Source organism: Ipomoea nil, unplaced genomic scaffold, assembly GCF_001879475.1.
Source record: "Ipomoea nil cultivar Tokyo-kokei standard unplaced genomic scaffold, Asagao_1.1 scaffold1421, whole genome shotgun sequence".
Lineage (NCBI taxonomy): Eukaryota > Viridiplantae > Streptophyta > Magnoliopsida > Solanales > Convolvulaceae > Ipomoea > Ipomoea nil.
In genome coordinates, this window is record NW_017617849.1 from 2,698,144 (window position 1) to 2,839,979 (window position 141,836).

At 33.9% G+C, this 141,836-nt stretch overlaps 14 protein-coding genes and 1 non-coding gene across 31 annotated transcripts; 8 read left to right on the forward strand and 7 right to left on the reverse strand.

The window, feature by feature from the left end:
• Positions 1–4,562: 4,562 nt before the first annotated feature.
• LOC109188272 (IRK-interacting protein-like) lies at positions 4,563–9,002 on the reverse strand. 4 transcript variants are annotated; one of them, XM_019338875.1, is made up of 3 exons: positions 8,697–9,002; positions 8,329–8,486; positions 4,563–6,180 (listed from the first exon to the last, which is right to left on the reverse strand). In XM_019338875.1, exon 3 carries the CDS (start codon positions 6,178–6,180, stop codon positions 4,822–4,824), a length of 1,359 nt encoding a protein of 452 aa, XP_019194420.1. In that variant the 5' UTR covers positions 8,329–8,486; positions 8,697–9,002; the 3' UTR covers positions 4,563–4,821. The 4 variants fall into 4 exon arrangements, with proteins under 4 accessions (XP_019194420.1, XP_019194421.1, XP_019194422.1 ...); XM_019338876.1 differs by having other exon boundaries at positions 8,318–8,486; XM_019338877.1 differs by lacking the exon at positions 8,329–8,486.
• A 7,703-nt stretch (positions 9,003–16,705) lies between these two features.
• On the reverse strand, positions 16,706–19,952 carry LOC109188447 (gamma-glutamyl hydrolase 2-like). Its single transcript, XM_019339135.1, has 10 exons — positions 19,572–19,952; positions 19,399–19,485; positions 18,987–19,076; positions 18,594–18,688; positions 18,309–18,369; positions 17,864–17,953; positions 17,713–17,775; positions 17,502–17,590; positions 17,002–17,094; positions 16,706–16,924 (listed from the first exon to the last, which is right to left on the reverse strand). Exons 1-10 carry the CDS (start codon positions 19,875–19,877, stop codon positions 16,867–16,869), a joined length of 1,032 nt encoding a protein of 343 aa, XP_019194680.1. The 5' UTR covers positions 19,878–19,952; the 3' UTR covers positions 16,706–16,866.
• Positions 19,953–22,321: 2,369 nt separating this feature from the next.
• Positions 22,322–25,385, reverse strand: LOC109188449 (gamma-glutamyl hydrolase 2-like). Of its 2 annotated transcripts, none has more exons than XM_019339138.1 (10): positions 24,986–25,385; positions 24,451–24,531; positions 24,246–24,341; positions 23,974–24,068; positions 23,530–23,590; positions 23,345–23,434; positions 23,198–23,260; positions 22,954–23,042; positions 22,656–22,748; positions 22,322–22,416 (listed from the first exon to the last, which is right to left on the reverse strand). In XM_019339138.1, exons 1-10 carry the CDS (start codon positions 25,292–25,294, stop codon positions 22,383–22,385), a joined length of 1,011 nt encoding a protein of 336 aa, XP_019194683.1. In that variant the 5' UTR covers positions 25,295–25,385; the 3' UTR covers positions 22,322–22,382. The 2 variants fall into 2 exon arrangements, with proteins under 2 accessions (XP_019194683.1, XP_019194682.1); XM_019339137.1 differs by having other exon boundaries at positions 24,246–24,335; positions 24,445–24,531.
• A 9,913-nt stretch (positions 25,386–35,298) lies between these two features.
• LOC109187892 (NAC domain-containing protein 101-like) lies at positions 35,299–36,208 on the reverse strand. Its single transcript, XM_019338279.1, has 2 exons — positions 35,701–36,208; positions 35,299–35,589 (listed from the first exon to the last, which is right to left on the reverse strand). The coding sequence occupies exons 1-2, from the start codon at positions 36,154–36,156 to the stop codon at positions 35,413–35,415; spliced, it is 633 nt and encodes a 210-aa protein (XP_019193824.1). The 5' UTR covers positions 36,157–36,208; the 3' UTR covers positions 35,299–35,412.
• Positions 36,209–40,076: 3,868 nt separating this feature from the next.
• On the reverse strand, positions 40,077–62,290 carry LOC109187888 (probable LRR receptor-like serine/threonine-protein kinase At1g53430). Of its 3 annotated transcripts, none has more exons than XR_002055318.1 (25): positions 48,868–49,308; positions 47,013–47,208; positions 46,757–46,834; positions 46,556–46,624; positions 45,580–45,651; positions 45,416–45,487; positions 45,236–45,307; positions 45,082–45,153; positions 44,915–44,986; positions 44,665–44,736; positions 44,508–44,579; positions 44,109–44,174; positions 43,941–44,009; positions 43,717–43,776; positions 43,598–43,636; positions 43,426–43,478; positions 42,962–43,332; positions 42,603–42,798; positions 42,385–42,519; positions 42,164–42,282; positions 41,830–42,040; positions 41,518–41,755; positions 40,824–40,974; positions 40,235–40,724; positions 40,077–40,149 (listed from the first exon to the last, which is right to left on the reverse strand). XR_002055318.1 is itself a non-coding variant. In XM_019338274.1 (25 exons), the coding sequence occupies exons 2-25, from the start codon at positions 48,977–48,979 to the stop codon at positions 40,302–40,304; spliced, it is 3,090 nt and encodes a 1,029-aa protein (XP_019193819.1). In that variant the 5' UTR covers positions 48,980–48,987; positions 62,263–62,290; the 3' UTR covers positions 40,077–40,301. The 3 variants fall into 3 exon arrangements, 2 of the variants coding, with proteins under 2 accessions (XP_019193819.1, XP_019193818.1); XM_019338274.1 differs by adding an exon at positions 62,263–62,290 and having other exon boundaries at positions 40,077–40,724; positions 48,868–48,987; XM_019338273.1 differs by having other exon boundaries at positions 40,077–40,724.
• LOC109187887 (probable LRR receptor-like serine/threonine-protein kinase At1g53440) lies at positions 53,269–62,351 on the reverse strand. 3 transcript variants are annotated; one of them, XM_019338269.1, is made up of 24 exons: positions 62,158–62,351; positions 60,272–60,458; positions 58,779–58,850; positions 58,560–58,628; positions 58,407–58,478; positions 58,243–58,314; positions 58,063–58,134; positions 57,909–57,980; positions 57,742–57,813; positions 57,478–57,549; positions 57,321–57,392; positions 56,939–57,004; positions 56,748–56,813; positions 56,485–56,544; positions 56,365–56,403; positions 56,185–56,237; positions 55,740–56,107; positions 55,374–55,572; positions 55,154–55,288; positions 54,960–55,078; positions 54,599–54,809; positions 54,283–54,520; positions 53,898–54,048; positions 53,269–53,807 (listed from the first exon to the last, which is right to left on the reverse strand). In XM_019338269.1, exons 1-24 carry the CDS (start codon positions 62,261–62,263, stop codon positions 53,358–53,360), a joined length of 3,093 nt encoding a protein of 1,030 aa, XP_019193814.1. In that variant the 5' UTR covers positions 62,264–62,351; the 3' UTR covers positions 53,269–53,357. The 3 variants fall into 3 exon arrangements, with proteins under 3 accessions (XP_019193814.1, XP_019193815.1, XP_019193817.1); XM_019338270.1 differs by lacking the exons at positions 57,478–57,549; positions 57,742–57,813; positions 57,909–57,980; positions 58,063–58,134; positions 58,243–58,314; XM_019338272.1 differs by lacking the exons at positions 57,478–57,549; positions 57,742–57,813; positions 57,909–57,980; ... (2 more) ...; positions 58,407–58,478; positions 58,560–58,628 and having other exon boundaries at positions 62,158–62,285.
• Positions 62,352–72,637: 10,286 nt separating this feature from the next.
• Positions 72,638–85,561, forward strand: LOC109187889 (probable leucine-rich repeat receptor-like serine/threonine-protein kinase At3g14840). Its single transcript, XM_019338275.1, has 24 exons — positions 72,638–72,868; positions 73,067–73,235; positions 75,939–76,010; positions 76,110–76,178; positions 76,284–76,355; positions 76,491–76,562; positions 76,664–76,735; positions 76,852–76,923; positions 77,015–77,086; positions 77,238–77,309; positions 77,389–77,460; positions 77,610–77,681; positions 79,900–79,956; positions 80,084–80,155; positions 80,235–80,270; positions 80,374–80,408; positions 81,234–81,610; positions 81,789–81,984; positions 82,506–82,649; positions 83,125–83,234; positions 83,321–83,531; positions 83,617–83,854; positions 84,528–84,678; positions 84,979–85,561. Exons 1-24 carry the CDS (start codon positions 72,763–72,765, stop codon positions 85,345–85,347), a joined length of 2,988 nt encoding a protein of 995 aa, XP_019193820.1. The 5' UTR covers positions 72,638–72,762; the 3' UTR covers positions 85,348–85,561.
• Positions 85,562–86,887: 1,326 nt separating this feature from the next.
• Positions 86,888–91,753, forward strand: LOC109187891 (protein trichome birefringence-like 41). Its single transcript, XM_019338278.1, has 5 exons — positions 86,888–87,289; positions 89,838–90,009; positions 90,707–90,882; positions 90,976–91,134; positions 91,263–91,753. Exons 1-5 carry the CDS (start codon positions 87,015–87,017, stop codon positions 91,555–91,557), a joined length of 1,077 nt encoding a protein of 358 aa, XP_019193823.1. The 5' UTR covers positions 86,888–87,014; the 3' UTR covers positions 91,558–91,753.
• Positions 91,754–91,820: 67 nt separating this feature from the next.
• Positions 91,821–94,914, forward strand: LOC109187890 (protein trichome birefringence-like 38). 2 transcript variants are annotated; one of them, XM_019338277.1, is made up of 6 exons: positions 91,821–91,940; positions 92,053–92,280; positions 92,539–92,710; positions 92,866–93,041; positions 93,172–93,330; positions 94,455–94,914. In XM_019338277.1, exons 2-6 carry the CDS (start codon positions 92,108–92,110, stop codon positions 94,768–94,770), a joined length of 996 nt encoding a protein of 331 aa, XP_019193822.1. In that variant the 5' UTR covers positions 91,821–91,940; positions 92,053–92,107; the 3' UTR covers positions 94,771–94,914. The 2 variants fall into 2 exon arrangements, with proteins under 2 accessions (XP_019193822.1, XP_019193821.1); XM_019338276.1 differs by lacking the exon at positions 91,821–91,940 and having other exon boundaries at positions 91,956–92,280.
• A 2,161-nt stretch (positions 94,915–97,075) lies between these two features.
• Positions 97,076–100,105, forward strand: LOC109187257 (protein trichome birefringence-like 42). The gene is made up of 5 exons (XM_019337423.1): positions 97,076–97,508; positions 98,728–98,893; positions 98,992–99,170; positions 99,248–99,406; positions 99,608–100,105. The coding sequence occupies exons 1-5, from the start codon at positions 97,225–97,227 to the stop codon at positions 99,897–99,899; spliced, it is 1,080 nt and encodes a 359-aa protein (XP_019192968.1). The 5' UTR covers positions 97,076–97,224; the 3' UTR covers positions 99,900–100,105.
• A 315-nt stretch (positions 100,106–100,420) lies between these two features.
• Positions 100,421–100,493, forward strand: TRNAK-CUU. Its single transcript has one exon. It is a non-coding gene; the product is annotated as a tRNA-Lys (tRNA).
• Positions 100,494–108,499: 8,006 nt separating this feature from the next.
• On the forward strand, positions 108,500–109,785 carry LOC109187389 (probable receptor-like protein kinase At1g33260). Its single transcript, XM_019337573.1, has one exon. The coding sequence runs from the start codon at positions 108,500–108,502 to the stop codon at positions 109,517–109,519; it is 1,020 nt and encodes a 339-aa protein (XP_019193118.1). The 3' UTR covers positions 109,520–109,785.
• Positions 109,786–113,958: 4,173 nt separating this feature from the next.
• Positions 113,959–117,701, reverse strand: LOC109188370 (B-box zinc finger protein 22-like). Its single transcript, XM_019339015.1, has 3 exons — positions 117,305–117,701; positions 115,278–115,706; positions 113,959–114,942 (listed from the first exon to the last, which is right to left on the reverse strand). The coding sequence occupies exons 1-3, from the start codon at positions 117,485–117,487 to the stop codon at positions 114,667–114,669; spliced, it is 888 nt and encodes a 295-aa protein (XP_019194560.1). The 5' UTR covers positions 117,488–117,701; the 3' UTR covers positions 113,959–114,666.
• A 6,878-nt stretch (positions 117,702–124,579) lies between these two features.
• Positions 124,580–128,290, forward strand: LOC109188364 (E3 ubiquitin-protein ligase CCNB1IP1 homolog). 8 transcript variants are annotated; one of them, XM_019339005.1, is made up of 9 exons: positions 124,584–124,804; positions 125,784–125,941; positions 126,045–126,117; positions 126,478–126,523; positions 126,674–126,704; positions 126,915–127,170; positions 127,323–127,486; positions 127,649–127,931; positions 128,002–128,290. In XM_019339005.1, the coding sequence occupies exons 2-9, from the start codon at positions 125,872–125,874 to the stop codon at positions 128,006–128,008; spliced, it is 930 nt and encodes a 309-aa protein (XP_019194550.1). In that variant the 5' UTR covers positions 124,584–124,804; positions 125,784–125,871; the 3' UTR covers positions 128,009–128,290. The 8 variants fall into 8 exon arrangements, with proteins under 8 accessions (XP_019194553.1, XP_019194550.1, XP_019194549.1 ...); XM_019339004.1 differs by having other exon boundaries at positions 125,820–125,941; XM_019339006.1 differs by having other exon boundaries at positions 125,857–125,941.
• Positions 128,291–129,179: 889 nt separating this feature from the next.
• LOC109188363 (zinc finger BED domain-containing protein RICESLEEPER 1-like) lies at positions 129,180–132,683 on the forward strand. Its single transcript, XM_019339003.1, has 4 exons — positions 129,180–129,356; positions 130,083–132,088; positions 132,182–132,244; positions 132,346–132,683. The coding sequence occupies exons 2-3, from the start codon at positions 130,108–130,110 to the stop codon at positions 132,232–132,234; spliced, it is 2,034 nt and encodes a 677-aa protein (XP_019194548.1). The 5' UTR covers positions 129,180–129,356; positions 130,083–130,107; the 3' UTR covers positions 132,235–132,244; positions 132,346–132,683.
• Positions 132,684–141,836: the final 9,153 nt, after the last annotated feature.

A 141,836-nucleotide genomic window follows, 5' to 3' on the forward strand; every position in this document is an offset into this window, starting at 1 on the left:
ATCAAGAAATAATTTCAAGACCTTGTGGTCTAATGGCACCAAGGTTAGACTCTCATATGGGAGGTTATGAGTTTGAGCCTCAGGTTGAGACATAATTATGAACAGATACTACATGTAATAGAGTTAAGAGTAAATACCCAAAATGGTCCCTCGACTATAGCTAAATTCACAAATTGGTCATCGACTTTCAATTTCAACCAATTAAGTCCTTAACTTTGTAATTTTAACACAATTTGGTCCTCTGTCTATTTGACCGTTTGTTGATTGTGATTTTTGAGGATATATATGCAATTTCATGGTCCATCGTCGATTTTTTAAGGTTCTGGTTGCATTTCCATATCGCACTGTTACATTTAAATCCACTGCCAAAAAGCAATCTATCAAATCCGGTCGCCTTTCTTCATCCTCCCTTTGGATTCAATATAGTTGAGTTCGTACCAGAGCGAAGAAGACGACGGGTTTCCAAACCAGTGTAACGTCATCATGGAGGCCTCCACGTGCTCCGACGAGAGATGAAGGTTCTTCTGGAGATCGTCGATCACGGTCAACAAACGGTCAAATAGATGGAGGACCAAATCGTGTCAAAATTACAAAGTTAAAGACTTAATTGGTTGAAATTGAAAGTCAAGGACCAATTTGTGAATTTAGTTATAGTCGAGGGACCATTTTAGGTATTTACTCGTTAAAAATAGTTTCCTAATAGAATACATTTGCATGTAATTAATAGTTTCCCAAAAATGTATTCTATTTTGCATGATTGGCCTTTCTTGCAAAATATTAATTACATTCTAAATTATTATGTATTGTATTTGGAAACTCTTTATTTCTAATAATAAATAATTGTAATAGAGTTAAAATAGTTTCCTAATAGAATACATTTGCATGTAATTAATAGTTTCCCTAAAAATGTATTCTATTTTGCATGATGGGCCTTTCTTGCAAAATATTAATTACATTCTAAATTACTATGTATTCTATTTAGAAACTCTTTATTTCTAATACTCGGTAATAAATAATTGTAATAGAGTTAAAAATATTCTTAATAGAATACATTTGCATGTAATTAATAGTTCCCCAAAAATGTATTCTATTTTGCATGACTGGGCCTTTCTTGCAAAATATTAATTAATTCTAAATTATTATGTATTCCATTTGGAAACTTTTTATTTCTAATAATAAATAATTTTCTAATAGAATACGTCTTTTTTGAGTACAATTTGTACTACTGACTCTATTACGTGTTACAGAGTAGTATTTATTCATAGTTATTTTTCTCAACTTACCGAAGCACAATGGGTCAATATTGCCCTCAGAGTAGTATCTATTCATAGTTGCTTTTTCAATCTACTGAAGCACAATGAGTGAATACGGCCCCCATTAGACTCAAACCCAAGACCTCCCATTAGGAAGAGCCACTTAATGTCACTAGACCACAAGTTCATTGACTCCTAATAGAATACATACTAATTTATAAAGTAATAAATATTTTGCAAGAAAGGCCTAGTCAATATTACCATTTTTTTTTTTTACCAAGTAGCTTATTGTCCATTGGTATTTGGTTGCTTTCTTATGTGAAAGGTTTAAGGTTCGAGCCTTGGTGTGGGTATCCCATTTCTCCTTTTGTAATAAAAAAAAAAAAAAGTTACCATTTTTTTCATTGATGTGTGATGGGGATTATTCCAACCACCCCGTATCATAATCATGATCGGTATCGAGTTATACATACTTTCTCAACCTATTGAAGGACAAAGATTCAATTACAAGCTTAAATATTTTAAAGTTTAATTATACTTTTTTCCTTTTGTATTTTTTAGGTGTAAGGGTTGAGTTGGACTTTAAATTTAATGGATCGTTATGCTGTGTATCCGTATGCACCATGCATGGTACATGGTGCATACGGATGCAAAAATGACGTCGTTTTATTAAAAACGTGTCCCATTTAAAAAAAAAAAAATCAGTTTCGATTCCCCTCAACAGCATTATGTTGTTCATTCATTCTGAATTTTTAGTTCACAGATTTTGAATTTTTAGTTCATTGATTCTGGATATTTAGACGTAAATCGAAACTGATTTTTTTTTTTCCATTCATGCTGAATATTTAGTTCATTCATTATGGATATTTAGTTCATTCATTATGGATTTTTAGTTTATTCATTCTTTATTTTTAGTTCATTCATTCTGTATTTTTAGTTCATTGATTCTGGATTTTTAGTTCATTGATTCTGGTTATATAGTTCAAATTATGCACAATATAATGTTGTTGCTGGGAATCAAAACTGATTTTTTTAAAAAAAAAGTGGACACGCGTTTTTAATAAAACGACGTGGTTTTTGCATCCGTATGCACCATGCATGGTGCATACGGATGCACAACATAATTTGTCAAATTTAATTGGATTGTCCCAACTCTATCCAAAAATAAGTGGGCCAATGACTGACTAGACAATACCAACCCATATTTACCCGTTTGACACCTCTACTATAAATACAACTCTCAATTCACCCTCTCCCCATTATGCACTCCTTAATCCTTCCACAATCTAGCTTGCAAATATATACCAGGAGCCTGGATATACGATGGCTTGCCCTAATGCGGTTTTGCTTGCCTTGATGGTTTTGTTGGCCTGTCATGCAATGCCGATGGAATCAAGAAAGGTGATGAAAATGGAGGCGAGATTGATGATGAAAAGGATAATGAATGCCCTCCCGAAAGGTGACGTTCCGCCTACCGCTCCAAGTGATAAAGGTCATGATGATAGTGATATCGCTATCGCTGGCCATGGTGGTTTGCCATTGGACGAAATCCATGTGGATCGATCGGTGCCTAGCCCGGGAATTGGCCATTAGTTGCATTGGACATTTGGAGTTCAATTATTCGGTGCATAGCACAACCCTCTTAGAGGTCTATGAAATTCATTCTCAATAATAGAGTACTCAAAATATAGAATAGATGGTGATAGTGTGTTCTAAAGTGAGAGAACATGGCCCGTTTGATTAGATGTTTACAAGTATAATTATTTACAATAAACATATTTTTGGAATTCTGTCAATTACTTGTACGTAACAACTCAAGTCTTAATCAGGCTAACATTTTTACTTTTAAAAACTTTTAATGCTCCAAGAAACTTTTAAAATATAAAGAGTACAAAATAAACAAACCAAACAAATAATAAAACAAAACGGTTTGTAAACTTGTACGTAGAACACTTCAGCAATAAAAAAATAAATAAATAATATTAAATATTTATGTCATATTGCCAATGTGAGAATTGCGATATATTTAGCCTAATTATTAGAGCATCACCAATTCACCATCATGAGTGGATTATGGTATGATTTTTGAAGAATCAAAATCTATGTGAAAGAGAGAAGGAGAGAAGAGAAAGTAAATGAACTCTCATATGAAGGTGCAAGGTTTTACTAAATTGTGGACTCAACCAAAGAAGAAAGCTAACCACTTTGCATCGCGTATTCGCGTGGCTGGCAAATCTTGCGCCCAGCCAGGTGCATGCCTGCAATGCATCTATCTGACGGGGTAAGTAAAACATTACTTTTTACTTGGAAAAACTTCTCACAACTTATTTGGTTGGCTGTAATTGTAATTCTTTTACAGCCGAATTCCTTATCATGTAAATTATGATGTTTAATTGGAGGGAATCACAACTCCCTCATTTGCTGAATTATAATTCATGGGTGCTCTCCATGAATTGCAATTCAGTGATTGTGAGAAAGAAAAAATGAGATGAAATGACAAATGAGTCTTTGGTTATTATTATTATTATTAAGAAAAATTACACTTTTCATCCCTAAGTTATAGGGTAATTACAAATTTCGTCCTTATGTGTTGATCATGCTCACATTTTGCCCTTAAATTATCAATGGAGTAACACTTTTCATCCTTTCGTACTTATTTTTCGTCTCTGAGTTACACTAAAATTGTAAATTCGTCTCTAATATTTTATTAGTGAAGAGACGAAAAGTGCATATGACCAACACTTAAGGACGAATTCTACAATTACTCTATAACTTAGGGATGAAAAGTGTAATTTTCTTTCATTATTATTATTATTATGTAAGAGCATTTTAGTAGTTATACCACTTCTTTCTTTCTCATTCTTAATAATTCTATTTCTTCCTACTAAACAATGTAATTTGAATTCTTACTTTATTCACATTTTTTTTTAATTCATTCCTTCAAACCAAATGCACTGTCAAAAGCTACCACCAAAATGCATTGATGATGATGGTTTAGATAAATTCAGTGAAGGCTGGAAGGACCCTACCGGCCTACTGGCCTACCATCAACCCAGATCCCAAGTTTCCAACGAGGCATGTGCGACGCCTAAACGTCACACCAAATTGGTAGACCCATCAGCCCCATCACCAATGCATAACGTTGAATCATTACCCTCGTCCCAACTACTTTCTGCTCTACACTCTCTTTCAACAAAATGGTTATAGGGTATGTTCCCTAGGGAGAGGGGGAACGTCCTAGTCTAGATCGTCCTATATGTTGATGCTCTGATTTCGAAAAAAAATACATTCAATATTCAATTTAAGATATTTTTGGATGCAAAGAAAATCGAATTTTTATATAAAGGAATCATATAATATACAACTGAGAATCCAATCCCGACACCACTAGCCTAAAATTAACAAAACTTGTGGGGGGAATAACTCAAGAAAACGTTATAATACTAAAGACTATTGGGTTGTTCGGACAGAACAAGTCCACGCGGTTTCCCCTTTCAGATCAGTCCGATATGACTTAATCTGGGGCCCTTCGATTGATTATCAATCAAGGGCTCATATTGGTCTAGGGTCAACGTAGGTATACTTGAGCCTGAATAACAGTTTTACCTACCCTGAAGCCGGGCACCACCGTGAAAGCCACCCGAGGTTGTGTTTCCGGCGTCCCTTCCGATGATAAGAATGCTTCGTCGCTCATGCTCTCCATATAAACATCGGAAAATCGACTTCCCCTGCTCACTTGGAAGATTGAAGCTTCAGGATCAAAGGAAAAGGCAAGGCAATGCAGAAGCCATATGCGCTTCGCCATTTCAGCGAATGAAGAAAAGAAGGGAGTTTCTGGGTATTCCCCAGATTTCACCATGCTTCTCTGATCCAAATTGCCGAACAGAGATTGTTCCATTCTGGGATGAATGAGCCGCAAGTATTTCTTGCAGCAAAATCTTGCAAATGTAGATTTCGGTTTCCATGCTAGATAATCAGCTGGCTTCACTGATTTCAGTTCTTTGAATCTGTCAAAGAACAGCCTCTGCAATTTTTTACCCTCGGGGAGGGGCTCACGTGAAACGGAGAAGTTGAGAACATTGAAGCCTTCAAACATCTCTCTGCAAACGAAGGATTCGAATGCATAGCATTTGTGATTTACTTGCCAGAAAGCTACGCGAGGTACAATTGCACTGGCTGCCAAATCTAAATCCCAACCAGAAGATTCCATTTCCCTACTAAGCAGCCTAACGAAACTCCGAATTGATTTTGTTGCCTGCCTAAGGATTGTAATGAAATGACAGGGACTCAATCCTGAGAAGTGAAGATTGTCAGGAACAGATAACTGCCCGCTTGAATTCAATCGCTTCTCGAGAATTTTGTTCTCCTTATTGGCCTCCTCCAGCTTCTCCTTTAAGAAGGTAATTTCTGAATCCTTGAGCCTGACCTGAGAATCCAGCTTCTTTCCCATGACTTCATAAGTCTTGATAATGCACTTCTGCTCCTGAATTTCTGCCAAAACCAAATTCTCAGGGGAATAGTCTTCTATCTGTTTCTTCAAGTAGCACTGTTTCAGTTCAGATAAACTTTTCAGCTCAGACACCACCATTTGATCTGCAGCACGAATCCCATCAGGGTCATAAGGAGATTGAGAATATTGCAACTCCGCATATGCTGCTTTAACAGCTGAGATGCTTGCAAATAATTTGGCAATAAAAGCTTCGACTGCTAATTTCTCCATCATCTTTTCTTCTTCATCGCAAATATTGAACTGCATGTTCTTCAGAAAATCACTCTTTATCACATCATTTTTCACTTTTTCATGGGACTTGGATCTTTGATTTCCATGAACACTACTTGCCACAGCTCGAATGTGCATAACCTTCGCAAAAGTACGAGCCAATTTGCTCTTGCTTGCAGTAACCACAGGATGGTCAACCGAGTCCATCTGGAACCAAATTCACAAACATGAAACACACAATTCAGCTAATTACAGAACAAGAACATTTAAAGGATGCTGCAACTATCAAAATGATGATAACATATCGAAACAAAAGAGTAAAGCAGAATGCTTTATTTCTTGGATTGAATCTATTAAAGGCAATATGGTATTCTTTTAATTCTTATTTCATGTCATATTGAAGTATCAAGAAAGTGGATCTAAAAAGATGGAGAAGACTGAACGAATAAACACATAGGAGGTAAAGAAAATAGAACATCTAATCCAAACAGCATGCTCAAAAGAAAAGTCTAAGGTTGAACATTAAAGATACTCTTACATGATATTCTACAATATATTATTATATATTGTAAAGCAATGATGTGCATAAATGTCTACCTGGAAAAATAAACAAATTATGTGAGGCGGGGTATGGAAGATGCATTAACATTGTCAAACTCTAACCAAACAAGGAACATTAATTAATGGGGGAATTGAGGATATGATTTCTAGAGCTGCCCACTAACAGGTTACCAATTCCAGATAAAGACAGCAAAACCAGCTTCTTATGACTTTCATAGTTTCATATAGATACAAAATCTTGCCATCTAAGTTCATATTACAGCATCACAATAAACTGGTAAATACAAAGAAAATTGCAAAGGGCTTGCAGGCACAATTCAATATGATTGAATGACGGTCCAATCTTAATAACCGAAAGTACCTTCACCTCAATATCTTTCACAATCAATTTGGAAATTTATTCAAAACAGAATGAAAATAAGGCACTGGAAGAGAAAATATTGAAAGGATCAACATATTTTGCAACCACAGAAGCCAAAATTTCCCCCCTTAATTGAAGGGGAAATAGGACAAGTATCTCTATCAATCAATCCTTCCACCAGACAATTTAAGTTCTCAAATTATGACCTTTTTTCCATATTATGACAAATACTGTCACCCTTCTAAATACTGCTGAGGCCCACTTTGCAAGAGAATTATTCCACTAGAAATTCCTATATTCCGGCCAAAGCCTATGACTTGGAATTATTATAAAACTATATACTCATCATTAATGATGATCACATATTCACATTTCTACTAGGTGCTCAAGAGGGGGGGGGGGGGGAATAAAATAAAATTTGAGCCCAATGTCTAAGATCCAAACTCCAAAAGATACTAAGGTGAGAGAATGTAAAATCCAAACCCATCCATGTCCATCACTCTATTGAATATAAAAATAAATAAAAGATTTGCTAATATTAGACAAATCCCAGAACCCTTTCCAAACAAGCCGACATTCACGCGAGAATTCACATTCATAGTCATACTTTAGATATTCATGAAAAATTATTTCTGCCGAAAGATGTCCTCTCAACACTTTATAAACAGTGAAAAATGTACTCCATGACATAATTCAAAAATCTTTATTTTTGGCCCCACTATATATGATAAAATAACCTAATTAGATCTCCAAATATTTCCACCTAGAGCAGATAAAAGGTTCATAGTGACTTGTGGGCATAACCCCCGGACCCCCATACCAGTAAGAGCAAACAGGTCGTATACATGTTTGTACAGCGGAGGACTATGCCAACATGAAAGCTAAAGAGTAAAGTTTCTTCAGTAAACGCACCTTATTTTTTATTTTATTTTTAAATTTTTTCCCCTAACCAATCATCAATATAAATAGTAATAAGTACAATTACTATTTTTGTTTTAAACCTGTCACCACGCATGCAGTGGGCCCATTGAGTGGACCCCGTCGCAAGAAAATCACGTGGGGGCCCTATCATTATACTGTCGTAGACACCAGGCTCATAAATTTTCTACCGAAGACTCGTTTCTCGATCCTAGTGCCCAACGTAAATCCAACGGACAAAAACACATTCCCCTGTTCTCTGCGGGCTCACATCCAGCGCTTCGTGCCCGCGCTCACGTGACCACAAGATCACCCGAGTCCACACGGTAAACTACTGTAGGGTGCCAACACAGAGAACTCAAACTTAGAGACATGCGCTAGCGCGGGCGCTACTCACACCGTCCACGATTTCCTATGCGTACTGAGCAGTTGAAATTTTCAATACATGCTGGTACAGACACACAGATACCAGAAGAAGACCATGGCACCATCGAGAGAAATTACCGTTACATCACCTTTTGCTTTTCTTCTTCTTCCTCAAAAACGCGTCCAGGAAACGGAGATTTTCACCCAATCATCTTCGTCGCAGCGCGAATCCCAAGAGAATCAGAGAGCAAAACACCGTAATCACTAATCATTCATTCATTCATTAACACACCCCTGCTATCTCTTACTGTAAACCGAACCAGGGAAAACCAGGTCTTTACACACACACACATACACTGGAAACAAGTAAAACTCATCTAAAAGAGCAAAAATAACTGAAAATTTCCAGGCACGGCATGAAATTTCAACTAAACATATGATATTTCTAAGAATTTTGACAAAAATTTCAACCGAATATTCTAGAGAAATAAGAGAATGATGTGCTGTGAGTTCTGACCTGGAATACAATGCGAAGAACAGAACGAAAGCTTCTTCAAACTCAAACAGGCGTCTTAATTACTTCCGCTTCAAGCTGTAAAAGATTATTGCGATGATCGAAGAACAGCTGCGACGTTGAGATCAGAAACAAAGCTTCATACACTATCTGAACAGGGAGAGGAAGATTTTTCCCAGGCGTCTATGGAGAAGGTTGAAGAGACAAGACGGAGTAGGCCAATCGTCTGGGGGAGTATGAAAGAGAAACTGTCCGCTGGGGATTAAAAGCAAGGAGACAGTAAAGACCCAACTGAGTCAATTTCGAGATCTTGGATTTGACGGAATTGCCGACGACGTTTGAGATCAAAAGCGGTAAGTTGTGAAGGTCGGTGGAGATTTTATGAGGGTGTTTTAGTAATTAGCACCACACTACTGCGGAAACGCAGGATAACAGCTGGTAAGCTGGTTGATTGGCAAAAACGAGAGGGGGTCATTTCTGTCAATCATTTTTTCCATCTTAATTTTAGCGTGTGTTTGAAAAGAAAGAAAATATTTTATGAAAGAATGAGTTATTTTTCTTTTCCGTGCTCACTTGTATTTCAAAAAATTCTCTTGATATGTTTGATTTATTTTATGAAAAATGAGCATAATTATTTTAAATTTTAAATATTTAAAATATACAATGGTGATGGTGGGTGGTGCGTGATTGTGATGGTGGTGGTGGTGGTGATGGTAGTGAGTGATTGGTGGTGGGTGGTGGTGCCGACGGCAGCAGGTGATTGACTGCTCCACTGTTACACCAAAAAAAAAAAAAAAAAAGTAAGTCATTTTCTAAAAAATCTCATCTACTCCCTATTGACTTTCATTTCCCCGCCTCTAGCCAAATACTGAAAATCCAAAAAATGATTTGAGGAAATCATTATCTGGGTTTCCAAACGCACTCTTATGGTGATTGGTGATTTACATTTTTTTCTTCTTTAAATAGGTAAAACTAATTAGTGTTTCTTCTTTAAAATAAGGTGTGTTTGGAAACTTAGAAGAAATCATTTTCCAAGTTTTCAGTGTTTGAATGTGCCTGAAAAATCAAGTTTATGGAAATCATTTTCGGGTGACTCTGGAAAATATGACTATTTTGGGGTGTGTTTGAAAATTCGAAAAAATGATTTCTAGAAATCATTTTCATGGTTTCAGTGTTTGGATGTGACTGAAAAATCAAGTCAACAGAAATTATTTCATTGACTCTGAAAAATATGGTTATTTTGGAGGAAAATGACTTATGCCAAAATTTGGCGGAAGTCATTTTCCACCGACCAAGTCAGTTCACTTTGAATCTAGCCTGACCTTGATTTCTGACAAAAACTATAGGTATGGTTTCCGGCGAAAACTAGTATTTACTAGTTTCCGCTGGAAACCATAGTTTTTTTTTTTTAAAAAAAAAATAATTTTAATAAATGACATTATTTTTAATATTATTATAAATATTTTTATATTCTAAATAAAACAATTAAAATGTTTTTTTTTTAGGTTCGCTATTTTGGACAGGGTGCCTTGTCCACCGTGCTCCTAGCTACAAATGCGACTAGCGATGGAGGGGGACAACCAATCATTGGTAGCCAACACAAACAGTTGATGGGCGACTTTAACATCCCAAGGTGTACACTGAGGAGGGGGTCGAGCGATAGTTGGCGGCTTAGCGACGGGGTACATGTATGTTCCATACCTCTTGGAGTTGATTTCCACTCATTTTCCTGGTTTCTCCAACTCTTGAAGTACTATAAATAGACTAATGGGATCCGGGCCGTTGTTTCCGGCTGAACACGACACTAAAACTCTTATCTCCATTGCTCAAAAAGTCACGATGGATAAACTGTCTCTAGCGTAAGACGAGACGCCTCCCCCCAATGAGATTGACTGAACATTAACGTCGTCAGCCACCGCTGAAAGAATATCCGAACTGAAGCACCTGCCGGTCTAACACACTTTATAAATCGTGATTCTCGTGCCGGATGCCATCCCTGTGGCGGTGCCGTAAGCGTAGCCGAAGAGATTTGCCTGGCAAACTGGCGAGCCAGCAACCGTCCCGACGACGATGATTTAGAAACTGGAAATTTTAAATTTTAAATAATTATTTTTTAATAATATTTTAAATTTAAGTGACATGTTATAAACTGGAAAAACCTGCAAATTGGATGAATTACATGAAATGAGTTAGTTTAGGAATTCAATTGTAATTTTGTTAGGTTAAGTGACATAATTATATTATCGTGTGCAGTTTGATGACCTATTTGACCCTTATATTAAATTGATTGATCTTTGGGTTAAATGAACAATAACATCGAATGATTTTGCTAATATTCATAATAAGTTGCTCATTTTTTTAAGATTTTAAATATCAACAGTAAATGATTAATGACTTTAGATTTTAGCAAGACACTTTGAATGAATGTCCTTTTGTTTTATTCGTAAGTCAGTGAATGTATTAGTTCATTCACTTATTAGGGTAGCAGATTCTCAGGCGGGCTCATCTGTTTGGATCGATGTTATTCTCATTTGTATTAAGCAAATTTTTTATATTTTTTTTCTTCTTCTTCTAAAAGGTTAAATATCCAATCACAAGGGTTTTCACACCCAGACCAAATAGATCATTTGAAAGGAAGTAAATCACGGTGTCCATATTTTTTAATATATCGATGAATTGTTTTTCAAAAAAGAAAAAAGAAAAGAAAAAGAAAGTCACTTCGAAAACAACTTATGTGGAAAAATAGATGTAACTATATCACTATAATTTGAGGGAGAAAGTGTAAATTTCTCTTTATAATTTAAAAATAATTGAGTAATCAAACACTAATTTTCTCATTTTTTAAATGTTTTTAGTCTCCCTCAAGGATATATTGTTGATTGATGATAAAAAAGACAAGGAAAGCAATGGACAAAGGGGATAGGTGATGCACATTTATTGCATAGGTACGTAGGTGGGTAAGTAACATCTTTTCCGAATTAAATAATTAAATAGGGACAAGAAGTCCATAAGGTATAGAGTTCTAGTACATGTACTTTCAAGTCTTATTTTCTCTTTTTCTACTTAAAAGATTGAATTCTCAATTCTAACTGTCTCTACACTTTGATCTCACAGAGTATTTTAGAGGATGTAAATCATCGTAACTCAACTGAACCAGAGAGGCTAAACATTTGCTTACTGCGTACAAAGAACCCCCTCACTTTGAGAGGTTGCTCCCACACTGTCACTGGTGATTTGAGACTCGATCTCTGATCATTCTTTCCAAATTTCACCGCTATGACCAGTTGAGCTGCCTATGCAGGCTCAAATTTTATTTCCTAAATTTACTGTTTGATGTGGTGTGCATTGATAAGTTACTTTTTTCTTTTATGTGGATCCCAATATAAATGTCTACATCACAATAATTTTGTGTGTGAGGGTAAGAGTTAGGAGTAAAAGATGAGAGTACACATAGTATTTTCCTAAGGTATATTATGAGTTGCCAAATGAACGTAGTGAACTAAAAAAAAAAAATTATGAACGAAGTCATTGTCATATTTAGTCATATTCTTTTTATTTTGTCACATTATATCATTGACTTTCATTTGCTTATCGAATCAGTTATCTATGTAACTTTCACCATTAATAAAGATGACTAACATGTAATTTCTTCACTCAATTATGAGAGAGAGAGAGAGAGAAATTGCATATTGGGCAATAGATGTTAAATGATGAAATTTCATATTTAGCTTTTTTTTTTTTTTTTTTTTTTTTTTTTTTTTTTTTTTTGTATTAAATGGTTGAAATGGCAAAAAAACAAATGGAAGACTAACAAATGAAAATTAACGATCTAATTAGGTAAAATTAAAAGAGTATAATTATACGTGACAATGACACAATAATCGATGATTAAAAGTGAAACTTGCTTTAGAGTAAATTTATAACTCAAGAACAATTAAGTAGTAAAAAGCATAATTTTTATAATGAAAGTATGTGATGATTTTTATTATTATTATTATTTTTTTTTGGTAAGTGAAATTATGTGATGATAGTTACCTTACATTTTGTTTTTTTTTTTCGTGACGTGTCTTAAATCATGCAATAGAAAAAACAAAGAAATCATACAGTGGAATGGCTTTAATTCGTACCTTCAAACGTTGCAATCACATTGAAAATGTTAGCTCATATATGGCGTTACTAAATTAAAACCATGCGTGAGTTATATATTAGAATTGACTAATGCTAGATATACCCTTTATATTTTTCCTCCCCAATTCATTGTTTTTATTTTTTTATTTTTTTTATTATATGTTCTAATATTAATATATGTCATTCTTCAAAAATAATAATAATAATAATAATAATAATAATAATAATAATATGCCATTGATGGTCACTAATTGTTATTAATCACCATTAATAACATTTACTAGTTGGTTTCTTTTTTAGTTTATAAATAGTTATATATCTAAAATAAGAGTTAAATAATTTCAATTAAACAAATAAATTCTCTCTTTAAAAAAAAAAAAAAAAAAAAAAGAAGAAGAAGAAGAAGAAGAAGAAAGAATACCATTAAACTTTCAAACCGGAAAAAAATTTAGTTGTTCACACCAACAAAGTTAATTATTGAGAAATTATGTATATCGAGTATCCACATTGTAAACTCTTCTCCCAAATTCTACCCACTAAACTTGCGAACATCCACGTTGTAAACTCCATCCTAGAAGTGGAGGGCGTTGAATTGCTGATTAATATATATGCCATTGATAGTCACTAATTGTTATTAATCACCATTAATAACATTTACTAGTCAATTCCTTTTTTAATTTATAATAAATAGCCATATCGAAAATAAAAGTTAAATAAATTCTCATTTTTCTAAAGAATATAATTAAACTTTCAAATTAAAAAAAAAAAAATTGAGTTCACACATACAAAGTTACTGAAAAATTATGTGTATCCACGTGATATGTTTAAATAAATATCACTAACATTAAGTTAAATTTTTAAAACACATATCACACTAACACTATGTTAAACATTAGATAATAATCCCAACCAATTTAGTACATAATAACATGATAATAATGTAAGTTTTCTTTTAATCACATCATCACGTATACATTGATACATTCACTAACAAGTCCTACATGCATTATGCATGTATGGCACGCGAGGTACACGCCCGATTAGCATGATTTATGTTGGCTATTAGAGCGAAACAATCATTAAGTTTGTCATAATCCCTGGTTAATTACCCACCAGTTGAAGCAACAATAACACAAACAAAGTTTACCTGAAAGCTAATAGGTGATCGAGGGAATGGAATATTATTTTTGCATTTAACAATTACGAGTTTGATTTTTGCTAACATTATTTTAGCCTAATTCATCGTACAATTTTATTTAGTTTATCTCTCTGGTGTGGATTAAGACTGTAATTACATGATACGGTGCCCAGGAAGGCATCCATGTGTATGTGGTTGCAAATATTAATTAGTATAGAAAGGGAAATCCAAGCCCATCGGCTTTTCACGTCAAAATGGGGTCCTAATTAATATAGAAAGGGAAATCCAAACCCATCTTCAAGCCGACCAGTTTGTGACATCAGACATGCATATATAACCAAGTTCAACAATGATAAAATGCCAAACCAATGTATTAATTATTTTGTTTTTTAAAATAACCTTGGAATTGACTCACACCAAGTCCAACAGTAGAGGATCTTAGCTGCATTTATTTTTGAATAAATTTCACTTTTAGTCCCTTAATTATTATATATGAATTAAATTTGATCCTTGACTATTAACATTTTTTAATTAGATGCATGACTATGTAATTTGTATCACATTTAATTATACCGTTCAATTTTCAAGCCAACTATTGCCGAAAGTGCTCCTTCTGAAAGAAGCAAATACAATGCTCTTGCTGAAGAAGAAAATATAGTGCTCTTCCAGCAATAGTTGGCCGAGAGATTAGGCGGTAGGATCAAATGTGATACAAATTATATAGTCATGCATCTAATTAAAAAATTTTAATAGTCAAGGATCAAATGTGATTCATATATAATAGTCAAGTGATTAAAAGTTAATTTTTTTTCTCTTTATATTTTATGAAGCGACTTTCATATCGACTGTATCTATATTAATAACTTTTTGGATATTAAAAATAGTAAATGATAAGATATATTCTATAATTTGATAAAATTCAATTAATTTATATAATTTCATTGATGTTGAAATTATATATATATAATAGAACATACCTCATTTCTTATTATTTTTAATACTCTCACCATAAAAAAATTCCTTATTTTGTTAAAAAATTATTATTTCATGCCTAGCTAAAATATCATGTTCTTTGATTTTTAGGTGGTGTATGTTCCTGCAAGGACAAGGTCCCAAGGAGCTGGAGCACCTCCTAGAAGGTGTCAATGATTGGTGTTTGATTAATGGCCCTTTATTGGGCTAGCTATATTGACCTAACATTGTTCAATTTGAAACAATTGTAATTTTGTATACAACATACTAAAACAAAACAAAACAAATGCTGAAAATATCAAAACAAAAATACAAGTAGAGCACACAAATAGTACCATATTTCTAAGGGGGGAGGGGTGTTCCTAATTAGTCCAACGAGCTCTACAAATAATGAACATCATGTACAATATAAATGAGTATAATATACATGCATAAATAATCAACATTCAACTAGTTTGCACACACTCAAATAATGAACCATATGTATACAAATAGTGAACTTTATGCATATACATAATGAACCATCAAGCTATTTTCATACTATTTTGTGCACATTCAAATAATAAATATTATGTAAAAAAATAATGTACCCTATGCATAGAAATAATGTATCCTATGTATAAAAAATATTAAAATAATGTATCATATGTACAAAAATATGTACCCTATGGATGGTCCACTAAAAAGCATGGTTGCAGTAGACGCTAGGCGCTAGTCGGGCGGCCGGGCAGCGCCTAGCGCCTAGGTGGATTCTAGGCGGGCACCAAAAAAATTTTAAAAAATAATAACAGACTTGTAGTTCGACAATTTTAATGAGGTTGTTTTCAACGTTCACTCAAATAACACATCTAAATAAATGAAATAATGATAATTTATAAGTCATAATGTCATAATAATATTAAAATCAATAATTAATGAAAGACGACATCGGTCAAAATCGAACAAAATCGGTCAAAAACGATCCGTCATAATGTCATAATAATATTAAAATCAATAATTAATGAAAGACGACATCGGTCAAAATCGAACAAAATCGGTCAAAAACGGTCAAAATCGGACGAAATCGGTCGACTCGGCCGAGTTGACCGACTCGGCCGAGTTGGCCGCCTAGCGGCCGCCTGCCGAGTTTTGGCCAAAACTCCAAGGCTCGGGGCCGCCTAGCGCCTAGGCGTCTAGGCGGCCGAGTTTTGCAACCTTGCTAAAAAGACATCCCATGTTTCTAGGCCAGAGCCCAAAACTTTAGCAAGTATATGAGTTATATGGTTCATTTATCTTTTAATGCAATAAACAACTACATTACCATTCGAATGAATCAAAACATACAATCCTTAATGATCAAACCTGCATAAGTGAAGTTACAAACAGTATCCAAGCAAAATGGAATACTCAGAGCACTATGAAGGTTCCTCAGCATGTGCAAGCAAGGTCTAAAAGCCAAAAGGAAAGGACAAAACATCACAGACAAGATAAAAACAAAGAAACAAATTTTGATGCTACTGGAGTGGAACCAAAACAAGTAGAGGCAAAGGGAGTCAACTTTTAGGATACCAGGGCAAGTATGAGGGTTCATATTGCTACAAGTAGTCAGATAAGTTTAGTCATGCTTGCTGAGAATTTAGCCATGTGCCTTTTTGATGGAAGCATATTCCCATTCCCATTCCCTTGTTTGTAATCAAATGATACTAACCTATAATAATAATAAATAAATTGTTATTTGTTAAATTTCCAGATATTTTAACTTTACCTGTTTCCATAACATAACTGGCAGTGATGCTTTCATCAAATTCAGAGAAATTAAACAATCTTTCACCAATGAAAATGTCAAAGGTTCTCACATAGCTAGCAATAACACAGATATGATATTATACACATAATTACAGAGAATTCTCACAATCATATAGTCATGTTCATATACATTATACACTAGACCTGTATCTACAGAGAACTCAGACCAGAATTCTGAGTGAAGATGTAAACCTCATCAAAACCGCTCCTGCAAGACACAGGAAGGGAAATAAACACCCGGAAATTCATTGGTTTACTCTGAAAGCAGGCTGAAAAATTGCTTACCCAGACTTCCCACTATAAGAGGGACTATAGTTGTAAATAAGGTTGTTAAGCACTTCTTGAGCATCTGGCCTGTTTAAAGATTTCCTAGCTTCACTGAAAAATGGTAAATACAATGCTGAATCAAAAAGGGGCTATTTGAAAATAATTGTAAGGGTAAGTTGGCTTTGTATTCTCCAAACCTGGATCATCAAGTATTCAACAGAGGAAGTTCTATTTTTTTTTTTTTTTTTTTTCCCTTCCCTTTTAATTTTTAATTTTTAATTTCTGGACTTTGTTTATTTAATTATGTTGCTTAAATTCTTCGTCCTCCTATCACCACAACAGAGAATTGACTAAGGCATGTGAACAATAATTCTAAGGAGTTTGAACAATATATGCAAAAAGCAAAAAGTTTTAAGGAAGTCAATTGAATCAGAGTTCCATCAAAATACACTTAAAATCTTAAAATTGTTCCATTTTCCTATTCCTACAGTGAAAAAGGAGAAGGAAAATAAACCTACCTGATAAAGTAGTTGGCAACATTTTGAGTCACTAGAATTGCATCTTCAGTGTGTGGAATCTCAGATAAGCCCCATTCAAAAGCATTTTTCTGCAGCACGATATACAGAATTTTAATCTTGGTAGCAGTAAAAAGTACACCAGTATCCAATAACAACTATTTGAATATTTTCAGGGATATTTTAATCTTAGTATTTTCACCGAGACTCTTACCTCTGGGTGCCATTGTACAGCAGTTACGGGGTAGTGCTCTGCTTGAACTGTGGAGACATAGATCTGAAATAATCAATTGCAAATGTGAGCAGCCTCCCTTTGAAGGAGATGCAGTAGTAGGAATTGTCAAATTTGTATCTTATTTCGTTACCTTGTTGTCTTGATCAGCACTTGTTGTCAAAATCTTGAAGAAGTTACACAAGTCTGCATTCGCTCGGAATTTTTCAGGTGAAATGCCATACTGTTTCACAAGGAAAAGAATGAATGGGTTTGTTACTAAAAAATAACACACAATGATGATTTTATGTATCCATGGTTATAAATGTTTATCATAGCAAAACAGATGCCAGATCAGCAAAAATGAACTAAAAAGGGAACAATTGATAGATAAATACAAACACGCACGCACACACATTTATTAGCCATAAACTCTAAAATCTCTATTGCAGTAGAAAATCTCATCACACTTGTAGGAAGGTAGATGTCAAATAATGAGGCAGTAAGCATGAACTCAACCCAGCCATTTTAGAATAAACAACCAAAATTTGAATGCACCAACAATGATGAAAATAAAATTTTGTTCTGGTGTAACTCACATGATGATTTTGCATGACAAGGCAATCCTTACTCATCTTTTTTAGCAACTCAGAAGGGAATCTGTGAATGATACAACACAGCACAGCATCATTAGCTGAGTATACTAGCGAGACAAGAATTATCATTGCTCCATTAACATGCACACAGAACTACAGTTCGGGACAGTTGTAGAGTATGTGAGTCAAGCAAGCAGTTTAGTCACTACAAAACAGCTTTATAGTTGTCAACACAATGTATCCATATCATAATGATTTGTCTTCAAATGAACTCCTATAAACATATACCTCTGAAACAGGGTTCCTTCAAAATTAGCACCCTCCACAAATTGTAGCTTAGATGCTTGGTTTGCCGCATTAAATCCCTCAAGAATGTTATTGTCCTAGAGAGGAAATTATAAGGGACAAGATCTTAAAATTCACACATCAAATGTGGAACAGATTTGATAAGTAGATATGAGAAATTCCAGTATGCCATTTACACAGTTGAATAATAGAATAAAAAATCAATTGTGAAGCAGAAGTACAAAATTTCAGAAATTTGCAAGCACATCTTCAGGCAATTAATCAGGGCACATGGAAAGGACAATCAATAAATTTACCTTATAGAGAACTAAAGAACAACCTTCTAGGAAATACCGAATACGGAGGAAACACATCTCCATATCCTTGTAAGTTTACCTTTGTGATGATCATTGTTAAAAGTTCAAAACCCAAGCATATGGCAAGGAGAGGGAAATGATCTCCTGCATCATTCTTCTCCAAAACTTTCTGCAAGAAAACAGGAATGAGCTTCACGTTCAGCAGATAGCAATGTTCAAAAAATATAAAATAGCAGAATATATTTTTAGAAACCAAACTTTCAGATGATGGATAACAGATTTGCAAATAATACAATTCTATCCTCTAAGACAACCTATATTATGTTACAAAATATTATTCCGTACTGGGAGTACCAAAAGGGAAAGTATATATAACCTTCAATCGTGAAACATATGGAGGTTAAATGTCACCATAGCTGCATAATCTTATGAGTTAAATACATACAACTTGAGCAGTTTAGCTACTATTCCAATTTTTAAGGATCAATTACCTGGAAAATTCCCTTGACAACCTCAAAGTACAGACCCTTCTTGGAGGATCCCCCAGTGAACAGCACACCGTTAACTAGATTGAGTTTCTGTAAACGGATGAGTTTTAGCACAGCTTATGGAGATTGAAGACAGCACAAGCAAGCAAGCATTAATTATGATATAGAAATTTTACTTGGATGAGAATCTCAGGAGGCTCGTTATAAATGAGAGGAATGACCCTAGCACCAGCAGACTCGACGAATTTGACGTAGGAAGCAGCGATGTAGGAAACATCGGAAGCATTGCTGAAGCGGCTTTTGGCTCCGTCCCCGGGATGGCTGACAATCCCGATGACCGGCCGGTAATTCAGATCGCCGTCGGGCGCGGGGCAGTTGGTCAGTTGGGGTTCAGAAGGTAAGAGAGCCGTGGGATTACGGTTTGCTGAAGATATCGCCAGAAAACCAGAGATGAGGAGAAGGATGGGAAGGTAAATTCTCATTCCGGCTACTTCTCTCTCAGCAACCTCCAATCTGCGAGGTGATGGAGTGAGCAGTAGTTGTCCCAATTTTTATCCCTCCACCATTACTTTTATTTATTCCTTAAAAATGACATTTTCTACCCTTAATTTTCATAAAATGTATTGTGATCCATATAAAAATAATAATTTATCAGATCCATCAATAAAATTGAGAGAATAAAATTTATATATACATGCATGAAATTTTTATTTATTTATTTATTTATTTAACAAACTCATTCAATACCTTACCTTAAAGTGACATTCATTGGACCAACGCTTTGATAGAATGTTTGATTGGAGAAATTCCTTTTGAAGATTTTTGTATCTTATGAGATTTGATATTCATTCTATCATATTATTAGAATAAAATTCTTTAATAATTAACAATAGAGGAAATTTCAATTTTGGTCATATGATTATAGGGGCTTTGTTAATTTCAGCACTCAACTTTCAAAAGTGTCAATTTAGTACCTTGACTATGCAATTTTTATCAATTTTGATCACTCCGGTTAAATTGCCGGTCAAATTTCGCTGGAAAAACTTGATCCTTCATTTAGGAGGAAATTTCAATTTTGGTCATATGATTATAGGGGCTTTGTTAATTTCAGCACTCGACTTTCAAAAGTGTCAATTTAGTACCTTGACTATGCAATTTTTATCAATTTTGATCACTCTGGTCAAATTTCGCTGGAAAAACTTGATCCTTCATTTAGTCTATAATATGAGGGGCAAAATCGTCTTTTGAATTATGGTAAAATCGTCTTTTCTCCGACGAAATTTTGCCGGTAATTTGACCAGAGTGACCAAAATTGACAAAAATTACATACTCAAGTTACTAAATTGACACTTTTGAAAGTCTGATGTTAAAATTAACAAAGCTCTTATACTCATATGACCAAAATTGAAATTTTCTCCTTCATTTAGTCTATAATCTGAGGGGCAAAATCATCTTTTGAATTATGGTAAAATCGTCTTTTCTCCGACGAAATTTTGCCGGTAATTTGACCAGAGTGACCAAAATTGACAAAAATTACATACTCAAGGTACTAAATTGACACTTTTGAAAATCAGGTGTTAAAATTAACAAAGCTCTTATACTTATATGACCAAAATTAAAATTTTCTCATTAACAACATTATAACAGAGTTAATAGTACTAAATAATAATAATAATAATAATAATAATAATAATAATAATACTCTTTACTTCGTCTCCGGCCTAGAGTTAATAACATTATAACAGAGTTAATAAATAATTTTTAATAAAATGACGAACATGTCAAAGGTAATTGAATGAACAAATCAATTTTAGTTTATTGCATAATTTTGTAATGTTCATAGACCTAATTACAGTTTTTTTTAGTTGGATGACCTAATTGTATTTTTGTGTATAATTCGACGACCTAGGATGCACGCATGGCAGAGGCGTTGGGGGTACGGGAGGCGCTAAGTTGGCTGAAGGAAATTGGCGTCCAAAGAGTGGATGTGGAAATGGATGCTCAAGAGGTTTTCCACGCAGTGCGGGGGGAGCCAGGAGAGTCTTACTTTGATCTAGTTATTGATGATATTAAAGATATTGCTTCTACAATTGTTGATTTGCAGTTCTTGTTTGTTAAATGATCAGCGAACCAGGTCGCCAATCATATTGCGATTGAATCTGGTTCCATGACTGATTGTGTTTCTTGGTTTTACATTCCTCCTGTTTTTATTGTAAGTTTGCTGAATTCCGATAATGAAAGTTGATCTGGTTTTGTTTCAAAAAAAAAAAAAATGTGTTCTGAGTTTTGAGGATGAAGATGCAACCTTTTATTTGTTTGCCAAATATGAGGGTATCCGTAAATATTTCTGAAAGACTTGCGAATCAAAATAAAACTTTGGCTAGTGACCAGTAGACCGACAAATCCTTTCATATTTGCTTATAATTTTTTTTTTTTTTTAATTTCAATTATTGTCTTATTTATGTGAAAAAATTTTAAAACTTCTTGTAGCCACCCACGATCTCCATGTATGAGTGTGTTTTAATATCACCATTATTGTCTATTTGTAGTGTTGGTATTTGTATTTATTGTTCAAGAAAATTCGGTTATATTTTCATCATTTTTTATTTTCTTGTTAAATTATCGTGTTGCTTATCTGAAACTTAGGTTGCTTATATAGGATGATTAAAAACTTGTAGGAAACACTTTGAAATTCTTGATTCTTTTGTTTTCTTGTGTTCTCTCTACACTCAGATTAAATATTTCCCAACAGAAAAGACTTTTAAGTCAAGCATATAAAATTAATGTTTGGTAAACTAATTTTTTAGCATAACTGATTGCAATGAGATCTAAAAGCCAAAATTTATCGAGCCAAACATAATTATATTATTACTGGTTATTATTAGCAGACAGATACAATCATACAAATGCCCTATTATTACATTTTTATTATGGCTCATAAGGCATTTAGGAATACATCATATCCACTGAGAAATCACACCATAATCCTAAGAGAAGATGTAAACCTCAACAAAACCGCTCCTGCAGGGAAACAAACCATGATATTTATAAGCACCTGAAAATTCTTTTAAAAAAATACTCCAATACTGGAAAGAAAATTAATTTCTTTTTCAAATATTTTCTCTTATGATATGACTTATAATTATTGGTGTAATAAATTGATTGACTCCACATACTTCTAATTAAATACTTATATAATATAATGTCAAAGGGATAAATAAAGATGAAAATTTTAGGAGGGGTGCCTACTGAAAACTTACCCATCCTTCCCACTATACGAGGTATTATAGTTGTAGATGAGGTTGTCACGGACATCTGGTTCATTTGGTACGTTTGAAGACTTCCTAGCTTCACTGTAAAATGGGAAACATAAATAAAAAGAAATTTTATGATACCGAAAATGCATAATTATTATAAATAGAAAGTATGGTGTCGCCAATGACTGCACTCTTTCAAATGGAGGTCATGAATTTAAGTCCTAGTTGGGGCGATATTGACTTTTGTGTTTCAGTGCAACTATTTTATGGTGAATTAAAAGGGAAGGAAAATAACCCCTACCTGACAAAATAGTTAGCAACACTTTGAGACACAAGAATTGCATCTTCACTGTGTGGAATCTCAGATAATGCCCATTCAAAAGCATTTCTCTGCAGCATAAAGTATAACAAACAAACCTATCAATGTTCGTTATCTGCGTTTACTTCAATTCTCCTTTCATTTACATATCCTCGGTTTTCCTTTCTTCAAAAGAATGAAGAATTTTTTTTTATTAGTAAACGCATTTATTTTCCCCGGGACATACCTCTGGGGCCCATTGTACAGCAACTACAGGGTATTTCTTCCCTTGAATTGTAGAGACATAGACCTAAAACAGCCAATTTCAAATGTTAATTAGAAGCCTGGTTGAAGGGAATGCATTGAAAAAGTTGAGAGAACAGTTTGTTTGTACCTTGTTGTCTTTGTCAAGACTAGTTGTTAATACATTGAAAAAGTTGCTCAAATCTGCATCTGCTTGGAAGCTTTCTGGTGATATACCCCACTGTTTCACAAGGAAAGAATTGAATTGAATATGATTTCTGCTTTGATTGCATCAGCAATGGTGAAAGTAAAATAGTATTGTTTCATGGAACTCACTTTATGGTTTTGCATGACAAGGCATTCCTCACCCACCTTTCTCAGCAACTCATAAGGGAATCTGTGAAAGGTAAACACAGCCCAGATCAGCATCATTAGCCATGACCGAGATTCGATTAACTAAAAGCTTAAGCTGATAGTTGGATTGCACATTAATAGTTATATGCTCGGGGCGATTACATTGTGGGCTCCGCGGATAATTGAACCTTTAATACCAAATTGAAGGGCATGTGTTCCATTCAACTAAAAGCCTAAGCTGATAAATGGGTTGCGCATTAATGGTTATATGCTCAACAATTATACTTCCGTATAAAATTGGAGAGCTTATTTGAACATTCTTTTTCCTTTTTGTATTACTTTTCCTTTTAGTTTTGTTTACATTTGGGATCAGAGATCTAGAGTAACCATAAAACTTCCTTTTTCTTAAAAAAAAAAAACATATACCTCTGAAACAGAGTTCCTTCAACATTAAGGCCCTCCACAACTTGCAGTGTAGATGCTTGGTTGGAGGCGCTAAATTTCTCAAGAATGATGTTGTCCTACAGCGCAGCAAATGAAAAGGAACATGATCTCGAAAGTTGAAACTGTTGAGCATATAATATATATAAACATAAATGTACAATCCAATTATCAGCCGGCTTTTAGTTGAGATGGAGCACATTCACCCAGGAATTCAGGAAACATATGTACATGTGCTCAGCTGGTAGATTACCTACCTCGGATACGATTATTGTCAAGAGTTGAAAACCTAAGTTGATGGCGAGGAGAGGGAAGTTATCTCCACCGTCATTCTTCTCCAAAACTTTCTGCAACACAAACAGACAGATATGAGATTCCTAGCAGGATCTATCGGAGTAACTAACAATCTTAATTCCCTACTATTTAATTTCAATTTTAATTTGAAGGATGAATTACCTTGTAAATTTCCTTGAGAGCCTCCAAGTATTCACCCTTCTCAAAGGATCCCCCAGGGAACACTACCCCATTCACAAGATTCAGTTTCTGTAAAAAGGATACTTCCTTAATTACCAAACTTTATGGAGATTGTAGTACTTAATTACCAAATAGTACGTACTTACGAGTTTTCTAGAAAAAGTGTGAGCATATAGCCATTAATGTGCAATCCAATTATCAGCTTAGCCTTTTAGTTGAGATGGAGCATATGCTTTAATTTGGTATCAGAGTCAAACCAAAGGTCATGATTCGAATCTCAGCGCCACTATACGGTTTACCGGTCCACGTTGCTTGGAACCCACCGCACACGTGGGGGGTGTGAGCATATAGTCATTAACGTGCAATCCAACTATCAGCTGCTTAGGCTTTTAGTTGAGATGGAGCACATGCTTTAGCATATAGCCATTAACGTGCAATCCAACTATCAGCTTAGACTTTTAGTTGAGATGGAGCACATGCTTTAATTCAAAGAAACAAAAAGAAGTGAGGAAGCTAAGTTTACTTTGATGAGAGTCTCGGTTGGCTCGTTATAAATGAGAGGAATGACCCTAGCACCGGCAGACTCGACGAACTTGACGTTGGACGCAGCAATGTAGGAAACACCGGTGGCATTGCTGATTCTGCCACTGGCTCCGTCTCCGGGGTGGCTGACTATTCCGATGACCGGCCGGTAATTCAGGCTGGGGTCGGGGGCGGGGCAGCCGCCCGATAGCTTCAGTTGGTGTTCAGAAGGTAAGAGAATGGTGTTTGCTGAAGTTATCACTACAAAAACAGAGATCAGAAGAAGGATTAATGGAAAGTAGTTTCCCATTTCAATTCAATTCTCTCACTGGGATGGGCAAGCTCGAAAGTGTATGTGCAGATGGAGTGAGCACTCAACTATTTATATAATGGTGCGTTTATATATGGGGGAACAAATTAAAGCAAAATGATTTATAGCGAAGACTATGACTTATGCATGCAACGCATGGCCTTATATTTTATATATTACAACTCGTGGAGCCATAAAATATGGCAAATCATGTTTCTAAAGGGACTTTCTCATCCATAAGATAGCTGGTGGGAAGCACCTTATATTAAGATGGCAACTATGTCCCTCCGAAAGGTCACATGATCAAATTTCGATGGTGGAGTATTGACTCTTTAGACTAGAGAAAATATTTTATAATGGGAAAATGACACTTTTTTCCCCTGTGTTGTTTACATATAACATATTTTCCCCCTGTGTTGTTTATGTAACCACTTTATTCCCCTTAATTGTTTTTGAAGTGGCTATTTTCCCCCTCTCCGTTAAATAAGTGTTAGGGCTGTTAAATATGAGGGTAAAAATGACATTTCACTTCTTATTATTATTATTATTATTATTATTATTATTATTATTATTATTATTATTATTATTATTATTATGTGCTTAAATCATATTTTGTTTTTTTTTTTATGATAGTGCTTATTTTCTCTGTCTCATCTTACTTATCTTATTTATAATTTATTAATTAATTTAACTCTTTTTTAGTTACTTCGCTAATTTTTTAAATTGTTAAATTAATTTTTTTTGTGTTTAATAATATTTTTAATAAATTAAAAAAAAGTTAAATTATACGGAGTATTAATTTAAAGAAATGTTAACATAGTTTATTATATTTTAATAAAATAATAATAATAATAATAATAAGTGAAATGTCATTTTTACCCTCATATTTAACAGCACTAACACTTATTTAACGGAGAGGAGAGAAAATAACCACTTCAAAAACAATTGAGGGGGATAAAGTGATTATATAAACAACACAGGGGAAAAATATGCTATATGTAAACACAAGGGGGAAAAGTGCAATTTTCTCTTTTATAATAGAAACAATAATACTATAAAAAAAACCAGTCATAGATGGTTAACCTCCCTATCTGACCTCGATCACTTACTTTATCACTCTTTCATTTTATCTCAATTGATTAGTATATGTACAACTTTTATAAATTGATTGATCATATCCACTTTGATCTATTTATAAATTAAATATAATTAATATATTGTTACACCAGATGATTAAAAAAAAATGATTCTTATAGCATCATCCATTATATAATATCTTCCAACCCAAAATGACATCCACCAGTTGAGATTCGAAATCAAGGTTAATTAAAAATTATTGATGATAAAGAGATCAGAGGACAATATAGCTGGTGGGGATATAATTTAAGAGATTCTGAAGATCATAGTGCAGTAGTAAAATATACCTGGCTTCAAATTTCATACACGTGCTTAATTTAATGAGCCAATCTGTGCTTTACATCTACAAAAATTCAACGGATCTAATAAGATTTTTTTTAAAATGCTGTGACATTTTTATAATTATCTCAACTTTACTATGCAAACTTGGGGCATCTACGTTGGCTTGGAAAGGGCATGGGACCTGGGTTATCAAAAGTTGGTCATTGAATCAGATTGTGCAATGGCCATTTCCATAATCAACAGATCCGAGGACTACGATGGACCAGCGAGGAACCTTGTTGATAAATGCAAGGAAGCGAAGAGAAGACAATGGGAGATAGAATTTATCCATGTGTCACAAGAGCAGAACAAAGTAGCCAACATTTTAGCCAAACAAGTCTATGCACAGAACGCTGAAAGCAGATGGTTTGTGTGCCCCCCGAGAGCCATTCAAAAAGCTATGCGTGAGGACGAGCTTGGCCTTTTAGGAGGCACGAACCCAGTGAGGATCAGTCACTGATCCTAGATGTCACCCCCCTTCTCTTGGAAAAAAATATGCAAGCTTTAACAACTAAATATGCAAACTTGTTGGTAAATTTTATAAAATTAACTAAAATGTTTAATTTTAAATCTAAACCGTAAATGATAGACCTTAAGCAGTAAAAAATGAACTACTAAACCCAATAAAACTAAAATCTCAATCATAAACTCTAAAATCGAAACCCTAAGTGCAATGAACTTTCACATTTTTACAAATGCAATCTTTTAATACTAAATATGCAAAATGTTAATACTAAATGTGCAAATCTGAAAAAGTCAGAGAAGTGCATATTTTAGTGTTTTAGTTTGCATAGTAAAGTTGGTGATAATTACGAAAATGTCACAACGTTTTTTTTAATAAAAAATTTGATTTGATCGGTCCGATTTTTTCAGATGTAAGCTTAAGATTGATTCTTATTTTTCTTCTAAGGACTTATCCCGATCTCATTTGATTCAATATATATATATATATAGGGTCCGGATCAGGTGAGGACCTACTCTTAGGTGAGGACGTGAGGACTAATCTAGACGTACCATTAAATCAGAATGATGTATGATTGAGATTAAAAGAAACAAATCACACGGATTAAGAAAACAAATCCCTTTAAAATATTAAAATATATAAATTTAGGGTAAATCAGTCTTATTAAAAGATGTGCATTCCTATACAAAACGTTGTGCATCAATAACTTCATTGTTGTGCATTCAAACCCCGCCAAAAAATCATACAGTGAACATCCAATGTTCTACGATGCATTGAACTATGTGCTATAATGCACAACTCCCTAGCCTATAGTGCACAACTTACAACACTAGGTTGCACAATCAGCACACACGAATGCACAATCGTACTACCCAGGCATTTATACATATACACGACAATCCAAATATAGACAATATTATACTCAAAAGAACAAGCGAAAAAAAATAAAAAATACTGATTAGTTTGCATGGGCGAACACTCAATCAATGATGAAGAAATCGCGGCTCCAAATTGCAACGGTGATGATCCAAGAAAATAGGAAACCAATTTGGCCAAGGATTATACATGCGTTCACACTTAAAAAAAAAATAGAAAAAGACACTATTATCCCACTTTAACAAAAAAGATCAATCCATGTCATCTCAAGAACTCAAATCTGGACCATCCAAATAAAAAAACAAACGCACAAGATTAGTCCTCACGTCCTCACCTAAGATTAGGTCCTCACCTGATCCGGACCCTATATATATATATATATATATATATATATATATATATATATATATATATATAACATGAATAAATATAGGAATTTAATTAATGTGACAATTACATGCTTTGATATGGATGGCCAAATTGCATAGGCCAAAAGTCCATTCATGTTATAGATATTTATCTACTCGCATGGGCAGCTTAACTGGTTATAGAGGTGAAACTTTGAAAGAATGACTAGGGATCGAGTTTCACCAACGGCAGTGTGGGAGCAACCTCTCAAAGTAAGGGAGGTTCTTTGTGCGCAGTAAGTATAGAATAGAGATTTGTCATGATATTCCTAAATAAAATTTAAAGAATATTTTTTCTTTTTTAGTGATGAAATTTTTCCTTAAACATAATGTTAGATTCAAATTTTATAAATAATAAAATACTAGCTGTCAATAAAAAAATTCTCTGCTTTTATTTATTTATTTATTTATTTATATTTCAACTTCTGTATCTTTTATACAATTCCAGTTATTTTTTTTTTTTAAAAAAATAAAAATAGAATAGGTAAAAAAAGGACATAGTTACAAATTCTACCAAATGCCGGGGGCGTTTGGTTCGGGTTATCTAGGATAACCAAGGTTATATTTGGCTAATTATACAAGATTCCTTTGTTTGGTTGAAGTTATCCAACTTTCCCATGGAATGTTATTTACCCTCCACATCAACTTTTTTCATAATTTTGAGGGAATGTGATAACCTTCCTCTCCTTAGGTAATATAAGATTCCCTTGCTATTTTACAAAATTTGCCCTTCACTTTGCAAGATGATTTGTAATTTGAGGGCGTTAAGGTAAAATAACCACTATAACATTCCAAACAATTCATCAACCAAACAGGTTTATATTATATATAACCCAATTTTTACCAAACACAGAAATCTAATATTCTCAGCAATCTAACATTTCCTAAGGTAATCTAACATTTTGTGAACCAAACGCCTCCAAATGTAATGAATCATAAAGTATTAAAATTCACCGACAGGACCAGACAAAGAAATATATTAATGGGAAAATGGCACTTTTTCCCCCTTTGTTATATACTTATAGCACTTTTTCCCCCTAAATTATTTAAGTGGCAGTTTTTCCCCCTGATATATTAAATGGACATATTTACCCTTAATAAATATTTCATTTATTTTTCTTCTCCAACAAATTATAACCACGATTTGAAAAAATAAAATACATTAAGTGTTAAATTTAGAATATTTTAAAAATAAAAAATAAAATTTTAAAAGAAAGTTTGAACCAACCGTTCAAATTGGATCCAAAATCGTGAACCGACGGTTCAAAATAAAACTCAAATCGCGATTATATATACTTATATGTGAGACTCAATATAAATGCGGAAAAAAAACATACACTATTTGCAAATATTATAATTCTAATTTAAGCTATTGCTAGTAGTTGTTCCGATTTGAACCTCCGGTTCACGGTTCAGGATCCATTTTTTTCCAGTTCACGATTTTAATAAACGGAAACCCAAATATTGGGTTATGTTATGAATCATAACCGAAATTTTTTAATTTGATTGCTATAGTGTTTGGTTCAGTTCGAATCGAACCGTGATCATCCCTACGTATAAGCAATAATTTGGTGAAGAAGAGAAATAAATAAAATATTTGTTTTAAGGGTAGAAATGTCCATTTAATATTATCAGGGGGAAAAATCGCCACTTCTATAATAATTGAGGTGGCAAATGTGAATACATGAATAACTCAGGGGGAAAAAGTACTATAAGCATATAACACAGGGTGAAAAAGTGTCATTTTCCCTATATTAATTGACAAAAGTCAGAACACAACGTATCAACTCCGATAGTACAATTATTGCATCATGCATTATTGCTTTATATTCGTTAATCGTGAAACACGTGAGATTACCAGACCTTTACGTTACTTATTGCGTGACCGTGATCTAGAGCTGTGTGAATTATAATTGAGGCTTATCTTCCAACGTCATAATGTATCAACTCCGATAGACGATAGTACAATTATTGCAACGATGCATTATTGCTTATATTCGTGAAAACACGTGAGATTACCACGTACCTTTGCAATAGTTATGGTGTTAATTGTGGTTCACACAGCTCTGTAAATCACATTTGAGGCTCTTCTTCCAACACAACGTATCAACTCCGATAGTAAAACTATTACATCACTGCATTATTGCTTATATTCATGAAACACGTGAGATGGACTACGGTCCAAAAACGACGTCGTTTAATGCATTTTGTTTTCAGGCGACCCACTGCAACATACGTTTTTATAACTCAGAATGTATATTATTTTAAAGCATAATGTACATTATTCTAACTCATAAAGTACATTATCTTACCTCAAAAATTTAATTATTCTACATTATTCTAATACATAAAGTACATTATTCTAACTCATAAAATTCAACGACGTCCACACAATAATTTGCCGTCCCTTTGAGGGTTTTCAGTCATCCAATAATTTAGTACTTCGTACTATATTAAAGTGTTTTTTTAATGCTACTGACTCTATTACAATGTAGTATCTGTTCATAACTACTTTCTCAACCTACTAAAGCACAAATAGTCAATATCGCCTTCACTGAGGCTCGAAGTCCTCGAACCCATAATCTCCCATATGGGAGTCCAACTTTGGTGCCATATTAAAGTTCATTTTTTAATGACAAAGGAAATTAAAAGTTACTATGCCATATTATGATATTCATTGAGTAACACCACTCTTAGCTTGTGTAATAACTCTCAACTTATATAAAAGAGGTAACTAATTAAGAAAAATTTGTGCGACAAATTTAGCTAATAATATATTGATAATAATTAAATTTGTGACATTTTTTAAAGAAAAATGATGTAAATCTTATTATCATAAAATAACATGTTACAAATTGAAACAATAAAGCCCAATTCAATGTTACAATGAAGTAACTCAACAAGTGAATCAAATTTCAAACCGGCCAGACAAATTAACTTTACAATGTAAGAAAATCAAACCCATCAATCTCAAAGTTCAAGCACAACCCAATTTTGAACCCTAATACTACAACTCATGATTCATGCTATAAGGTAAATCATTGGTAGATGTTTGTTTTTAGTATGCTAAATATTTATTTTTAGTATACTAAAAATGAACATTCATTATACTAAAATGAATTTTAAAAATATTAACATGTAGTATATAAAAAAACTAGTATATTAAAAAATGATAAAAGTTATTGACTAGTTTTTTGCCTGGGGTTTGATTGGCGTGCCAGCAAACGGAACAATGTACGGTAATGTTATTGATTGTTTTTTTTTTTTTCGCCTTATTATCTAGCTTGAATGGTGAACGGTTTGAAAGATTTATAATGACGAGTTGGGGAATTTGGCAGAGCCGTAATGATTGTGTGTGGAAAAGAATCGTTTTTGATGTTGACTTGATGCTGCGTCGAGTTCTCTCTTTCTGGAGGAATTGGTCTGAGGTTAACAGTGGAAATCTTGCAGGACATCGTAGTGTAGGCTGGTCACGGCCGGAAGGGGGAAGGTTGAAGTTGAACACGGATGCTTCGCTTAATGTAGCAGCTGGTACTATGGGGTTTGGTTGGGTTTTACGTGATCATCATGGAGGGTTCTTAGCGGCGAAGAACATGCTTGTACATTGGTCTTACACCATCAACGAAGCTGAAGCAATATGCTTACGAGAGGCTCTAAGCTGGCTAAAGAATTCGGGGATGGGCGGAGTGAATGTGGAGATGGACTCACAAAACGTTTTTTATTCTATTCCTGGTCCTACTTTTAATTCAACTTTTTGTTTTATTAAACCAAAATACAATTAAACTTCTAAATTAAAAAAAAAAAAAAAAACTATAATTAGACACCTTAACTCTTCATTTTTATGCAATTAGGTTGATTAACATGTTACCTTTGTATAAGTAACTTGTTAATCGACTTAATTGCATAACAATGAGGAGTTAAAATGTCTAATTAGAGATTTTTTTTTTTTAATTTAAGTGTTTAATTACAATTTTTTTATAATTGAATAATCTATTTAATCTTGTTTTAACGTATATATATGTCAATCATTTACGTACTTTCGTCGCACCCCTCCTCATTTCTCTTCAACTCATCCAACTTCCTATGTGAATATTTCACCTCGAATAACCCTACCCGCTTGGTGGCTTATTCCTTGTGGAGTGAGAGCTAGATCACTCTCCCCTATAAATCTAAAGATCGTCTACTGTTGGTTCCTACCATTATTGAAGTCAATATGCATGTTTTATCGCATATATGTCAAAGATAAGTCCGTGGGGCTAGCTCAAGTGTTAAATATCTGACCTAAAGTCACCATTCCAATGGTAGGGTGGGAGTTCAACTACTCATTGCGGACGTTGTGTGGCGCTGGCTACTAGCATCCTAGTCCTCTGATCTAGATTCATTAATTTCATATTGATCTCTATGTTTATTTTAGGTCAAAATTTTAAACTTATCATTATATATTTAATCACCTATTTATATATTTTATTAGATTCTCCAAGTTGATGAAAGTGTGGCCAGATATAAGATCCTTTGTGAGTTAACGACAAGCCGAGACTGACTCAGACGAAGTTGCTCGAGTGATTCACGATTTACTTCTTTCAGCAATTCTTAAATAGAGATTCTAGGGGTTTAGAATTAGTATGATGTAAGCAAAGAAATAATGTATCAAAACAATACTCATCACCAAGTTGAAAACTGTTCTAAATCTTTGTCTACTTTGCAATTTTCTAGCCGTACGTGTTTCAATGAATTTTAGAAAATAATTTTGAAAAAGGTGTCAAATAACTGAAATAAGCCATTGATGACTAGTTTGGTTCACGGAATCAATTTGGAGGGAATAAGAATGCTATTTCATAAGGAGTGGAATATGTAAGGAATAGAATATGATTTGTATTCTATTGTTTGGATTGCGGAAAGAATAAACATTAGGAATTGTATTCTAACGTTTGGTAAGTTAAGGAATAGAAATGGAATATATGTTTAAAAGACATAAATGACGACCTTAATAATAATAATAATAATAATAATAATAATAATAATAATAATAATAATAATAATAATAAGAACAATAACAATAACAACAATAACAATAACAATAACAACAACAAATAATAATAATAATAATAATAATAATAAGAACAATAACAATAACAACAATAACAACAATAACAACAATAAAAATAACAATAACAATAACAATAACAATAACAATAATAAAACCTTAGCATTTATTATTGTGATTATTATTATCAGACAAAATATGGACGATCGGAGTGTTCAACATGAGATCTAGCACTATACGTCGCAAGGGATATACGCTGTCTTCCTCGGTGATCAAACGCCTCCAGGCCGTCGAAGCCCTCCCATGGTCTTGTCCGTCCTCAGCATCGTGATCTCCATCATCAATTTGGCGATCGACAGTTAATTGCAAAGTCTCGCATCGCAACCCAGCCTTCGGGTTTGGAGGTTTTACCGGCAATTGAAGCATTGCATGGACGATCGGAGGCTTTGGTTAACGTTCGGGAGGTGTCGCGAACGCCCCTCACTGCTCAGATTGTCAATCGGCAGTCGCCGGAATTTCTGGGATTTGTTGCGGCGCTGGCAAGTCTCCAGCGAGCAGAGGATTACGACAAAGGAGCCGGTGGTGGTGGTGGGCTCGGTATGGTCGCGGCCTAGTATTCGTCTAGTCTAAATTTAATCCAACAGCCCTCTGGTGAGACCATGGCTGCAGCCACTAGAGATGTTCCGCTTGCGACTGTGAAGTGTAGTCTCGGTTCTATGTCGTAGGCGGCTGGTGGTTCGCATGGGGGAGCTTAGATGGTTGGGGATGGGTCAATCCTAGACAGCGCTCATGTTCGATTCTCGAAGTCGGCGGCGATTGGCACAGTGGATGCCTGGATGGTGGTTGTGGGTCTATTGGCAATAGGTTAATACCAGGGGGCCAGGTAATAGCAGCCTATTACTGGGAATGCTATGCCATTCCAGGCCTATTCCGTGAACCAAACGGACCATGAACTTCTAAGTTTTGTGCATTAGATCATTGAACTTAAAAAGTGTTCAATCAAACCATCAAACAAGCAAAAAATATGTGTAATTCAAACATTTTTTTTTTTAATTTTTTCCGGTAGAATCTGATCATATTGCTTACAAAGTATGAACTAAGAGTTGTCTTTTCCTCTACCATACTAGTTAGGACTAAAGATCGAAATATTTTTAATTTAAACTGCATTAAAAGAAATTAGAAAAATATTCCAATTTCACATCTTTTGCTTATTTAATGATTTGATTGCACATTTTTTTTTAAATGATCATTAGCTAGGGTTCCAGTGAACATTCCGGCAACCTCCGACTAAGTCCGACGACATTTCCGACAACCAATCGATCGATCACCGTAGAACGGTCACCGATCAATTTTGAATTAACGGAGAAGGCAATTGGGTTGCCTTCTCCGAGAAGACGGGAGAACGCAACAACTAGGTTGCCTTCTCCGGCAGAAGGCAACGACGGTGGTTGGCTTTTCTCACCATTGCCTTTTCTCACCGTTGAGATCGAAGGCAACCACCATCGTTGCCTTCTGCCGGAGAAGGGAACCTAGTGGTTGCGAGTCTCTTGAGCAAATTAAAACAAATTTTAGGAATCTTCAATCTCAATAAATCATAAAGACTGGTTTTTGGTCGCCTCTAAAAATACTAAATAAATATACATAAACCATTAAATATATTAACTATGAGTCAATCCGAACAAGTTAGTCAGACTTAGTAACTACATGATTACAAATTTGACTATCAGAATAGGACGAGTTGATCTTCTTAATTTGAATAGGGATAAGTTAGGCTAAGCCAGTTTACATTCTTCACTCAAAAAAATACATAAACTAAATACTGGTCGCCCGAAAAGGAACAATGAAAACTATCTTCTTCAATTCATTCGGACTAATGCGACGTCTCTAGAAGAGAGTTAACTTCCGAATAACTACAAGATTTCGTCGCCAATTCGCCGATAATGTCTCCGATGTCTCGTGCTTCAATTGATTCACTCTCGAAACCCATAATCTCTCTATTATTTTGTTTCCTCTTGATTCTACAAAGTACAATGTCATTCAATGGCCTCTGCATGTCACAATATCATAGTTAAGTTACAATCTTGTAATCTACATAACGAATTGGGAGCTAAGTTAAACAATTTACATAAACACAATATATATAATGTATCTTACGTACTTTCAATGTGGCTCTTATATTACTGGGAAAATAATATTCTTTCATCAAGAATCGCCGGTCATGCTTCGATCCACTCTTCTCGTACCTCAAACTCCTCTTGTATCCGATAAGTTGTCTCGACTGTTGGTTGTCATCATCATCATCATCATCATCGTATCTGTAAATCGGTTTTCCTCTGTCTTGTGCCTTCCATGTACCCTTTCCATCTCCGACCGTCCGGATGTAACGTGAATCGCTGGAACTCCTCCTTTTTAAGGTAGCAAAAATGTATAAAACCTTGTCTCTTGAGCGTTGGAATATCTTCCATGGCTCCTCTCCGTTGTATAGATCAGACTCCATAATCGGAACCGTGGATAATACGGGGTTTCCGGTGACAAATAGGGCAAGATAGCCCAGGAGCTCTGCGTCTGTTGGACGAAATATGTAGCCGTCTGGAATATGTTCTTGTCGTTCCATGGCTATTATTGCACGTAGTACTTGGTTGTCGTTTTGGGGAATTCAGAAAACACGGTTTTTCTTCTGTTTTTTTGTCGGGTTTAGATTGTGGGATATATATAGAGGCCGGCGTGAGTTCATGCATGCAATTAGAAGTTGTATGGTTGAAGGAGAAATAATACACAATCCTTTCATGACTAGGAAAGCATTTTAATTATATTAATGGCAGCGAAAAATAATGGTTTTTTTTCCCCACAAATTCTAGATGATTAGGGAGTGCTTTAATTTAATTTACTTCATAAATAAATAATAAATTTCACTTTTGGTCCATGACTAATATACATGAACACATTTGATCCTTGACTATAAAAATTTTCTAATTAAGTGGTAATTATTTAATTTGTATCACATTTGGTCCTGTCGTATAATTTTTCAACTAATTATTGTCCGAAGTGTTCATTCCGAAAGAACTAAATACAGTACTCTTTAAGAAGGAAAAAATTTAATAGTCAAAGATAAAATATGATTCATGTATAATAGTTAGGGGACCAACAACGAAATTTTCTCATAAATAAATATTTAGACCAAAGTCGATGAATAAGAAAATAATTAATCAAACAAATAATAAATTTGATCAATTATATTTATAAATGCATTGTGTTGGATCTTCGGCCTAGGGGATCCAAGTTCAAGGCACGAAGATTAAATCTCAAGATCCAATGCAACTATAATCAAGAGATCGATAATCAAATAGTAAAAATAATTATTATTGTATTATTTACGATATTAATCGAATGGAATACTGGAAAATTAGTTATGAATGTTAAGAGTAAATAGAGCAATTGTATTACTTGAAGTGTTAAGTACAAGTTTAATTTAAAGAGTGTCTCCCGTTTGTTACAATAGCTAAATGTCTATACTAGGCTAAAAATGATAACAACTTATAATTGCTCAAATTAACTCTTCTTTCAAATACTGCTCACTAAACCATTGAGCTAAGTTCGTGCGGACTGCTCAAATTAACTCTTGATATATATATATATATATATATATATATATATATATATAATGGATACAACGGATCTTATACCAAGTGTTTGGATTAATTCCTGGCTTCTGACTATTATTGTTGACTAATTAATTGCTTTAACTGCTTGGACGTACGTTATGTCCGTTACCTCATCAGTAATACTTCAAGTCAAACTCGAGACCCTATACTTATCCAATATAATTATCCCGTCATGTACATAGTTGCATTACTTGGTTACCCTAATGGCCCGTTTGGTTTACGGAATAGGCCGAGAATGGCATAGCATTCTCAGTAATAGGCCTATTCCTTTGTTTGGTAACCATTTCTATTACCAGGAATAATATTCCTGGTAATAGCCTATTACCTTAAATAAGGTAATAGCTATTACTAGGCCCCCTGGTATTAGCCTATTACTGAACGCTAAGGAATAGATTTTAGAATCTATTTTCTTTTTTACCCCTTTCTTTTACCTAATTTTTTTTTATCCTATATCTAAATTTATCTTATTTCACCACCGTCATCGCCACCACCACCATCACTGCCGCCGCCGTCACCACCATCGCCACAACCGTCACCGCTCCCACCACTGCCACGGCCACCACCACCACTACCACCCCAGCACCACCACCGCCACCACCACCATCACCATCACCGCCACCACCATCGCCACCGCCACCAGAACCACCACTGCACCCAGCAGCACCACCGTCACCACCACCACCACCACCGCCACAACCGTTGCCGCCCCCACCACCACTGCCACAACCGTCACCACCACCACCGTCGCCCCCACCACTACCACCGCCACTACCACCCCAGCACCACCACCACCATCACCACCACCGCCACCATCACATATTTTTATAAGGGTATTTATGTCTTTTAAAACATATTTCATTTCTATTCCTTAAATCAACCAAACACTGTAATATAATTCCTAAAGTCTATTCCTTCCGCGAACCAAACAATAGAATACAATTCCTATTCTATTCCTTGCCTATTCCATTCCTTATGGAATAACATTCCTATTACTTCAAAATTCATTCCGTGAACCAAACGTGCTGTAAATGTTACGGAGTAGAATAATATTCTTCCAAAAGGCTGAACCCCAACCCTAAGGGCCCCCTACACCCCGACCTGATAGAGTGCGTGTTTGAACCTAGCCTATAGGCGAATTGTTGGTGATTTTGAGCATGACCCGAGTGCTTTTGATAAATGGGTTACATTGTGGAAGTTGGAGAACTTTATGTGATATTCTCCCTACCACTAACAACTTATAAAGAGGGTATAAGTGGATCCTACATGCCCAATGTGTGGGATAACTCATGAGGATTTTATGCATTCTCTTATATTTTGTGATTATTCTAAGTTAGTTTGGAATGTTTCAGAGCTACCCATCACAAATATTGTCACCAACTCCTTTCCATCATGGCTCACCGGTGCATTGGCTATTTTGACAAAGGAGCAGTGTGGGCTTATGGCAGCCATCCTTTATCAACTATGGAGAGCCCGGAACTCAGCGGTGTGGGACGGTTCACTCTCGAGACCCGGCCAGACCTGGAGACGCGCGGCGGCGGCCATGCACACATACTGGGAGGTTCATCATTGCCCTCCTCAGCCCGTGGCAGTAGCTGTAGTTCTGGACGAGATGGATGGGCGGCCGAGATGTTACATAGATGCAGGCTTCAGATCAGCAACCGGAGAAGCAACATATGGAGTAGTATTACTCTCGCACGAAGGTTCATTTATGGCCACAACAAACGGCAAGTTGCCGGGCTGCTTCTCACCTCTTATGGCTGAGGCACTCGCTTGCAAGGAGGCTCTATCTTGGCTCAAGGAACGAAACGTGTTGGATGTGGATCTTCTTACAGATTGCTCAGAGTTACGAAATACCATACACTCGAATTCAACGACTATCTTGTCATATGTTGGGGTCATTGTGGACAAGTGTAGGACGGCTATGACTACGTTTACTTATTGCTCTTTGAATTATATTTAGAGAACGGTTAATTTACATGCTTATACTTTAGCATCGTTAGCATTTGATCATGATTACTCTATGTACTGGGACTCTGTTCTTCCTGACTCTATTCTTATGGTCATTCATTAATATATTGCTACAGCTTACTTTCAAAAAAAAAAAACAAAAAAAACAAAAAAAACTCAATGTTAACATATATGTAATTGATTAACTTGTTTTGTATTCACAAGTTCCTTTCAAATACTGCAATCATACAATATTAACATATTAAGATTTAATGATCTTGTACTGTATTCACAAATTCCCTTCTACCATTGTTATGTGTTTTAACTTAGAAACACAATTTATATTCTAGAAGTTCACAATTTCAATACTAAAAATACACAATTTATACGTTATTTAGAACTAGGGTCCACCTTGCAAGGTGAACCATATTCCATGGTATAACAACTCTACGAATCGGTATTCATGTCCAAATCATACTATGGCCTATATTGTTGGATTCTATTTCGAATGGGGAAAGGACTAACAAAGCCATATGTTCTCTTATTAATAGGGACCTTGTCCTCTAATTATGTATTAAATCCTCTTGTGATAATAATACAATATTGTGAAGTTCGATTTGACAATATAATTATTGATTCACCCAAAGGCAGTCCTCTTGTCATTAATTTTTCCTTTTATTGATTTCTAGGTAAAAATCGTTGTGTTTTTATTTTATTTTATTTTATTTTTAATTTATCATGTTTTATTTCATATTGTTGTGAAATCTATATACTTTGAGCTAGTTTATTTACCAATATAATATTCCTTATCTATATAGTTGAAAAATCTAGGTGGTGTTTGGTTGAAATTTTTTTTTACCTTATTATCTGATTTGATATACAGAGTACCATGCTTGTTTACTTTTATTATCATTCAAATATTTTACCAATCATAAAACACATCACCCTTCTTTTCTCATATTTTTGTACAAATGGAATCAATATACATATACACATTACTTAAAAATAGATACATAGCTTTTCTAATTGAGGCAAAAATAATTTGGTAAAGGCCAGGAGACATCAAACAAATATAATGACTGCCTTATTCTAGTTTAACACCAAACAAAGTATAATTACTGCATGCCATATTCTAGTTTCGCCCTCTCAGTTATTCAAGGTTAACGTCATAAAGATCAGGAAGAAGTTTGGAAGTGGAAGAACTATCTATAGGAAGAGATTGTGAGGAACCTGTCCATGGTGCACCAACTGAAACACTTTTCTGGCTCTGATCCAGGGAGAAGGTCGACGAAGAATTTGTCGTCGTTTGGCTGTCATGTGACAGTTTCCCGAAGGCTTTAAACCTAGCAAGATCATCATTCGACTTTCCAGGCCCGACGGCTGGTGCTTGCACTGGGATTTGGCCGTTGAGCATCTTCACCACAGAGACCATGGATGGCCTGAGAGTTGGTGATGGATTGGCACACAAAAGAGCCAGTTTGAGCATCCTCAGTGCTTCTTCTTTAGAATAGTTGGAACCCAGGCTCTGATCCACAAGCTCTAATAGATTTCCCTGTTCTTCTAGGACATAAGCCTTCATTTTCCAAACCAAACACATGTCTGACTGGTTATTATCAGAAATGGTAACAAAAGAGCAGATAAAGCTTGCTTATGCATGTCTGTCTTGGCTTACCCAATCAAGAAGGTACACAAACTCGTCTTTTGGTCTGTAATTTGTGTTGCTTTTCCCGCTTACAATCTCCAATGCAACTATTCCAAAGCTGTAAACATCTGCTTTGTCTGTCAAATAGCCCCTCATCGCGTATTCTGGAGCCATATAACCTCTGAAAGAAAGGGTAAGAAAGCAGGCAGCATTTTCAACATGTTGTTCACAAATTTAATCCCATATCCTCCAATAACAGTTAGAAATTGCAAGAGTAGTATTTCAAGAATATCTTGTAAAATATTTGGGTATTATGAGAACAAGAAACTGTTGAACATGTGGAAGAAACAAGACAAAACATGACATGGAATATCAAATAGGTATATTTGAGGGCAACCTCAACCAAGTTGGTTAGGCGGTTAGCTTGGTAACCACAAGGTTCCAAGTTTGACTCTCAGTAGTGGAGTGGCCTATTGGTTTTCTTGATTTAAGCTGGACAGTTACAGGCAACTTAGGTTGGTTTACCTCTTTATAGTCATTTGCCGGTTAGGGTCAGAAGACGGGATTTATCAAGTTCACACCGTCGGATAGTGGCTGTGGGTTTCCCTCGTCATCCAAAAAAGAAAAAGGTAGGTATATTTCTCCGGATATGGGGATGCAGTTCTAAAACGTGGAACCTAAATAAGAGCTTAGAAAGCAAAGAAATACTAAGAAAAAGGCTTACACAGTCCCAGCAATTCTAGTGCTAATGTGGGTATTCTCTTCTTCATCAAGCCTAGCCAAACCAAAGTCTGAGATTTTAGCGTTAAGATCTTTGTCAAGAAGCACATTGGAAGCCTTTATATCTCGATGGACAATCTTCAACCTGGATTCCTCATGAAGATATGCTAAGCCCTTGGCTATTCCCAAACATATCTTCTTCCTGGTTTTCCAGTCTAGACTCAGCCTCTGTTCCACGCGTCCTTAAGGAAAGCGAGAGGTTAGCAAAAAAACTGGAGGGGTTATCAATTTAGTAATCCAAGGCCAAGCATTTTACCGAAAAGTGCTCGAGAAAGACAGTTGTTTTCCATGTATTCATATATTAACAACAGCTGGTTTCCTTCTATACAACAACCATGAAGCTTCACAAGGTTTGGGTGTTGTAAAGCTGATATCATTCCAATCTCATTGATAAATTCCCGGTTTCCTTGCTTCGACTTGGAAGAGAGTTGCTTGACAGCAATGATCACACCATCTGAAAGAACACCCTGCAACCAAGTAGGATCATCAGTCCATGATTCAATGAGATAAAACATCCTTAACATCTGTCAGAAATTTCCAATATTGTCAATTTGATAAGTGAAAAACATGTGGGAGAAGTGACTATTTACCTTGTAAACTGGCCCAAATCCTCCTTCACCAATTTTATTCGCCTGGTCAAAGTTATTAGTAGCAGCCTTAACCTGTCTGAGAGTAAAATAGCCAGTCTGCAAATCAAGGCCTCTCAGTTCTGTGACAAGAGAAGGGTTAGCAATGTGAGCAAAACCTAAGACATGACAATAAACATATTAGTTGTAGAGCAACCTCAAAACATTTTTGAAGTATATCTTACCATTGTCTTCTGCTACTTTTCCCCCCAAATACCCTTTCATCCTTAAAGCTACTAAAATTAACAGGACGAACACGCAACAAGAAATTACAATGCCAACTATAGCTCCAGCACTTAGCCCTTTATCAGGATTGAAGTCTACAAGAAAGAAAGCAGGCTTTGTCAGAAACAACTAACAAGTGAGAGAAAAGCAGAAAGTATAAGGATGCAGAGATACTAACTTGGTGTGACTGTAATAGCGGAAATCAAAGGTCCATGTACACTTCTCTGAGGAATAGCATTAGTTCCTTTCCCAGTCCAATACAAGTGTATTTCTAGGGTGCTACCATTGACAAGAACGTTAAATTCTTCGGTAGTGCCATTCCCAGGAACATTAGCTTTTTCCAAGATGTTATAGTCCGCCAAGACTAAATTCCCCTGCATATCAAAGAAGACCAAATGAACAGAAAATTTTCTAGCATGACTCTTATTCAGTAAGGCCCTCAAGGAAATTGATCAACAGTTATGCCACTACTTTGTGAACGATAATCACAAAGCCAAAAAACTGTAACGTTAGAGTGGGTATAGGCCTTTGACTTACTTGGATTCTGACATCGAATAGTCGCCTCCCAAGACTGCTATATGTTGAGTCATTAGAAAACATTATTTCAGCAAAGTGGAGACGCACTTTATAGCTCCCCTGTCGCATGCAAAACCCATAATATATGAGTGAATTTGGGGCAAGTCGAGCTGTTTTGTAAATATCCTCATTGATCATATTTGATGGAAACTTGTTTGTTGCAACGAAGTTGACATCCTCTTTTGTAAGGAACAATCCTGAGCTGGTGTAAGCCCATCTATTATCAGAGGATACAAAAAAGTATGACGGACCTTCACCGGTTGAATCCCCCTCATATTCATTACCATCAAATTCAGTTCTGTCTCCTCCACAATTTATAAACAGAGAATGATCTGCAGGCAAAGTAAAATCCTGAGAAGCTGTTGTAAATAAGTAAAAAGATTTCTCACACAGCAACAGTAGGGTTGGTGGGCAGTGAGTCTTACATCGAGCTTTGCCACTACTGCAAGGGAGGTCTTTCTTTGAACACCAAGCTTTACTACAAATCACGAATGGGATTGTATCACATCAATTTGCAAACTTAATGAAACGAATTGAATAATTGATCAACAATCTAACAAATATCAACAAGCAGTTGACTATATTCAGGGAACTTACGAGTCACTCTTTGGATATGAATAGCTGGAGACTAAATTTCTGTCAAAAGACAAGGCAGCTTAAGTAATACTGAAACATAATATATTTAATTTTAGCTATTCAATAGGGAAAAGACTTACAAATAGGATGTTGAACACCCTTTTGGCTCTGTCTCTGTTAAATTATTGTAGGATAAGTCGCTGCAAGAAATTGAAATAACATTTTTATGTAAAGCTGAAATTCACAACAAATTACCTCTGGTTTAGTTGAATACATTACGAAAAAACTATAAAATTAAGTAATTATGCAATCCCATGACTGACTATCAGTACTAATGGTTATAAAAACCTGTGCTCATACTAACATGTAATATCTTCTGGCATCCAAAATCCATTCGGATATATTTCCACTTAACATGTTATGTCCCAGAAACCTAAATCACAGACAAAAAATGTGAAATACCTATAAGGATGGAGCGATTACTACCAAAGAAACAAACAGCTTGATAAGCACTCATGGGTAATGTACTTACAGATATTGAATTTTCTGTCTCTCTTTAATTGGGATTGGACCACTCAGGTTGTTGAAACTAAGATCTCTGCAAATGGATAGCGTACACTTCAAAATTCAAGTAAATTCCCATCAAAACCAAATTATTGCAGATGGCAAACTTTGTAGTTAGTCGATTTTGGCAAAATGTCCCACTCCCTCACTTATATTATTTTTTGTGTGCAATATCAGAGCACCTATTAGAGCCTATGATCTTGGACAGATTTCCCCCCACAATGTTAGAGAAAGAGAAATGAAACACAGTATATGAGCGATGAACAACTTAATAGAATCAATTTAAGTCAACTGATATTAAGAAACTAAATGTGAGATGTCAACGAGCAACAAAAAGAATTTCCACACACAAAAAAAAAAAACTCACAAAGTTTCTAAGTCCGTCATTTTATTGATGTATTCGGGGATTGTACCAACAATGGAGCAATTCCTTAGAACTCTGCATTGGAAAGTGCATTAAACTACAGAAACATCAAAGAGAAGATTTGATTGCTAGTGACAAAATATAAGTGTATCCTACGCACAATGTTTCCATCTTTTCCATGCCCTCTAAATTTGGGAATTCCATGCTTCCTCCTCTTAAACCAGAAATTTGCCTGACAAGCACAACGCATTTAAACATCTATCAAATTGAAGTTTCATCTCTCTTAGTGGGATTAGCTCATTTGTAAGCTTCAGGAATTGGGGGTGGGGGTTTAATCTTTAAAGGAGACTTAATTTGCTATACTCAACAAGCAACACAAATGAAACAATTAGAAGCAAATTTGTGCTCACAGTGTATCTATGTTCTTCAACAGGGATATATTCGCAGGAATTGGCCCCTCTAGCAATGTGCCGTGCATGTATCTGCAACAAATTTGGTAACTCTCTCAATCAAGACACCATAAGCAAACCCTAGCTTTTCATTAAATATTATCATATGATTCTTCAGCAATACTCACAATTTTGTCAGTTTTGTCCAGTTGCCAATAAAAGAGGGAACCTTACCCGATATTGGATTCCCATCTATCCTACTGAAAAATTAAACAACAAAAGTTTTCAGAACCAAGAATCTTGAAATCAAAACCTACACTCTTTTAAACTTATGACACTTACAAGTCTGTCAAATCCTTAAGATTGCCAAAAGTTTCTGGTATGACTCCAGTAATGTTGTTGGCAGAGAGTTGGCTGCAGCAAGGTTGTTTGAAATTAAGCAATCACAATACAAAATGAGTAATAGTGTAGGAATAGTGGTATTAATCATAATTCATAAAGCCTTTGATTCTTTTTACTTACAGTTTCTTCAATTGGCTCAACTTTCCTAGATTTTCAGGAAGAGGTCCTTCAAGCTCATTATCTTCCAAAACTCTAAGCAATCAACCCATATTTGTAAACAACATTGGGTACTATTAATAAATACAGTGAGATGAAGAACACAATATATGTAAAGTTTCACTTACAACTCCACCAACGTAGAAATATCGCCTATTTCTTTGGGTATTGTCCCATTGATGCGATTTCCCAAAAGTGACCTATATTAAAGCAGAACATTAATAAAAGGAAAAATGATTAAACATAAAGTCTGAACTTTAAAAAGTTACAATTAAATACATCAAACCAATTAGCTGGTTACCTAAAATTAATTGGTAAAAATGCTGACGTGACAACATTTATTCAAATAAACTAATTTTAAAAAAATAAAAATAAAAATAAAAACATAGATGGAGAAGCCATGACCAGCTTTTTTGGGTCAAAGTACCTATAAAGTCCTTGTACTATAGTGTTTTGTTCAATTTAGTCCTTGTACCTTTATTCTGTTCAATTTAGTCCCTCTACTTTAAAAAGTGGTGAAACTAAGGACAATTGTCCAAATCTCATTAGGAACATGATTTTAATTATTTATTTTAGACATACTAATTTAATATATTGGTGATAAAAATAACTAATTTTAAATATTTATAAAGAAATATATGAGTAAGAATATAAATATCGTCAGCGCCACGTAACCTATGTTAGCCGTAATATTAACAACATTAACTATTGTCCTTAATTACACGATTTTTTAAAGTACAAGGACTAAATTGAACAAAATAAAGGTATAAGGACTAAATTGAACAAAACGCTATAGTACAGGGACCTCGTAGGTACTTTGACCGCTTTTTTGTACAATTGGACGAAGAATTGCCAGAGAAGATGAAGAGGCAGCCCGCTTCTCCACCTTCTCTAGCAACCATTATTTTTAAATTTTTTATTTAAAAATTAACATGTCAACATATTTTACCGGTTTTAACCCTAGATTTACCGGCTAATTGACTTAATAATAAGAATTTAACAAGTTATCAATTTAACTGCATTAAATCAAGAGCTAATATGTTTACTTGCAACTTTTTAAAATAGTCTAGCACTAAAATAGAAAAGTTCAGAGAGAAATATTACAACTTAGTGAGACGGAGTTGGCCAAAGCTACGAGAAATTGATCCACTAATGTAATTGCGAGTCAGATCCCTGGGAAGGCAAGAAACATAATTATAAGTAAATGTAGGTGCATTAAAAGCATGCAAGGGAACATGATCAATAGAGAGAGCTGTTATAGTTCTAAAAACATAATACTTTGATAACAAGAGTATCAATACTCACAATACTTGCAGAAATTTAAGTTTTGCAAAGTCTTCTGCAGGAGGAAGAACTCCAGGGAGATTAAGACCTTTCAACAGGCTGCAACATTAAAAATAAATTTTAACTATCATAAGAATAAAACTTATAGGGAAGCTTTTATTCATAGAAAATTTGAGATACTCCTTCTAAGTTCTAAATAGTAGTGTTGTGTCTAGATCAAACCAATACTAAAAATTGAAACACTTCAACAATATAAGATAGTGAAAGGAGGTCTTACATCTGTGTCACATGGCAAATTGTACTACCATTGAAAGTGCAATTACAAAATACATGGCTGAATGTATCGTTGCCGGATCCATTTTGATCATCATCAGAAATGGTCTCGTTCAGACCTACACCATTATTGCAAGATGTCGGGGTAACATTCCAATACTTGTTCCTTAGCTTTGCAGATATTGTGTTCAAAGCTTCCACTATGGCATGAATACATGAACTAAAGTCAAAAGTTTGATTATAGAAAATAAGCATGAGACACAGTAAAGTTCCAACCATTATGAGCAATCTCCTTATGCATCAATTCAAAGCTAATGGGCAATGGGGATGAAGTAGGGGTGTGCATTTGGTGAAAAATCAGTTAACCAACTGAATTGACAAATTTTAGTTAATCGGTTTTTAATGAAAATATTTTGTTTCGGGTAACTGTTAATATTTTCTAAAAAATTTATTTATCAATTAATTTGGTTCGAAAGTGTCAGTTTACCAAATTAACCGATCGGTTGAATTGTTAGTGTGTGTGTATATATATAAATTGATTCAGAAATAGGGAGTCGGTTAAGTCATGTTACAAATTCAATTAATTTAGTTTTTGGGTTTTCAACCTAGAGATTTAAAGTTGTTCCACTCCCAAAGCCAAAAATCGAACCCTTAACCTTTGATTAAAGATGGATGGGTCCCTTCCACTCAATCACACCCTCAGGTTATAATTAATTTAGTTTGATTATTAACGGAGTAAACATCCTAAGATGAAGGTTTTCCTCAACTAATTTCTAGAATGTCAGCCAACTGATTTCAAATATTATGAAATGAAGAATAGTCAAATTAATTTACTCCGTAATTTGTTTTCAAAAAGAAGATTACTCCGTAATTGTCAATGTTATGGAATTACTGAATCTCGCGGTCAAAATATTGACCAACCGACACCCCCCACGTAGAGACATAGACTAGAACATGATATACATGCCCCGTAACGCCAGTAGTAAACTTTCACACCATAGTCAAAGCCAAATTATAAAGTACATCCATGCATCTAATTAAGCCACGTCTCCAATTGGCCAGATCAATGATGCAAAAGATTTTTAGATACAGCCAATTGGCCAGATCAATGATGCAAAAGATTTTTAGATACGCTAGCGGCTAGCTGTGTATCATTATCACTTAAATCTAATTGTAAGATTTTGGTAACCAGTTATTAACTGATTGAGTTAGTAAATTTGATTAATTGATATTATTAACTAATTATAAAAAGATATATGGTATATATAAAATGATTTTTTAAAAAAACTTAATGAAAAAGTTATTTTGAGCAACGTTTTAAATTTTAACGTTTTGGAGTTTAATTATTACAAAAAGTTAATTAATTCTTTTATTCATGAATATTTAAACTCTTTTTATCCGTGCCTATAAATTTGTTAATCTCCCCGGGAATTTAAAAAATAAATTTAATTAATAATTAAATACTGAAAATTCTAATCAAAATATGTCATGTCAAAATAAGAAAAATATGTGAGATTAACCCTTTTAAAATGTCATTTTAAAAAATTATTGTATTTTTATATTTATCCAAACGAGCAAAGAAATACATTTTTTTAAAAAAGAAATAAGAAAAAAGTAACACGTGTCGATAATATCGGCTTATTTTCTTTAACCAAAAAGCCGATGGCGATAATGGTAAAAGAAGTTATCATCCACAAGATGTGCAATTACTCAACAGCAAGTACTCCGTATTAGAAAATAACAATACATTCAACAGAAATGATGTGATCTTATATTCAAATTAGGAAATTTTAGGGAAAAAAAACTCCGAGAATATAATAGTGATATATGAGAAATGATCAGTATGAAGCGTCGTGTACCTTCCTCCGCAGGCAAGATTGAAGCGGCGGATGTGAGGCAAGCGAAGAAACTCATCAACGCCAGAATGAATGCGTATAGAAACAGAGCAACAGGATTCTCTCTAGAATTCATTCTTCTTCAATTTGATCTTCCTCAGAAGACTCCAGAACTGCAAGTTAGTTACAGTTGAAGAAAATTTGCAGAAAAATTAGAATGAGGAGTGTGGGAGGGATTTGAGGGCTGCGTTTGGGAAGAAGGGAGAAATGCTCTCCAGTCTCCACGGACGGAAGTAAATGGTTAGACAATCAAAATTTAAAATAATATATCATCACTGTAATAAAAGTCAGACTACCTAGTCGGCTAATCCTAATTCCTAATTTTGTCTACGTCGAAAAATCGAAATAATTATGCCGGAAAGTGTTACAAGGAATTTCTACACGGTTTTAAAATTCCACACACTACTGTTTAATTTTACTAATTTTTAATGACTGAAGAGTTTTTTATTTAAAGGTAAATGACTAATTTTTACTCCGTAATAAAATCAATTAATTAATTTATCATGACATCACATTTTCATACATTTGTTATCTAGCTTAGCGTATCTTTACCTGAGCAATATTCTCTTATTTTTTAAAGCGAGTCATACTTTTACATTATCAATTTAGAATTCGTTCACTATTTTTTTAATATCTCTACAATTTCAACAAGCTTTCAAAATTGATTCTGAATTTCATATCACATTTAAAAATTATTATATTCGATCAATGTTATTATTATTTAAATTATTAAAACATAAAAAATAACAAAAATTCTATCTCCTATTTAAGATAGGGTGTTGCTATTTACACCCCCTTTGACTAAAATGAGGTATAAAGCACATTGAAAATGTAAAAAGGTAGTAAATTATAATAAATATATGGGTGGTGCAAATAGCCTAATGGGTGGTCAAAATGCTATTTGCACCACCCTATTAAATCTACATTTATGAGGTCAAAATTTAATTATTATTAAAAAAAAAAAAAAAAAAAAAAAAAAAAACGAAGCAGCACCATAGCCTTCTCCGGTGAGAAGGCGACGGACTACCTTCTCACCGGAGAAGGCAACTGGGCTGCCTTCTCCGGTGAGAAGGCAGCCCAGTGGGTCGCCTTCTCGCCGGAGAAGGCAGCCCACTATGTGGGTTGCCTTCTCCGGCGAGAAGGCAGCCCACTGTGTGGGTTGCCTTCTCGCCGGAGAAGACAACCCATTTGCCTTCTCCGGTGAGAAGGCAGTCCATCGCCTTCTCACCGGAGAAGGTGACGGGGTGAAGGTTTTTTTTTTTTTTTTTTTTTTTTTAATTAAAAAAAAAGAAAAATAAATAATAATTTTTGACCATATTTAATGCTGGCATTTACACCACCTATAAAGCTATTTGACCTACTAAGTAGGTGGTGCAAATAGTAAAATAGGTGGTGTAAATAGAATAACCCTTAAGATATTGTACTTTTGTCACACTTTTCAAGACTTGCAAATCTTACCATGATTGCAAATCATCTCATACTTAAAAAATATTTTAATTAATAAAGAGTAACATGGACTTTGAAAGAAGTAAAATTTAAGAGATGGAGATAGTCTTAGCATTGAACAATAGTTATATCGTGAATTATGACATTTGTTGCTACATGCACTCAACACATTTATATTTTTCTCTTTATATTATTTAACTTAAATTTATTTTATTTTATTTTTTTTGTACAAATAAAATTGATCTATATAACATTATTATTATTATTATTATTATTATTATTATTATTATTATTATTATTATTATTATTATTATACTACTACTACTTTAGGAGTGTGAATGAGTTGAGCCACTCAAGAACTATTTGGTCAAAACGTGATTTGAGTTTATTCAAATTCAAACTCGAGCTAAATTCAAATTTAAACTTTTTAGCTCATGGCTTGTTGAGATGCTAGCCACTACAAAAAAAAAAAAAAAAAAAAAAAAAAAAAAAAAAAACAAATCATTGGTACACAAATGAAATTCAAAAAGTATTTAATCCGTTATCAAACTTTTTTTTCATTAAAACCTATTAAAGCACATATGAAAAAATCATTACATGTCATCGAATCATAAGGTGTTTGGCAATTTGTTATCAAACTTATTAATATTTGATGGGGATTATATTATTTTGTTGTAGAAGCAAGGGGTTAGTTCTTGCGTGGAAAGGTGAGTGAAAGAGAGCCACGGCCCACGAGTCTCTGTTATCAGCTGTCAACTTTGAAGGGTTTGGTTTATTACAGTACATTGTCCAATTGTCGTCTTAAATTTTAGAATATAATAATTTTATTCTATAGAGAATATAATATATAATACATATAACACTTCTGCGATATTGATGCTCTAGTCAAGGTCGCCCTCGGGATGGTTGGTCCAAGCAATGCAAGATCGGCAGTCATGGACCTATCTAACCCGTATATCCCCATCAGGGAGGAAATTGGGGTTGCGGTCGAAAGTACTAAATGCACATTTAATTTTATTCAAGTTATGTTTTATGTACTTTAACTTTTTTTTATTAATTTATATTTATTATTAGTGTTTGTTTTATTCGTATTGATAAGATATTTTAAATAGTATAATTTACTTTTAATTATACAAAATTTATGTTTAAGTATTTAACAAATTGTGTAAATACAAAAAAGTAAAATACGGATACAGAGGTGATACGATAAATAGCTTATATCGGGTTGTTTGAATTTAATATTTCCTCCAGGGTTAAAAAGGTAGTGCTTGGTCGGACAATCCTTACTACAAATTAGAAAAGTTTAGAATCCAAAAGGTCTCCTTTCAAGTGTATTTAATGCGCCTTAGAGCATCCACATCAGTGGATATTATGGAGTTATTGTCAGATGAATTATCTTGGGTGGGGATAATAACAAATGTGGGGTAGGGTTATTTGTGAAAATATTTGTTCTGCAAATTCAAGGATAATGTCAGAAAAAAAAAAAAAAAAAAAAAGTCAAATAAAAAACAACACTGGCTGTGCACATCATTGCACGCGCCCGTGTAGCGCGTCAGGTTTTTATTATTATTTTTTTAATTTTTGTTTTGTTATTTTTTTTTCTTTTTTTTTTCTCTCCCCTCCCACATTCTCTTTCCTAATCACTTTTACATTATCTCCCAAATCTCCCCAACTAATGTGGATGCTCTTATATAGGAGGAGATGAGGAACACATGTCGGGCTCTTGGCATGTTTGCCACATTGCCAAAAGGGGATTCCGTTGCGGTTTTACTATGGCAAAAGTGTCCATATATACGGGACGGGCGTACAATTCATGTAATTATGATGTGATAGCACTTTCATTATAATCATGGTGTGACTGTCAGACATTTATTTCTCTCTTCCCGATCGGATTTGCAGACTTCACAATCTAAGCTCGTCGGGCTCGGTCAAATCCCGTTAATCCTGTTTGGATCTAGCCGGCTTGAAACAAAAGGAAATTAACAAAAACAAGGGGAAAACAAGAAACAAAAATTATAGAGTTGAAAACGCCGTTGGTGAACAATGTTGTGTCATATAGCATTGTTCATCAACACCATTTTGGTGCAACATTTGTTGTCTTCCTTTGAGACCCGCCCTTTGGTTAGAGATGGCCTAAGTCCTTCCTTATGCTTGGGGGACTTGGAGGGTTAGATTAATTGGTTGGTTTTGGGCACGCTCTCTAGTCGAATTAGCCCATATTTCCAGTGTGTGTTCGTGTTGCTTGACCTCACAACTCAAAAGCTTTGAAAATAAACAAACAAAAGTCGAACACATAGGAAAATTTAGAAGAAAAAAAAATGGAAGAAAATTTTAGGGAAAATTGCACTTTTTGTTTCTAAGTTATAGGATAATGGTAGAATTCGTCATTAAATATTGATTATATTCCCTTTTCTTCTCTAAGTTATCATTGATGTTGCATTTTTTGTCCATTTACTAATAAAACATTAGGGACGAAATTTGCAATTTTAGTATAACTCAGGGACGAAAAGTGCAACGCCAATGATAACTTAGAGACGAAAAGTGAGCATGACCAACACTTAGGGACGAATTCTATAATTATCATATAAGGACGAAAAAGTGTAAATTTTCCAAAATTTTATTAGTAGAATAGGCAGGTGATCAACACAAAGAGTAAAGCTAAGCCTAAATGCCTAATCACCACCGAAAATGAAGCTGGCATACTATATATACTAGTCTATTCAATGTAATTAGGGATTGGACTAAGATGTTGAACCTCTTTAGCGAGTGTAGTGGAGATTGCTTGCCAAATGCCAATCAATAGTTATGCTCTGGAACCGTGTCGGACATGGTTCTATGTTCATAATTAATACACAGATTCCTCAAAGCATTCATATACAATGAGTCAATGACTGCCATTTTCTAGTTTCACACCAAACAAATATAATTACTGCATGCCATTTTCTAATTTCACATTCATATACTATGACTGCCATTTTCAAGTCTCACTTTCATATACTATCCGTCGATCACTCTTGGTTAACGTTATAAAGATCCGGAAGAAGTTTGGTAGTGGAAGAACAATCTTGGTTGCCATCCCTGCTAGGAAAAGAGTACGATGAACCGGTCCAGGGTGCACCAAGTGAGATACTTCTCTGCAGCTGACGAGTACTGTCCTTAGAGATGGTTGAGGAAGAATTTGTGGTCTGGCTCTGGCTGTCATGTGATAGTTTCATGAAGGCTTTAAACCTAGCAGGATCATCATTTGACTTCCCCAGCCCGACTGGTGGCGCTTGCACCGGAATCTCGCGGTTGAGCATCTTCACCACAGAGGACATGGGTGGCCTGAGAGTTGGTGATGGATTGGCACACAAAAGAGCCAATTTGAGCATCATTAGCGCTTCTTCTTTAGGATAGTTGGAACCCAGGCTCTGATCCACAAGCTCTAATAGATTTCCCTGTTCTTCTAGGACATAAGCCTTCATTTTCCAAACCAAACTCGTCAGGGTTATTATCAGAAATGGTAACAAAAAAGCAGATACGGCTAGCTAGCTCATTTCTTGGCTTACCCAGTCAAGCAGGTACACAAACTCCTCTTTTGGTCTGTAATTTGTGTTACTTTTCCCACTTACAATCTCCAATGTAACTATTCCAAAGCTGTAAACGTCTGCTTTGTCTGTCAAATAGCCCCTCATCGCATATTCTGGAGCCATATAACCTCTGAAAGAAAGAGTAACAGTTCGAAATAGCAAAAGAACTACTTCAATTTTCAAGAATAACTTCTACAATATTTGGGTATTATGAGAACAACTGTTGAGCATGTGGAAGAAACAAGAGAAAACATTCTACAGAATATCAAAGTAGAAGTATTTGTTGGGTATGGGGTTGGGGTTCTAAAACGTGGAACCTAAATAAGATCATATAAAACGAAGAACTACTAAGAAAAAGGCTTACACAGTGCCAGCGATTCGTGTGCTAATGTGGGTATTCTCTTCTTCATCAAGCCTAGCCAAACCAAAGTCTGAAATTTTAGCGTTTAGATCATTGTCAAGAAGCACATTGGAAGCCTTTATATCTCGATGGACGATCTTCAACCTCGATTCCTCATGGAGATATGCTAAGCCCTTGGCTATTCCCAAGCATATCTTCTTCCTGGTTTGCCAGTCTAGACTCAACCTCTGATCCTCGCGTCCTTAAGGAAAATGAAAGGTTAGCAACAAACTGGAAGGGATATCAAATCATTTTAGTAATTCAAAGCCAATCATTTTACCAAAAAGTGCTCGAGAAAGACAGTTGTTTTCCATGTATTCATATATTAGTAATAGCTGGTTTCCTTCTATACAACAACCGTGAAGCTTCACAAGGTTTGGGTGTTGTAAAGCTGATATCATTCCTATCTCATTGATGAATTCCCGGTTTCCTTGATTCGACTTGGAAGAGAGTTGCTTGACAGCAATGACTACACCATCTGAAAGAACACCCTGCAATGAAGTAGGATTATCAGTCCACGATTTGTTTGGGATAAACATCCTTAATTGCTGTCAAATGTTTCCAATATTGTCAATTTGATAACTGAATTAACAATTAATGGAGATAAAAATGAAAGATAAGTGGGAGAAGTAACTATTTACCTTGTAAACTGGCCCAAATCCTCCTTCACCAATTTTATTAGCCAGGTCAAAGTTATTAGTAGCAGCCTTAACCTGTCTGAGAGTAAAATAGCCCGTCTGCAAATCAATTGCTCTCAATTCTGTGACAAGAGGATGGTTAGAAATTTCAGCAAAATCGAAAACAGGACAAAGAACATTTTTGTGGTATATCTTACCATTGTCTTCTGCAACTTTACCCCCGAGATACCCTTTCATCCTTAGAGCTACTAAGATTAACAGGGCGAACACACAACAAGAAATCGCAATGCCAACTATAGCTCCAGCACTCAACCCTTCATCAGTATTGAAGTCTACGAGAAAGAAGGCAGGTTTTGTTAGAAACAACTAACAAGTCAGAGAAAAGCAGAAAGTATATAAGGATGTAGAGATACTAACTTGGTGTGACTGTAATAGCGGAAATCAAAGGTCCATGTACACCTCTCCGAGGAATAGCATTAGTTCCTTTTCCAGTCCAATACAAGTGTATTTCTAGGGTGCTACCATTGACAAGAACATCGTCAAACTCTTTTGTAATGCCAATCCCAGCACCCTTAGCTTCTTCCACAATGTTAAAGTCCGTCAAGACTACCTTCCCCTACATAAGAGTTGAAGAAGACCAAATAAACAGCAAGTTTTCTAGCATGACTCTTATTCAGAAAGGCCGTCGAGGAAATTGATTAACTGTTATGCCACTACTTTGTGAATAATCGTAAAGCCAAAAAACTGTAATGTTAAAGTGGTATATATATGCCTATGACTTACTTGGATTTTTACATCAAATAGTCGCCTCCCAAGACTGCTATACTTTGAGTCATTAGAAAACATTATTTCAGCAAAGTGGAGGACCACTTTATAGCTCCCTTGTTTCATGCAAAACCCATAATACACAAGCGAAGTTGGAGCAAGTCGAGCTGTTTTGTAAATATCATCTTTGATCACATTCGACGAAAAAGTGTTTGTTGCAACATATTTGGCACTGTCATTTGAAATGAACAATCCTGAGCTGCCGTAAGCCCATCTATCAGAGGATGCAGAAAAGTATGATGGGCCTTCATTGTTAAAGTCCTCGTCATATGTATTATCCTCAAATTCAGTTCTGCCTCCTCCACAATTTATAAAGAGAGAATGATCTGCAGGCAAAGTAAAATCCTGAGAAGCTGTTGTAAATAAGTAAAAAGATTTCTCACATAGCAACAGTGAGACTCACATCGAGCTTTGCCACTACTGCAAGGGAGGTCTTTCTGTGAACACCAAGCATTACTACAAATCGTAAATGGGATTATATGATTTATATCACATCAATTTGCAAACTTAATGAAATGAAATGAGCAACAATCTAACAAATAACAAAAAGTAGTTGACTATAGTCTATATTCAGGGAATTTACGAGTCACTCTTTGGAACTGAATAGCTGGAGACTAAATTCCTGTACCAAAAAAAAAGGCAGTTTAAGTAATACTGTAACATAATATATTTAATTTAGCTACAAAATAGGGAAAAGACATACACACTGGAGGCCTGGCACCCTGTTGGAGATGACTCTGTTAAACTGTTGTAGGATAAATCACTGCAAGAAATTGAAATAACATTTTTATGTAAAACTGAAATTTATAACCAAAAAAAAATGCTATTTTCCCTTCATAAATTTACCTCTCTGATTTAGTTGAATACATTTTGACAAAACTATAAAGATAAGTAATTATGCAATCACATGACTGACTAGCAATACTTGTGGGAGTAGTGGTAATAAAAACTTGTGCTCATACTAACATTCTATCTTTGCTTTCCGAAATCCAACTGGGTATCTCTCCACTTAACATGTTATGCGCCAGAAACCTAAATCACAAACAATGGAGTACTTATAAGGATGAGCAATTACTATGAAAATAATAATACTGTAATAAAATTTATTTATTAAAGAAAATCTCAGCTTGATAAGCATTCATAGGTGATGTACTTACACATATTGAATTTTCTTGCCCATTGCAGTTGGGATTTTACCATTCAGCATGTTGAAACTAAGATCTCTGCAAATGAATAGATCACACTTCAGAAACCAAGTAAATTACCATCAAAACCAAATTGTTGCTGATGGCAAACATTGTAGTTAGTCCAATTTTGGTAAAACGTCCCTCAATTGCATTGTTTTTTATGTGCAATATAAGTGCACCATAAGCCTATGATCTCGGAGGGATTTCCCCCCATAATGTTAGAGAAATGAAAGCACAGTATATGAGTGATGAATAGCTTAGTAGAGCCATATTAATATAATTGATATTATGAAACTAAATGTGAGATTTTACCAAGCAACAAAAATAACTCCCACTCATTAAAAAAACTCACAAAGTTTTTAAATTGGGAATAGCTCCTATGTATTCTGGGATGGTATCAGCAATCGAGCAATTCCTCAAAACTCTGCATTGGAAAGTGCATTAGAATACAGATATATCAAAGAGAAGATTTAATTGCTAGCAACAAAATATAAGTATATCCTACGTACAATGTTGTAATATTTTTCAAGCCCTCTAACGTTGGGAATGTCATGCTTCCTCCTCTTAAACCAGAAATTTGCCTGACAAGCACAATGCATGTAAACATCTATCAAATTGAAGTTTCATCTCCCTTAGTGGGATTAGCTATTTAGTTCCTTTGTGGGGCTAGGGGTTTAAAGGAGACTTAACAATTTTTATTTTTTTTAAAGAAAGATTTTTTTATGATTAACAAGCAACGCAGATACAATAATTAGAAGCAAATTTGAGCTCACAGTATTTCTATCTTTTTCAACAGGGATATAGTGGGAGGAATTGGCCCCTCTAGCAATGTGCCAAGCATGTATCTGCAACAAATTTGATAACTCTCTCAATCAAGATGCCACATGCTAACCATAGCTTTTCATTAAATGTTATCATATGATTCTTCATAAATACTCACAATGTTGTCAGTTTTGTCCAGTTGCCAATAAAATCGGGAACCTTACCAGATATTGGATTCCCGTCTATCCTGCTGAAAAATTAGACAACAATAACTTTCAGAACCTTGATTCTTGAAATCAAAACCTACACTCTTTTAAACTTATAACACTTACAAGTCCATCAAATTCTTAAGATTGACAAAAGTTTCTGGTATGACTCCAGTAATATTGTTGGCAGAGAGAAGGCTGCAGCAAAGTTGTTTGAAATTAAGCAATTACAATCAAAAACAACTTCCACTGTAGGAATTCTGGTATTAATCATAATTCATAAAGCCTTCGATTCATTCTACTTACAGTCTTTTCAAATTGCTCAACCTTCCGAGATTTTCATCAAGAGGTCCTTGAAGCTCATTATCTTCCAATACTCTAAGCAATCAACCCAGATTTGTAAACAACATTGGGTACTACTAATTCATACAGTGAGATGAAGAGCACTACATATGTAAAGTTTAACTTACAAATGCTCCAACGTAGAAATATCACCTATTTCTTTGGGTATCTTCCCAGAGATTCGATTCCCCAAAAGTGACCTATATTAATGCATAACACTAATAAAACATTTTAAGGCAGCAATAAATTAAAACAGAAAAGTCAAGAGAAAGAGATATTACAAATTAGTGAGAGGGAGTTGGCCAAAGCTAGTGGGAATTGATCCATTTATGTAATTCCGAGTCAAATCCCTGGGAAGGCAAGAAACATGAGTATAAGTAAATGTGGGTGCATTAAAAGCATGCAAGGGAACATGATCAACAGAGAGAGCTTTACTAGTTCTAAAAGCATAATAACAGCTGAATTTGATAACAAGAGAATCAATTCTCAGTCTTACTCACAATTGTCGCAGAAACCTAAGCTTTGCGAAGTCTGGAGGAAGAACTCCTGGGAGACTAAGACCTTTCAACAGGCTGCATCATTATAAAAAAAAAAAAAATCATTACAATAAAAGTTGTATGGAAGCTTTCAGTCGTAGAAAAATTGAGATACTACTTCTAAATAGTAATGTTCCATTCAGGGGTGAGATAGAAATTTTTTTGGAAAAGTTTACTTTCATTTTTTGTCATAAATTTATAAATGATAATGATTTTAGTCAAGTTTTTTTTTTCAGAACATCCTCTTTGTCATAGTATTATTGTACCATGACCATTTTTGGTCCATCCATGAAATTATTTAAATATTATTAAATATAAGTTCACTTTGATAACTTTTTTAAAAATACAAAATGGGTCAACTAGTTATTTTCTTCTTCTTTTTTTTTTTTTTGAAAAATACCAAAATCACGGGTCAATCTTTGTCTTCTTCAAATCTATACAAGAAGACAGAGACACCCATAATTTTTTTACAAAAACCCTTAATCATTGATGAATCCTAATTAACAGTTGAGATTAGTCCGCACTTTTTACAAGGAAGACAATGTTTTCATTTGATTTGCTTTTATATATATATATATATATATATATATATATATATATATATATATATATATATATATATATATATATATAATGTTGCAAAAACCGCACCAGACGACCGCCTAGAATATCACTGTAATCGGTGTTCTAGGCATCGACTAGGTCACCTAGTCAGCCGATTAGCTATTGTTCCGTTTTTTGTTAATGGATATTTCATTCAAAACGATGTTGTTTTGAGTGAAATAACTCTAAGTCGTTCAAATCGTTCAAAATGACGTCGGTTGGAGTTTGGATTGTGATTAATTTATCTATGATTCTATGAATTGATTTGAAAGTTTGGAGCTAAGTTGACATATTATGAGTTGTGATTGTGTGGAATTGTGTTTTGATTATTTAAATCTTTATACAATTTACAATTCTATATGTTTTTTATGTTAGTATCGAATATTTTAGTATTAACTGTTAAAGTATTAAAAGTTATCGAATTTTAAAAAATTAATAAAATTAAAAATAATTATTAAAAAAAAAAGACCTAGGCGTTAGGCGCCTCCCGACACTCGATGAGTGTTTAGTGTTTTTTTCAATAGTATGTGTGTGTGTAATATTAAGTTTACAAATTAAAACTTTTGGAAGCAAACATTAATTTTTTACATACAACATATGATTAGTTAATCATAAATTATATAAACTTAGTCGTACTAAATATAAATTACTAACAGTTTGGGGTGGGGGTGGGGGTGGGGGGAGAGTGTCTGGACCACCCCACGCCTAATTATGTCTCTAATTGTAATTAGATTTAAAAAAAACTAATAGATACTTAAACAATTAAACGTATAAAATTATATATAGAATTATTTTTCTCTAATTTTTTTAGTGTGAAAATGCTTCAAAGATAATAATAAAAGAAAAAGTCTTACATATCTGTAACATGGCAGGCTGTACTGCCATTGAAATTGCAATCACATATTACATGACTGAACTTATCGTTGCCAGATCCATCATCGGGAAAGGTCTGGTTTAAACCTATGCCATCATTGCAAGATGTCTGGGTAACGTTCCAATACTTGTTCCCTAGCTTTGCAGATATTGTTTTCAAAACTTCCACTGTGACATAAATGAGCAAGCTCGTTAGTTATATTTTTTTCTTGATTTTTTTGCAAGTCAGGTAAGAGAGAGAAGAAAATGAGAGAAAACAAAATACATTTTTAACAAAAATAAAAAGTAAAAAGCAGTTTCACGCGCCCAACATGGCACATGGACACTATTTGCGTGTCTTTTTCTTCACAGTTAGAACCCACAAAATTTTGCGCAAGAAAAAGAGCTAAAAATAACCGCACCCCATTTATCAAAAAACCATCCCAAAACGTCTATTTATTAAAAAAAAAAACCTCCCTAAAAACACAAATAAAATTGCCCTAAGTACATAAAGTCAACAGCATGATTGTAGTATCCCAAACAATTTTAGCGACATAAAAGTTACAGTTCATACAAAATGAAATGAGCTGCTTCCGTTATGATTTGATTGTCACACTAATAAATAAATATAAAAAAGTAGAGATATAATAATTGCATACCATAAATGTAACCCATGTCGTAATCAATCAAAGAATCCAGTGGGCCAGACCAATGACGGCAAAAGATATTTAGATACATTGGATACCAGTTGACCGAATCCAATTGTAACATTTTTTCTAATGAAAAAATCATACTTCTTTTAATTTATATATACAGGGATCGAAGGAAAATACTCACATATGAGTGGACAAATTTGATTCGATCATTTAGTGATGACAAAAGGCTGAAAATTAATGAAAAAAAAAATGTAATAATATTTTTAAAATTTTTTGTAATATAATTGTACATTTAAAAATGTTTGGCAGTGTATTCCAGAATGATTAAAAGTGCATTTAGAAACTCTTCCGATGACACATAAAAGAAAGATGATTAGAATTATGCACCCAAAACATTTTAAAATACATAGTCAAACATTTATAAATATACTATCAAGTATTTTTAAATGCATAATCATAATTACACAAAATTACATAAATGTTATCACATATGTTTTTTCATTTTTTACTAATTTTCAACATTGGATCAAATTTGTCCACAATTTCTACTTGAAAACTTGTTCTCATGAAAACATGGTGATATATATATCAAGAAAAGAAAAGAAACAAAGAAAAAGAAGTGATACGTGTCAATAATATCCTGTTTTTTTTTTTAACCAACAAATTAAATTTAAAATAAAATAAAAATAAAAAAAAATAAAAATAAAAAAAAACATGGTAAGAAGCTCCCATCCACGATATTTGCAATTATTTCAACAGCAACAAATATTTAGAAAATAACAATACCTTTAACAGAAATGATGTTGATATTTACTTGAATACATACAAATTCAGAAATTTTAGGAAAAAAAAAAACTCAAAAATATTTATATAGTGATATATGACAACCGATCAAAATCCTCATGAAATCAGAGATCAACGCACAGAAAAAGTAATACTGCAATATGCAATTCTGCTATGTTTCAATTAAAATAAAATGCTAATTATTTCAAATTCTGTACTTCCGCAGCTAATTCAAATGTCACGAATCTTCATTCAGCATTCCCCTTCATTTTCTTCTCCATTATACTAATTTAAAAACTGCAGTTATAGCCTTATAGGAACTAAGAACGGAATGACTGAAACAATACAGTTACAGGAAAAAGTCCGTGATGTAAACTCAGAGCTTTATTACTTGTTTGTTCGTGTTTTTCACATCAATCTATCACTCAGATCATCAGTATGTAGCGTACCTTCCTCCGCCGGCAAGAGTGAGGCGGCGGATGTGAGGCAAGCGAAGAAACTCAATGCCAGAAATGCGTATAGAAACAGAACAGCAAGAGTCCCTCTAGAATTCATTCTTCTTCAATTCGAGCTTCCTCAGAAGACTCCAAAACTGCAAGCTAGAGTTGAATTGAAGAGAATTTGCAGATAAATCAGAAGGAGGACTGACGGACTGTGGGGTTTGAGGGGTGCGTTTGGGAAGAAGGCGGAAACAGTAAAACGAAATGCTCTCCACCTAAGGAACTCAAAGTTTTTAGGCAGTTAATGAAATAATGAATAATGATTAGACAATCAAAATTCTAAAATAAATAATAATCAGACCCACGTATTACAATTTGTCTGCGTGAAGTAATAAAGGCCAATTTTCACACGGTTTTAGAATTCCACCTACTACTATTTAATTTGACTAATTAATTTATAATAAAATCAATTAATTTATGTTTTCTAAACAAATTAATTTATCAATAATAATAAGTATACATTTTGATATCAATATTCAATAAAAAGGAATATTGACTCTGTTTGGTAACATAGTTAGTTTATTCGTCAATTTTAACTTGTTTGACAATTATTAGTTATTTGACTTGGTTAAACCATCAATATGAGTGATTAATTAACATTTCGTAACGTCTTATTGCTCCAAAACGCTAAAATTCAAAAAAGTAAAGCAGTTTTTTGAGAAAGTTATTTTACATGTAATCAGCTATAAGTTAATATATAATCTACCAAACTTCTTTTTACAATCAGCTAATGATAAACTAATCAAACTCACTAACTCAATCAGCTAACAGCTATTTACCAAACACCATCATTGCCTTTCTGGCCAATATGAAATCAAACTTCCGTCGTGGGTTGGCTTTGCGTTCTAACCGTTGGACATTTAACATCATTTGTCCATTCACACATTTGAAAGTATTCCAATAAAGTAAAATTTCACTACGATTTTATTTGGGAAAAAAAAATTATTGTTTACTTTTTTTAATCATTTGTAACATATTATATCGACACAAAGTAAAATATAGTAAAAAGGAAGACTGCATTTAGTATTACGTACTCATCACATTTTATTACTAAATTAATTAAATAGACCAAAATTGATCAATGCACATCCATAATGTAAAAGAAAAAAAAAAATTAAACAATAAAAAATTGAGTAAAGTTGTCGTGATAATGCAAAGTGGCTTGGTATAAGTGATGAATGGCCCAACATAAAAAAGAAAATAATATTATGTATATAAAATTATAAAAATAATTACACACAAAATTTATGTGAAAGTTCAAAGAAAAATATTTTTTTATATTAAATTAATTTAAAATTTTCTCGACATTTATTGTATTGTCGTGATCACTGACGGTGTTCTTGTAGGTAGGCGTTGATAGGAGATTATTTTAGGAGGGGTTGTTGTGTAGAAAGAATACTAGTTGTCAAGAAATGAGGGATTTTGTTTATTATTTTGTCTTCATTTTCTTATTTTGGCTAAATTACAAATCAATGTGAAAAAGAAAAGCAATTTTTTTTTTATTTTAGACATTATATATATCACACACACACACACAAGAGTGGATAAGCAACTAAAATAATTACAAAATTTTAGGCTAAATAATTCTTACCACATCAACACTAACAACAATTGGATTCCCTTTAGGGGTCCTAAAACAATTTGTATATCAAGCTCCGACAAGTGTGATCAAGTGAGTAAAACATGATTCTTATACCAAAAAGTCACGAGTTTACTTCTTGTCAACACTCTTTCAATTAAGTCCATCACACAAAGTCTAACTGGTGTAGTTTAAATCTCGTATATGATTTGCGAGCTACTCCGTATTATATAAGAGCGTAATTTATTAAGTGCATAATTTTAAGTAGTAGCTATAGAGTTCGCTCGTCATCAAAAAGAAAATGTAATTCAAGCTAAGAAGGATTCAAAGTTCAAAATCAAAGCCATCTAATATGTACACCTATTTATCTAAGTTTCAATTCTTTATCAAATGATGAATTTGTTGGTTTCATATCATTACCTCATATATTCATGTTATTACTATAAAAATAAGACCTATAAAGCATGTTCTTAGAGGTACCCGGTGGACATTTGGGATGTAGTTGGAGACGACCTGAGTGGTAAAAGTAGGATTACAAAATAGTGTTACATAATATTTTAGAGATGGAGTAGAAATCATAAAGCTAAATACAGTGTCATAATAATTTCTTCCTTTTTTTTTTTTTAAATACTTTTTGCCCTAACATTTCGATCCAAATTCACAAAATTTAGCCAAATAATATTAATTAGTGCATAATTCAATCGAAATCTATAATTATAATCAGAATATATAACAGTAATTAAACTAATAATCATGTTAAAACATCTTTGTTAACTGCTGTCTAATCTATCATATAGCATTATATTTACCTAATATGTTTTTTTTTTAAACAATATTTACCTAATATGTTAAATGTTAATGGTCTGCGATTAATTTCTACTTTCAGGCCATTAAGATTTTTGGAACAAGTGGTGTTGCAAGTTGCAACACATTCAGCAGATTTTTTTTTTTTTTTTCAGTATTCTGTTCAACTCTTTTCATATAAGATCTAGAGTAAAAATCTAACAAAACGTAACACATATATTTTTAAAAGAAAAAACTATTAAATTTTAAAATTAAGTCAAGTAAAAAATTTTCCTACATTTATTGTATTGTACTTAAAGCATCCCATTTGTGGGGTTTTTCATACTAAAAACCTAGCATGTAATTTTATTTATTTATTTTTTTTTTTTGGGGGGGGGGGGGGGGGCGGGGGGGGGGGGGTTGTGGCGTAAGGTTTTTAATGATAAAAATAAAAATTGCATTGCATGTGCTAGCTAGACACATTAAATAATTTTATTTGTCAGAATTATTTTTTTTTCTTTTCTTTGTTTTCATCCATTTTTCATCTTCTCTCTTCAATTTCTTTCATAGACCCAACAAACAAAAAAAAAAAAAAAAAAACTTCAAAAAATTTACACCGTTGATCAGGCTCCTTTTAGCGGTGAACCCTTAGACGACCACGTATCTTGATGGAGTTCTTAAATAGTAAGCCATTGGTGAAAAGAGGTTAAAGAGCATGAGTGAAAGAGAACCACGTACAGGTATCAGTTGCCATTTGCCAAGAAGATAGTTTGAGAAATTTGATTTATTATTGTCATTTTCTTTTTAGGTTGAATTCTTTATTTGCTAAACATTAAAACAGATAGGATCAAGTACTAACACGTAACTAATAATAAATTGTCACATTAATTCTTTTTAATAAAAACCTAAAAAACAAAAAAAAGTGAGTCATAACATATTAAACTAGAGAAAGAAATTAAATTATTCCCTCAAGATAATTAATTGATACATATAATGACCTAATATCCCAAAAATACTTAATCCAATTTCGGCTAAGCATGACATTATCCCAGCCTGGAAAATAAATGTAGGCATTTGCCTGGTCCGAAATGTATACATGTCAATTTGGGGCAAGAAAAGTATAAATATCAAAACTCTGTTTATATCGGCATTCTCCTAATGACGGTATAGAACATTTGAGATTATGTAAATCACAATGACTCAATAACTCAGTAGACAAGATTAAATGCATGTGTACATAAGGAATTTGTCTATTTTAGACATAATATTAACATTGTCGCTGCTGAGATTCAGACATTAGCCTCTTCTTCCAAATACTCTCTGCTAAACCAGTGAGCTAAGCTTATGTAGAAGTATTGTTTCTTTCATAGAAAATTAAACCCATTAAAATTAGGTAAAAACTTGTGTAATTGTAATAACCTAATAAGACTAGAACTGCTACTTATGGTGATGATGATAACGGTGGTAATGGTGTTTGTGGTGGTGATATGATGGCGGTGCTGGCGGTATCGGCGGGTTTATGTTATAGTGGAACTACTGCTACTTATGGTGCTCAGCTCGTTAGTCGTTCTCCTTGTGTCTCTTGTTTAAATATATAAGGTGATCTTGTTTCTGTAACACCATTTGTGTTGTTTTTGTTTGTTTGTATTTATTTTTGTTTGCTTTTGTTGCTTTTAAGTTTGTGGGGCAGCACCGGTTTGTATCACAACACTTCTTCATTACATGTGCAATTTTTTTATATTGAAATTGAAAGAATTTTCATTTTTTTTAAAACTTCGAAGAATTTTTTTAGTACTATTCACTCTATTACAATGTAAAAAAAATAAAAAAAAAATAAATCAAATGACACTAGATGATATCGAGTGGGTTGATAGACTTCGCATTGTGTACATGTTTTGCATTTATTTTTGTGTCGTATAAATATGACATATTAATGACTTTGTCCCAATCTGACACATGACCTCCCATTTGGAAGAGCCGCTTCGTACCACTAGACCACAAGGTCATTTAAAACCTAATATTTTTTAAAACAATAAAAATTGAAAATTTATCCACTTATCTAGAATTACAATAAAATGGTATTATAAATTACAGAGTATATAAAATTAATGGTTTTATTGGACTAGGTTCACCATAAACTAAATAATAGGGGTATTTAAGGTAACATGTACAAGAATTAAATAATAGAACATTGAGTCATCACATGTGTCTTTTGATCTATAATTAAATAGTACTCTGTAATAAATTGTGGGATAAGAGTTTAGAGCCAAGATATAAGTCTAGGCCAACAACATGGCTCAACTATAAGGTCTTAATATATTATGATTTGTTAGTTTAATTAGTTCCTATAAATTCTTGTGTGCAAGATATATTATTGATGTGTGTGATTTTTGGCTAAATCATATGCATATTTGCTATGTTGTGTTTCGGTGAAAATATGTCATAATTAATAGAACACTATTGCCACACACACACTTTTTCACTATGGGGAAAAATTATCGGGAAACTTCTTGACTAGCCTTAGGTTTCTATACATTGTAGGAATTTAGAGATTAGTGCTTGGATTGCCTTAAATATAATACTTTACAACTTATAAGATTAACTAGCATGTGTGTATGATGAATTGATTACATTCTAAATATTAGTACATTTGGACAAATCATGAGAGTGGCACCAAGGATTTTACAATTCCTCCGTTCGCTATGATAAAATAAAACTATATTTTTATCTTAATTTGGCTCAAAATATGCATTAGACCGATCATTATATTGTCTTTTACATATGTTGCATCTTTAATATCTCTCTTCGTTAGTTGAATTTAGTTTATATTTATTTTTCTTGCTTCCATTATATATGTTATGATAAAAAAAAGCTTCACAAAAATCAATATGAATTATTGCTTTGCATCTCATTCATTATGGATCAACGTCTCAAAATACTTCAGGATCTATAAATTTAGCTGACCTCCACCAATGCAATCATAATTCTTTCAGTTAAATGTTATTTACACAAAATGTTTAAATAGTATAAAGAACAAATTACACTTTTGGTTCTGTGACTATAGAGGGTGTGTTAATTTGGGTACGTGACTTTTAAAACTAACAATTTAGTCCTTTAACTATTATTTTTTTAGCAGATTTGGTCCTCCCGGCCAAATTGCCGCTGGAATTTGGCCGGAAAGACGTTCGACTTTTTAAATCAAATATTGGTGGGGGTAATTCGGTCTTTTTAATTATTGAACCGAATTACCCCCACCAATATTTGATTTAAAAAGTTGAACGTCTTTCCCGCCAAATTCCACCGGCAATTTGGCCGGGAGGACCAAATCTGCTAACAAAATGATAGTTAAAGGACTAAATTGTTAGTTTTAAAAGTCACGTACACAAATTAACACACCACCTATAGTCACAGGACCAAAAGTGTAATTTGCTCTAGTATAAATTAGCAAATAATAAATCCTGCTCTCAAAAAAAAAAATAATAATAATAATAATAAATCCACATAAACCCAAATATATGATAGAATAATTAAGAAATATATGCAATAGCCAATAGGGTTCCTGATTTGGCCTTTATTTGGTTTTTTTCACTTGCTATTTTCATTTCTTCTAATTTAGTTTTTTTTTTAAAAAAAAAAAATCACTTTTAAGTTTTAATCATATGACTATTATGATATTTTTAATTTTAGGTCCACGAGTTTTAAAATTATCAATTTTTATTCATAACTATTTAATTTTAATCAATTTTAGTTCATTCAGTCAAATTGTCGGCAACAAATTGTTAAATTTTTTAATCCATTTAGAATTACAAAAATTATGTGGGTAAAATTATTTTTTCAAAATTAACCAAAAAGATGAAATTGGTTCTGAACGAAGAAGGAAGGAAGAACTACAGAAGAAGGAAATGTTTGTAAAAGATGATCTCTTTGAACACTTGAATTCTCCTCAATGGGTAGATTTCTCCGTCCCCGACGCCGTCGATGACGAAGCTTGGTTCTGCGTGCCTTCCCGATAACCTCTCCGGCGATTATGCATGCATACACTTGTATAAGCAATTATGTACTCATTATTTACTATTTTACTTCCTCGGTAATTTCTTGTGTTTATGTAGATATATAATATATCTATAGTCTAACATTTAACTGAATAAACTTAAATACGAGGAACCTGACCTCATAGCAATAGAAGTAGAATTAGTGTTGATCTCCAACAATGCATTAATTAGCTTTGAATGTTTTCCAACAGTGCATTAATTTGCTCAATTTAGTCCCTAACTATGTACTGTTACCTAAAATGATCCATCGACTATTAGAATTTTACCACTTTAGTCATCGACTCTCCGAAAAGGTCCTCAAATCCACACTAAACTAACTTACATTTTAGGTTAACATTTGATAGTTGGGGACTAAATTGAACAACTTTGGCAGTCGAGATCCAAAATGGTGAAATTTTAATAGTCGAGGGACAATTATTTTAGGTAAAATTACATAATTAAGAACTAAATTGAGCAATTTTAGTAGTCAAGGACCAAAGTGATTAAATCCTAATAGTTAAGGGATCATTTTAAGTAAAAATTGATAGTTAAGAATTAAATTGAGCAACTTTAATCGGTCGATAACTAAATTGATGAAATTTTAATAATCAAACGACCAAATTGAGTATTAACTCAAAAAGATATCATCGACTGACTACGTCAAAGTGGTACCCAAAAAAAAAAAAATCATCGACACTAACTACGTCAAAGTGGTACCCAAAAAAAATATCATCGACTAGCTACTTTAAAGTGGTACGAGACTACCAGCAAATAAAATGAAAAAGTTGGCACTAAGCAGTAAGCAGCCTACGTCCGCAGATCGAAACGTACACTTATTGATGTGGCGTTTCATGTTATTCATTTTTTTTTCTTTTGAAAAATACCACTCCCAACTTTTTCTTTGTTGGAGATATCACTTCCAACTTTTAAAAATTAAAGAATAGAAATATGGAGTACATGTATATAGTATTTATTTATATATACTTTTCAACCTATTGAAACACAAAGAGTCGATATCACCCTTAATAGAACTCGAACTTACAAACTTTTATTTGGAAAAATCACTTTATGTCATTAAATCACAAAATCATTGAGAGATAAATTTATTATTTGAAAGTACACTTATTTAAAAAAAAAAATTCAAAATAGTATGTAAGTTAATCACAAATGAATAATTGTCAAATAGATATATCTACTTGTAACAAAAATGTAATTAGATCATTTAGTATATATATATATATATATATATATATATATATATATATATATATATATATATATATATATATATATATATATATATATATGTGTGTGTGTGTGTGTGTGTGTGTGTGTGTGTGTATTGAAAAGTGTGTCATCAATTAGATGTGTGTAAAAGTGTGAATTTTTCATCAAAAAGATAGAGTGTTTTCTCTAAATAAATATACAGTGTTTAATTTGTTTCAACTTATAAGTGATTAATGAGTTAATACTCAATTTGGTTCCTTGACTATTAGAATTTCATCAATTTAGTTCTCGACTACCAATGTTGTTCAATTTAGTTTCTAACTATGTAATTTTTATTTAAAATTGTCCCTCTACTATTAGGATTTAACCAATTTGGTCATCGACAACTAAAGTTACTCAATTTAATCCCTAATTATGTAATTTTTACCTAAAATTATCACTCGACTATTAGAATTTCACCATTTTGGTCATCGATTACCAAAGTTGTTCAATTTAGTCCCCAACTATCAAATGTTAACCTAAAATGTAAGTTAGTTTAGTGTGGATTTGAGGACCTTTAATTTTCGTAGAGTTGATGACCAAAGTGGTGAAATCCTAATAGTCAAGAGACAATTTAAGATAAAAATTGCATAGTTAGGGATTAAATTGAGAAAATTTGGTAGTCGATGATCGAAGTGGTAAAATCCTAATAGTCGAGAGACTATTTTAAGTAAAAATTGTATAGTTAGAGATTAAATTGAACAACTTTGATAGTCGATAACCAAATTAATGATGATAGAAAATATTTTCTGATTTTAAACCTCTCTATACGTCTGTGTTATCGTTTTGTAGTTAGATCGGGATCAAACGGCTCGAGTTAAATTCAATGGGTCAAATACCTATATAAATGGCATTATCCCTTAATTGTAAGGGGCTCCTCCTTCAATTCACTTCTACTCTACTAGTCTTTGATGCAGTAGTCTTTGATTTTCAAAAAAAAAAAAAAATCACTTCTACTCTACTAGACTTAAGGGGCTTTTTTGGGCTGGACTTCCTCTCTCTAGATTATTCAATAATAGCAATGACTAAGAAGGCTGCTGGGAGCACATTTTCTGCCACCTTCTTTCTCTACTCTATGTTCAATATGCAATTTCATACACTTTCTATACTGACTCTATTACATCGTTGTATCTGTTCAAACATACTTTCTCAACCTAATGAAGCATAAAGAGTCAACAACGCCTCCACTGAGGCTCTATCTCATGACCTCCCACATAAGAGAGATCACTACATGTCATCTAAGCACAATGTGCATAGCTTAAAATTTCATATTTAATTGTATAGAAAATGACCTTTTTATTTTGTCATTTGTTTCTCTCTTATTTTGATTCCATTGTTCAAAAATAGATGAGTAAAAGTATAATGAATTTTGTAATTTCTAAAGAATTTGAATCCAAGAATAGAATAACAAAAGTAGACAAACAAACATAATAATAAACCTATCATGGCAGGGTGCAAATGTCCCAACCAAATGTCATCTTAACATTTATATTAAGATTATGAAAGTCTAAACCACATTATATTACTTACTCAAATTCTCAAATCTAACCAGCCAGTTTTTTCCCTTCATTTTTTTAAAATCTTTCCATCGTGTATAAATGAGAATTAATAATAATGTTTCTTTACTTGTCCTATACTACCATTATTAAGTCAAATTTGCCAACTATACATAGTACAATAATGTATACAAATATCAACGTAACCCAGAATAACTAAAATGCAAAATAAAAAGGATTTAAGATTTTTATTGATATACCGGAGAATTAAAGGGGGTTGGGGCGGCGTTGCTGTCGATGTAGGCCAACAAGTATAAAGAGGAAGAACGGTAACCGCAGACTAGCCATCATGCTCGCCTTTTCCACAAAACTCAAACCCCACACGGCCACCCTACCAGAAAGCCAATCGTTACCCCCTTCACCACGGTGCACATAGCAATGTGTGTTCTGTGCCTCTTAAAACAATGTCATTTTGATAAGTTGTGTGTGAAGTCGACGCGACAGGGTGTATGTATATTATGTTATATAATTATATATATTATGTTATACAATTATGTACATTTTTAAACAATTATATATATTTTAACACGCAATTTTTTTAACAGTTAAATATTTATGTACATTCTCATATACAATTATGTTTATAGCCATCATGCTCCTCTTTTCCACAAAACTTAAACCCCACGCGGCCACCCTACCAGAAAGCTAGTCAACAAGTCTTAACGTTTACTAACCAAAGCTAAGTCCACGCCCTTTCCTGTTAACATCCAAACCTGCTTTCTTATCCGTATTGGTGTAAATGTTTTTTTTTTTTTTTTAATTTTAAATTAATTTAGATTCACATCTGCTAGTCACTAGAAGATGGGACTAGACCAAAATAGATTTACGTTCTTGTTAGTGAGATTAAGTTGATATATAATGACTAATGAGTGAATGAAAGAAATTGATTATGACCATTTGAGTTAAAAAAATAGAGTTGGAAATACTTGTAAGAAGCTTTTGTCCTGCATTGAAAAATAGGAGTGTGCATTTACATTGTACTTTACAGTAATATTTATACAAATTGTAAATTTTTAAGAAGTTTGAATTGTATAGTTTCTCCTGCACATATCCTTGACAAGAAGTGAAGAAAAAATGTGTTTTAATTTGCAAGCATTGAATTTCAGTTTGTAACTTAATACTAGTTTTATCTTTTCAGAAATTATTATTATTAAATAATAATTGTGAAAAATTCCCAACACTAAATGCTTGTATTGTTTGTTGTACAACTTGCACAGTTGCACCAGCTGATTAATAAATGATAAGAGAGAGGAAATGAAGAAAGAAATTAAATAGAAACTCGGAGATCAGATCATTTTTAATTTCCATCTCATCAAGTTCGCATTATTTCTGGGAGGACATGATGTCTGTCTCAAACTTCTTCGTCTTCTTCCTGTGGTTCTCTGCTATATTCGCAGCGTCCGCCTCCACCGCCCCCGGCGGCCCTCTCTTGGCTACTGATGAAGGTATCCCCGGAAAATCTATACATACAAGCATGAAATAAAAAACGCATAACAACATGATTTAGTTTACTTTATTTGGTCGATCTCATTTTTAAACGTCAAAATAACAATATAGTTATGTGATGAAATGCAAAATTTGTTCTTAATTGTATTTCTGTTTGTTTCTTTTGTTTGATCTATCGGTGTTGGGCACTTGGGCAGTGGCTGCTTTGAGGCAGATTGGCAAAACTTTGGGGAAAACGGACTGGGATTTCAACGTGGATCCATGCAGCGGGGATCCGAGTTGGGTTAGTCCAAATCCCACCAAAGAAAAAATGATTGCAGTTACCTGCGATTGCTCAGATAATACTACCTGCCATGTCATTAGCATGTAAAGTATTTTCATCACTTCTTTATTTATTCTTTTTTTTTTTTTTTAAAGAGGTAGGAAAAAAAAAAAAGACAATTGTTTATATCCTATCAATGATTTATAGATTCAATCTCTTACTTATTGCTTTAAATTAAATGTGATTTTTAATTATCTCAAAAAATTGTTACTTTAGTACGTATTCGATCAAGGTCATTGTAGTCGTTAATTTAATATTAAATTTTACACTGTGTTATATCTTTCTATGTCATCTTGACTTTCATTCTTGACGGGAAAGATTATAACAGATGTATAATTTAAAGTCAAAATTAATATTTAGAAGCATAGATTTTTTCATTTTTATTTTTAAATTTTGACTTTTTCCCACGTTTTCATTCTCGGTATACTATATGGAAAAGAAGCTTCAATACTACAAAACATTCTTTTATTTGTATTTGTCCACAATCCACCATTCAAGAACTAACTTCCTGACAAACATCCTTAAACTTATTTTTACTTGAAGCTGTCCGTTTTTACAAATAATAATAGGGAAAAGGGTCAAATAGGCTCTCGAACTTTAGCTTAAAAGTCAATTAGATCCCTAAACTTTTTAAAGGTGCAATTACACCCATCAACAATTCGTTTAGGTGCAATGAAGCCCAAAAACAAATTAATGACCTGCTATTACAGGTCATTAGGCTTCAGGCCACCTTTTGGCGAATTTTTCGGCAAAAAAAAAAAAAAAGTGACTGGCAAAATTTTCGGCAAAAGAAGTGACAGGCGAAATTTTCGGCAAATCTGGGTCGGTTGCTGGTCACCATTTTTTTGCCAGAAAATTCGCTGGAAGGGGGCCTGAACCCTAATGACCTGTAATAGCGGGTCATTAACTTGTTTTTGGGCTTCATTGCACCTAAATGAATTGTTGATGGGTGTAATTGCACCTTTAAAAAGTTTAGGGGTCTAATTGACTTTTAAGCTAAAGTTCGAGGGCTTATTTGACCCTTTTCCCATAATAATATTGCACATTATCACAATTTCTACTATATTTTTTACTCTTAGTTCATGTGACCTTTTTTTTATTCATCTAGAAACAATAGTGATTCACAATTTTTGTTTTGTTTTGTTTTTTTTTTTTTTTCTTCTAACAATAACATTACAACACATTGCATTGGTGTTACTCTCCCTATATCATTTTCCTTTTAGAAATAAATATGTGAGCTACGCTCGTACCATTTTTATCACTGAGTTTTATTATGAAATTTTACCCTCTCACTTTTACTTCAAAATGTAAAAAATAATGATAGACTATTTTTATCGTGTAGGTCATCAAAAAAATACTTACATCAAAAATTTAAAAATAAAATAAATATTAAAAGTAAAAAATAAAGTAAACATAATATTTTCTTTTCTATCGCCGTCACATTGTCACGTACTTTTGGTCTTTGGTTTTGGGCCAAGTAGTACATTTCTGATTTCTGTTTGGGTAATTGGACTTGGACACAATTCTGGGCCAGTTTAGATTTTATTGTTTTTAATTTCTTTTTGGATATTTCATATTTTAAATTTGATGTTGTAGCAATTTTTTGATATATTCTCAAATCTCAATTACATTTAGTTATACGGTAAATTATTGTGTGCACCATATTAAAGAGTATTTAATATACTAAAAATATATTACTTATGTACTGAATGTATATTATATAAAGTAATTTATTTTTAGTACTCAAATAATATAATTTTTCTGAACATAATGTATATTTTTAATATATTAAAAGTACATTATTTATGTATTAAATATATATTATTTGACAGTATGGTCCACACAATAATGATTGATTTACCTGATCAGTATTCAAAACAATATAAATGAAAGTGTGTTTGGTTCGCACATGCGAATCAAAATCGGAATGAGTATCAAATATTTGGTAATGGTAATGGGTGAAAGTATTTTGGATGTTTGGCAGTAAGATGGGATGAGAATTATTATCAATATTGTTGTTTGATTGTGTATGATGAAGAATAATGTGATGAAACTCTTATTTTATTAGGGAATGTGTTTTTCAGTTAAGGGATAATCAAAATCATAATAGTGTTCTAAAAACCTGTCAACCAAACAATAACAATGATTTTGATACTCATTCCTAATAGCTAAATCAGTCAACCAAACACACCCTCAGATCACTTAGATTAAAATTTTATTACGAATTAATTTCACTAAAGGTCCCTTGTCGTTAGCTACAATTCTAAATTGTTTCAAATTTTTGTCATTTTACATCTCAGACTATCATTTTTTGGACACTTTTAGTCATTCTTATGACTTTTTCTATTTTTACTAAGGGCATTTTTGTCTTTCATATTATTATTTTGTTATTTCTCTGATTTCAACTGATTTAATTGATTTAGAACTTTATGCAACTTCTTATTTGTAGTAACCATATCTTTCAACTGATTTTTAGTAATGTATTAAACCAATTAAATCGATTGAAATTAGAAAAATAACAAAAGAAAAATATGAACGAACAAAAATGCCCGTATTAAAAATATAAAAAGTCATAGGAACGATTAAAATTGTCTAAAAAATAATAGTCTAGAATATAAAATGACAAAAACAATAATTTAAGATTAAATTTGAAACTGCCACTAAAAACAAAGAATCTCTAATGGAATTAAGTCTTTTATTACCGCATCCCAATTTATTTTAATCGTGTTTACTATTAATAATTGCAGAGCTCTGAAACAGCAGGATCTAGGTGGAACACTTCCAGCAGAGTTGGTTAAACTCCCTTTCCTTCAAGATATGTAAGCATGCATATCGCTAATCGCTAATCGCTAGACTCCATGATTAATTGCTTCAGCTAAGCATTCATTCTTAACGTAAATTGTTAATGCTTCCTGCAGCGATCTGAGTCGCAACTACCTTGGCGGCACAATCCCTCCTGAATGGGGTTCCATGAAACTTGTGAATATGTATGTTTTTACTTCCTCCGCATTATAGTGAAAGATCAAAGATGTTCCCCTTTCCCTGGAGACTGGATGAATTGTTGATTGATTTTTAAAATGGTGTTACTGCAGCTCCCTCCTAGGGAATCGCATTACGGGTCAGATACCCAAAGAGCTTGGCAACATCAGCACTCTTGTCAATATGTACATTTCCTTATTAGTTGTTACCCATTTCATTGTTATTTTTCTGTAAATCCGTAAAACATGTTTATGAAATTTACTAATCTCTTTTTTTTTATGTATTTGTTGCTAATAATTTTGTTTATATTGTTTTCACAGGACACTCGAGTGCAATCAGCTATCTGGAACTGTTCCTCCGGAGCTAGGGAATCTGACTCTCATTAACAAACTGTAAGATCTGGAACTTTTTCTCCATTGTAGTCAATTTCTTTTTTTTTTTTTATAGAAAGGATAAATAGGCTGAATGACTCTTTGTTTGTTGATTGCCTAAGACATCTACTATCGAACAATCTTAGTGGAGAGTTACCCAAGGAACTAGCAAAGCTGACAGCTTTGAAGGACTTGTGAGTTCAATTTTGCTCCTTCTCTACTAGTTTCAGCTTTCAGTGTCTATTAATTTTTTTTTATTTTTATTTTTAAATTGTCGATAATGGCATCATTTATCATATTCATAATGCAGTCGCATTGGTGATAACTACTTCAACGGAAGTATACCAGATTTCATAGGGAAATGGACTGATATGGAGAAATTGTGAGACCTAATAGATCTTTGGCTATACAGTTTTCTTGGTTCCTTCATTGTTTTTGTGGTCAAAGTCATGTTTTCTCTCTGATAATGGCAGAGTTATTCAGGGTAGTGGATTGAGTGGGCCAATCCCTACTGGGATTTCTTCCTTGACAAAATTGACTGACTTGTGAGTTATCTCTTCAATCTACTCATCAACTTGAATTAATTGGCTAGAGGTCTATATTCTAGTATTTATCATTATTGTTTTATTTATCATGCAATACAAAATATACAGGATTGTTTGATGCTATTTTCCGTATATGGTATAAATTGCACAGGAGAATTACTGATTTGAATGGTATGGATTCAAAATTTCCAAACCTTCGTAATGCCACAAAGCTCAAAACACTGTGAGTTCTAACCACTGCTTTGCTAGTCTCTTAAGAAAACATAGTAATGGCCTCATTCTGTCTGTATTGAGACATGCAGGATACTAAGGAGTTGCAATATTGTTGACCAGTTACCAGATTATTTTGGGTCATTGACAAAGTTAAATGACTTGTACGTAATTTAAGATATTTTCTTCACATTCTGTTATTTGTAAATAAATTCTTCCCAACGACTCATCTTTCTCTACTAGCATATAACTTTTTGCCCTAGTTAAGATCCTTTTTTTTTTTTTTCTATTGGACATTTTATTCTTCTTGCAGAGACCTGAGTTTTAACAAGCTAAGTGGACAAGTACCTCGCACCATTGGAAGCTCAAAAGATATAAAATTCATGTATGACTTTACATAAAAAATTTATTGTTCATAGACTCTTATTTGAGCAATTAAACTTTCATTGTTAGTCGCCTGCTCTTTTTAGCCTCAATATATAATTCCATGCTTAACTTCTAGTTGTGATTTTTCCCTCTTCCGTGATCAACCTCTGGGGTTCCTACTTATTATCTAGCAAGTCTTCTCTTAACTGTCATCATTCTAATCTTTTGGGTGACCCAACTATCACTACTGAATAATTACTTGGGTCATAGAACTTTCATTATTGTTTTTCTACCATTAAGTTGTGGTTTATGTGGTAGGGCGTGGTTGATCACTTGAACAAACCACCTAAGGATTTTCTTCAACATGAAACATCTGTTTGCTTGAGGGTTGATGCATGATGTGTAGTGATGTAGTCTGTGTTATATCAATATTTTTCCACTGACATTGGCTTACAATCAAGCATTCCACTCTCTTCAAGTATATCTAGATAATACTTTTCCTGAGAGATACAAATGCCATGTCTTGACTATGCATCCTCTATCCAAGAAAGTACTACTTGGACATATTATTCAATTGAAAGTGCTGAAATAAGTGCCTTTATAAGAGCATCCCCAAGAGAAGTTCTTTGGGGAGTTTTTTCAGATGAAAAAATTAGGCTGATGTTTTTAACTGGTGGGGGGTGGGGGTAAGGTTTTTACACCATTTTTTCTCCTGCAAGTTCAAGCTTTTTGGGTGGGACCCATTGAAAAAAAAAAGAAGAAGAAGATACTGGTGCAGGTGCGCGTTAGACACACCTGCAGCTCCCACTGCATGCGCCAGCTGGGCGTGTAAATTCTCTTATTTAATTTTCATTTTAGTTTTTGTTGTCAGAATTTTTTTTCTCCATTTTTTCCCCTCTTCTCTCTTCCCTCTCTTTCCTACTTGTCACTGCAAAAACCTTGTAAAATTTTGGACTGTTGAGGTTGCTCTAAATCATCCACATTGTTACAAAAAAAGGATTCTTTCATGCATCTGTGTGTTGAAAATACGTTTAGAATGCCTTATGTATGTATACGTAAAGGTGTAGGTAGACCTGACCCATCACTAAACCCTACTAGGGCTAGGGTTACCTTCAATTCTCCCCCTCAAGTTAGATCATAGGTATTGATAATGTCAAACTTGTTACAACTTACAAATACAATCAACCTTTATTTTATTGAGCCATTTCATAAATAAATCTGCTAATTGACCTACAGTCCATACATACAATGTAGATATCAATCCCAGCTGAATTTTTTATCCTATGAAATATTGAAATGACAATTCACATCAAATAAAACCCTATGGTTCTGATATGATATTACTAAGAAAGAACTTTGTATATTCATATTTCAAAAGCATATGTACAATACACTAATACTCTATTTATGTATACATTCACTAACTAGTAGCTACCACAGAAAGAGAGTTGAATAGAAGTCATTTTGTCACATGAGAGAAATTATTAGTATAATCCAAGCTAAAAGTCTGAGTATAAAACCTTAGGCAGATCTACCTGACTATTTGGACCCACTTTGACATTATAATCCTAGTAGGACTGGGCTTAGTCTAATGTTTGTATAAATGTAGGACCTTTTCTACTGTTCAAGACATAGACAGACAATATATTGTAATTTGTTATTATTAATAGAATCATATATTTTATGTATTATCTTTTTCTTTGATTTCTCACATATTTTGCTTCTACTTTATTGGCTCGCCAAGACTTTCAATCTCTCAATTTCAACAATAACTAGCAATGAATTGGTAACCTGAAGCTAATCACTATGTGATTCATTGTTCATTAGTCACTAACAAGCACTCACTTATTTGCTCTTTGTATGTCATAATAGTATTACTCACCATGTCCAAAATGATTAGTCGAAAAATGTGCAAGTCTTTATGGAATTCTAAATTCCCATTAGAATTCATTTTAGTAAGAATATTTTGCAATATCAGCCAATTATTTTATTTTCACTCATATTCTTAACTCTTAAGAATGAGAATTATGAAATATTTACGTGGAATTAATTCATAAATAAATAGCCTGAAATGATATAATAAATAAAATATCATTAGTCATATTATTTTTATGATAAAGAAAATACCCAAAATATATTTAACATTGGCTCTTCAGACATGCACATCTAACTACAGTTTCCTAAGAAATAAGCCATTATCACTATAATATATTAATTCGTGATTCTGGTTTTGCTAGTTATCTGACTGGGAACTTGCTCACTGGAGATGTGCCTGAATGGATAACTAAGACCCTGTGAGTTATTGTATTTATTTCCTTGGCTAATATTTGCCACTTGAATACTTGAATTTGTGGCTAGTGTTTTTATTTTTATGCTGAAACTGTGGTAAATAAAATTTTCACTGTTTGACTTTGTCTGCAGTGATCTTTCCTATAACAATTACACAAATACACCCAAAAGTTTAGGAAGCTCAAGTTGCCAACAGAACCTTATGTGAGATTACCTTCACTTTGCTAGGAATGCTGATTATTTTGTTTAAAAACTTGGCTAACTTTGAATTCTCTTCAATCAGAAATATGTTTGCGAGCTCTTATAATGGAAATAGATCGTAAGTCTCAAAATTTGTTAGCCCTCATACTTTTCACACACTCTGCTAAGACACTACATCAGTTTGTTCTCTATCTAAGGTATAATCTCACTGGTTATTTCAGGGGCATTGTTTCGTGCTTGAAGGAATGCCCACGGAGTAAGTCAATTATCAGTTTTAGTTTAAGCTGATATTCTTATCTTTTACCTATGTACTCAGTGACTCTAAATAAAATGTGCAAGGCTTCTTAGTGCTGTAAGCTATGGAAAAGAAAATGTGGCAGCCTTATTCGGAGAAGATGGTTCTACTTTCTACTTTCTACTTTCTAGGGCTTGATTTCACCTCCTAGTGATCAATATCCAACTGTTTGGCCAATTCCCAATCCCAACCACTCCGAATGTGAATTAAAAGTAAATAAGACCTCTTTATACCAAAAACCTTATAGGAAGAGTGTGAGATACAACCCCCTGAAAGGAAGACAAGTATGCTTTACATTTTTATGTTTTTAATAAAGGCATACAGCAATCAACACAATTTGACTTTTTTTTTTTAACCTTCTACATCATTACTGTGGAATCTGTTTCTAGGCTTTGCGCTCTAAAATTTCAATTCTTTAAACATGACTCAAGTTCAGAATTAATTTTACAAATTATCATACACAGATAATGGTAGCAAACTACTTCCATGATTGTTATTGATCATTTGATTTATCTCCCCAATTGGAAATGATGCCTTGAGATTTCAGGATTCCTACCAAATGAATTTCCTATTTTTAACACTGATAATGCAGCATTTAACAGGTCATGCTTAGTTGAAATACCATGACTATGTCAGTTAAATATGTAAATGATGACATCATGACAAACATAATGCATAAACACAGAAATAGTTCCTTGATTTGGAGGAGAAAATCTTCCAAATTCTTATTCCTATATGGCTATATCTTTCCTCTTTGCTTGACTTTTGTGAAGTGTTTTATGCCAGAATGGTATGCTATCCATATTAATTGTGGTGGACAAGAAGTAAAAAGTGATAATGGTACAACATATGAAGCTGATCCCTCAACTGCGACTTCAGGATTTGTCAGTAGTCAGAGCAATTGGGCACTTAGCAGCACAGGCCACTTATTCGATAATAGTAATTATAGTAGCAAATATCAGTGGTCTACCAATTCAAGAATTTCTTCCACCAGTTCCCAGCTTTACACTGATGCACGAAATTCCCCCCTGTCATTGACTTACTATGGATTCTGCTTGGAGAATGGGAACTACACAGTAAACCTTCACTTTGCAGAGATTGTGTTTACAGATATCAGATCATATAGTAGCCTTGGGAGGCGCATCTTTGATATTTACATTCAGGTATCCATCCCTTTCAGTAGCCAGGTTGTGAAAAAGTGCTACAAGGAATTACTGCGAGCAAATATTATCAGTTATCAGAATACATGATCAAATTAGAATAAGTCTATTTAAAGTAAGTTCAAGTGCAATGTATATGTTGTAGTAAATCATTGTCTTTGAAATTTTTTCTAATTTTCAGGGAAAGCTAGTGGCAAAGGATTTCAATATAGAAAGTGAAGCAGGTGGGGTTAACAAGGCAGTCATAAAACCATTCACTGCAGTTGTAAACGAGACGACTTTAGAAATCCGTTTATATTGGGCTGGAAAAGGAACAACGGTTATCCCCGTCAAGGGAGTATATGGCCCTCTTATTTCAGCTATTTCTGTGGTCTCTGGTATGCTTTAATCTTTCATGAGCTCCCAGTTAGTTTCATTCTTATGTAGACAAGATTTAATTGAAATTTTTTAGCTGTTCAGATGACTTCTTCTTTTTTTTTTTTTTTTTTGGTGAGGATTATCATTTTCATCAGCAGAAAAACTTGTTATAAATTTTAAATGAACCCACATAAGTCTTTTCAAGCTTGTCTAAAAGTGAGTTTGTGGTTTCAGTTCTCATGAAACCATTTCTGCTAACATGACCAGCAATGGACCTTGCTTGTATATTAAAAATGTAGATAACCTCAGAAAGATAAGCTCCAGAGAAAGACAAGTTGATATTTTCCTCCTTTGTTTTCCCAAATTTGATTGGATGAAAAATACAATTAAGCCCTGAAATGAAAAATCCCAATCAAAGAAAAATGGATTTATCAACATATATAGTTACCCTTCAATGAGTTTCTTCTGCACTTATGTACATAGTTGAGAATTCATGACCTCAGGAATTCATTCTAACCATTTCCCTCATTTATTTATTTAGATTTTCAGCCCCCATCATCATCTGAAGGCTTATCCGCAGGTGCCATTGTGGGGATTGTGCTTGCTGTTCTTTCCACCATTTTAATTGCTCTGGGCATACTTTGGTGGAAAGGATGTCTGCAGAATAAAAATGCAATGGAGCAAGGTAGTGTGTTACAACTCAACCTTTTTTCCATTTATCCCTATTTTGAACTGAACTGGCAATATATACTATATGGACAATCTGCAACGGTGTGCACACGTAAGTTTGACAACATATTGAAATGCATCTTTAATATATATGGGCATGTAGAATTAAAGAACATCTATAGATAGTTCATCTTCAAAATCTCTGAAGATGTAGAGAAGAACAGAAAATAAAAATAAATAAATTGCACAAGCTTCCTATCTAAAGGCAAAAAGCATCTACTAGAGAACCATACTTAAGAAATATGGGATATCAAATGACCCCTATCATGGCAGCAGCAACAAGATTCAGTGTGCTGGTATGTTGTATACATGTGCAAATATGTACTCTCTGAACAAGTCCCTATGTCTGTATATGTCATAGGTGTTCTGCTTGCAATTTTCATTGAATTCCATTTACTTTGTTCTCTTATCAGTTTAAATTTATTTGGCAGATCTGAAGGGTATAGCTGTTGCCTTTACGCTGAGGCAAATTAAAGCTGCCACAAAGAATTTTGATGCTTCTAATAAGATTGGGGAGGGTGGTTTTGGTCCTGTATACAAGGTGGGTTGGAAGCTACTTTGAAGTAATTCTTTTCTTTTACTTAACAGGACATTTTTGACGTCTTTTACATTTAATTACAATTGAAGGGTCGTCTATCAGATGGCACAGACATTGCAGTTAAGCAACTCTCCTCCAAATCAAAGCAGGGGAACCGTGAATTTATTAATGAAATAGGGATGATATCTGCACTTCAGCATCCTAACCTTGTAAAGCTTTATGGGTGTTGTATTGAAGGGAACCAATTATTGCTTGTCTACGAGTACATGGAAAACAACAGCCTTGCCCGTGCACTATTTGGTAAGCTCAGTGGTTGGCTTTCTTGTGTTGTTTATTTCGCTTAAATCTATACAACTTGCTGATTTAATATGCCGGCATCTTGAAGGCCCAGTGGAACAGCAGTTGAAATTGGATTGGACAACGAGATATAGAATCTGTATTAGTATAGCAAAAGGTTTAGCTTATCTCCATGAAGAATCTAGATTGAAGATTGTACATAGAGACATCAAGGCTACTAATATACTTCTTGATAAGGATCTTAATCCCAAAATATCAGACTTTGGTTTGGCCAAGCTAGATGAAGAGGAGAATACACACATAAGCACGCGTATTGCTGGGACATTGTGAGTTATTATTCTATTTTTCAGTAAATTTCATTTTTGGTCCTAGAAATTTAAGCTAAATTTTAATTTCATAAAATACTGTTTTAAGTTTTAACTAGGTATCAATATAGTTCTCAATATATTTATCGACAAATAGATAATTTCATCTTTGTATTTCTCTATCTCCGTAGTCCTTTTTTCCATTCTCATACAAATCAAATAAATTTGGTATTGAAAGACAAGGCTAAATTTTTTAATTGTTCAACTTCAATCCATTGGTCTTCCTACCAATAAAGAATGTTTGAAATTTCATATATTTAGGGATTACCTGCATGATGATTGATGGGAATGCAATTAAAAATAATAATAATAAATAAATAAATAAATAAATAAAAAGAAGAAGAAAAGAATGGTGGCTAGAATGAAGGAGAATTGCAGTGCTGGATGTAGGAAATAGGGTAGAGAAGAAAAAAGAGAAACGGGAAAAAGTTTCCTTTTGTTAGTGGCGTGGGGTTGGGGTGAGAATCATGGATTGGTGGTTTCTGGAATATGTGCTGTCTAAAATGAAATTTTCTTGTCTTCTGTAGTTTTCTATTTCTTCTATATTGTTCATTTTGCTTTTGGCACAACATTTTGTCTGGCAAATCCTATTGAAACTGATACGTGTATGGTGTGTGATATTCTCTACTTTCAGTGGGTATATGGCGCCAGAATATGCAATGCATGGCTACTTAACTGATAAGGCCGATGTATACAGCTATGGTGTTGTTGTTTTGGAAATTGTCAGTGGAAGAAGTACTGGAAGTATCAAGCCAAAGGACCAATGCTTTAATCTTCTTGACTGGGTAAATCATATTCACCTCTCTTTCATCTATTATCTTTTTTATTCATTGAAAACTACTCCAAGCAACTATACCCTGTAGGTTTCTGTTATAAAGTAAATCTGGACACTATTTGTAGTTTTGTACTTGTTCTTCCTCACAAGCATGCATAGTACTCGTGTTTTGCTTCAGACCCTTTTTTAGAAGTTCTTGACTTCCAGTTTGTATTGTATGAAATAGGACTCGTGTTTTGCCTTATTTCCCTTAACCTAGTGCATCCCAAACTTGATAGACTAACATATCTATTTCACTTCTCTAAATTAGGCTAACGCCTTGAAGGAGCAAGGAAATATAATGGGGCTAGTTGATCCAAGACTTGGAACTGACTTCAACAAGGAAGAGGCTTTGGTGGCGATAAACATAGCTTTCCTGTGCACAAATGTTGTATCGGCATCTAGGCCAACCATGTCAGCAGTGGTTAGCATGCTCGATAGCAGATCAAGTCTCGAAGAGTTTGAGTTTAGCACCGATGTTACTCCTGGCAATATAATGAAGAGTAAAGAAGAAGATAAATTGATTGATGTCCCTGATAGGAGTGAAACAATGGACGTGCCGTGGACTGCTTCTTCAACATCAACTAGTGACTTATACCCCATAGTTGCAGACAGTTCTTATTGGGAAAAAAGAGAATGAAGAAGATGCATTTATATCTGCAATATTTATCTCAATACTCTTAAACCTTTTCGAATATTCAGAGAGTAATATGAAGCATAGTGATGTATAAATGATGTTTGAGACTGTAAAACATCAAAATCCACAGAGGATAAACAAAATGCAAGTTTGTATAGAGTTTAAACTAAATATTGATCATATTTGAACTGAAAGTTCATCTAGTATTGTGTATGCATTTCTTCTTATCTTATTCTCTATATAATGTTTTTTTGGATATACCCAGGGTTTTCCCCGTCTTTTGGATGGGACAGCTGGCTTAGAGATTTAAGGCTGCTCCATATCCAAAACTAAGGATTGAACTCTTGACCTTCGGTTAAAGATGGATGAGTCCCTTACACTCAACTAGACCCCAGGTTATTCTCTATATATGTTTGATAAACAGAGAATGAAGAAAAGGGCTTTTTATTTGCAATTTTATCTGAATTTGTTTTAAGCCTTTTGGAATATTCACTTAGTAATATCTAGTAATGTAAAAGGATATTTGAGATTTTAAAGCATCAAAATGCAGGTTTGAAAAGTGATTGGAGACATGCCTGCTGGCTGCTGCCACATAAATAAGACAATCAATAAATTTCATCTTTAGTTGGACAATATTTATGATCTGAGCACTGTAATATTATTGTTGACAGTACTTATTGAGGTTGAGATCATTGGTTCTGGGATTTCAAAGAATCTGAAAAAGAGGGAAATATTCATCATAATTGAACTGAAAATCCATTATGGCCTGTATAATTAATTGAGCTCATCAATTGCATGCCAGAATTAAATGTAAATTGTGAAATGTATCTTAATAGTTTATACATTTCTCAAAATGTTTGTGCACTAGTATTGACAATAAAACCGATTCTATACTTACTACTAGCAAGTATGGGTGAGTATATTACGGGTTTAACTCAAAATTTAATCGGGTTCGACTTAAAATTTAAAAGTTCGGAACAAGTTTGATAAAATTTGATCAAACCAGAATTCATCTGCGTAGAAAATAGCTTAAACCAATTAGGGTCTCGAGTGAAGAATTTTTATTTCAAATTAGACATAAGATCCGAACTTAATATTCAAAGTATAAATTGTCAATATCAACTTCTATTCTTCTAATATTCCGTACTTGACAACTAATTGTTTATTAAATGACATAAAAAGTACGTGACTAGTAAACTTTTTCGGCCTAGTAAAATTTTAAGTTTAGTAACTGAAATCCTATTTAGGACCAAAAATTTTTCAAGTAAACTAATTATGATTGGATCAAATTTCACCCTGACACGTGCCCAACTTACTAGTAGGAATCAAACTTGTCACCTTGTAATTTTTTGTGAAGCAAAACTTTGACTCTTCTTGGAATTATGTATCAATAAATTGAGTTGTGTGGATGACACATTATGCTTATTATTACTTAGTCAGAAGCCGAAAAAAAAAAAAAAACATTATATCCACTCACACCCAGGCTACCTAGCCCAATTTGTTCTGTCCTGATACTGTCACTATATATATATATACATGTCAACAGACACACAACAAGTAGAAGAAGAGCTAGCAGAGAGAGAGAGGGGTGTACTAGCTCCACCACCACCAACCTTCCTCTTTCTCTCTCTAAAACTTGTTGTCTCCACTACTCTTCCATCTCTAGGAAGATGGCTGTATGTATAGGCTGCAGTAGTTTCTCTGTGGTGCTGATACTACTGCTCACCATTCTTCTTCTTCACAAAGCACATGCAAATGGAGTCCAGCAGCAGCAGCCCTTCTGCAATTATTTTGAAGGGAGTTGGGTTGAAGATGAAACTTACCCTCTTTACGACTCTTCCATGTGTCCCTTCATAGAACATGAATTCAACTGCCTCAGAAATGGTCGCCCTGACCGCTCTTATCTTCACTATAGATGGCAACCCCTTGGCTGCATTCTAACCAGGTATATATCATATGGATCCTCATACCTGCAACTTCTTTTCTCCTCTTTTTTTAATTTTTTCCTTAACAATATAAACATATGATTATGAATAAAAGGTCACAAATTCGATTCTTGCTTTAACATCGTAAAACAATATAATAATCATAGTAACAACAACATCAATGTCACTATGAACTGTGATGGATCTAAAGTGAGATAAAAGTTGATGGGCAACAGCCATAAAGTGACTAGCAATGTTCTTTCTTTTTGTGATTAGTGCATTGATTATAGTGCCTAGCCTATTGTTCCTTTCAAGTTTCAACCCCAAAAAGTGAAATACCCATTGTTGTTTCCAATAGTCAATCCTATTGGAGTTGTATTGGGTAAACTCTGCTTTGTATAAATCAATCTAATTTATGTATTGTTGACCAGTTTAAATCAAGAAAGTCTATAATAACTCTTGCACTTTTGTTAAGAATTAAATTTATATTTTCATGATTATCAAGTCAACAATATGATCAATTTGATTGGATTTCTCGTCTCCTTATAAGAAAGGGTTCTTTTGTTAGATTATACAATTGATTAACAAGGTCTATATAATAATGTTAATTACCAATATTTTCAAAGTATTTTATGATTGGAGATCTTGAAATTCAGACATAGATTCTCAGTGCTATCTCCCTATGTCCATGTGAACCGGAGATTACTATGCTAATTTCTGTCTGTCGTCGTCACGGGTGTCTCGTACTCGTAGGTTGTCCTTTATTACTCCTTATTTATCATTATAAATATAAATTATAAATTAGGTAAAATAATATTTTATTTTTACAAGGTACGTTTGGAAGTGTATACAAGTAATACAACAATAAAAAACGTGACGCACTTTCTCAGTTGTAATTACAATTTACAATATAAGTTTAGTTTTTCAATTATAGATTTATTTCTTTAAGTCGTTAGTGAAATAACAAAATTTTGACAATTTTTATCAGTTACATTAATTTTTTTTTATTAAAAACCCTTAAATACTAAATTTGTTAATGATAAACTCATTTTTGATGGGGAAGTTACAACTTTTTTGAAAAGCTCTTTTTGTAAATATAAAGTTATATTAACATGTCTAACTAATTTTTAACTAGTTATCATATCATATGTGTCGTGTAGACTTGAAACTGGTTAACTAAATGTATATATCGTGTCAACCCGTTTAAAAATCGCATTTGTGTTCATATTCATGTTTAGAACTCTAATTTATTAACCTAACAAATTGGGTCTATATTTAGCCCTATTGTATTTGTATCGTTATCGTGTCAACCCGAATACACAAATGGATAGGTGTAGGTTAGAGTATTACTTTTTAAAGGGAAAATTGTAAAAAATGCCCCTCTATAATATGCCAATTATCAATGTCACCCCTGAATTATGAGTGGTGTAAATGTTGTCCCTCAATTATCAAAACGGTGCACATATAGCCCCTCCCGTAACGGACATGTGGTTTCCCGTTAGTGTACGACACCGTTAAGTCAGAGTAAATATGTAATTTAGTTATTTTTTCCCTCCCTCGATTCGAAGTACCAGCGATGGACAGCGGTGGAGAACCACAGGTTCGTTACGGGAGGGGCTATATGTCCACCATTTTGATAATTGAGGGGCAACATTTACACCACTCATAATTTAGGGGTGACATTGATAATTCGCATATTATAGATGGACATTTTTTACAATTTTCCCTTTTTTAAAAAAAGTTTCTGTACTAATTTTTTTTTTATTGATTGTTAGATTGTGAGATGAGTTTTTATATTTATTAATTATTTAATAGAATAATCCAGAAATTAATGTGACATTCAAGAAAAAGTTGATCTAATCTAGTTATGATGAATTGCGACTTGCGACCTTATCTTGAAGAAGGTAAGGTAGTTCTAAAATTGACAAATTTTTCAATTGCACGCCACTTGTTTGCTATTTTGTCTGTGTATCAAAAAGCATCAGTTGCGTGCCTTGACTGCCCAAAATCCAATAGTTGTATTAATGTACTTTTAAATTTTTCATCTTTTAAAACTTTTATTTTATTTTATGATGTGATAAATGATAGGATACTTTTATCATGTGAATCTTTGAAAAATGTCTACATTAAGCATTTGAGAGAAAGAGTAGGAGATGAGAGTAGGAAATAAGAGTTCATATAGAGAGTGTTTGGTAAATAACTGTTAGCTGATAGATGTTAATTTATTGGGTTAGTGAGTTTGACTAATTGATAGCATTAGCGGATTTTAGAAAAATATTTGATAAATTAGATATTAAGTTATAGCTGATTACATATAAAATAACTTTTTCAAAAAGCTGATCGAAAAATAAGAATTTTTTTGAATTGTAGCATTTTAAAACAATAAACTGTTACAAAAAATTAATTAACCAAACACTCATATTAATTTTTTAATCAAGTCAAATAAGCTAAAATTAACTGATAAACTAATTATATTACAACCATAATATTTTAGGATAATTGATTGATAAACTAATTATGTTACAACCATAATATTTTGGGACAATTGATTGAGCCTTATTGTTGCAGATTTGATGGGCGGGCCTTCCTGCAGAAATTGAAAGGGAAAAGCATAATGTTTGTGGGCGATTCGTTGAGCCGAAACCAATGGCAGTCACTCACCTGCCTTCTCTACACTTCAACGCCTGCCACCAATTACAATCAAACCAGGGTTGGTGACGTCTCCATTTTCACCTTCACGGTAACCTCAGTCCCCCCTTCAATGTCAATTTAAAGCCATTTATTGTGATACTTTATTGCCATTCAACTCGGTGTGACAATAAGCCATCTTCGAATCGTGACAATTTAGCTGTAGTTAATGGTCTAACCTCATCAAAGTGGTCCTCACCTCTTCTAGATTGGATCAAGATCACTTGTATGATAGAGAATGGGAATGATACATAAGTTAGCTTAGCTGGTAAATTAAATGAATTTTGCTTGTACGGGCAGCTCAGTTAGTTCCTGTGTGATAGATTGTGGACAAAGACACAGGATCTCGAACCCTGACAGTTGCAATGTGAGAGTTACACCAAATGTTGTGAGTTTCTTGGCAGACAGGCAGGCAGACACTGATCCTCCCACCTAATGGGCCTCTTAGTCACCACCCCTCTACTATCCTGTCGAACTGGAGTGTGGGGTCCTTGAAGGAGAGGGAATTTCGCTTTTTGTGAGCAAGGGAATGGGAAAGAAATGTTGATCAACATTTAAGATTTTTGGGTTGAACTATGAAAGTTTCTACTAAGGCATATGCAAATGCATTAGCTCTGCTCAACATAGCATGAACTCATTTTCTGGTCCAATTATAAGTAATGAATGCATAACCTCAAATCTTTAAGTATAGAGGCAAGAGAGTTCCAACGTTAAACTTAAAAATGTTGGTCCTTATTAATGCTTTGCAGGACTATGATGTGAAAGTAATGCTGGACCGCAGTGTGTATTTGGTGGATGTTGTTAGGGAAGAGAAGGGGAGAATCTTAAAACTAGACTCCATTGAAGGAGGGAAGCTATGGAATGGAATAGATATGCTAATCTTCAACACATGGCATTGGTGGAACCGCAGAGGAGTCACCCAACCGTTAGTCCAAAAACCATTTTTCCACCTTCAAAACACGACATTTTGAGTATATTTCAGATGCTTAGTTAGTTACCATGTTTTGCTGTTTTGCAGATGGGATTACATCAAAATCGGAGACCAATACTATAAAGACATGGATCGTGTGGTTGCTTTCGAGAGGGCACTACTTACATGGGCTAGTTGGGTGGACGCCAATATTGATCCTTCCAAAACAATGGTTTTCTTCCAAGGCATTTCCCCGTCACATTACAAGTAAGTATGTCATTTGAATCAAATGATGTGTTTTGTATTCCTGTTTTAACTAAAAGTTTAAACTGATGGTGAAACTATACATTTATAAGCATTGAGGGTTCACATTAGTGTATTGTTTCGTTGGGCAGTGGCACGGATTGGAACGAACCGGGGGTTAAAAATTGCTTAGGACAGAAGCTGCCGTTGAGTGGCTCAACATATCCCGGAGGTTTGCCCCCTGCATTGACCGTGCTGAAGAGAGTACTGAGAACAATAGAGAAGCCTGTTACATTGCTTGATGTCACAAACCTGTCGTTATTGCGAAAAGACGGGCACCCTTCGATGTATGGGCTCGGGGGAAGAACAGGAATGGATTGCAGCCATTGGTGTCTAGCTGGAGTTCCTGATACTTGGAATGAAATACTCTACAACATTATTCTTTAAATGATTTTATACCGAGAAGTGAGAACTACTATATTAATTCTTACATTTTCTTGATTCTACTTTGTAATATTACTAGAACAGATGAAAATTGGTCAGCCCCTAATGGCAACATTGACAAATTGTATTTCAGATTCTGGGCAAATGAAAAGACAGCAAATGGTTACAGAGTTTAACCTGGAAAACAAGATTTAAAATTTCTCAGTTTTTCTTTCTTTGGTAATAATGTAAAAGCTTTCTACACACTGAAACAGTGAATAGGATGAAGGGATATCTTTACTTGAAAGGATGAAAAATGGGAAATAGCAATCATGGACAAGCAATGATAAGAAATTGCTTCTACACAAAGACGACTACACTGCAGTATATATATTCCCTTCAGACAGGTTGTTTTGAGAATAGTACTAAGTAAACTTTTGTTTTTACAAAGATGGAAGTTTGGAACAAGCTAGCTTACATTGCTGTTCTGTTTATGATGTCTTTTCGCCCGTCCTCCAGTGACATAGCAGTCCTACAGCATCATCCCAACGATGTCGTTGAATCACAGCACGCGATGAGCAGCTGTAATCTGTTCCAAGGAAGTTGGATCTACGACGAATCATACCCCATATACAACTCATCTGTTTGTTCATTTATCGATAAAGAATTCGACTGCCAGGGAAATGGGAGGCCTGATAAGCTCTATCTCAAGTACAGATGGAAGCCTTCTGCATGTGAAATGCCCAAGTATGTATACTAATTTTCTTGAACTAATATATGACGAACATTGAATTGAAGCATGTGCTCCATCTCAACTAAAAGCCTAAGCTGATAGTTGGCATGCTCACACGCCCCCTCATGTGTGCCATGACCTTTGGCATGGCTCTGATACCAAATTGAAGCATGTGCTCCATTTCAACTAAAAACCTAAGCTGATAGTTGGATTGCACATTAATGGTTACATGCTCATACATTGAACCTAGCTTTTAACTTGGATTTTTGTAGATTTGATGCTAGGGATCTTCTGAGGAGGCTGAAAGGGAAGAAGTTAATGTTTGTTGGGGATTCGTTAAGCCTCAACCAGTGGCAGTCCTTAACATGCATGTTGCATGCAGCACTGCCCCAATCAAACTTGACAATCCAAAGAAAAGGAGCCTTCCCCACATTTAATTTCCCAGTAAGCCTCTTTAATTTCAGTCATTTTGACTTACAATAAGTTATAATTTTGTATAGATATGAAATAGACAACTATTTTGTGTAAGCTCAAAGAAGGCATTATATATATTTGCAGAAATTGTTGATTAAGAGTACACTAATTTGGAATGGGTGCAGGAGTTTAATGTTTCTCTGATGTTATGTCGGACTCCATTTCTGGTTGATTTGGTGACAGAGAAGATAGGAAGAGTGCTAAAGCTTGATTCAATCCAAAATGGCAACTCCTGGAAAGGATATGATATGCTCATCTTCAATACATGGCATTGGTGGCTTCATAAGGGAAGCAGCCAACCGTAAGTATTATTGTATTATTATCCCATGAGGAATAAGATATATATATAGTGAGTGATCTGAGGAAGATGATAGATTATGCATGAAGCAAGCATTTATATATGTGTTTTGCACTTTAAATTATATTGGTAGATGGGATTACATCCAGAAAGGTGATCAAGTGTACAAAGACATGGATCGTATGGTTGCGTTTGAAGAGGGACTGAAAACATGGTCAAAGTGGGTAGATTCCAACGTTGATCCTTCCAAGACCAAAGTGTTTTTCCAAGGCATCTCTCCAACTCATTATAGGTAAACTTGAGTTTTTTACCAATTAAGCGGTCCTCAACCCAGTTAATTTTGAATTTTCAAGATAATGTGAAAATTAAAAAAGCATTGTTTCTTTTATTTTAAATTCACTATGGCTAGCAAACTTGCTACTTTTGGCAGCAAAAACCGTCGTGCCATGTACTTTTTTTATTAGTTATTTTATTATTATATTTATAATATAATAATATAATATAATATGAAAGTAGACCACTTTTGAAATTGAGAGAAAATTGCGAGGTTGAGAAAATAGTGGAAAAATTGTAAATTTGATAATGTGGAAGAAAGACCCATTTTTAAAGTGAGAGAGTATTGCAGGGATAATGATAGCCTTATTATGTCCTGAAGACCTAGCTAGTTCACAAAGTTTGTAAGGTTTTTTGTCAATTGGGAAAGATGGCGGAGAAAAATGAGGGGAAAAAAAACCTAAAGAAAACTGAAATTAAAATAAATAAAAGCATTAAACGCACCCAACTAGCACATGTATTGCACCGTTGCACGTGCTTGTTGGGCACAGCTAGTACGCAAGACACGCACTAGTTTTTTTTTTTTTTTAATTTTAAATTGTGTGGTGCCCACAAATAACAAATTCAATTTCTTCTCTCTCCCCCACCCCACACAAATGTTAGAAAAAATTCCACCAAAATTAATTGTTTGTGGTGCTCAATTTATTATAATTTGATACATTTTCATTTTTAATATATTACAAATTCATTTTTTGGACGAGGGTCTATCTTGCAAGATAGAGCCCAAGATCCACAATATAATTTTTCGTTTTATTTCTATTGAAATGGGTTGAATCGAAGTGAGCCAGAAAAAAATAGAGTATATTTTGAATCTTGAACAAAAATAGGCAAAACTAGTTTGAGAAATGAGTTTAAGTCAAAATATGTCTTAAAATGTACAAATCATTTCCAAATGTACACATACTTCACTCATACGCATTTCCCAAACCTCTATTTTTATGCAGATTCAAAACATGTCTATTTTTTACCCGACCCACTCCATTTGTGCCCATTCAATCATATCAAAAACTCGATAAAGTTTTAAGTCCCCATTTCCTATATCAATTATGGTAAACTAGTGATTTATATTACCTTTGGTTGTAGAGGTGAGGAATGGAATGCAAGTAAGGGAATGAGTTGCAAAGGAGAAACCCAACCACTAGCAGGGTCAACCTATCCTGGAGGTCCACATCCTGCAACAGCAGTGGTGAAGGAAGTGTTGAGTAACATGTCAAAGCCAGTAACACTGTTAGATATAACCACACTTTCTCAGCTAAGAAAAGATAGCCATCCATCTCTATATGGTGATGATGCCACCGGAAATGATTGTAGCCATTGGTGTCTTGCTGGTGTACCTGATACCTGGAATCACCTCTTGTATGCGATTCTGGTCTCTCAAGGAAAATCAAAGCCAATGTAATATATTTATACAAAAGAGAGAGAGAGAGACAAAAATGTTTGTATTTTTGCCTCTACTAAACTTGTAGATAATGAAATGTTGTCCATATAATTATTTATGAAAGATTCCCACCAAGGAATAAAATGATGTAATTGTATTTTATTATTGTTGGCCATACAACTAATATAAATTTATAGAATTAAAATCGAACCCAAATCGAACTCGTGATTAGAATGCCACCATCTACAAGAATACTTTTTGTCAAATTTGGAACAGAATCAATAATCAAGAAAGCATTTAGGTCAAATTGGAAGTCGATGATGAAAATTGGTAAAGATCAATAGTTAATAGACCATTTATGGTCTAATTGAAAGTCGAATGATAAAAATTAATAAATATCAATAGTCGAGGGACTATTCCAGGAATTAACTATATATAATATCAATGTTGCAAAAATCGCACTTAGGCGCTGATTAGTCACTATGCGGTGGACGGTCGCCTAGAATCTCGGCGAAATTGCCGTTCTAGGCGGCCCGCCTAAGTGGGCGTCTAAGCTACTGGTTAACAATTTTTTCAGTATAAAAAAAAAAAAAAAAAAAAAAAAAAAAAAAAAAAAAAAGGCCTACGCCTAGCGATTTTTCATGTATTTCTCTATCCACGGGAGGAATGGCGGACCTACAATTGCCCCCATTGACCCCTCCCTAATTTAAGCCTTTTATAAAATATAAATAAAGGATTTGCTGAAGGTTTTACTATTTTAGTAGCTTAGTTGGTAGAGACCTTTGGTTGTTTATGGTAGGCCATGGGTTCAATTCCTACTACTAGTGTTTTTTAGTTTGTTTGTTTTGTTTTGTTTTTTTTTTTTTTTAAAATTATTTTAGTCATTCCAATCTTATATTATTTTTAGTTTTTTTTTATTTATTTATTTTATTTTAACCTTTCCAATCCTTCAATAAATTAAATATTTTTTAAGTCTACTTTTTTTTGTGAATCATTTAGTTAATGTAGTCTGCAAGTTTATATTATACTTCATTGTATTCGAATTAATTCAGAAAAATTAAAAATTAATATAACTAAAAGAAAATTAAAATTAAAGTATTTAGGAATATACTATCTTTTCTATTCAAACTATTTTATCTAATTAATTATCAATTATGTTTCATATATTTTATAGCATTTCAAAGTGTTTTAAAATTTAACCTTACCCAAGTATAGTTTTGGTTCCGCCCTTAATTATCCTGTCGTCTATCATAAATATTATTGTATTATAATTTATAATGTATTTGAATCATATTATAGATGTTTAATATTTTTTCATTGACAATTCTAAAGTCGTAGCGAATTCTTCAGATACAATTGTGGAAGATGTAATTTTTTCTTAGAAGTGAGATCTAGAGTTAAGCATGCCCCCACCCACATTATTTTCTGGGTCCGCCACTGCACAAGAGTTGGCCTAAAGAGAATCATCACTTGTGAAAATCGAACTCGATTTATCTAAAAATTTTATAAAGAGAGCTTATTTGTCACTTTAACCCTATTGGGTTATTTTATATTTTTATTTGATACAAAAGGAACTGTCGTGCAGGACTTCGATAGCGGTGGAAGCATAAATGAACAGTCCCACTAAATAAATATTTACTCCTTAACTAAAATAGAGATTTGCGACATCAACTAGCATGTGCCGATTGCCAGAGCAAAAGCATCTTCCACAAGAAAAATTAAATTCTCAACCAAAATAAATACAAAAGTTAATGCTAATTGTATCAAATCTGTGTCAGCAACTTAATAATCTGTAATAATATTTATCAATTTATAATAATCTTCATTATAAATTATATTATTCCTTAAAAGATTTTATGAACACATTTTTTTAAAATAAAATTATCAATCATTGTATTACTAGACTTTGGGTGTCTTTACTTCGCAGCGGTTTGCCGTAACGTGCCAAGTAGGTGGCAAAATTAAACATAGAAGTCAAACACTCTTCTCAAAGTGTATGAACATTGAACTATCTGGGTCTAGATAATCTATTAACTTAATAATTATAAGATTATAAAATTGACTTTTAATAGAATTTTTTAGTTTGAATAAGTTATTTATGAATAATTTAAATTGATTTATCTTTTTAGTTTTTTATTAGCTAAGATCACAAGACCATCATTAATAGTGACTGTGAATTTTCTCGTTCTTTAGAATGACAAAAAAAAAAAAGAAAAAAAAAAGTAGTGTATGTACTATGCAAGAGGTTTGTTAAACTGCTCACTTATCATGAGTTATTACAGATTCATATATATGTTGGCGGCACCGTCTAATCTTGTTTTAGAAGACAAATATTGGTGGAATCATTTCCCAAATCTGCAGCATTAACTCATTGAGCTATAAAAAGCCTTTTTCTGTGCACTTTTTCCCCATTATCATTCTTTTCTGAGCTTTTCTCCTTTTCCATATTTGTCTGGTTAGAGCTCAGAAATCAGAATGGGTGTTTGGAGTCATGATTTAAGGCTCCTTCTCCTTAATGTTCTCCTACTATTTCCGTCACTGTATTTGGTAAATGCAGAAGGCCCGAAAGAGCAGAGAAGTGAATCATCAGAAAGCTGCGATTTTTTTGAAGGGAGCTGGGTTGAAGTTGAAGATGATTCATACCCACTTTATGAAGAGTGCCCATTTATCGACGCAGGGTTGAATTGCCAGAAGAATGGCAGACCCGATAAGCTTTACCTCAAGTATAAATGGCAGCCTACTCACTGTGACCTTCACAGGTATATATGCTCACACTCATCCTTATTCTGCTTACAGATTTATGCTATCTTAGCTTAGCTTTTCGGAATTTGTTTATTTTTTTTTTGGTTATGTCGGCCGATGTTAGTCCAGATAACATTGAACTACATGGTAGAGCAGATGAGGACAATTATCTTGATTTTCTTGATGAGCTTCTGCTTTCAATCCATTTTCATGGGTTTGCCCAAATTTCTGTGTGGTTTTGGAACTTGATAGAATATACCCATAAATTAAACCGGATTATTATGGGGGTGTTTGGCGGATAACTATTAGCTGATTGGGTTAGTAAATTTGATTAGTTGATAATATTGGCTGATTGTAGAATGATGTCTGGTGAATTAGTTGTTAGCTGATAGCTGATTATATGCAAAATGACTTTTTAAAAAAGCTTATGAGTAGCTTTTTGAATTTTAGCCTTTTAGAGCAATAAGTTGTTACAAAAAGTTAATTAACCAAACACTTATATTGGTTGTTTAATCAAGTCAAACAACTAAATAGTGGTCAAACAAGCCAAAATTGGTTGATATACCAAACATGGCCTATATATTTTTTGGGTGACGAACAACTCACAGCCACTACTCAAGCTTGAGGGTGTGAACGGTGTAAACATCGCCTTGTGATTCAAGTTGACAAAGGACATGGGGAGGTAAAGCAAACAAGTTGTGACCGGTTCAAACCAAGAAGGTCAGTAGACAGCTCCTATTATAACCTTGTGTACAAACTCAACAGTGACCAACTTGGTTGGATTGTCCCGATTATTATATCTTTTTACCAAATTTCTTAGTGGGAAGTGATGAATGAACTGTTCTTGTTTAGTGGGTGGAGTGGGTTAGACTTTTTTGCACCTGTTAATGGGAAGTGGAACAGGTGAAATCCTAGCTAGTTTCCATTCAAGATTCATGAATTGTGACCGGTGAGGGCACATTATCTTGTGCTTATATAATGATTGTGAAGGGAGTGAAGGTCAACCTTTCACATTGGATAGCTACCATTGTATAATGATGGACACTGAAATACAGGCTAGATCCCACAAGGTATCTGCTTGTCATCATGTTATCTAAGAATCTTATGTAGGATGTGAGTGCTGTCCCACCACTGATTAAGAATCTCTAGTAACTTCTTCTTATGTAAACTTTTTTGGGTATATTATCCTTCCATAGTTAACTTATATTCCTAATTTGATGAGTACTTGTGGTGTAGGTTTGATGGGGAAGCATTCCTGCAAAGGTTTAGAGGGAAGAAGATTATGTTTGTGGGAGACTCGCTTAGCAATAACCAGTGGCAATCACTGGGATGCATGCTTTATGCTGCAAATTCGAATTGCACCTTAGTCAGAAAGGGGAATCGTTCCATTCTTTCATTCCCCGTAAGATGGAAATCTGAATCAATTAACAAATTTGCTTTCTTATGTGCTTAAACTGTCATATCTATACTGATGACTTGTTTCTTCCTTCACTTTGAAAGGACTATGAACTGGATGTTACATTCTTGAAAAATGGATTCCTGGTGGACTTAGTCCACGAGGAATCGGGGGGCCGAGTTCTTAAGCTAGATTCCCTCAGTAGGAGCAAGCAATGGGAAGATGTTGATATGTTGATCTTCAATAGCTATCATTGGTGGATGCATACTGGAAATTTGCAAACGTAAATTTCATCTTCTTAGCGCTTTACTTGATAGAAACCGCGATTAGATGTTGAATGTCTATATATGATTGTTTCAGATGGGACTACTTTCAAGTTGGGGAAAAGCTCTACAAGGAAATGGATCGTATGGATGCCTACAAGATAGCTTTGACAACTTGGGCTAATTGGGTCGATTCCAACATTGATCCCAACAAAACTAAAGTGTTCTTTCAAGGAATTTCTGCTGTTCATTATCAGTAAGCTCTTATACTATACATGAACCAATACCTCAAGAATTAACCATGATTTAGGTGACGAGGGAAACCCACAGACCAAAAGGAGGTAAACCAGCCTAGGTTACTCTTAGCTGACCGGCTCAAACCAAGAAAGCCAATAGGCCACTTCGACTAACTTATGAGTCATTTTCCTGATCGAATATTTCATTTGGTGTTTTTCAGTGGCAACGAATGGAACGAACCAGCAGTACAAGACTGCAGGCATCAAACGAAGCCAATAGAGGGATCGAGTTTCCCAGGCGAGAGATACCCGGGAGAAGCGGTGGTGAAGGGCGTGTTGGGAAACATGACAAACAGTGTATACTTGCTCGATATCGCATTGCTCACTCAACTGAGAAAAGATGGACATCCATCCACATATGCTGGAGGAGTAGTAGACTGCAGTCACTGGTGTGTAGCTGGAGTTCCAGATTCTTGGAACCAAATACTGTACTCAATTTTGATTCAGAACTAGTTTCTGCTTGCATCAAATGGTTGCCACTTGCCAGGGGCCAGGCTAACCATCCAGATAATACAAATAAACAACCAGACTACATTAAAGATTATGAGTCTTTTGACCCATCTTAGTTACATAGATGTGGTTGCAACTGCATACATATATGTATATGCTACTCTGTTATTTGCATCTGTCCTCATAATTCAATCTTTTCAGTTAGTCATATTTTGATCGCAAATTATTCTGTAGACCCAGGTCCACCTTGCAAGGTGAATCCGAGTCTAAATATTTACAATTTACCTTTTATTTGTATACTACTAACATATATGTAATTGATTACCTTGTTTTGTATTTAATAACTTTAATAGTTTCAGGAAGCCCCCAATTACATCAGCATGTCTTTTACATTAGAATTGAAAATTTATGAACGGTAAACATTAACCAACCAAATAGTTTTTAGACAAACTAAAAAACCTTTAAGAATTAATAACATTTCAGACCAACAGTGTAATCTGTAAACTATTATTTATTAAACAAGTGCCCGTTTAGCTCAGTTGGTAGAGCACAAGGCTCTTAACCTTGTGGTCGTGGGTTCGAGCCCCACGGTGGGCGTTTTTTTTTTGGCATTTTTTTGGCAAATTACTATACTGATGGTGGACAATAATGACACCCAAGTGACTTTAGCTGCTGTTTTGCAGGCAAACTTCACTTCACAAACCCAAACCTTTCATGCTGTCAATGGAGAGATGAGTTTTGGGTTCCAAGAGAAGTTTCAGTTTCTGCAGAAAATGAGGATTTAAAAGAGAAGAGAGGATCATTCTATGGTAACAGAAGGATATACAGAGAAGCCCAGTTTGGAATCCTCCTGGATCTCATTCATCGTCATAACCTGATTAACTGGACTGTCCACAAGTTAAGAAAATTAACAAAGTCAAGAGAGAGAATTGAATACATTATTTTGGACTAAAATTGCAAGGTTTCCAGATAAGGAAACCCTTTCAAAAATTCTCTAAGGCTTTAGGGTAAACCTAAGCCATAGAGGGGGTTTGGAAATAGTTTTCAACCAGCAATAGACGCGCCTCGGTTAGAACCTCACTAGCTGCGTCATTGCCCCAAGCGCAAAGATGGTTTTAGACACCTGCTTGCCTCGCCTTTTATTCTGCGCTCATTCCCATCCCACTCCTACATCAGTCGATGTGGTACACAAAAAAAAAAACACAAAAACTTGTGCTCCTGTTTCCTTATAGCTTATATCACCTGCAATTCTGCAAATGCATCAGAATAGGGATCAGTGAATGCTGAATTCAAGACAGAGCTAAATGGTTGTTTCGTGGTTGAAATCTTGGATTTATTATTCTTCTGATCTTGGACATTATGAGTTAAGTAGTGAAGGGTCTAAACTCTAAAGTGTAGTAGAAGAAGAAGAGCAACTGTGCAAGAAGAAGAGGATGCCATAACAGCAGAGAAGGTGATGATTGGGTTTTTGGGCTGCTAGGCATGCCATTTTGAACCATCACTACAGAAACACAAAGATCTAGTGCTGCTCCTTTAGTGCAATCATTCTTCTATGAACTATGGTCCACACATCTATGTGAACCATAAATAAAAAGTACATTAAAAATAGATGAATTTTATTTGAACCACCCTTTGATAGGTGTGCTAACTTTATAGGTGGTGTAAATAAAATAACTTGCTATTTGCACCACCTTCATTAAAGTTAGTCAAGCATTAGAATCTAGGTGAAACTACATTACTTTTTGTTAGAAACACAATTTATATTCTAGAAGTTCACAATTCCAATGCTAAAAATATACAATTTATAGTTTAGGCAATGTGGACCTTGGTCCATGTAAAAGAAACTCTATTTTGGTTAACTGGGCCAGTTTAGTTATTATATAACCTCATTAGCTGTAATTTGATTTCATCTTATTACCTATACACTACTACATAATAATCTTAGGCTGGAACATATTAATTTTACTATCAATCATATATACTCTTGTCACACTACTAGCCTGTCAATGCGGGGTAGAAATTTTGTAAGTTTTCGTTAGATAGCCCATTGACCAAATTTCTTTAGTTTTACCTCGCCTATGTGAGTTGGAAGGCATTGCCGGCTAGCTTAAAAAAATTTAAAATATTAAAAACAAATAAAATGTTTATATTACATGACATACTATATCTTAATAAAATAGAAAAAATCTACAAATTTTAATTTATATGTACTATATTTTGATGGCTACATTGATGTTTATATATATATACACACACACACAATAGAACAACTAATATTGTATAACATGATTCAAAAAGTATGAATGTTTTAAAATTATATGAATGTAAACATTCTCTTAAAAAAGAAAAAAGAAAAGAAATTGTTAATATTAGCTAGCATGCGGGTCCCACTTCTATGTGGACCAAAATTTTTAACCTCAACCTAATTCGACACCCTTACACACGACTAATATGGATAAATCTAACACATCATGAAATACAAAAATGCGCGTGTACAATTCTTTTATACCTTTCAATGAACGGTAGGGGTTGCGAACCAGCCCAATGCGTGTGTTTGTTGGAAGATTTATTTATACTCCGTACCACCATATGTCCTTCTGTGAATTAATTGGCACGACTACATTGTCACGTGGGTCACATCATATTTTGGTTTATAAAAAAGTTAGCAACTATTACTCAAAGGCATATTATACGTAAAATTTGTTGGATTATAAGAGTAAACCAATTTAAATTATTCATAACTGACAGAAGGTAAACCAACATATGTTGCTCATAGACTCATAGCTAAACGGTTCAAGTCGAAGTCAAGAAAGACTCTCGTGAGGAAGTCACATTTGTAATCTTATGATTAAATCAACTGTCACTAAGTTAATTAGAATTGCCCAAAGTCTAAATTATATTTGACCAGTTAAAATTAGACAAGGCTTCAAATCTTATGTACGAAGTATAAGATTATTAAATTTTTAAAATTAAAATATCATTTTATCCCGATATTTCTTGTTAATTGTTAATTTTGTCATACGTTTTTCTTTGGTCAATTTTGCTTTAAGTTTTCCAAATTGCATTTGGCAATCTTCTTTAATTTGAACCTAACTCCACTCCCTTATTATTATTATTATTATTATTATTATTATTATTATTATTATTATTATTATTATTATTATTATTATTTGTTGTGATGAGGAAAATTAGTAATTATTACTTGATAGTATATACTAGATTGTGTATAGCAACTGATAAATTACACAAAATAAATAAATCGTACTAAAAAACATTATACGACGACGAACTCAGCTAAAAGAGTAATGTTGATAAGAATCAAACATCATAGGCACGTGTTCTTCATATTTGAACACGACAATTGATTGCACCCATAGGGATACAATATTTTATAGGTAAATTATTGTGTGAACTATGGTCCACATAGTTGTGTGAATTATGAATATAAATTTCATTTTTAATATATTAAAAATATATTATTTGTGTACTGAATATACATTATTTGATAATATATAAAATAATGTACTTTTAATATATTAAAAATATACTTTTTATTTATGATTCACAGCTATGTAAACCATGATTCATGTAATAATATCCGTCCTCGGCCCAACTTCTTATTCAACCAAAGCTTTGATGGTGATTGGAACCCAATATATCAAGATATTCCGAAGATGAGTTGGTGTTGGGGATGTAAGCAATCTGGGGGAGATAATACGTACTAATAAAAGAAGTTTAGATATCTCGAATTGTTATTAAAACTTCTATTGTCGGCTTATTAGAATATGTAATAAATTAATTGTGATGAAATATGTCTCGTTGTATAAAAGATATAAGGTTTAGGCGAGTAGAGCTAAAGATGTCAATCGAATCAATCTGTTCGGTTTCAGACTAGCTAGCTAGCCATCTCGGATTGTTGAATTTATCATCTCGATCGAGCTAGAGTTACGTTTGAATTAATCATTTGATTACTCAGATAGAATGAAAATGTTGTAACATAAGAAATGTTTTTCTTTATCAATAATAGAAAAATCAAATTTTTTAAAATTTGTACGGACAGCTCAATTTGTATTTCAATATGGTAAATTAAGAATAAAAATATCAAATTTTGATAATTATAGTGAGAGAATTTCATAATTATAATGGGTTCTTTGTAAACACTCAATTTATCTTCCGATAATTTTGTCGGGCGAGGAAATTCGGTGAAAAAAGTTTGGAAAGTAGAATGAGCAATAGGCAATAGTGGAGTTGTCGGTTTGATAAGCTTGGCAGGCAAATTAAAGGACTACCGACTACGTAAGAACTACTACTTCAACACTTCAACGATGCAGCTTCTACCAAACTTAATTGGCAACTGGATTCATTATTAATTTCATGAAACTCTTTTTAGTTTTGGTCTACAATAATATCATGATATTTAACGACTACACAATAATTAAGAATATTGATTAATCTATATATGATGTAATTTGTTTATATACGCGACAGTAACATTGATTAACATTTGATGTTTTTGCTTATTTTGTAGTCTTGTATGAAACTAGCAATGCAATGATCTTATATATTACTAATTTATTAAATTTTCGTTTATATACGTGACAACCTGATAGAAATATTGATTAATTTATGATATTTTTGTTTATTATATTTAAGCTAATCTAGCTTGCACCAAACTAGCGGTGCAATGAACCATTACAAATCTCATGAAACTCTTTTAATTTTAGTTTTTGTCCAACATGGTATTGTACTACAATCAACAAATACATAATAGAAATATTATTTAATTTATTTATGATATTTTTGTTTATATATATATATACGACGTAGCTAGTAGGAATATTGATCAATTTATGATATTTTCATTTATTTCGACTAATCTAGCTTGTACAATTGTACCAAACTTGCGGTGCAATGATCCATTACTAATTCCATCAAATTCTTTTTAATTTTTGTCTAACATTGTATCGTACACTCAACAAATACGTAGTAGAAATATTATTTAATTTATGATATTTTTGTTTATATACGTAGTAGGAATATTGACCAATTTATGATTTTGCATTGAACATATATATTTTTGTTATGAAAAAGACGAATTCATTGTGGTTAGGCAAATTAGGGAGGTCACATACAGCCAGAAGCAGGAATGGTTCTTATTCATCCGTTTGAATTGTATATTTGTATGTCCTTTTCTGCAAAATTCTTAAATTATTTTTTTTATATACTTTTTTTAATTTTGGTATAAGTTGGTTGAATTCAATGTGTTATGTGCATGATTCTTCCCTTGCTTTCACGTATGCCACCGCCAATATTTGTCAGAAATTTGGTATGCCCATTCCTTTGTTTGGTGCTTCATTTTATTTTTTTTTGTTTTTGTTTTAATAACTAAGGGTGTATTTGGTTGATATGTTTAGCTCTAAAAATTTACATTTATCAATAATAAATTTTTAATACATTAAAAATAAATTTTTAATATAATAAAAATAACATTTATCAGTAATTCATATTGTAATAATATAATTTGCCCATATTATATGAACAGTATAATTTGCCGAATACTATGAACCTGATTAGTAGCAGACATAAAAAGAAATAGATTTGAAGGGCCCATTGGGTAGGGGCAGAAGATTACGTTGTGGCTGGTGAAGTGGTGAACAAAGTTGACCAGTAAAGTGCGTCTCTCCTTCCACAGTTCCACGTTTTTGCTTCAATCCATTAATATAAATATATATATATTAACACTAATCACTAATCAGTCTAATCTACTCTCAAAAAGCAGAAAACTACGTACTAACAACCTGCTTAATGGTGGTTTATGATATGGACGGAGCCAAAGGGAGCAGGGGGTCAACTGCCCCTCACTCCACTCTCATCCCATATATAATCTTTGTATATATATATGTATATATAGTACATGTTTGAGTATTAGTATAAAAAAAACTGTTGATTGTTAATAAGAAATGAGTTAATTTAGTTAGTAGAGCATGTGTTTGGTTATAATAAAGGTCAGGGGTTAGAATCTTTTGGTTATCGATGCGTTTTATTTTTCGCTCATATCCAATAATATTTACACATATATTTTTTAGATAATTTTTTTTTAAATATCTCTTTTGTTTTAATGTTTCGTCTTTATTGTAAAAAATTTCTGAATCCGTTCCTATTTCGCCCCCGCCCCCCACCCCCCAACAGAATTCCTAGTTCCGCCCCTGGTTTATGACTTCTCTATATTCTAATTTCGCATGCCCATTTCTATCAAGTGGATATTACATTAGGATAATTGCGATTTTGATTTTTAAGTAAGATAATAGTATATTTAATTTTTATAATTATATGTGTTATCACATTGAATCTCTAGGTTCTCAGTACGATAACATTTTCGTTGTTTCTGTTAACGGGTTGATTAATGATGAAGTAATTACGAAACGGATCTGGAACGAAATAATTAATAAAAATTAATAATCTTTCAAAAAAATAGTAATAAAATTTTACCTTTTATATTTATCTTTTCACTCAACTCATTACTCACATTCTAATTTCATGTCTTAGTAATTAAATATGCAAAAATATAGACCATTTTTAATAAATCCATTAAAAAAAAAAAAAAAAAAAAAAAAAAAAAAAAAAAAACCAAAAGTGTCACTTCATTGCCTACTTAAAAATTAAAGAAAAAATGTCGTAATCACCCCATTAAGTATAATGAATAATGTAGTTGGGTCCTTAATTGAAAAAACTATTAACTTATTAAATAAGTAATATTAGAAACTAATTGTATATTACTTTACTAGTTATGAGATTTTTTTTTTTTCAATTAGAAGATTCAATTGTATTATTCTTTGTACTTAATGAGTTAATTTGACAAATTTTTCACTTAAAATGAAGAGTAATGAAACTCATAACATAATTATTATAAATCAAAATAGTAGTGGACATTATTATGTATTTATTTGTATTTATGATAATGTTTTGTAACCATGTAATATATATACAATGTTAAGTGGTAATGCAAATGGTCCTCTCCAGGCCATTATTCATCCTCCATATTACTCTTGCAATCCCATTTTCTTGTTAATTATATTTTACTGTCTATTATGCAAATTCACTCGTTAGTTCCTAACGAGATCGGGCACAACATGTCAACAATAATAATGACTGAATATGACTAGGGGAACAATCCCAACCAATTAAATAAGTCAAATATTTGACTTGGTAACCAAAAGTTTTCAAATTCGATTCCCAGTAGAAGTCACTGTCTATTATAGCCTTCTTGGTTAGAGACGGAGACAACCTAAACTAATTTATTTTCTTATGGTTTTTTATCGGCTAAAGTCACAAATCATGTTGTAATTGCGAACTTCTTTATAATTTATATTAAAAAAAAAAACTCAAGAATCAAAAATGTAATTTCTAGCTAGTGTAGTAATTGGCCTATTGCGATATTTTTCATACATAAATAAATTCGAAGACCAAAGGTGCAATAATTCTTATTACACTTGGTCATGAGTCATAATCAGCATATTCTCTCAATTTTTCATCCAAGAAGAAGAGACAAAATAGTAAATGTGAAGAGGCGGGATAATAAATATGGATGGTGATTTCTTTTTTTATTATAAGGAAGGGGATACCCTACATATATATACACACTATTACCTCAACTGAGGTTCGAACTTTACACCTCCTACTTAGGAAAACAACCCAATACCAGTAGACTACAAGTCACTTGGTTATGGATGGTGATTTTGTTTTTGAATAAAATTGAATAACAAATTATAAATTGGTCGAAATCTAAAATGGTTACCTAATCTTTCAATTCAAATTCAAATTAATAATGAGGTGATCTTATGGACGCGGAGACGTACTCATAATAATTAATTGATATATTCCCAATGTTTATTACTCCGTACTATTATACAAAATCTCTGGTTTTGGGAACTATAAACCAAGAGCGCCTTCCAACAAGAGACTGACCGACCGATCATAATACAAAATTAACATAAAAGGGGTCAAAGGAGGGAGTATATATGTAAGATCTCTAATCCACACGAGTCTCAACCAAATAGTATAGTTGTCCGTGGGTGGTGGGGCTCTTTGTCTCTTTGTTCCTTTTGCTCCTGTTCCATTTTGCATTTTTTAAAATATATTAAGTTTATTAATTTATGTCGGATTAATTTTAAATTTTTAAAATTTCTGTTTAAGAGTTACTAAAAGAGATAAATTGTGAGCGATTTCATTAGTTGTTCAATCAGTTCCTAGGTTCTTATCTTTTACCTGTATAATGAAACCTTTGCGTGTATAATCTGGGCACAAAAAATCTTCATCACTTATAATTCGTAAAATCTCTTAATAATCCCAGATTTTCAAATGAGATTATATTAATGATTGATCAAATCAATTGAACTAGTCCAGCGGGTCTTTCACATTTCTTTTATGTTTCTATTTTGGCTCTATTTATCTTCCCTCCTTCTCGGCTGTTTCGCACGCCCTGGATCCACCCACCACCCTCACTTCTCACTCCACCGCCACCTCTCTCTTTTAAACCACCCCACCTCTCCAGTTAGTAGCTATCAATCACTGCCTCTCTGTTCTTGTTCCTTTGGGTTTCTGTCATGGCGTTTGGTTGCTTGGGGCGGAAGTCACGGAGGAGGAAGGCGGAAAAGGACACGAAAGAATCGGCGAGGAGGCTGACGAGGAAAGAAGTCCAGAAACTCACCGTGGATTTTTCCCGGTCCCGGGTGATCGCGTTCGGAGGGTTCAGCACAGTGTATCTGGGCAAGTTCCCAGATTCGAGCCTGGGAGCGATCAAGATCATTGACACCAGCAGCAAGCGGCTCCACACGATGTATAAACAAGAACTCGAGATTCTGCAGAGGATCCGACACGACAACATAGTGAAAGTACTAGGTTATTCCGATGATGAAGGTGTAGAAGAAGGCGTGCTTGTTTTCGAGTACGTCCCGAATGGAACGCTTCAGGAGAAGCTTCACGGCAATGGCGGCGGCTCTGTTCTTCCATGGAGAAACAGGATGGGAATAGCGTTCCAGCTAGCCCAAGTTTTGGAATATCTCCACGACAAATGCGATCCCCAGATAGTCCATGGCGACCTCAAAGGCTCCAATATTTTGTTGGATTCGGAGCTTAACTGCAAGCTCTGCGATTACGGGTCGGCCAAGATGGGATTCTCTTCCACGGTTCAGCCGCCGTCGTCGACGGCGACGGCGACGGCGAAGAACCGGACGATGATGACGATGTTTGGTTCTCCGGGCTACACGGACCCTCACTACTTGAGAACCGGAATCGCGACAAAAAAGAGTGATATTTACAGCTTGGGAGTCATTCTTCTCGAGCTAATTACGGGTTTGGAAGCTGTTTCGTCGGACAGCAACGTGAGACTGATATCCAAAGCTGGTCCGATGTTAAAGGATGAGTCTAAGGTTGCCGGAATGGTGGACCGGCGGCTAGCGGCGGCCGGGGAGTTCGAGGTGGAAGAAGCCAAGGCTATGGCTTCCATTGCGGCTCTTTGCCTGGGTGATTCTCCAAGCTTAAGGCCAACTGCATCAGATATCTTGGGAATTATGAGAAGCAAAGTTCCCTCAATTGGCTTCCTATTCTCAACGAAGAAGTGTTAAAATTAAAAGCTTACAATTATCTCAAAACTTTATAGCTCAGGGTGAAGACACATAGTTAGAATTGAAGCATGTGTTCTATCTCAACTAAAAATCGATAGTTGGATTGCACATTAATGGTTATATGTTCAACAGTTAAAAGAATATGCATAATGAGATTGTGATTAGTTGTATAGGGGTTTGAAATTGTTTGCCTCTTTGAGCATTGTATACAATTTCTCAAAATGAATATTTGATTGATTCTTCCGGACAATTTTTGTAAGTTAAATTAACAGTGGTTAAAAGAAATCCGAATAGGTTCAAATTTTAAACATATAATATACAAATGATAAACATGTAATTGAACTACCATGGACGACACATTCTTATAAAGAATCAATTTCGTTGGAATTTGGAAATGCCAAATTCAATGTTTAAATTTAGAATAGTAGTACGTGTACAACCCCAGTACACAACACACAAATTTTATTTTTTATTTAAAAAAAAAAACACCTAAAGGCTAAAGCCGTGTGTACTATTGATAATCATGTTTTAATCAGTGGACCAACTCAAACAAAAAGTTTCCTGCCACTAACAAACATGTGTTTTTCTTTAGTTTTGAATACCAATCAAAACAATTGACGCTCTCACAAAATGACAAATTTTTTAAATGTGTTTCTCCAAGTATGTGAAAGGTTAGACAATGATAATGGACTGAAATTACAAAAAATAGTCTCAAAAAACTTTATCTTCCAACCACATTAATAACTTTCGTCCAACCAAATTGATAACATAATTCGAATATTACATTTGAACAAATTTGATGAGGACATAGGACCGGGGTCCATTTTATTATGAAAGTATTAGCTCAAAGTATCTATTTTTGCCAAGTAAAATAAACAAAAGAGGTGTTACCATGTGAAATCAAATCCAAAACCTTTAGCATAACAATACAAGTTCCAAACCACCAAGCTATCATGCATTTTGATTACAAGAAGGCGGGACGCTCAATTTATCTGTGTGGAGATCGTTGATATCCTAGTGGGGGGAATCGTGTATGGCCAAGATTGAAGGCAATCCGATGTCGTACATTTGTCAATCATCTGGGAGGCGATCTACACTATAAATAGGCACCCTTTCTTCCCCTTAAAAATCATCCCTTGGTACACTAAATCCTTTTTGGTCCAATGGCTTGAGGTCCTAACCTTTAGCTCATACTAAGGTTTGATTCCTAGCATAACTTGTATTATTTGAGTCAATATCTCGGACCTTAATTTGTAAATACCTTTTGGGCCTAATGCTCCGAGCAATACTACTATTCCATACTATTTTTCTACATAATTTTATACTTTCATACTCGATTTATGGTGAATTCGGTCTCGACAAAACAATCAAAATTAAAAGATAAATTGACTATTTAAATAACCAATAAATCAATAAATAGTGACTTGAATGCAATCCATAGTGACTTGAATGGACTGGAAATTAATCTTTATTTTAGTTTTTTTTAATAATAATCTTCCTCCTGTGTAATAAATCACACTAGAAATATTTTATATACCAAATTTAATCAAAAAAGTGACAAAAATTAAATTAATAAACTTTTAGTACGAAAATTATTTTTTACTCACTTGGCCACTTGAGCACTTCTTTTGCCGCAATTTTTTGTTCTTTATTTTTAAAATCTACTTTAATTCTCTCAAAAGTTGCTCAATTAAAGCCTATTGAGAGGGAAGGCAAATGACATTAATGATTTCATTTCCGAGTTGGGATAAATTGTCGGTGAGTGCCATCATATTTGAAGTTATGGGATTAGGTGTCGGTCATTACACATGTATTTTATTTATATTCATTCTTCCCAAACTTTTATTTATATTCATATTTACATTTGTACAGTTTTTTCTCACATTTCATATTTTTCGTTTGTTTGCGTTTTATTTCCTCGTTTCTTATTTCAATACTACTCAAGTAATTACGTGTTGATAGGAGAATCATGTGTTACAAGGGGATTAAAAGAAGATTTTGTAGCTAGTAAGAAAGCCAATGTAAAGTAAATGTTTACAAAAAGATATAGACCTGTTTGGTAACATTGTTAGTTTATCAGTTAATTTTAACTTATTTGATCACTATTAGATATTTGACTTAGTTAAACAGTTAATATAAGTGATTGATTAATTAGCTTTTTGTAACAGATTATTATTACAAAACACTAAAATTCAAAAAGCTGTTCAAAATAATTTTTTTAGAAAGTCATTTTGCATGTAATCAGCTATCAGCTAACAACTAATTTACCAAACATCTTTCTATAATCAGTTAATGCTATCAACTAGTCAAACTCGCTAACTCAATCAGCTAATAGTTATTTATCAAACATTCCCATAAATTTGTGATGCTCTCAACAATGTCAACTACACTTCTTACCACTTAAACTACAATAAAAATATCTATAATTAATAACTTCTCATATAATTAATTTAAAGACCATTCATGAATCATAATATTTTCTTTTAAAAGATTATAATTATGTGTGGTTCCTGTCTTAATAGTTAATAAAGTAGATAATGTATGTGTATTTGTTGATGCTAATAAGTTGGACAAGTGGACTGTGGACGTGGACTGAATACCATACCTCAATTATTGAACTCATCCTTCTAAATCTCGCAAATTATACTGTGAAGTCTAGTCCAAAAAACCTATAATTAACCTATTGTGTAAATTCAATTAACATGTTATGTTAAATAAATTAAAAATATATAATATGTTAATTGTAATAGATACATAAGTTGTTAATTGAAGATACATAATATATATTATTGCATATACATAATCTAGCCATCTAGGCAAGGTCCACTATACGCATGGTAGATTCTAGTCCACAATGCGCATGGGTTTGATTTGTAAATCATGATCCACAATATAATAATTGTCTAAATCTAAGACCCACTTTTTACGCAAATTATATCATGGACCATGGTCCACCTTACATGATGAATTTTAGTCCAAAACGACGTCATTTTATATTAAGTCACTAACGACATCAACTGATGTATCATATTTAATAACATTCATCTTAGCCTATATTCATTATATTTGTCTTTTATGATCATAAATTTATACTTTAATGTACATAAACACTAAACTGCTAGTACATTATCATATCTATTCTCATTTAGTATGTAATAATGATTTATAATATTACTTCTATATATTCATAAAAACAAAATTTAATGTACATAAACATTAAATTCAAATAATGACTTTCTGTATAGATTTATAAAAATAGGGATGTCTTGGATGCATTTTGATAATTGCACCTTAGTCTATGAAATAACAATTACACTTTTAATTCAAAATTGAAAACTTTTTTTTATATATATAACCTAAGTTACTCAAGTTTTCCATCTTCGATGTACTATATCATGAACCCTATGAACCTTATTCCAAAGTGAATAATGAACCCTATGAACCTGTCCTCCATCCGCATGACTTTGAGATTCAACATCAAATTGTATACTTACGTGTGTGAGAAATCCAATCCAATCCAAACCTCCAATGTTTTTAGTAAAAATCAAACTTCACCTTATCGCTAGAAGCAAGTCTTAAGTAAGATTTCTCACCTACATAATCAATGCCCTAGACCACTATATAGAGAGCTTCAATTATTCATCTCCTACAGTATAAATTAACTATAACAAATCTAAAACTCAATAACAATAGCGAAACACCAGGCGACACTATTTGACCTTTTAGAGTTCTTATTAATTTAAAAAATTCTCTATCTTTATGGAGAGTAAAAAATTAAAGAAAAATAAATAAAGAATACGAATTTTTAAAACAGCTAACTAACTTGTAGCCCAATATCATCTCCGTAGCTCTCCAAATAAAAGATCACAGGTTCAAACCTGTGGATATTGACTTTTTGTACTTCAATAGATACATGGTAATAAACTCAGTATTATTAAAAAAAAAAATTAAAAACAATGAATAAAAATAACAAAAAAAAAAATCATTTACCCTCAAGTGCAGTCATTATCTGATGCAATGTTGTCATATCCCAACATTATATTATAAGATTACAAAAGAACAAATCAAATGGCTTCAAGATATTTGGTACACAAGTACACGACATGTATCGTCTGAACGCCACACGTTTGGAATTGCCAGGAATTGTCCAGAAAAATAACTTGAAAAGTATGATTGATGGAAGTGGACACATTCACCCTTAACCAAACGTAAGAGTTTAATCTTTGATCTTGGATATGAAGCAACTTACTTTAAATCTTCAGATCAGCTGGCCAGCAATCTCAGTTTTAAAAGTGCCTACAATTCAACAAGAGGATTAATCACTATGTCCGACAGTGAAAATCTCCAAGCTACACCAAAAAAAAAATAAAGAAATTGTCCAGAAATCGCCTTTAATAAATTAATACACAATAATTAATTAATAAAGTAACATGAAAAGAGACAACACAATAAAAAGAGTACTTCACAATTCACATGGTGCACAAAGAGAACGTGACAAAATAAATAAATAAATAAATAAAGTAGGGCTATCTACTTACATATCCATTCATTTTTCAAGTCCTGCCTGACACTGTAAATGCTAGCCTTCCCCAGTAAGAAGCTTTCTTATTGAACAGGATATAGTAAGAATTGACCACAAGCTATAGTGAGAATCCCTTTTTTTTTTTGTTGGAAAACATTCAAAGCCTACCGACAGTCTAAAGAAAAGAAAAACCACATTATACATGTTAGCCATTAAGAAATTGTCTGCTGCTCTAGCTTTGTACAATCTTTGAATAATTTCCTGCAACAGATATGAGGTGCACAAAGGACTTGGAACATGCTCTACTTGAACTAACCAGCCCTCTGATCTGTGTTTTTCAACATCCAGGAACACCGTATAGAATAATCTCCTTCATGGCACTTAAAAACAATGAGGTTGCAACACAACATGATCTCCACTTAATTTGATAATCCTAAGTACTGATGGAATAAGAGGATTCTTGCAGACAAGATGCTAAATTTCAGGAATAAGCATATGGTTGAATATCTTCAGCTAAGAGTGGGAAGCCTAATTTTCTGATACCATTAAAGCACACTTGGTAGAAAGAAGAGATTCTGAAAAACACCTAATTCCCTATTCTTGAATGAGTGTGGTGGGGAATACACTAGTACTGTCTTCTCCTTTTCATTCTGTTTGGCTGTTGGTTGTCAAAATTCTGCATGGGGGAGTAGCATATGTCGGGCACAAAGACTGCAGAATCGAATGAATTTTGGTTAGTTTTAGGCCAATAAAGTCCCGAGGCTGTAGGCGGGGAAGGAATTTGTGGAACTGCCCAGGATGCATCAAGCCCTGGACCCAAGCACTCATCACCATCCAGCTCTTCCTCATTGACTCTCAAAGTAGCGGAGCAGTCAGTGTCTCCAAGCTTCCCACTATCAGCCTGATATGAGCCATTCAAGAGAAGATGCAAATCAGGGAATTTATTGGCTGGTGCTGTTGTTGTCTCTGTGTGTGTGTGTGTGCACGGGCATATTTCAAAACAACATCAAGAATCTAAGATGCATAAAAGTGTGCAACATTGGACTTGTGTAATTGAACTTAGATGCAAATTTATACGGAGTAATTTTTATGGTGGGGTGGTGAGAGAAGTGTGGAAAACCAGATTCATAGGACAAGCCATTGCACTAACAGAATAAATGATAATATTGATAATAAATGGCAATTGAAGTTAGAAATAGAATGGAGGTACATGCTGTCGTAGAATTAGCATCATACCTTAGATGAGTTATTGTCCATATAACCATAATTCTGACTGAATTCATTTAATCCAAGAAATTCATCCAGCTGCCACTGTGGAATACTTCCAGCTGCAGAACCACCAGCATATGGCGCCTTAGTAGGTGCACAATTTCCGACCTCAGTGATTTGTGTTGGTAATGCTTTATTATACTGAATATCAGATGCCATGTGGGGATTTCTCCTAGAAACAGATAGAAACTCCAGCTCTGAGATTTTCTCCCCAGACTGTGACTTCCCCAAGGATGAAGACGGACCAGGTTCAGTAGGTTCAAGTCCTACTTTCACCCCAGTAAGCAGGAATCTTTGGTGAGCAGAGACATAAGCATTGGCTGTATGAATGGCAACATCACACTTCCTGCAGAGCAGAGCTCGATCCTCAAGACAGAAAAAGTAGCCAACAGCTTCCTACAATAACAACAGTCTTTCATAAGCATCAGAAAGATTAAAAATCAGTCCTGCCCAGTGCCCATAATGTTAAACTTTTACATTTTCTGGACGTCCTAATCTATTTGGAGCTTGAGTTTGTACACACTCCCAATTCCCAAAACAATAAAACATTGTACACCATTTGCAATGTTCAAAAAAAGGGGGCACTTGAAAGTCAAGTTAAAAAATAATGTGATATATTATCAACAAACTTCATGCGCCATCTATTACTTTGATTGGAAGACCTTTTTCCTTAAACAGATAAACTCCAGTCAAATTGACACAATATTTGAATGACCACAATGTTAACCACACAAGGAAAGGACATTGATAGTGCAGATGATGAGTGCACTGCATCCATGCTTTCTGAACAAGACACCAGAAGACAAAACTCACAAAAGGACGAAGATTTCGTCTCAGAACTGAAATAATAAAAATTTTTGCTTTGATATCACTATGATGAAGTTTGTTGATAATATACACAAATATAGAGGATTAAGCAAAACCATCTCAGAAAAATGAGTTTTACTCTGTAACTATAGGAAACACAGAACCTCACCCCTCAAAGCCTCTACCATCCTTCCCCCTCTACATCCCCAAAGAAGGTGCAAGTAGTGTGATCAACAAGCATTGGGGATGACTCAAAAGGCTCATTTAATGGGCCAACCAAATGTGCTCAGCGAGGCTGGGCTCTAACTCCCCATACATGCTCAGCACAGACAAGAAGGTTGTCAGTTGAGCATCACATCACTCAATAATGGGCAAGAACACTGGAACCATCTGGACATGGGCATAAATACAATGGAAGTTTACACTCACCAATACCCACAAATTTAGGCCCAAGTTACACACAGATGTGGGGTTTATTTTCATAGTATGGGAGACAGCTACCAACATGATTGTCATAAAAACAGTAACCTCAAAACGACATTCAGATCATCTTAAGTGAAATACTAAAAGCTTGTTCATTTAGCACTTTATTAAGAGAATTATTAATAACAGTTGGCTTACTTAATGGCCTGTGGTTTTTGGCATCTAGGTTTGCACATAATATATTCTCATTCATTCACATTCAGCATCAACAACAGGAGGTTGAGACAAATGACTTTATGCTCAGCTTTTTGTGACTTGTCAGTGAAGGCATCAACAATTTAAATCCCACATTTATGAAATATTTTGCATACTTTCAATCATGTATTATTGACCATAAGGCACAGTTGAGCAGAAACTCCCCTCTTTCCTATCCACTTTCAACTAAGTCTATAACATGAGCTAGATCTTTTTATGCGCTTAGTGAAGCCAGATAGCAGCAGTAATCACACCTTCAATTCTTAAAAGGCTAAAATATACTAGTCCAGAGACTCATTAAAAGAATTGTAAAACGTATTCCTTTGAACAAATCATATTTACATATGTTTTCACAATAGTAAAAACAAATGCAATTCCAGCACGCCTATTACACTACTGCTTTTCATATCCACCAAAATGTTTCTCTTCACAAAGACAACGGTAAAAATAAATAAAAATACAAACAAACAATTCACCAACTCCAAAGTATGAGATAATTACAAAAATACCTGACAGATGTCGCACTTGGGAATCGACGAAGACGAGCCAGAGAGCGGAACTCGCTGGTGCTTAGAAGCGAGCTTATTGGCGGCGTGAACCTTCTGGTCGCAGGACCAGCAGAGCGCCGCCTCGTCGGCACAGCAGAGCACGTTCGCCTCCGCTACCTCGCACACGTTGCACTGAATCTTCATCCTCCGCTTTCTTCCACGGCGTTCCACCACTTCAACTACTTCTGTCCCGGATAAACCCTAGCTGAGAAAAAATATCTGATATGTGCAAGTTGAGAGGTTTTGCGTTTGTAGTTGGGAAAGTAAAGAGATGAGAATGAGAACGACAGTGAGTTAAGGAGGAGGAGGAGAAGCAATTAAGTTATTAAGCAAATGGACGGATATTTTGGAAGTCCATAAAGGGGTAAAGGTTTATTAATATTTATTATTTTGGGGCTGAGAATAATTTATATTGGTGAGGAGGTTGGCCACGCGGCGATAGTAAATGTTTTGTACGGTTGGACCCAGCCGCGCTGGCCGCGGGTGCACAGAACTACGCCGGTGTGGTCCGCATACATCACTGCCCACTGGCAGTGTTGCCTGAATGCTCGTAGTTACTATTGAGCATATATAATATATATAAACATAAATGTGTAATTTAATTATCAGTTTAGTCTTTTAATTGGATGATAATAAATTAACAATCAGTGGTTAGTAGATTGATTAGTTAATAGCGGATTGCATTAATCGTTTTGGTCAGCATATTGTATTAACAATTATGGGTGGTAATAAACAGAGCTTTCGGTAAACTACTCGTGTTCGTGTTCGGTAAGCGTTCGTTTATTAAGGTAAACAAACATTAACAAACAAAATTTAGAGTTCGGTTTATAAACGAACAGAGTCTGAACAGTTGTAAGTCGTTTGCTAAGAGATCGCTTGTGTTCGTTTAATAATGTTCGCGAACAAGCTCGTTTGTGTTCGTTTAATATTTGTTTGTATTCACTTTGTAGTTGTGTTACATGTTTGGTTATTTTTCGTGAACATATATTATTTATTGTTCACGAACGAATTGTGATCATGAACATGTTCATATATTTGGTTATTAAGCATTTACGATCATGTTTTTGAACGTGAACGAACATGTTTGCAAATATCAATGAACATGTTCGTGAACGTGTTCGTTAATGTTAACAAACACGTTCGCGAATGTTAACAAACACTAATGAATGCTTAACAAATGAACACAAACAGAATTTTCAAAAACCTTAACAAACGTACACGAACACAAACACTCAAAAAACCTTAACAAACGAACACGAACAACCCCCGTTCGATTATATTCGTTTCGTTAATAGCCCTATTAACAATATATAATTAATTTTTTTATAAAATTAGTTATTTGATATTAGCGATTAATATATATTAAAATAATGAAGTACTCCAAAAGTGTGGCAAATGAGAAAATCAAACTCTTACTTTGTACCCTTTAGGCCTTTACAGGCCGTTTGGTTGGGAGTAAGGAATTAAGATGGAAAGGAATTGCAATTCGGTGGGAAAAGAATAAAGTGGGAATAAAGTATGAATTCAAATTACATTGTTTGGTAGGGATGAATAGAATTATTGGTAGGGAAAGAAAAAAGTGATATAAAGACTAAAATGTCATTATGTAATAATAATAATAGTAATAATTAATGGTACTTTTATCATTTCCTCCCTTTTTCCTCTTCCCACAACCACCGAATTGCAATTCATGGGCATTGCAATTCATAGGGAGGTGCCCATGAATTGCAATTCTTTTCAACCAAACACTGTAATTTGCTTTGCCAATTGTCATTGAATAAAGTAGGAAAAGAATTTCAATTACATCCAACCAAATATAAAGGAGTAGTATATTAGTTCAGTTTATTTTACTTTATTTTATGTGGTTAGACTTTGTCTGGCTCTGTTAGAGTTAGTCTCCAAATTATTAGCGTTAGATTTATTCTCCATGTTATTAGCTTAAGAGCCGGTGTACTCAGGCTATTTAAAGCCCTCTTCCTTTTCATAATATCATGTTCGCTTACTCTCTCTATATGGTATCCAAAGCCACACTCTAACGAGCAAATTAATTTTTTTTCCCTGCCTTCCTCTAAATGGCAACAACTACAGAGAAACAAGTCATTCAACTCACTGCCCCAGCCAATTTCCCTATTAAATTAACGTCTTCCAACTTTCAAGTTTGGAGAAAGCAGATTCAAGCCTCTCTTATTGGCCTTGATTTACTCGGCTTCATTGACGGCACCTCCCCAGCTCCTGCTCAATTCCGTGATACATCACAAAAGGACCCTAATCCAGAGTACACCACATGGTTTAGACAAGATCAAACCATTCTCAACGCCATTTTAGGGAGCTGCTCCGACACTATCCAACCGCTAATCTCTTCTGCGGCATCCTCTGTTATCGCCTGGGAACGATTAACTACAACTTTTGCAAGCTCGTCGCCATCTCGCATTGTCTCACTAAAAACCAAACTGGCTTCTAATCCTCAAAATGACCGTCCAGTTGAAGAATATATTGATGAAATGTTCAATATTGCTGAAGCTCTTTCACTTGCTCAAAACCCAATTACTGAGCAAGACCTGGTAATCCACATTCTTACTCAACTCAATGATGACTATGTCCCTGCCCTACGTATACGGCCAGTCCCTATTACATTCTCAGAACTCAAGGACGTGCTCACAGAATTTGAAAGGCAACAGAAGAAGAAAGATGCTGCTAGACAATCGCTGGTTGCTACGGTCAATACCACCCAACGCCAGTTTGGTTTTTCACAAAATAGTCGAAATGCTTACAAGTCCAACCGGAATAATAATGGTCAGCAGTCTTATCAATACCAACGGTCCAACAACTCCAATCAACGGCGCCGAAATGTGGTATGCAAATTCTGTAATTTCAATGGCCATGAAGCTCGCGAATGCCGTAAGCTGCAACGTTTTTTGAGAGACAATAATGTCTCTACAGGTGATAGGTTCGGGAAAAATCCCGCAGTGAATACTACAACCATGAACTCTCAGTCGCCATGGTTGTTTGACTCAGGTGCGTCCCATCATGCCACCTCGGACCCTTCTATGCTACAGTCTTTCTCTGAGTATGGTGGATCGGATGAGATCCATTTGGGTGACGGTAATTCTCTGTCTATATCTCACACTGGTAAAACTTCTCTCCCAACTAAAACCCGTCATCTTACTCTATCTAATGTCCTGTGTGTTCCACAACTACAACGCAACTTAGTCTCTATTTCAAAACTCTGCAAATCTAATCATGTATCTGTTGAGTTTTTTGACACTCATTTTCTTGTGAAGAATCGGCTCACGGGGGCGCCACTTCTGCACGGGAGGAACGTCCATGATGTGTATAGTGCTCCACTATCATCTCCACCTCAAATAAATACAACCAATAAATCTAGTCTTGCTAGTTGGCATCATACCCTCGGTCACCCGTCCAGTAGAACACTGACTCAAATGCTAAGAAGTGCCAATCTTTCGTTTGGGTCTATTTTGGGTTTTCAATGGAAGTCTTGTCTCAGTAATAAAAGTCATAAATTACCGTTCCATGAAACCACAATGTCAAGTTCGAGACCTCTCGAATTGTTGTTCTCAGATGTTTGGAGTACAAAACAACAGTCTGCTGATAGCACCTTGTACCGTCGCGCGGTTGGACGGTTACAATATCTGGCCATTACTCGACCAGATGTGAGTTTTGTTGTTAATCGGTTGTCTCAGTTTTTGAATTCTCCGTCACTACTACACTGGCAAGGGGTGAAACGGGTGCTGCGTTATCTTAAAGGTACGCTGTGTCATGGTTTATTTTTACGCCGTGGTGTGCAGCTCCATCTCACTGCTTTTTCGGATGCGAGCTGGGGTGGTGTCCATGACGGTGGGCGGTCAACTACGGGCTATGTTGTATACTTGGGCTCAAATGTTATCTCTTGGCGGTCTGTTCGACAGAAGGTGGTGGCTCGTTCATCCACTGAAGCAGAATATAGAGCCCTGGCAAATGTTGCGGCAGAAGTTGTCTGGTTACAGAATTTGCTACTCGATCTTGGGGTACGGCTCACCAGGCCACCAGTATTGCGTTGTGACAATGTTGGTGCCACTTATGTTTGCAAAAACCCGGTGTATCACTCCAGAATGAAGCATCTAGCCTTAGATTATTTCTTTGTGCGTGATCTTGTTAGTAATGGTACATTGTCAGTTAGCTATATTCGTACACAAGATCAGATTGCCGATGTGCTTACCAAATCGCTACCGCGTCGGTCATTTGAAGGCTTCCGTTCCAAGCTGGGTGTCTCCGATGGATCCACCATCTTGCGGGGGCGTATAAAGGAGTAGTATATTAGTTCAGTTTATTTTACTTTATTTTATGTGGTTAGACTTTGTCTGACTCTGTTAGAGTTAGTCTCCATATTATTAGCGTTAGACTTATTCTCCATGTTATTAGCTTAAGAGCTGGTGTACTCAGGCTATTTAAAGCCCTCTTCCTTTTCATAATATAATGTTCGCTTACTCTCTCTATACCAAACACCCCATTAGTACAGTAAGATACATTAAAATATAAATATCCATACAAAATACGGAGTAATAATCATCATTTTGAAGCCAAATAATATGGAATTGGGATACATTTACACATCCCAGTGTTGTTCTTGTTAGGTACTCCGTACTTTCAGATATAATTGATAGTTATCGATTATGTTACATTGACGTGAAAATAATTAAAATGATTATATTGTTTATACTTAAATAGACGACGATGATTATAATATTTTAAAAATTATTAAAATAATCATAAATATTTATAGATAAACAAATTTGAATGCAATATTTATCTTTTCTAGGAGGTAGCCTGGGTTGTTTTCTCCCACCATGATTATTTTAGAGTGTGTTTGGTTCCAACATGAGAATCATAATCATGATGAGAATTAAATATTTGATAATTAAAATTGATTTTGGTGAAAGTATTATGCATGGTTAGTAGTATGGTGAAATTATAATGATTACCAATTTTGGTGGTTAGTTATGTATGACCATATAATTAATCAAATTAAATATTTTAAAAATATAAATATAAAAAAGTAAGGCAATTGATTTTAAGATTGAAGATGAAATGAGTATGTAATGCAGTGAGGGAGTCGATGAAGTGAAAAGAGTTGAATGAGTATGAGACGAAATGATGAGGCAATTAAGTGATGATGGATAATGTTGAACTAATGGAATGATATGTGATTTGGATTAATGAGTTTTGTAATTACAAATTAAGAAAATCAAATTCGGTCTATACCTATATTTTAAAAAGTTATCGATCAAACAATATGTATGACTTTTATTCCCATTTCATATGTCTAACTCCGATCCATGAACAAAACACACCACTTCTCTATAGTTCTTCAATTGTATACATAATTGACTAAATGTAGTTGGTGTAGAAACGGATGATTGAAAGAATTAGACAGGGTGTTGGGTGTCGTAAAATTACACTATCACACTTTAGAAATTTTAAGCTGTAACAACCCCCCCCCCCCCCCCCCCCAACAAACAAAAAAATGAAAAAGAAAAGACATCTAAGAGGTTAAAAAAAAAAGCAAAATTACATAATGATGTTTTTCGCACTGTTAATTAAAAAAGTTTATTTTATAAACTTATCGCATTTTAAAATTATTTGTTATAATTATTATAAAATATGCAAATATTTACAATTTTTCATCAATAAATCAATTTATTAACAATGTTTTAATTGTTATACAACAATAACAGTACATTCACATTTAAATGTTAGGATTTTGTCATTGAGCAATGCTATAACCCCTCCTATACTTTTTTTAATAATTTGTCATCATGATGTGACATTATTTTATTGATAGTTAAATTTATTTTTAAAATAAGTAATGAGATCAGTCAATTCATTGGCATTCAATATATAAATGAAAGCCACATTAGAAGGTAAATATTTGGAGGGAAAATACCTAAGGAAAAAATAGCATTTTCCTTTGTATCATTATTGTAGTATATATGAATATGAATACTGTGACATTTTTACTGTTGACATTAATCTTTTTTTTTTTCTTTGTTGGGAAAGAAGACATTAATCCTTTTTTAGTTATTAACTTTAAAATTTGCCTTGCTTTTGGCAATTTCAATAAAGAAAAACCATTGCTGTAAGTGGTACATTTTAAAAAGTAAAATAATAATAATAATAATAATAATAATAATAATAATAATAATAGTAGGCATGTTCTTACAAAAATGTCATTATCCACCATGTGAAAATGGCAACACATTTTGAAACTGATACGGATTATCCTGATCGTGTTGTAGTCTACACTTGATCGGTATTGAGTCTAATATTTGAGTAAAGCCCGATATGTTCAAAACTGACCCGATCGCTTATTTTCCCGACCTAAGTCCCGAACTAGGGTAGTATAAGTGGCCGACTAGATGTCAGTACCAATTGCTCTGCCTCGATCGGACTAGGTCGGGACCGAGCACTCGACCTTCAACACTTAGAGCATCCACATCAGTGGATATTATGGAGTTATTGTTAGATGAATTATCTTGGATGGGGATAATAACAAATGTGGGGTAGTGTTATTTGTGAAAATATTTGTTCTGCAAATTCAAGGATAATGTCAGAAAAAAAGGAAAAAGTAAAATAAAAAACAACATTGGCTGTGCGCGTTTGCACATGCACGCGCGCGTGTAGCGTGTCAAGTTTTTATTATTTTTTTTTTCAATTTTTGTTTTGTTATTTTTTTTTCTTTTTTTTTTTCTCTCCACTCCCACATTTTCTTTCCTAATCACTCTTACATTATCTTCCAAATCTCCCCAACTAATGTGAATGCTCTTAGAGCCTAGCCTCATTAACTAAATTCAACTATAGTAGATCCTAAGGTGTCGGGAATCTGCGAACATGTAGACGGGTCAACATGAATCGTCAACCTCGTCTTCTGCACGTGCTCCACGTGTCATGCATGCCGAGAGCTGTTCTCTTATATTTACTATAAATACCATATTTACTATATTAAAACACTAATTAATATGTTGCTACAAATATTAGAATACTTAAATGATATTAAGTGTCAAACTTGAAACTTTTTTAATAAAAAACAATAATGTGTAACTCGTTCATTAAATTACAAAGTATTTCACTGAATATATATTACAATTACAATTTCGATATGTACACAATCGCTCCGGTCATAAAAATTTGGAGCTAAACGTCATTGTCCTTGCTCAAGTGAAAAGAGGATAGAACTTTTGGCGCCATTCCATTCCAAAAACTCAAAAGTTTCAGAAAGGCGGAGAACAAGCCGAGAGAGAATATCCACGACTCCAAGAGAATTGGTTTTCGATCTTTATGAAATTTGGAAACCTTCCTCCCTCTCGATCATTCTGTTAAACAGAGTTCCACAGCATCTTATTTCGCTAGTTCGTCGATCGGAGTTTGAATTTTAGGTCGTTACTTCAGTTTTATCCCCATTTTCAGGTACTTCCCGATACCTTAAATTGTTGATAGTTATCTGAGATTTTCCAGAGTTTTATCGTGTTCCTTCATAAATTTTCTCGATTTATGTTCTGAGAATGCGGTAATCTGTTCGTACAACGCCGTCTGAGTTTCAGTTTGAATTTTCAGGTTTGCGATTGCAACTTTCATAACAAGCTAGATTTCACCGATCAAATCTTACTTTTTGTGTTTTTTTTGCTGATGATTCCGGCACGTAATATATGCTGATTTTATGGTTGTTGTAGTTTTTCCCTAGAAATTTTTACATTTTTGGATCAACAGACGGATACAAGATAAGGTTTTAGGTCTGTTTGAAGTTTTTCATTTGGTTTTCCGGGTTAAAGACAAGTTTTTCTTATCAAAATGCCTCCAGAATTCTTAATATACAATCAGAGACTATTGATCTCTCATTATAATATATTTCCTCAACCCTGCTACTGCGGTGACTGAAATGCGGATATAATATACGATTATATTCATATTAGTTTGTTATAGCCATAGGTCTACTTGTGGAAGAATTGAAATTGATTTAATAGTGCTAAGGATAGTTCATATTACTAAGCGATATCCTTAGGTTTAAAAGGGCTACAGTTGAAGTTGATTTGTGATGTACATGCTACAAAGTAGTTTATTTGCTTGCTGCTTAGGATTCTCTGTTATAACTTAGTTGATATTTTCATATTTGCTCTATGTTGGTATCTTTAGTGAATGCTTTGTAATTCAATTAGAAATTTGTTATTTGAAGATTGGTTTCACTTCACTAGAACATTAGATCATTTTATGGTAATAAAATTGCCCAGCACCCTCCTTTGAGTGTGGGGTTTTTTTTGAGTACCCTTTGAGTGTGGCTTTATTTAAAAAAAAATGTTAGAAAGGCTGTTTATTGTTGTCATCATTGTAAGTAGGGTGGAGAGTCCTGAAGATGACATCAATTCTCTAAGAACACCTGTACTTTTTACAGTTCACAACTTGCTGAAGATTTTCTCGTAATACCCAGGAATTGACTAAATTGTTGTATGAAATTATATTCATAATTTCTGAAGGCTGAGATGAGATGCAATGCATGCTGGAGAGAACTGGAAAGCCAGGCTATCTCCACCACTTGTGGCCACCTCCTCTGTATCCAAATCTTCATGTGTGCATGGGGTGCACATTCACATGCATATGCATACATGATCAATACCTTTCTTCAGCCATAGAGTTTCCTTAATAATGTCAATAGGTCCAGAAGATGCACGTAAGATTCTCAGTAATGATGCTGCTTGCCCTATCTGTGATCAAGTCCTCTCTAAAAGGTCAGTGGTAGGCTGGTGGCTAATAATTTTTACAAGATAAAGAACTGTAAGCATTATTGAGAATAAGCTACCGGGGCTTTTATTGTACAAGCATATTCTTCTTATTCCTTTTTGCCCAGGCTTCTTTTCTGTCTTGGCTATCTATGCTTTAAACTTTTGATTATTGTTGTTCTCCCTTCTTCCAGTATTAGCTGCAATTATGCTGCTAAACGAGAATGAGAGATACAGTCACTGTTTGTGGCAGAATTTAACACTGAAAAAATATATCTTTTGCCAGTTCTGTGCTGTATGACCGTTTTTGTATCTAATTTCTTTATCAATTTTCTTCCTTGTTACTAAGTGAAGACTTTTGTTTCACAGTCTCATGAAACCTGTGGATATCAATCCATCTGATGAATGGATAAATGTAAGCAAGCAATCCCAAGCATTCTTGTAAGAGTTCCATTATAACCTTATTTTGTGCAAATCCAGAGGAAAATCTGTAATGCTTGTGATTCTAGATCTTATCTATTTTGCTTTCCATAGCATCCTGCTAATTCTATTCACACTCATGCAGATGGCCATGGTTGGGATATCACCGCAAATCTGTATCCTTATAATAATAATGATTATATGTTGCATGTTTGTGACTAAAACCTTGCCTAGTTTATTACCTAGTAAACTATGAAAAAAGAGAAAAATTCAAGAACAATTAGTATTTAGCTCTAGTGTTGATTCCAAAGTGGGTATGGTGGTTTTGAATTAGAGTATATTGTTAAATCCAATTGCTCTTTGCAGTTCTCTTTTACCATACACAGTGATGAAGAGTACATACAGAAGTGTCGTGTTCTACATTGGGCAAAAGGAATTGGAGATGCAATATAAAATGAGCAGGATTGCTGCTCAGTGCCGACAGAAATGTGAGGTTATGCAAGAAAAATTCACTGAAAAGCTGGAGCAGGTGCATACTGCATACCAGAAGATGGGTAAGAAATGCCAAATTATGGAGCAGGAGATTGAGAATTTGTCCAAGGACAAGCAAGAGCTACAAGAAAAGTTTGCTGAAAAATCCAGGTCAGTTTATCAAACACAATCAATGCCCATTGCCCACAAAGTTCACTCTTTTCTATTTTCAAATCTATACAAGACAAACCTTGTTCAACCTCAGGAATATTTTGTAACATGGTACTAAGATGTCAGATATCATATTCTTTCCTACTTACCAGGCAAAAAAGAAAACTTGATGAGATGTATGATCAGTTGAGAAGTGAATACGAATCAGTAAAACGGTCAACTATTCAACCTGCAAATAATTTCTATTCCAGAGCAGAGCCTGATTTGTTCTCAAACACGGCTAGCATGATGGACAACAGAGACTCTCTAAGAAAAGGTAAGTATGTTCTTTTTATTTATGCAAACATCAAGCTGATGTTAATTTGGCAAAAAGATTGTAACGTAGGTCATTATTAGCCTGAAGCATTATAAAATTGTATTAGCTTTGTAAGTAGCAGTTGTAGTATTTATGCAAGAAAGACTAGTTGACTTATTGCAGATTGGTTGGTTGCCACTCCTGAAACTCCAGGGCCGAGAGAAGATATCTGGCCTACAGCAAGACACAACAATTCTAACTCTGGCCACTTTGAATTCTCCAGTGGTTCACCTGCAAAAGAACCCGGCCTTCAAATGGAGGCTGGAAACAAAAGAATTGGTGTACGTTCTGCTTTTGGTGTTGGACCTGGGGTTGGGGCTGGAAACCCCTCAATGGCACTCAGGAATCTCATCATTTCACCAATAAAGAGGCCTCAGCTCTCTCGTGGTCAGCCCCAAATGTTCACGTAAGTATCAAGTTTAGTTGTGATTTACTCTGAGCTTTCTGAATTCTCACATACTATCCCTCTTTTCCAGCTTGTAGACTTGCAGATACAGAGTTCTTGCTGTTGGGTCTTTGGTTTCTTCAAACAGCAAATTGTAATTTTGTTTGTTGCCTTATTAGGTGCAATCTGCCAAAGATAACTTGAACAAATGTGTTTATAATATACTGACCATGGCAAACCAGTTAGACGTTATAGAAGGTGTACTATGTAAAGAGCCTCAATTTCCAGTAGTGCACAACACTATAATTTTTGAGAAACAGTTAAACAGTGTAATGCATGTTATGAGAAATGCAGTTATTGAATAATGCATACCTTATGTTACAATTTCATAAAAACAATCCAAACAATTACACAAATTTAGAATGAATTTATCAATATTTTCAATAATATTTTAGAAATGCAATGACAATTTTGAAATACTACTACGTATTTTATGGAAAAAGGGTTAAATTAGATTTCTAAGTTAACTGGATAGTGCATTTGAGAAAAAAGTTCCATTTAAATATTCTAAATTGGTTAAAAATTTCAATTAAATCTAAAATTATTTGTTTGTTAGGTTAATGCTTTTTAATGTTGACATGTGTCTCGATTTTTAAAATTTTAATTTTTTTGTACTTCTTTCTTTTTGATCTCTCTTTTTTTAGTATTATTTTCTATTTCTTCATACAATCCTACAACCACAACATGTGCTCGTCCTCATACCTCATTCAAGGACAGTCGTGGCTAGTAACTAGACACACGTACCTAACCCAATATGGAGCGAAACCTCGGGCTAATAAAATATGGAATACTAGAAACGGTATATCCAATTCGACAATTGTTATACCATGGACCAAGGTTCATATTGCATTATGAACCTTGATACAAAATATATGTACTTTCAGTTAATACATTTTGTATTTACAGTTAATAGTTTATGTACATGTAAATAAATATTGCATGTAAACCCTGATACAAAAATTTTGCACTTTCAATTAACACATTATGTACCTACAGTTAACCGTTTTTGTACATATAAATAAATAACTTGATAATTACTAACACATAATATGATAACTATATGTACAAAAATTATCAACAATATGTATAAAATGTGTCAACTATCTGAATATTATTTTTGAATCAGGGTCTACAATGAAAAGTAGACCTGGTATAATTTGCCCCAATTCGAAGTGCCAAACGCGTTGGTCTGACCTACTCAACCTGCTATCTAACAACCAATCGTCACCGGGTCATCTCATATATCCGATTCATATTTTTCCTCCGTTCTATATCCAAACTCCGAACCCTTATTCTTTCGGGTCGTCTCATCGGATCTCTGTAAGTATCAACTGGAGCTCCGACACAAGGTTCAGTTCCAGCTTCGTTTCTCTCAATTTCTCTAAGGTCAGTACCGAAAATCTTCAACCATCACCTTAATTTATCTTGATTTATGTCTTTGCTATGAGTTACTGAAATGGTGAATTGACGTATTAAATTTGCTTGGCTTGTTGTTATGCGGATTTTAATCTGTGCTCCGTAGTTCTTGTTCTTATTCAGTGGAAAATTGAATTATCTGGTTCTCAAATTTGAACTTTTATGCTAAAGCTTTTAGCTGTTCTGTAAATTGTATATGTATGCATGTATCTGTGCGCATAGTATGTAGACTGTAGTGCCATGGGAGTGTTTAAGGATGGAAATGAGGGTTGAAGTTCTCCTAACCCGAGGTATGGTCCAATTTTTTCTTTGTATGAATGTTGTTAATATCTACAATCATTTTGGTAAGGTATTAAATGACACTTATAGTGTTACTGTTACTTCTATAAATATGTAGACCTTGGAAAACTGGGAATTCATGTATTTAATTTGACAATAAATAGTCATGTGAAGCATATACATGAACTTGGATATGCAGTAATGTACATGTACACATATATACATATCCACAGAAAGTTGTTTCATGTAATGTGTTCTGAGCTTTGAAGTATAAAGATAACAGTAAGAATGTGTGAATTGTTTCGAGAGATTGTCAACCTTTTCTAATCTCTTATGTATTCATTTTTACTTACTGATTGATGCATTGGTTAAAGAGTGATTTTTTAACACTTTATTGTGAAACACATTTTATTGCAGGATTGGATGGCATTATATCCATGCAATGGAAATTTCTAGTGAGACTCCTGCTAAGAGATCCAAGAGATTGACATCTGTTGTGTGGAATCACTTTGAAAGGGTTCGAAAGGGAGAAATTTGTTATGCTGTTTGTGTGCATTGCAAAAAGAAACTTAGTGGATCAAGTAACAGTGGGACCACTCATTTGAGAAATCATCTGTTAAGGTGTCTAAAGAGATCTGATGTTGATGTTTCTCAAATAATTGCAGCAAAAAGAAAGAGAAAGGATAGTACTCTTTGTGTCACAAATGTTGCCTATGAAGAAGGGCAAAGAAAAGAAGAAATAGTCCGGCCTCTTAATTTCAAATTTGATCAAGACCCAAAGAAGGAAGAAAGCAATCTCCCTGTCCCTGTCAACATTGGGTGTGTTAAATTTGAACAAGAGCGGAGTAGACTTGATCTTGCACGTATGATTATGTTACACGGCTATCCAATGGCCATGGTAGACCATGTTGGATTCAAAATATTTGTGAAGAATTTGCAACCATTTTTTGAGTTTGTGACTAATAGTGCCATTGAACTTGACTGTATGACTATCTATGCAAAAGAGAAACAGAAAATCTATGAAACAATACACAATTTGCATGGAAGAATCAGTCTTGCTGCTGAAATTTGGACTTCAACTGACAACACAAGATATCTGTGTCTGACAGCTCACTACATCGATGAGGATTGGAAGCTACAGAAGAAGATACTGAATTTCATTACACTTGATGTTGTTAATGCAGATGACCTACTTTCTGAAGTTGTTATTAAATGTTTGACTGAGTGGGCTATTGACCGGAAGCTGTTTTCCATGACTTTTGATGATTTTTCAGGTTATGATGATATGATCTTTGGGATCAAGGACTGGCTATCACAAAACAAGCCTCTTTTAAAGAATGGTGAGTTGTTTGATGTGCGTTGTGCCTCAAATGTATTGAAATCTATAGTGCTAGATGTCATGGAAGCGCTTCGTGGTGTGACCCTCAAGATCCGAGAAAGTATAAGACATGTGAAAAGTTCACAAGAAACTCTTGGAAAATTCAATGAGATAGCTCAGCAAGTTGGTATTAACAGTGAAAGGCATCTAGTTCTTGATTGTCCAATGCAATGGCATTCCACATATATGATGCTTGAAGCTGCATTAGAATATCGGGGTGCCTTTTCTCTCTTGCAGGAGAATGATTCTGACTACAAAATAAGTCTATCAGAAAAAGAGTGGGAATGGGCAAGTTCTGTTACTGGTTATGTAAAGCTTTTCTTTGAAGTTACTAATGTTTTTGCTGGAAACAAGTACTTAACTCCAAACATATATTTCCCAGAGATATGTGATATTCACATCCAATTAACAGAGTGGTGCAGAAGTACTGATGATTTTCTTGGCGATATTGCAAGGAAGACGAAAGCCAAATTTGACCTGTATTGGAGTAAGTGTAGTTTGTCTTTAGCAATAGCAGCTATCTTGGATCCCAGATTCAAGATGAAGTTGGTAGAGTATTATTATCCCCAGATTTACGGGAGTGATGCTTCAAATCACATAAAAAACGTATCCAATGCTATAAGGGAACTTTTTAATGAATATGCTACAGATTCAACTTCACTTGATCAAGAACCTATTGGCCAGGGAAGCTCACCCAGTACTTGTACTGGAACTAGGGATCGACTCAGGGGCTTTGACAAGTTTCTAAATGAAACTTCACAAACTCAGAGCGTGGCATCAGATTTAGTCAAGTATTTAGAAGAACCTGTGTTTCCACGCAATTATGATTTCAACATATTGAACTGGTGGAAGGTTCACACTCCTAGTTATCCAATATTGTCTTTGATGGCACGTGACATATTAGGAATTCCTGCATCCACTATTGGGCCGGAATTAGCATTCAGCAATCAAGTCAGAGTTCTTGACCAGAGTAAGAGTTCACTCCACCCGAATACTCGGGAAGCTTTAATATGTGGTCAAGACTGGTTACGGTTAGAATCTGAAGGTACTTGAGAAGCTTTCCTATGTGCTCAGTGCATTTATGCTTTCTAGACACTTCATTGATGTGTATTTTTTATTATTTCATTTATTGTATCAGAGTCCAGCTCATCCCTCAACCATGCAATACCACTTATGATTGAGCCTAATTAACATATGAATGGTATATTTCACAACCTTAACATTTCTGATTTACTAGTTTGTAAAGCTTATCCCTGAGAATATTTGCAATATCCTCTAACTTCTGTCTTGTCTCTGTGCAAGGTTAAACGAATGGTTGCTGGATCAGGTGATTGGTATATGCTTTTCTCATTATTTCTAAACTTATTGCTCAGTCACAGTGTGGAATGATTAGATGGACTTCTAATAAACATATACTCCATAATTATTAACTCTATAGATTAATAGCTGCTTTTACTTTAGTAGGTTTATTTGTGCCAATTTTAGGGTATAATTTTCCTTGTTATCTGCCATTATCGTGACATACCCCTTGACATGTTAGCTTACTACAGAATGATAACATGAGCCTGTGGCCAAATGCATACAGTTCCTGATAGTACAAGTTAATTAGTTTATGTGATATCATGTCTTACACTCTCAAATTTGATTTTAGGTACACTTTGATATGATCTTGAAAAAAGTGGAAATGAGGTGAAACTAATTTGACTGAACTCCAGAGGAAAAGTAACCCAACTTTTTTCTTTTCATTCCTTTTTTGATTTTTTTTTTCTGGGGGGTGGGAGTGGGGGATTTGTCGACAGTTGTTGCACCTAGGTAGACTCAGTTTTACCCAATGGAAGTTCCTGTTGATTTTTATCAATGTTTTCTAATTTTGTCAAATATAATCAAAACCAAAGTCATGTCATTTGTCCTTCAGAGTGTGAAAAAGGAAGTGGTTGGCATCTATGGAGAACTAATCATATCATATAGAGACCGTGGCTCTAGGAATATTTGGTATGAATGCTAATCTAGTCACAGAATTTCCTAGTATGTCTTTATGCTCGATGATGGCAAACATAATGTCACTTGACAATTTGCATCACAAGATATCATTTGTTCTTCCTTTAAAAAAAAAAAGATATCATTTGTTCTTCACCTATATTCTCTTCTATTTATAAACCCACTCATGCCCCTGATGCTTTTATTCTATGTGCTTAATATGGTGACATTTTGAATAACATTGTAGAGGATTGCAAATGAAATTTGGTCTCGAGGTGTCACTTTTTATGCCAACCCTACATTTTCCCTTGAAAATCTTTGTAAAGCTGTAGTGTAATGCAGATTATTATTATTAGTCGAGATCTTGTTATATCCTATATTCACATGCAGTAACAAGAAGGAAACTAGTTCAAGGTTTCTGTAATAGATATGATTACAATGGCCTTTGGGCCCTTGGATTAGTGTTAGTTTGTCTGCAATTTTATCCGGTGTCTCTGAAGGGACCCCTGAATTGTATTGCACACACCACCCACCCACCCACCCAATAGGCTATTGCTGTTGTATGTCTCCCTCACCTACCTGCTGGACCAGAGAGGGTGAAGTGAAGAATATTATGGCAAAAGGACCAAGTTGGCCTCAGGTGGAGGGAGGACATTCACAAAACTGAATGATTGTGGGATGGACAAGTCATTCTTATTCTCCTTCACCAACTTATAGTGTTACTTTTGACGGTAAAAGTCTTACCTGATGTGACACATGATTAACTGGTTATCAAATTTAAGGGTCTTTAGTTAGATACTTAACTAATTCTAATTTGTCCATGAAGTATGACTCTTTCTTGCATCACACTAGGAGTGGGGGTTATTATTAATAGTGGTGATTAAACTTCTTGTTCAGGTGGTACTGAAGCACAGTTTTGGCATAGGTTTTTTTTTTTTTTTTTTTTTTTTTGGGGGGGGGGGGGGGGGGGGGGGTGGGGTGTTTTGCATAACTATGATTCCTGGGTGAGAAATAGGGTAAATTGAGATTAAATAAAATGAAGAATAAAAATGTAAAGCTTGGGTAAATTGGTACAAGTTGGGTGTCAAAATCAACTTTGGCATGGAGCACTTGTACTATTCTGGGGAACAAAATTGTCGTGGACATAACTGCATGGCATGCATGAAAAATTAAAATTCTGCTACGAAATCCTCATTGTGTCGGTTATGCATATTGTCTCTGGGCCACAGTGTTTAATGTTTATGATATTATGCAAATCCTTTTCACACACGTGCCTGCCCCTTTTAATCTACTCCGTATCTTCTCTATCAGTCCAATGCTTAATCTTGTTTTTCCCGTGTTTCACGTTAATCTTTCCGTACTTTCCTGTTTGTCCCTCTCGGATTGGAGATTTTTCGATTCTTATTAGTCTCTCCGATTTTATTTCTCATGTATACTATTTATTATTGGTCAAATTAATTCTATCTTTTTTGCTTATTTTCTTTAATATTTTTAAATTTAATTTTTTGTGTTTAATAGTATTTTTAATTTTTAATTTAGTTTATATATATATATATATATATATATATATATATATATATATATATATATATATATATTTATTTATTTATTTATTTATTTATTTGAATACTACTGACTATATTACAATATATAAATTTTATATATGAATACTAAACTTATCATTATCAAAAATTGATTATAAATAACTTCAGTCAAGTTCCATTTTTTTTTTTTGAAAACCAAAATAAAAAATTCAATTATGAAATAGAGAATTTAGAGGTACAGATAGGGGGACTAAAAAATCAATTAGTCAAACCTTGTTAACCGAACTATAAACATAAAATGAGACGGAGGGAATATTTTCGAGTCGAGCTCTATATTAATATTTTTTTTTTTTCTAATTGATTTCTTTTTTCTTTGTCCTGTGTTTACAATCAACTAATAGTAGAGGTCAATCATTATATCAGGGAACATGGTTCACTTTGTAAAGTGAACAAATGATAAAAGGTTTATTTTTAGTATATTGAAAGTTTATTAAAAATTTATTATTTGTGTATTGATTATTGAATGTTCATTATTTGATATAGTATTTAAAAATGAACATTCGGTATACTAAAATGTATATTTAATATATTAAAAATGAATATTTGCCTAGTAATTAAAGGTAGTCTGGTCGATTCTGAAGATATCTTGGAGGATCGAGAATGGCCTTGTACTAGCGCCGGCGTGGGCTTAAACTGACTAACTAGTCGCGTCTATTTAGAGTGCATTTAGAAAGGTAAGGGTTGGTATAGAAAAGTAGAAAAGGTAAATCTCAGTTTTAAAAGTAAAATTCGACACGTTCAAAAGTTAAGGGAGACAAATTATAAACCAGTTCTCATGGAGAGAAATTCTGCAGTCTAGAATGTGGGCTATAAACTTTCAAAGAGAAGGGCTGTCGGTTTCTCTTCCAATTTATTCAGGACTTCCCTAGATCAAGCAAACCAACAAGATCTGTTACTTATTTTCCTAAAGTTAATTCTACTTTTGACTCTTGAAATATACTAAGGACCTTTAATTGAGTATTTTTGATCAAACATTATGTCAGGATTAAACGTTTACCGACAGTATGATTTAAGATCGAATTTATCTTCTTACTTAATGATTATGAATATCTATTATCTTTGATCACAAAGATAAGCTACACAAACTCCGTAACTTACGCTTACAACTATGCCTAGCTGAGACAACTATATTTTCTTATATTTATGTAGCAGTGCAACTATATTTTCATATACTTACATAACGATCAACAATTATGTCTATATTTTCTTATACATAGACTGCATACAGATGGTAGGATGTTAGATTTTACTCTAAAGTCTGAACCTCTAACCAACATATTAAAAAACTCAAATTCACTTTTTATTTATCAAACATATATAATAATATTTATATATTTGTTATCGTACTATTATATTTGAGCGATTAAAGGCATCAATTTTTAAAGCCGAAGAACAAATGCTTCTCAATAAATAAATAAAAACTATGAATCCAGTCTGAAACTATATATTTAAAAGAATAAAATAGAACTAATCCTTAGTGCTAATAATTTAAAATCATGTATTTTGGGTGAATCACAAAAACACATGCCCCTGCCTGGCTGCCTGCAATTATGGGCCTTAAAGATTTTTGTGTACGTAAGGGCTAGAAAGTGGAGCACCAAAAAAATCTGGGGACGCTTTATTTGCATGGACAAGAATTTCTGAAGATTTTCAATTGTTTGAATCGAATCAGAATCTTAAAAAAATTTGTTTAAAGGCATGCAAGTTGGTGGTGATGACCGATGAATAAAGCTGAAAAGACAACGCCTTTGGCTTTCAGAAACCTTACTTTATAAAATATTTACCCCTATTTGATACTGCAGCAGCAACATTGAGACAAGAGCACTACAACCAAAAATAAAAGTCTTTTGCATTATGATATGCTTGCTCATGTGACCCCCAACGTACCAAATTTTTACCTAAGAATAAATACCCCATAATAATAATAATAATAATAATAATAATAATAATAATAATAATAATAATAATAATAATAATAATAATAATAATAATTATTATTATTATTATTATTATTATTATTATTATTATTATTATTATTAGGGACATGGGACTCCGAGGGCTTATTTTATTAGGAAAGTTTAGCCCAACCGGGGTGTCCATATTATGGTGAGGTCAGGGACGGAGCCAGAAATTTGGTTGAGGGGGAGGGGGCCGAAGCAGTAGGGACAGATTCAGAAAATTTTTTCAGTAAAAACGAAACATTAAAACAAAAGAGATAATTTAAAAAAAAAATGAAACATAATTAATTTAATAAAATAATTTAAATAGAAAACTCATTATAAATTAATTTGAATAAAAAACTCATTATAAATTACACGTATGTGTATTAAATATTAAAAAAGCTATTAAAACATGACTGTGTTGAAGCCTATTAAATATTAAAAAAGTTATTAAAACATGGTTGTGTTGAAGCCTAGGAAAAGGAATATGTTAATACCAAAGGATTCAAACCCTTGACTTTTACTATTACTAAACATGTACTTTACCAACTAATCTAACTCATTTCTTGTTAACATTTAATAGTTTTTTTTTATACTAATACTAAAACATGCACTATATATACATATATACATACAAATATTATATATGGGGTGGGGGTAGGGTGAGGGGGGCAGCTGCTCCCCTGCCTCCCCTTTGGCTCCGTCTCTGGGTGAGGTGTGCTCAGTAAGAATAATGGAAATCTATTGGGCTAAGGAAAGAAGGAAAGTTTGGATCGGAGCAAAACATTATAAAAACTATTACTAGGAAGAATTGAACCCACAACCTCCAACTTAATAACATAAGCACTACCACCCAAACAATTCATCAAAATCTTATAAAGGGCAAGAAGCTCTATTTTTACATGGGAGTGCGCAGGAAAGAAAGTAGTGGGAGACACGTGTGTCAGTGTGTGGCCAAGAATGAAGGTTGTTTGATGCCGTCTATTTGTCAACCCTTCGTGAGTCCTTTAACAATCAAAATAAGCACCCTTCCCTCCCTTTAAGAGGCATTCCTCGGCTCACTAAACCCCTTTTGGCCCATTGGTCTGAGTCTTCTCCCTGGCATACCAGGGTTCGACTCCTAGCGGTAACATTATTATTTCAATTTCATTATTAGGGCTACAACTTGTATTATTTGTTATTCGGACCGCCATTTTGGGCCTTATTTCATTATTAGGGCTATCCTATAGCTTGTATTATTTATGTATTCTTTGGGCCGCCGTTTTGTTCCAATGTCTTGGGCTTTGTAGTACTATTTTGGGAGTAATGCCCCGGGTAATAAAGCTGCTATTTTCCTACCCCTGTTCTGTACTTATATACCCGGTTCCAACAAAATCAACAACAACAACAACAACAACAACAACAACAACAACAACAATAATAATAATAATAATAATAATAATAATAATAATAATGATGTTAAGATGCTAGTGCGTGATAGGAAAGGACTACCTAGAAAATAGTTGTTTGGTGCATGATAAGATTCATAGAGAATCGAGAAGAGGCATGAGTGAAAGTTATCTAGAATGAAGCTGTATGCTCTTCCAGTGCCAACCTAGCGGAGGGGGTACTAGAGGAGGCAATCTATGAAAGGTTACTTAGTGTTTAATAAGGTTTGGAGTAAAGTCATCAAAGAGAAAAAGGACTACCTAATGTCAAGAAGAGTTTGGGCTGTCAGTTGTTAAGTGACAGGTGACGAGGTGGGCGAATAATATAACCCACATCTACTCCACGAGATATTATGGAGTGATACTTAAGTTATGGCTAAACCTCCACTCATGAATTAGCTTTTGTGGTGGAATTAAAATCTTGACTTGAGTGTCATATTGTTGTTTTTGTTGCTGCTACTGTTTTTTTTTTTGTTTTTTTTTTAAAACAAAACCTCAAGCAACTTATATTAAATCATCAAAGAAAATCGAAATACAACTGGACGGGGAAGACTCCCACACTCCGAGGACAGAAGGAAAACTCGTCGCCCGTACAAGCACATGAGCTACATGATTCGTTGATCTCTTGACATGGTGAACCACCAAGTTCCCGATGTCACATGCAAGTGAATGACACTGCTTAACAATAAGTCCAATATAAGAAAAGTCCGGACATACAAAATTAAAATAAGTGCAGAAATTTAAACAGTCTGATTCTATATTATTAATGATATTTTCAATAATACCAAATAGTGGTTGATATAATCATATATATATATATATCATACATAAGCTGTATTGGTCGGGTACTATCAACCTTATGTTAATAATACTCGATACAATTAAGTATTACTCCGTATTATTTTTAGTTATAATATGTTCGGTACAATATATTGGCATCGTAAAATATTTTTATATTAATAATTGGTTCACTGGTTACTTTTTCATTTAAGCTATATTTTGAACTAACACAACTTTTTCTTTTATGTAATTATTCTCTTAAATAAAAGTGATTATCCATTATATTCTACCCTTCTTAGAGACTACAAGACAATACACCGTTAAAATGGAAGATAATAAAAAATCCCTAGCATCTAGCCATCTAGGCATATGTTCCCAGAGGGAATCGACCATGTGAGGGCCAGGGGATACCGGATACCTCAGTTACCTCTCCTTCATAGAAGAACTTTATTAGATAGATAATTTTAAAACTTAAAGGTGCGTCAGTTGTATACTTGAAAACTTAAGGTGCGTATTTTCAAAACTTAAGGTGCATCATTACACTTAAGGTGCATAATTTTAACACTTAAGATGCATAATTTTAACACTTAAGGTGCGCCATTTTAACACTTAAGGTGTGTTATTTTAACACTTAAGATGCGCCGTTTTTAACACTGAAGGTGCACCATTTTAACACTTAAAGTGCGTTATTTTAACACTTAATGTGCGTCATTTAACACTTAATGTGTGTCATTTTAACACTTAAGTGCGTCATTTTAACACTAAGGTGCGCCAATTCAACACTTAGGGAGCGTTTGTTCACGGAATGTTAGATTACCTTAGGGAATGTTAGATTTATGTGTTTAGTTTAAAACTAAGGTATGTAAATAAGACAAATTGATTAAAATGTCAAAAGCGCAACATTAGTAATAAGACATTGTAATGTGAGATTACCTAAGAAATTGGAGGGTACCTCACATTCCCTTTCAATAGCTTAAAACTTAATGTGGAGGTTATGTGACATTCCCTGGGAAAATTACATAACCTGAACCAAATATGAGAATCTTATATTCCCAAGCAAATTTAACCTTAGTTATCTTATATAACTTGAACCAAACACCCCCTTGAGGAGAATCAGGAAGCACGTTTAAAAAAAAAAATCATTGATTTGAGCTGTTGATCTAGATTTGATCAACGACTCAAATCTCACCTCATGTTTCACCTGAGAGACTCTTCACACCTGATCTTCTCCCTATATATATATATATATATATATATATATATATATATATATATATATATATATATATATATATATATATATATATATATATATATATATATATATATATATATATATATATATATATATATATATATATATGATTTATTTTTAAAGTATTATTGAATGTTTATTTTTTAGATACTATATTAAAAATGATTTTTTAGTACACTAATAAAAATGAACATATATGTCAGTGATTTATCTTGTAATGTAAATTATGGTATATGATATAAATAATATAATGATTGAATATCTTGACTAATTGTAAATATGATCGAACCCATACTTCCAAACATGTGAGACATGCTATTTGAAATTGTACCATGTCAAATTCTTTGTAAACTCAGCCTATTTTATGATACTTTAGTTTGACCATACAGAAAATATGTTTAAATAATTATTAGGAACGCGCAGTACAGCAGTGTGTGTATTGTTGACTCATCTATCACCACAACATTCTGTTGCGACTTTTCTTCTTTGTGCAGTGGTCATGGAATTTGCTTTCTTTGGTTGGACATTTTGAATTTTCTATTAGTTGGCCCATCACTATGCTACGTTCATTAAATATTTTCAGATTTATTAGTATATAGTATACCATTGGCACTACTCTGTTTGATGGGGTTGGATGATTCTTAATTTGATTTACGAGAAAGGTAGCAGTCTTACTGAATGTGACAATATGTGCTTTGAGTAAAGTCTGTTTTGTGACTAATCTAGGTTGTCAATAGATTGTTTCTACTAGAAGTTGAATTTAGAATTTTATGCTTATTGAGTCAACAATTCATTCAGCTCGGTTAGGGTTGTCATATCATTTTATATAATTCAAAAAGAAAATTTTGTTGGCTTGTTTCATTTACTCAACCAGTCATTTTGGCAAAAAAAAAAAAAAAAAAAAATCCATTAAGAAATGAAAATGGTGTAGCTAGAGTGAGAGTGCTAGACATGACCAAACTTCCTAATAGTCTATAATTTATCATTAATTTTGGGACTAAACCATATATATAGAGGAAAGAAGAAAAAGAAAAGGTCCATGCAACTTTTTTGGTAACTTTTTTCTTCCTTTATATCTCCTCATTGCGGAGGTTATGGGGAGAAGGACAGTTGGTACAGACCTTACACTAACACAGTCATGGCTAGAAACCTAGAATCTATCTACATCTAACAAGCTTTATAATTTTACACTCTCAAAACCACAGGTGTTAATGGTTTTCATTACTACGTACTATTTTTCTTAAAATAGTACATAAATATAGTACCATGTATAAATCATGTTTTAATGTCTCTGATCATTTTTTTATGCCTCTGTCTATTTTTTATTTTTTATTTTTGGTTTTTAATGGACAAGAATAGTCCCTACAAAAATCAATTCATTTAGGGTGTATTTGGAAACCCGAAAAATAATTTCTGAAAATTATTTTCTAAGTTTCCAGTGTTTAGATGTGTCTGAAAAATAAGTCAACAGAAATTATTTTTCGTTGACTATGAAAAATATGACTAATTTGGAGGAAGTCATTTTCCACCGACCAAATCAACTTTGAATCCGGTCACCAAGAGCTCTGGTTTTCGAAAGAAACCATAGTTTTTTAAATAAAAAAATTACTTTTAATAAATAACATTATTTTTAATATTATTATAAATATTTTTATATTCTAAATAAAACAATTAAAATGTTTAATTATACAATTTTTTTTAGGGTTTAGGGTTTAGGTTGGCAGTATGTTGGGCGTTAGCCGGGTTGGCCGAGTTCAGTCCTTGTTCGATTTGAGATGTGGCGTTGCGGCTTACCATAGAGAGATGTGAT

Coding starts and splice junctions, on each gene's coding strand:
- LOC109188449 (XM_019339138.1), bottom strand. CDS start 25,294: ATGGGAAACTACTTTCCATTAATCCTTCTTCTGATCTCTGTTTTTGTA. Junction 22,749..22,953: donor GTTGCTAACTATTTTGTCAG/GTAGGGGTTATT, acceptor CCCATTTTACAG/TGAAGCTAGGAAGTCTTCAA. Junction 22,417..22,655: donor TCGTATAGTGGGAAGGATGG/GTAAGTTTTCAG, acceptor GTTTCCCTGCAG/GAGCGGTTTTGTTGAGGTTT.
- LOC109187892 (XM_019338279.1), bottom strand. CDS start 36,156: ATGGAACGACAAGAACATATTCCAGACGGCTACATATTTCGTCCAACA. Junction 35,590..35,700: donor ATATAAGAGCCACATTGAAA/GTACGTAAGATA, acceptor TGTGACATGCAG/AGGCCATTGAATGACATTGT.
- LOC109187389 (XM_019337573.1), top strand. CDS start 108,500: ATGGCGTTTGGTTGCTTGGGGCGGAAGTCACGGAGGAGGAAGGCGGAA.
- LOC109188272 (XM_019338877.1), bottom strand. CDS start 6,180: ATGGACTCGGTTGACCATCCTGTGGTTACTGCAAGCAAGAGCAAATTG.
- LOC109187257 (XM_019337423.1), top strand. CDS start 97,225: ATGGGTGTTTGGAGTCATGATTTAAGGCTCCTTCTCCTTAATGTTCTC. Junction 98,894..98,991: donor GTTCCATTCTTTCATTCCCC/GTAAGATGGAAA, acceptor TCACTTTGAAAG/GACTATGAACTGGATGTTAC. Junction 99,171..99,247: donor CATACTGGAAATTTGCAAAC/GTAAATTTCATC, acceptor TGATTGTTTCAG/ATGGGACTACTTTCAAGTTG.
- LOC109187890 (XM_019338276.1), top strand. CDS start 91,985: ATGGAAGTTTGGAACAAGCTAGCTTACATTGCTGTTCTGTTTATGATG. Junction 93,042..93,171: donor CATAAGGGAAGCAGCCAACC/GTAAGTATTATT, acceptor TTATATTGGTAG/ATGGGATTACATCCAGAAAG. Junction 93,331..94,454: donor ATCTCTCCAACTCATTATAG/GTAAACTTGAGT, acceptor CTTTGGTTGTAG/AGGTGAGGAATGGAATGCAA.
- LOC109188363 (XM_019339003.1), top strand. CDS start 130,108: ATGGAAATTTCTAGTGAGACTCCTGCTAAGAGATCCAAGAGATTGACA. Junction 132,089..132,181: donor GTTACGGTTAGAATCTGAAG/GTACTTGAGAAG, acceptor TTATTGTATCAG/AGTCCAGCTCATCCCTCAAC.
- LOC109187887 (XM_019338269.1), bottom strand. CDS start 62,263: ATGAATTCTAGAGGGACTCTTGCTGTTCTGTTTCTATACGCATTTCTG. Junction 57,981..58,062: donor CTTAAGAATTTGATGGACTT/GTAAGTGTTATA, acceptor CTAATTTTTCAG/CAGGATAGACGGGAATCCAA. Junction 54,521..54,598: donor TCTTTCTCGAGCACTTTTTG/GTAAAATGATTG, acceptor ATTTTCCTTAAG/GACGCGAGGATCAGAGGTTG.
- LOC109188447 (XM_019339135.1), bottom strand. CDS start 19,877: ATGAGAATTTACCTTCCCATCCTTCTCCTCATCTCTGGTTTTCTGGCG. Junction 19,077..19,398: donor TTGTCAAGGGAATTTTCCAG/GTAATTGATCCT, acceptor GTTTTCTTGCAG/AAAGTTTTGGAGAAGAATGA. Junction 17,591..17,712: donor CTGTACAATGGCACCCAGAG/GTAAGAGTCTCG, acceptor ATCGTGCTGCAG/AAAAATGCTTTTGAATGGGG.
- LOC109187891 (XM_019338278.1), top strand. CDS start 87,015: ATGGCTGTATGTATAGGCTGCAGTAGTTTCTCTGTGGTGCTGATACTA. Junction 90,010..90,706: donor TCTCCATTTTCACCTTCACG/GTAACCTCAGTC, acceptor AATGCTTTGCAG/GACTATGATGTGAAAGTAAT. Junction 91,135..91,262: donor ATTTCCCCGTCACATTACAA/GTAAGTATGTCA, acceptor TTCGTTGGGCAG/TGGCACGGATTGGAACGAAC.
- LOC109188364 (XM_019339005.1), top strand. CDS start 125,872: ATGAGATGCAATGCATGCTGGAGAGAACTGGAAAGCCAGGCTATCTCC. Junction 125,942..126,044: donor CACTTGTGGCCACCTCCTCT/GTATCCAAATCT, acceptor TAATGTCAATAG/GTCCAGAAGATGCACGTAAG. Junction 126,524..126,673: donor CATCTGATGAATGGATAAAT/GTAAGCAAGCAA, acceptor ACACTCATGCAG/ATGGCCATGGTTGGGATATC.
- LOC109188370 (XM_019339015.1), bottom strand. CDS start 117,487: ATGAAGATTCAGTGCAACGTGTGCGAGGTAGCGGAGGCGAACGTGCTC. Junction 115,707..117,304: donor CCAAGTGCGACATCTGTCAG/GTATTTTTGTAA, acceptor TTGTTATTGTAG/GAAGCTGTTGGCTACTTTTT. Junction 114,943..115,277: donor TGGACAATAACTCATCTAAG/GTATGATGCTAA, acceptor GGCTCATATCAG/GCTGATAGTGGGAAGCTTGG.
- LOC109187888 (XM_019338274.1), bottom strand. CDS start 48,979: ATGAATTCTAGAGAGAATCCTGTTGCTCTGTTTCTATACGCATTCATT. Junction 46,835..47,012: donor ATTTGCCATGTGACACAGAT/GTAAGACCTCCT, acceptor TTAATGTTGCAG/CCTGTTGAAAGGTCTTAATC. Junction 45,652..46,555: donor CAACTCCGTCTCACTAAGTT/GTAATATTTCTC, acceptor GCTTTAATATAG/GTCACTTTTGGGAAATCGCA.
- LOC109187889 (XM_019338275.1), top strand. CDS start 72,763: ATGATGTCTGTCTCAAACTTCTTCGTCTTCTTCCTGTGGTTCTCTGCT. Junction 76,179..76,283: donor TCCATGAAACTTGTGAATAT/GTATGTTTTTAC, acceptor GTGTTACTGCAG/CTCCCTCCTAGGGAATCGCA. Junction 83,532..83,616: donor CCTTGCCCGTGCACTATTTG/GTAAGCTCAGTG, acceptor GGCATCTTGAAG/GCCCAGTGGAACAGCAGTTG.